General features: G+C 37.8%; 2 long non-coding RNA genes across 3 annotated transcripts, besides 2 other annotated features; one reads left to right on the top strand and one right to left on the bottom strand.

Moving 5' to 3' along the window:
- Positions 1-39,574: 39,574 nt before the first annotated feature.
- LOC105375694 (uncharacterized) lies at positions 39,575-107,904 on the bottom strand. The gene is made up of 3 exons (XR_928510.2): positions 107,809-107,904; positions 96,009-96,227; positions 39,575-39,880 (listed from the first exon to the last, which is right to left on the bottom strand). It is a non-coding gene; the product is annotated as an uncharacterized LOC105375694 (long non-coding RNA).
- Positions 49,243-54,406, top strand: LOC105375693 (uncharacterized). 2 transcript variants are annotated; one of them, XR_007061043.1, is made up of 2 exons: positions 49,243-49,302; positions 54,287-54,406. It is a non-coding gene; the product is annotated as an uncharacterized LOC105375693 (long non-coding RNA). The 2 variants fall into 2 exon arrangements; XR_007061044.1 differs by lacking the exon at positions 49,243-49,302 and adding an exon at positions 50,230-50,299.
- Positions 70,333-70,392: an enhancer, noted in NCBI's record as "active region_27798". NCBI's record gives its function as "activates an Ori minimal core promoter by ATAC-STARR-seq in GM12878 lymphoblastoid cells {active_cell/tissue: GM12878}" and the evidence as "EXISTENCE:reporter gene assay evidence [ECO:0000049][PMID:35858748]".
- Positions 70,440-70,640: a silencer, noted in NCBI's record as "peak7137 fragment used in MPRA reporter construct". NCBI's record gives its function as "represses an SCP1 promoter by STARR-seq MPRAs in K562 erythroleukemia cells {active_cell/tissue: K562}" and the evidence as "EXISTENCE:reporter gene assay evidence [ECO:0000049][PMID:32103011]".
- Positions 107,905-144,179: the final 36,275 nt, after the last annotated feature.

The following is a 144,179-nucleotide window of genomic DNA, read 5'->3' as shown; positions in this document are numbered from 1 at the left end:
TCCCAACTAATGCCTAATAAGTACATGTCTTGTTAAGCATTTCACATATATTGTATCACTTAACACCCACAGAAAATTCCTGTGGTCTGTGTGGAAGACATTTGTCCAGTATTTGTTTCTTTGGCTGTGCTTATCTATGCCTGAGGGTATCATATGAATTGAAAAGACCAGACATTTACTCTTCCTTGACACATGTAGGCATGGGAGTGTAATCAAGGCTTGACTATTTGATGCTCCTGCCTGGAAATTCAGATTTGGACTGTGTGATCAAAGCAGACACAGCTTAGAGTTATACAGAGGGCCAAAGGGCCACCCTAACCCAGATGTCCCCATGTATGACTTGTGTTTCCTCCCTCATGTGTAACATGGTTCCAGCCCATTTTCCAAACCCAATTCACCAGACTTCTCACAAATCCTGTGAATTCTTCTTCCAATACATTCCTTTTTTTTTTTTTTTTTTTGGCCTAAGCTTGCAACAACAAACCCTGACTAGTAAACAGGTATAATTTTTATCTGTATTTTACAGATGAGGAAAATTAAAGCTCAGAGAAGTGACATGCAGTTCTGTCTAGATTCAAAGCTGGTGATTTTAACCAATATTCTATGACATTTCCTTTATTTACCTATTTATTGTTTGATTCTTTTTGTCACTAGACTTATTTTTTATTGCCTCTATATTGAAAAGCAAAATGTCAATACAAAAAGTTACATGTAAATACAATAACTGACAACTTTCCCCTGTAAATATTTGGAAATGAGTATTCCCTGACATTAAATATTCTCAATACTTCTGATCTGGTTTAAATTTGTTGATGGCAATTATGTTATGTCATATTGAACACATCTATAAATTTGGATTTTACAACATAGAAAATAAAACAAATCAGCCAAATATATCTACGACAAATGAGTCCTCACTTCTTAATACAGCTTTTCAAAAACTATGACCAGCTTCTGCTGTATCACACAGGAGTGAGCACACTGCCAGAAAAAGACTCTGCTTGTGCTCGCTCGCGCTCGCCCGCACCCGCTCTCTCTCTCTCTCTCTCTCTCTCCCTCCCTCCCTCCCTCTCTTTATTTGTAGCCCTAGATAGAACTGAGTGACTTGGGGTCACAGGTGGTGTGTTTATCTCCAATCCCTGCATAAGGTCGTGGCTTTGGAAAGGAAGAAAGAGGACCAGCTGAACATGTGGATGGTGCTGAAGTACACAATTTGTCCTCAGACCACAGCTTATCATATAAGAAAGATGAGCTCCTGGCAATGGATTCAGTGCCTCTTATGAAGAGCGGGAAGGATAATTCTGACACCAGTATAGCTGAGTTGACCAAGATGGCCTTTATCAGAAGGAGGAAGAAGAAAAAACTCACTGATAATATACCCAAATTGCTATTATGTAGGCCAAAATCTGTTAAAGGAAGTAAAATAGTGTTACAAAATCTGTTGAAGGAAGTACACATTCGTTTTCAAAACAATAATGCATAAAAATATCTGGAGAAATATTTAGATCTTATATATCTTATGCTGAATTTACAAAGAATGATTTAGACCATACAACAAGTCTTAATACATTTACAAGTATTGAAATCATACAAAGTACGTTCTCTGACCATAGTGAAGTTAGAAATCAACAACAGAAGGAAATTTGGGAATCCATAAATATTTGGAAATTAAGCAACATATTTTTAAATAACCCACAGGACAAAAAAATCATGTGTAAAATTAGAAAGTATTTTGAGCTTTATGAAAATAAATTTAAGAGAAAAAAGTGAAATATTAATGAAATAACCATAAACAATAGCTAACATGTTTTCTGTGTTTACTGTATGTCTAGTGTTTTTCGCACACTTTCTCCTTTAATTCTTCCAGCAGCCCAATGAGGTAGATACTATCATTAGCCCCATTCAGAAGATGTAGACAGTGAAATTTAGAAAGGCCACATGCCTAGGAAGTGGTGGAATAAGATTTCAACTCCGGTGTGTCTGACACTGAAATCCTGTGTTCAATCACTAAACTATGCTGCCAACACAAGATGAATCTGATCTATGGTTATTGCTTAATTTTGCTGAAAACCTAGTAATTGAAAATACATAGTATAGAAAGGAGTGGCATTTTGTTTCAAGAAGGCCCCCTTGGGTTTGGAATTCCATGTTCCTAAGCACAGAGGCTATACTGAAGAGCTTTTAGGTGAGGATGAGGAGAAACAGGCAGTTTATGGATGTGTGTTACCTATAACCCAGGTAGAAGGAAAATGTGTGCTTTGCTAAGATTTATATGAAAATTCTCACAAAGGTAAGATATGAAAACATTTACTGAATAACTACTGGCCTTGAAACATAAATATGAATAAGATATTCTGTATCCTTAAGATACTGACAATTTTCTAGAATTAGATGATAAAGACGGAATTACTAATGATTTAAATAGGGTTCCCCATGAAACAGATTTGGGGATATCGATTAGTGTACAGGAAGTTTATTGTGATGTGCTCCAGGAAAACTACTCGTGAAAGAATACAGATATTTTTCATTCATTCATCATACCCAATTTTTACATCTCAGTAAAATTTTGCATTCAAAAATTTCACACAGAATCAACATGAACAATCATCTATGCAATTGGTCATTTTTTCTACATCATAAAAGTCAGAAAACCAATGAAAAGGAACTCAACTTGTGAGCACCAAGCAAGTGGTATTTTATCTCATTCAAAGAATTTATAAAAATACTACTACCAAAAAGTTACATGTAGTAACAAAAACACATTTTTGAATGCCATGTTATAATAGGTTAAACTAGTATCCATCCAATATACTTTTCCATCTTTGGAACTTTCATTTGGAAAATGTGGTCTGAGAGATGAAGGTTTTATGAAGCTCAGTTTCAATAGTACTGATAAAAGAAATTTGTTATGGCTAAGACAGACTATGGAAGGAAAGAATCTGGTGACAGGCCTAGAAATTCAACTGAATTTTCATACTATTTACGCTACAAACGGAGATTAAATATATGCAAAACTAAATGTAAAATTCTCAGATTTTGTGATTTTCAACACCCTCTGCTGATGAATGCCAAATCAATCATCTGTAGCCACAACTTCTTCTCTAAGTTCCAGATGTGTATATCCAGCTATTATATATTCCCACTTGAATGTTGCATAAATCCTTGGAGCTCATTGAGTTTAAAGATACTGATCACATAATCTTCATGTCCAAACCTGACCTTCCTATAAGATTTCCTATTTCTATGAATGGTACCACCACATACCAAAGCCAAAAACTTCCTCTATTTTCCACATTCTCAACAACACTTATAGATTTGACATCCTTGTTATGATCTCTCATTGAATTCTATGCTCTTTATTCCGACTGCTACTACTTTTATTCAAGCCCTTCTTTTCCACATTGATCTTGTCATTCATAACTGCAACAATCTCCTGACTGCTCTTCCCGCTTTATTTCTAGTCCTTCTCCAGTTTTTTTTTTTTCATCACGGTGAGATTTTATACTAAAAACTGATGCTACAACTTCTTCAATGGCTTCCATTGCTCAATGAACTCAAGTTCACATTCTTAGGAAACTGCCCCAAAGCTAGTTATCCTGGCCCCTTCCTTCTGCCTTTTCAGCCACATCTGCTACTCCTCCACCTTATGATATACACTGCAGCTATTCTGATACCTAAACGTTCCTGGTAATAGCTTGTCTCAAATGTTCGTCCCTTTGAATGGAACATACTTCATCCTCTTCTTTTACCAGGATAGTTTGGGTTTGTCCTTCAATCCTGACTTACAATTTAAAGGGGAACTGGCAACGAAGACTAGACTAAGAAATGTCATGTACAGACCTCCAGCCTCATTAATAGTACAGTAAAATTGCTATTTTCACTTTGGCTTCTTTTAAAGCTGTTCAGTCCCCTCCACCTCTGAGACAGAAACCATAATCTCAACAAAGAAGTCGAGTTTCTACAAAAGAGAGAAATAACTGTTCATCCCAAATAGTTTCTATTTTCTGCTCTGCAAGAATGACAAACCAGGGAATTACTAAGGGCTTTTCTCTCCACTTGAAATAATATAAGAGAGAAAATTACAGAGAACATTGTATCTCAAAAAATTATCCTCCATGGTGACACTAAGGCAAAGTAGAAAAGTAGAGTGAACATGGGATTTGGTAAAAGAAACTGTAATGAACACCTTTGAAGTGTCTACATAGCCCATAAGCCAACACCTTCTTCCTTTCTCTGTGAACTACTCCCAACATCACCTTAGGAGTAGGATTCCAGTGGTTGTGTTTGTAAGGCATGACCTCATCTCTTGGCCACACTGATTACTCCAGATGTGGGAATTTTACCTAGGCTAAACCAGTTGAGATTTTTTTCTCTAAGAATTTGCAACTGAGACTAAGACTTAACCTGGAATACAAGAACTCAGGAGTTGTGGGGAAGCTGTGCTTTCCACTGTAAACCTGAAAAGCAGAGACAGTTGGTATACAGAAAGAAATATAGAAAAAGCAGCAGAAACACACACATGGGGGAGGGGAGGGGAGGGGAGGGAAGGGAAGAGAAAATACTGTGTTTACTATTGCCTTTCAGGTTTTATTTTTTCTTAAGACCTGCACAACTTACACGACCTTAGGTTCTATATGTTTATAATAACACCTCTAACTTTTGTTTATTTCTGTTACTTGCAACCAAAAGAATTCTAACTAATGCATAAAGAATTAGCCATATTTCCAGAACTTCACCTTATGAGCCTTAACTTTATTCATTTCTCCAAGTGTACTTGTTGAGTGTCTTCCAAGTGCTGGACACTGTGCTGGTCACTGGGGATACAAAGGTAAGCTCATCATTGTCCTTGGACAAACCTCTACATCCGAGCCTCAGTATCCTCTTTTATTTAATAAGGAGAGTAGTCACAATGGTAATATCAGACTCAGGGCAAGGTTCAAAATGAGATCATATTTATGAAAGAACTTTGCAAGCCTTAAGAGCCAAATAGATGTTATTTTACATTCGTTATGATACAATTTTGGTTTTACGGCTTTTCATCATTTTTGTAATCTCTAGGATATGAGTGTTTCCAGTTTGACTTTTATCTTCAAAACCTGCCGTTACTAATAAGGCAGGTGACTAGAAAATTTCCAGGTCAATTGGCTCAGAGTCATAAAGATACTTTATTGCAGGTTTGAGGAACTCCTCATGGGTAAGGAACACAAAGATCATCAGGGTAAGGCACAGAAGAAAGTTACAAACTCAGCTTCACTCAGTTTAACATAAACCTTGCAAGAGGTCCCTCTGCTTTCCATATTTCTGTCTGGTTACTTTCCACCCCTTTAAGGCCGGACAAATGAGATGTCTAGATTTTCTTCTTCACCTCACTGACTTTGACTTCTAGCCCAGTTTACAGATTTATGCATGGTGTGTGGGTGGGTGGGTGTGCGTGTGAGTGCGCGTGTGTGTGTGTGTGTGTGCGTTGGGCTGGCCAAGTTCTCATCAATAATGAAGCAGGTAACCCCTTCTTGTCTTCCAGATCCTATTCCTTGTTCAAATCCAAAACCACGTCGGCAGTGAGTAACAAGATTATCTGAGAGCAGTTGTCCTCACCCGCTATAGAAATCTGACCACTCAGACAACAAAACTTTCCCAAATATTTCTTTTCCTCTTCTTTAAGTATATTGTTTTGGGATACATGGAACTTAGGGTAATCTCTTTCATAAATTTTCTAGCACTGTCATTTCATCTAAACACCACTTTCTTATTTAGTTGGTGAAAAAGAAAGCATAGGATTTTACTTATGGCAGGTGATAGCTTGTATATAGCAAAAGCAGAGTCAAGGTTCTAGTCCAGTTCTATAGCTGTTCCATAATTGGTTAATGAAGAGTTCAAAGGGCTCATTGAAGTAAGGTTTATTAAAGAAGTCACTAGAGATTCCTGACTCTAAGGGCAATGGACACGTCTGAATCTCTGTAAAGTGTAACTAAACAGTACTTGCATAGTATTATTACCAATATACACTCCATTCTGCATGTCAGTTCTTCAAATATCACCGTGTAAATTAACAGTAATCGAAAGCAAATCAAATAGGCATTTCTTTGACTAGGCAGCTAAACAATGTACTTACTAATGACCTCGTTCTTTTCTAAGAAGGTTGTAGATCTTCACTTTTCTTTCAAGTCTTATGACTTTTATCTATGGAATACTTTTTAGTCATAGCATTCATGAAAAATATATAGAAGACCCCAAGAGATTTCAGATTACTAATCAACACACATAATTCATCATTAAGTACTAACCTAGCCTATCTTTTTAATGTACAACTTAGTTAAAACGAGAAGAACTATAGTGTATATTAATTTTAAAGGGTTATTGCATCTCCAGAGAATGGTTATACACACTTTATTAACAGTAGGTTGCAGATTTCTAAATGGTGTGTTACTGATTCTAAAACAATATGACAGTAACCATTCTCTTGCAATGCTTAAAGCAATGTACATTAACAGATGAATTCTTTTTTTTCTAGTATGGTTAAACAGTACAAATGTAAACACTGAGAATTCCCGTCTGATACAAAGCAAATATCACACTGGTTCTCCATATGGAAGTTTGATGTGCAGGGAAAATTTAAGTGCTGCAATGTAACACTCAAGCTTGCTTTCTGGAGAATATATCAGAGGTCAGGGTAAGCACAGTGTCTAGTGAAAACTTCTCTCATCCCATTTACTCTGAAAGCATACAATCCCACTGGTTTGTATGGCACTGGGGAGATCTTTTAAGGCAAGAAAAGGGTAAACCACTTTCAAATAAAAATGATTCGGCAACATTTGACCTTTGTTCTCTGGTTATTATATCTGGATACCAATAATGCAACTCAGAATCTTGGTCCTAGGCCCAGATAGAACATTCAGCAGAGTCATTTTTTTCCCATATACAGTTTTCTACTGAGTCCTAATCTCCAGGAACCTCCTCTGCCATTGGTCCTGTTAGAGCCCTTGGGTACCCTGAAATGCCTCCAGCACTGCCCATGAGAGCAGAAGAAGCTGAGCTGGAGCAATGCTTGGCTCTCAATGCTCTATAAGTAAGAAACCTCCACTTTTATAAGTTTTCTGTATTTGTAGGTGTTTTGGTTTTGTTTTGCTTGTTTTTGTTGCAAGAATGATTCCTCTGTCAAGCAAGTTTGAAACCTGCTGCTCTAAATAAAATAGCTGATAGACCCAGTCTATTAGACCCAATATATGGCTCAGTTAATGGGAGCTTCCAAGGATGTGACCAGGAAAGAAAGCACCATCAACTTTTGCTCACTATGTACTGCATCATTTACTCATCAATACATCTCTGAAACTTGAGTTCTCCACGTTTGTAGCACTTTCTTTTTGTGACTTTAGTCTATTTAAGTATGTTTTGAAAATGTTGCAGAGAGTAGAGCAGAGAGTAGAACCATCTTTCCACATATAAAAAAATATGATGAAGAACATTTTAACATAATGTTTTGTGTTTTATACCCCTACCAATTTTCAAAAAGATTCTGCAGCAGCAAATAATCACAAAATGGGGAAATAGCTTCAAAATTTCAAGCCTTTCTCCAAGACACCTTATCAGGAGAGAAAAGATATATTTGAGAAGTATGAGGCACCCAGGAGGAATTGTTTGATTGTGAGATGAGTGACACAAAAGCCTGAAATAAATGAGTGATTTGGTCAGCTCACAAGAAGCAAAAATTAGAAATCAAGTTACACGCTTTGGGACAGCATCTAGGCTATGCCAACGGGGAGGCTTCTCTGTGGAGAAACAGACTGTTCCTCCAACCACTCTAGTTGTGAGATTCTAAGAAACTAAAAAATGTAATCATATGAGTTTTTCATCTTATGGAAATTACTCCTTGTAGTAAGAAATGTGTTCTGATACTTTCTTTGTTCGTAGCTCCACTGAGCTCCTTCTTTTCCCAAGTTCCCCAGGTTTGAGGGGCTATCCCACTCTGATCTGAGCCCAATTAAAGGTAGTGACCACTTAGAGTAGGTTGTTTATATAAGGAAGTGGGCACAAGCCCAGGCCACAGGCAAGAACCATTCCTGAAAGACAGTCAAGGAGGCTGACAAGATGCTGTTAATGAGTTGTGTTCACAGTCCTGCTCTGAGAAGGACATTACTCTGCCTCTGGTAGTGACCAGCCTTGCTAAAACAGAACCATGGGTACCAGATCAGCTTGCACCTTTGTCCAACCTTCTGCCAGTTGGTGAGTTCTAGCCAAGTCTTCAACTTACCCTGCATGGTGACCATTCTCACTGCACTTTTCTGAGGAGGCCAGAACTGGCATTAGAATCTTTTGCAGGCACACTTGTTTTCTCTTTCCTCCAACATCGATGCACTACTTAAATGCCCATGAAATTTTGGAATTCCCTCTGTACTGTACCCTTCAGGGAAACTCATAGCTGTCTCTTGTTTCTTCTGAAACTCATAATTCTGCCAGTTCCACTAGATGCTATTTGCAAGTATACTATGGTTGCCTTCTTTCTGGATCTCATAAAGCATGTGAAATACAGTTTCTCTGTCCTCTCAGATCCACAGACTCAGAGTTGGGGTGTCTATCATGCTTTCCACCTGGCACAAGGGAAAAGTCTACATCAAGGAGCAGAGGGCAGGATATAGAGTCTCCCATGCTAACTCTGTTGCTTCCATACTAGTTTTTCTCCCTCTCCCCTCCCCCAAAATTCAGAGGGTTATAATGAGTTTGGAGGGGAACAGAGTGGACAGAGGATATATCTGACTTGGATTATTCTTACTGCTTTCTAAAACATTTTATCTTACCCTTGAATCTGTTACCTTTTGTATTAGTCAAGGTTCTTCAGAGAAATAGAAACAATAGAATGTGTATAGATAGAAAGGGAAGGAGATTTATTTTAAGAAATTGGCTCATATAATTATGAAGGCTTGGCAAGTTCATATCTGAGAGGGTAGGCCAGCAGGCTGGAGACTCAGGAAAGTGATGCATTCTGAGTCCAAAGGTATCTCCTGTGGAACCAGGAAGAGTTGATGTTGCAGACTGTACTAGTCCAATTTCATGCTGCTGATAAAGACATACCTTAGACTGGGTAATTTATAAAGAAAAAGAGGTATAATGGACTCATAGTTTCACATGGCTGGGCAGGCCTCACAATCATGGTGAAGGCAAAAGGCATGTCTTACGTGGCGGCAGGCAAGAGAGAATGAGAGCCAAGCAAAAGGGGAAACCCCTTATAAAACCATCAGATGTAATGACAGTTATTCACTACCCTGAGAACAGTATGGGGAAACCGACCCCATGATTCAATTATCTCCCACCAGGTCCCTTTCACAATATGTGGAAATTATGGTAGCTACAATTCAAGATGAGATTTGGGTGGGGACACAGCCAAACCATATCACAGATGAAATCCCAAGGCAGTCTGCTGGAGAATTCCCTCATGCTCTGGAGAGAGTAGCTTTTTGTTCTATTCTCTCCCCTCCCCCAAAATTCAGAGGGTTGTAATGAATTTGGAGGGGAACAGAGTGGACAGAGAATATATCTGACTTGGATTATTCTTACTGCTTTCTAAAACATTTTATTGGATGAGGCCCACTCACATCATGAAGGGCAATCTACTTTACTCAGTCCACTGGTTCAGATGTTAATCTTGTTCCAAAATACCCTCAGAAAAACACCCAGAACAATGTTTGACCAAATATCTGGGCACCATGGATCAGAAAAGTTGACACATAAAATTAATCATCACATCTTTGAACTTAAAAGCAAAAAATGCTGATCTTTTCCTACTGTTTTCAAGCTTCAGTGCTAATGTTATCCCCTGGGGCTAATGATAAATCTATGCCTAAGAGAAGAAAAAAATAATGGCCATGGTTGAGGAGGGAGGGGAGAAGAAAGGAAAGTCTGATTAATATTCATTAAACAAATACTTACTGATAACCTACCATATAGCAAGCAATATTCTAGGCACTATGATTATAATGATTATTCTGCCACATTCATAAGTAGCATTGTTTTTTCTTATTAAATTGTTTGATCTCAAATCTGGAAGCACGCCCAAGATATATCATTATTTTTTAATCCAAAATTTTCTATCTCACATCATAGGTTTATGATATAAATGATTTCAAGTTCTAGATATTGAAAGAACTTTACACTTCCCAGAATCTATTTAACTTCATTCCAGAACAGGACCTCTAGCTACAGAGTATTATTATCAAGCTAAAATTCTGCCATAAAATAAAAAAAAAAAAAATTGAAAAACATCTATTAACTATCTGGAACTGTAGTCACTTACCTGGAAAAACAACTTCTGGATGAAAATCTGGGTCCCTCATTTGCTTTGCAGTGGCAAACACTGGCAACACTTGATAATGTCTTCCCTAAGAACACTACACCCGGTCTTTAGGCTCAAATGCTTCCATAGAAAACTGTCCCAAAATACATGAAGAGTCATAATACAGACCTCCCTTGTTCTTTTTATAAGTAATTTCAAAATTCAGTGTCTGACTATGACTTTATTTGAGAGAAAATGGACTCCACCTAGGATAAGTTTTTCCTGTGAGTCTCTCACTGACACCTTTCACTTTGGAAAGGTTCTAGCCCTTTCTCCTATCAATAAGGAGACAATGTCTTTTCAGGGTTGTTACAACAAAGAAATCATTTTCCCTTCCCTGAGAAGACACTCTGACAGGATTAAGTAGCACAATCCAGTGGCCATAACAGAGACAGATGTGTGGATCATAGACAATGGATGAACTGGCTTATGGCTTGGCAAGCCCATGTCTATCACCAGTGATAGAAAATGTTTGACTCTTCTTAGAGGAAAACAAAAGAAACCTGACCACACTTAAACGAAGAAAGCCTTAGACCACTTTCTACCATACAGGCATGCTGAGGCAATGTTTCAGGAGAAGTACACAAAATATTTCAATGGCAAGGCTAATCTTTAAAAATACTCTAATAACTTGTAGTAATGGTTAGTATACAATGGCATTTTTAAAATATTCCATTCATGATCTATAAAGCCTCCTTACTTACAATTTCTCTAAATGTAAACCTTCTACTATGTAGTTTGTGTCCTCCAGAACTAGGAAAATTTTTAACATTCATTTTTGACATATATTGCTAAGTATATATAGTAGGTGCTCAGGGGTTATTCACTAAGTTGCTCTAAAATCCCTGAAGCTTTTCTATTGTGTTGTTGATTTTCCTTCATTGGAATTTCAACCTTTAAAAAAGTTATCTCTATGAGTTTAGAATCAAGGACTTATATAAGTTATTGGGGTTCCAGGCAGTCGGAGGCTGAGCTGCAATGGCTAAAGACACCCTCTCTCTAAAATAGTTAACTGATAACTTGTTAGACGAATTGATTTCATGTGCTTTGGCATCTGTATAAGAAGAGAAACAAGAGTTAAACATCAGATGCCTAGAACTGAAATCATGGAAGGTATTAGGATTTTCTTAGGGTAATCTTCTTGCAAAGTAGCTTCCTTGAAATACATCTGAATCTAAAAACATTAAAACAGTAGTTCTCAATTGTATTGGGGGATTTTAACTTTAATAGTCCTGTGGCTCATTTACTCTAGATAATTATAGAAGGCGCTGACTTATTTTTACAAAAAGCAAATGAACATTTCCATTGGTAATGTTTCTCTTTTCGGTAGTATCTTTACCTTAATAGAATATACTGACCACTTGTTAAGAAAATTAGCTATAAAAGCCTAATGTAAAATGAGTTGGTAGAACTTTCAGTAGCACTGTGTAATGTTGAGACCAATTTAAATACTAAATGTTTGAAATGGATTGGATTGATATCCTTAATATCTGACTTGATAGCTGGAGTACTTCATATTGAACAAATGTTTATAGAGCAGCTATTATATGTAGGCATAGTGATAGATGCTACTTTAGTTACAATGATCAATAAAGCAAAGCCTCTGTTCACAGTAATTCGAATTTCTAGAATTGGGGGAAAATGAAAATAAGCAACCATAAGAATGACCATAACATGAGATTGTTATTTGATGTACCAAAAGAGAAATATAAATGAAATGCTACTATGGTTAAAGAGATGAGTTATAAAGGAGAGATTAAATTATAAAATGTTTTATAGATTAAATGATATTCAAACTATACCCTAAAAGATAGTGTCTAGCATATAGGAGTTTAATAATTATAAATGAGTAAATGAATGGGATTTTGATAGGAAGAGAGATAAGGATAGAAACTTCTAGCATAGGGAATAGCATTAACAAGGGCTCAGAGGCAGGAAACAACAAAGTGGGACTGGAACAGAAGGAATAGTTGAGGTTTATATTTATAGTATAAGAAGTAGAGTATGTAAATCTAGAATATATGTTTGTTGGGGCAGTATAATCTAGGACTTTTAATAGTTATCTGAGGAATTTTTACTAAATTTGAGAGGCAAGTATCTTAAGAATATAAAAATGAAAAACTTGAAAAATGGAAAATACTGAAAATCTTTAAATTATTTTCAAATTTGTCATTTTTAGCATTATGATCACAATGTATATCTGCAAATACTATGGAGTAAAACTCTCTAAATAGTCTAAATCCCAAGTGTTGTAATTTATCCATGCTGCCCAGCCAGTGATTTTCACTGTGCTTCTGAAATGTTTGTTCACTTGTTAAAATTCGTGTCACAAATCTTCAGTGCGGCAGCTAATATTTTACAATTGATCAAATAGTCTTGGATATATATTCCAAATATGTGACTTAATGAAAACAACGTAAAGATTTATGCTCCATTTAATGTACTTAGCTAAACTCATGGGATTTCAAAAGAAGATAAAAAACAAAAGGCAACATGGGTTAATGCTTAGTTATCTTTGGTTAACTCATATAGCTTAGCAATCAGAGAACATGAAAGAGGAACCTTTGATAAAACTAAGTTGCTTTTCAAAATCCATAAAAGGCAGCTGCTTTTCTAAGAAGCACCATATTAACATTGGAATGTACAACTTTTAAACAAAAGTTCTCACTAAGCTTCATTTGTAATTGACAGCCCAGAAACAATTTTTTAAGCTATTACCACTCAGTGGCGCTAGCAAAATCAACCTAGAATAGGAAGAATTTTTTCTTTATCCCATGAATGAAACTTCAGGACCTTCTTCCTTGTTTGTTTAGAGGACTTTAGTAGTTGAGTAAGAGCAGGTGGAGCTTCCTGGGTCTTGATGATAGATGCAGACTTGATAGAACAGAAGACAAGACTGAAAATTTGATGGACGTCCGGGAGGGAACATTTTGTGTTGAGGTTTCTTCTGAAGGTAATTTAAAGACAACATTAAATTTCCTATAATTTTCTCAAATACATATTAGCATATAGATCAGTCCAAAAATTTCCTTCAGCAGTATGATCATGCAATACCACACTATCAGCGCTCTAGAGCTCTATGACTGTCTCCGGGAAGCCACCACGAAAGGGAACAGAACCTTGGACCTCAGGAGGATGAGGTGGCAGAATGTGAGCTGTGAAAAAGTGTGGCTGATGAAGATTCAGGACAAAACATAAAGGGTGGCTCGATGTTGGAAGGGCATTGCCAAAGTTTCACAGCATTCAAGGGGCTAGGATGGAAATAAGGGTGGCTAATGATAAAAATTGGTCATGACCATCATAGAACTGGGGCCACTTATTCATCAGGTACAGGCTCACCTATACCCCAGACTGTAAGGCTAACCTTATTCTTATCCAGGAGAAATAAAGTAGGGGGCCATGACTCAACATCAAGCTAGATTTGCTCATTACTTCTTGTGTGGCAGTTAGCAGACACACCCTGACAAATTCCTTAACCATCTATGTCTATTATACTTCATAATAGTATACTCATAATAATATACCCTTAAAACTGACTTTCTCTAGAAGGTTCACCCAACGTACAAAGTTCTTCCCCTGGAATACAGATCTCAACACATGATCCAGATTAGAGATACATGATGTAGAAAATGTCTACTTATTGAAGGGAATTCTGACAATTGGCTTTTAGGAGCCTCTCCTACTGCAGAATTCCACCTGTCTGACTCTCATCCCTTGGTCAGGTACCCAGACACTACTTGCTTTTGTTACAACTGGTTGCCAAGGAGCCCCTGCATCTTCTGATGATGTTCCTAAGCTCCTCACCTAACCTTGATGACTTTGTCCCTTCTATGAGCACTTATCTTCATTATCTGGGCTATTCCAATGCCCACTGACCTCTGTTCTGTCCAGATGAATGATATGCCCTCTTGTGACAATCTGGATGATTAAGTCAGAAACTGCTGACATTATGTCATGTAAATACCAGAGATAAAGGGTAATCTAGGAAATTCTGTGTGGATGGGACTAATCAGCCTCTGATGGGTGTGAATTTTCTAATCACACAGTCAATCAATAAACTAATATCTGCAAAATAGAAGTTTACCTTCCCAGAGCTTCAGCCTGTCTTCTCACTGATACAGAAAACTTAATCTAGTCCCTTCCAAACAGGTTTATAAAATTCAATGTCTTTTTGCTCATTCTGGTTTTAAAATTCACTGACATTCAAGGTTCCATAACAGCTTCCCTGTCCCTTGGAGTGAAGGCTATGCTCCGGTGACCTACGTGAACACAGATTATGGGTAACTTCTCCACCTCGATCTACCTCAGCCCTGTGCTGGTCTCCTGCTCCAGTCTGATCCTTAGGTGTGTCCCCTTCCACACAAGCAATTGATTGGCATATTGCCACATTCTAAAGCAGTCGCCAACTGGCTTCTTTTGCTCTGTGCTGCTGTTGCTTAGCAGAGACCCTCTGTCCATCCATAGGTGCACCCCCACAGGTGCACGCATACTTGCTCAAACATGCTTTCTCACTATCTCTGTCTCAACTAGTTTCTCATGAGTGCAGGGAAGGCTGACTGCTTTCTCCCACATCCTTCTGGGACCCCAGGAGACCTGGGGTTGTCAGCAGGTACTCACTCTGCCCTAGCAGACTCAACAGGCATCTCTGTTCTGTTGTTCTTAAATCATATCTCAATATATTTCTGTGGGAGCAAGGAGACCTTTCTCCCTCTCCTTACTGATTTCTTCAAATCCATCTGGGATCACAGAAATAGGACAAATGTAAGTCATTGCTTCCTTTCCATCACTCCTGTTACTCCCTAGGTGGTGGAGTCTTTGGCTGGTCTAGGTGAGGGACAGAAAGCCTGTTGTGACTGCATGTTTTCAAATCTTTCTTATCTCACATCTGAATCAAATAAAAAAAATAGCACCTTTATTCTCTGGTTCTCCTACTGACAATCGGTAGTACAATTGCCTGTCCTCTATTTTGGCCACCTGAAGCAGGGGTGCCGCCTAGTAAAGAGAGATTAAAAATTCACATATTTTGTTGTGAAATCTATGGGAATTAAAAAAAAAGCACTTGCTACATATTAAGCACAGTTCTAGATTAGGATCATTCTGTTGAAGTGATAGGGAAAACTACCTGGGGGAGGTGGGATATTTAATCTGAGTCTTGAAGAAAAGGCTTCCAATGCTAATAGTGAGGGGATGAGAACTCTACACACACACACACACACACACACACACACAAATAGAACTTCTTAAATTTAAGTCCTGTTCTACCTTGCTCTTGTGTATGTGTGTATAGGTGTGTGTGTTTCACCATTAGAATTTTTTTCCAGTTTGATGTACTTTTAATGACATTCATAGGCATTAAGTTAAAATTTTAAGAAAATAACTTCGAGCCACTGAACTCACTTCTCAGATCTTCTTCTCTGATTTGCAGCAGCATGAGCAACTGCTACCTACTTTTATCCCCCTGAAAAGTGTTCTTATCTTAAGCACAAAAGACTGTATGCAATCACTCACTCTAGGCTCTCCCCCTGCTTCTTTGATCTCCTCTTTATGAGTCTGCTCTGTTGGCTTCTTTTCTTGCTTCTATTTCTAACTGTGTATCTCTCCTAAGGTTCATCACTTAGTAATTGGCTTTTCTCCCCCAAGAGATTACCCAGAGTTTCTGGGCTTTATCTACCCATGTGAATGATTCACAGATTGTTTTTTCCAGTCCTGTCCTCTCCCTGGTCTCCAGTTTCTTTGTGTATTACCATTCAACACCCTTATTTAACAAATGTTCAATGAGCAACTACCATCTGCCACCTAATACTAGATTCCTGAGATTCAAACATGAAAAACACAGTTCCTGCTCTCATACTTACAGTAGAGGAAAGAGATGACATCACCCCAAATGAGATATTTCCTACCCTAAACTCTTCTTTCTTTGACATTCTTGTTTCAATTATAGCAAGATCATTCTCTGAATCTAAACACCATGGTGTCACTACTGACTCTTCTCTTTCATTTTCTCCCCCTTTATTATAAAGTCTCCTACATCTCCTTATTTCATCATGCCCTTAAAACTTCCATAGCTACCACCCTATGGCAAGTGCAGTTTACCTGATGCCTGAGATAACCAAATAGTTATCCAGTGGGGCTTCTCAACTGAGCTCCTGTATCTGAATGCACATGTATGTCCATCTTGATATTGTCAGATTCACCTTGCTAAACCAACACAATAGACATTTAGTTTGTGCTTTGATTTCCCTGCTGCCTACCAATCCACTGAGCAGCAAACATCTGTTATATTCATAACTGCCCTTTATATGTTGAATGGACTTCCTATTTTTGGAAAAACTCTGCATCGTGTGTTCTGCCTCCCTGACATAGAAGTCAGATCTAAAAGTTCCAGTCTCTTTGCAGATAGGAAGCAGCTGGATAAGCTGCTGATAAGTGTAATCTGATACACTTACATAACAGTTTGATTTGGGAGTGAACACGCTCTGTATAAAGCTTCCATTTCTTTCTGGTGATTGAGACACTCAATTTTTGGTGATGGCAACAGTAATGTTGGTTTCCCAGAAGTTGTAAAGTGAAGTTTCTGGTGCAGAAATGGAACAGAGGGTGGGCAAAAGCAGTGGCTTTTAGGTTCAGTAAGGTCACAGAGGAGGCAGAAGTTTCTTTATAAGACCAGCTCTGCAACATGGTTCTGTTCTTGGTAGCTTAAGTTCCTGTCTGATTCCTAGCATTTGCAACAATCCTGTGAGCAACCCAATGGATGGGCATAATCAGTCAGAGTCAGCCCCTGTTGCTGGAAATGAAGAATCTTGACTGATACATTTACATAAGTAAGACTGTCAAGGTTTTCTTTTATCTACTCTATACATTTCCCACCTTTACTCCTCCATGTTTTCATTCATTCACTCATTTACCAATGATTTGTTGATGCCAGCTACTGTTCTTGGTACTGAGAATAGAAGAGGTAGCAAGATAAACCAAATCTCTGCCTTTATGGAAATGAGATTCTTACTCTTCTCTCTACCAACTCTCAATTTCAGCCAAGTTCATCTACCTTTCATGTCCTGTATACATCATATAAGGCTCCACCTTTGGGTTAGATGATGCTCAGCCTAGAATAATCTCTCCATTCCTCTTAACTATATCTACCCTTTTTCCTTGGTCTTAAGAAGTCCCTTATTCTATAAACACCTTTCTCATGTGCTTTGTCTGAACTATTTTCCTGCTGTCTGACCTTTTACTGAACATTAATTTGACTCTTTTAGTAACTGGATCATATTTTATATTATTATTCAATGCATAGAGCTATCCATCTACTAAATTCCAGGCTACATGACAGCAGAAACTGTGCATCATACCTTTTTGAGCCTCATCAGTTGACCCCAATGTCCTGCATGTACTATGTGTATAGAATGGAATGGTGAGAGCCTCCCCACTTGTGCTGTTGCTGTTGTCTATTCTGACATGATGCTGACCAGCAAAGCCCTTTAAAACTTTAAAATTCTCTATTTACTCTCAGATACATTTCAAATTCTTCAACTGAGCCTTTAGGGTCCTCAACAAGCTGGTCCCAAGTTTCCTTTACACTGAGAATACTCACGGACCTGATTTTCTTAAGAATATTAAAAATGTATACTGCTTTTCTTTCCAAACAGAAGCCAATCATCTTGAGATTTGTTTTTTAAAAAAGCAAACAATTCTTGATCATTTGGACAATTCCATTTATGTGTGTGTGTGTGTGTTGTGTGTGTCCATCTATCTAGATACCCGATTTAATGATTGTTCTTCCATATTATTTTATATTATAAAAGCCCTTAAAATAGGAACACTACGTATCTTTCTGATTTATATATTATGAATGAGGGGAAATAAATAGAATATTTGGGAGAGAAGAGAATCATGAAATTGTAGTCTTTGATTATTTAAATAGCAATTTTAAAAATTGAAACAAAATAGATAATGCTGAGGAAAAGAAGAGGGGCACAAGAGAGAACATACTGGGTGGTTCCATTCATTTTAAGTTCTAGAACTTCAAAATTAATACAAATAGTAATCAGAGCAGTAGTTACCTGGGGCAGGATAGGAGGAGACTGACTATACATTTGTCAAAACCCACTACCCTGTACATTTGAAATGGATATATTTTATTTTACATAAATTATACCACAATAATGTTAGTATAAAATAAAATTTTTTAATCTAATAAAAACAATTTTGAGGGGATGGGTTCAAGATGGCCAACTAGAAACAGTGGTGATCAGAGGCTCCCATCAAAAGAACCATATATAGCTTGTATCCAGGTTCTCTCATCAGAACGAACTAGGCAGCTGGCATGATCCACAGAGAGGAATGAAGAGCAGTGTGGTGTGGTGGCCCACCTGAGAGCCACATGGGCAGGGGAGCCCCCACCCCCCAGCCAAGGGAAGCAGTGAGTGAGCATGTTATCCACCTAGGGAAATCATGCTTATTCCACGGAACTCTGCAACCCACGGATCGGAAGATCCCACTCACGAGACACCCTATACAGGAACAATACTGCTGGCATCAGGTTGGTGCCCCTCAAGGTCAGAGATCCCAGAAGAAGGAGCAGGCACCCATCTTTGCTGTTCTCTGGCCTCCCTGAGTGACATCTCCAGGTGTGGGAGCAAACCAGCTGAATAGGGCCTAAAATGAATCCCCAGCAAATTGCAGCAGCCCCACAGAAGAGGGACCTGACCATTGAAAGAAAAATCAACAAACAGAAAGCAACAACAACAGCATTGACAACAAAGAAAATGTCCCCACAAAAAACCTATCTAAGGGTCAACAGCCTCAAAGATTGAAACTAGACAAACTCACGAAGATGAGAAAGATTCAATGAAACAGGCCAAAAGGTCAGAGTGCCTCTTCTCCTCCAGATGATCACAACGCCTCTCCAGCAAGGGTGCAGAACTGGACGGAAGATGAAATGGATGAATTGACAGAAGTGGGCTTCAGAAGATGGATAATAAAAAACTTCGCTGAGCTAAAGAAACATATTCTAACCCAATGCGAAGAAGATAAGAACCTTGATAAACAGTTAGAGGAGCTACTAACTAGAATAACCAGTTTACAGAGGAACATAAATGACCTGATGGAGCTGAAAAACACAGCATAGCATGATAACTTCATGAAGCATACACAAGTATCAATAGCCAAATCAACCAAGCGGAAGAAAGGATGTCAGAGTTTGAAGACCACCTTGCTGAAATAAGGCATGCAGACAAGATTAGAGAAAAAAGAATGAAAAGGAATGAAGAAAGCCTCTAAGAAATATGGGACTTCATAAAAAGACCAACCCTACAATTGACTGGTTTACCAGAAGGAGATAGGGAGAATGGAAACAAGTTGGAAAACACACTTCAGAATGTTATCTGGGAGAACTTCCCCAACCTATCAAGACAGGTCAATATGCAAATTCAGGAAACACAGAGAACACAACTAAGATACTCCATGAGAAGATCAATGCCAAGACACATAGTCATCAGATTCTCCAAGGTCGAAATGCAGGAAAAAATGTTAAGGGCAGCCAGAGAAAGGCCAGGTCACCTACAAAGGGAAGCTCATCAGACTAACAGCAGACCTCTCAGCAGAAACTCTATCAGCCAGAAGAGACTGGAGGCCAATATTCAACAGTCTTAAAAGAACTTTCAACTCAGAATTTATATCCAGCCAAACTGAGCTTCACAAGTGAAAAAGAAATAAAATCCTTTCCAGACAAGCAAATGCTGAGGGATTTCATTACCACCAGGCCTGCCTTGCAAGAGCTTCTGAAAGAAGCACTAAATATGGAAAGGAAAATTAGGTACCAGCCACTGCAATAACATAACAAAATATAAAAACCAATGACACTATGAAGAAACTGCATCAACTAGTGTGCAAAATAACCAGATAGCATCATGATGACAGGATCAAATTCACACATAACAATACTAACCTTAAATGTAAATGGGATAAATGCCCAATTAAAAGGCACAGACTGGCAAATTGGATAGAGTCAATACTCATCAGTGTGCTATACTCAGGAGACCCATTTCACTTGCAAAGACACACATAGGTTCAAAATAAAGAGATGGAGGAATATTTACCAACCAAAGGGAAAGCAAAAAAAAAAAAAAAAAAGGCAAGTAGGGGTTGCAATCCTAATCTCTGTTAAAACAGACTTTAAACCAACAAAGAACAAAAAAAGGCAAAGAAGGGCATTACATAATGGTAAAGGGATCAATGCAACAAGAAGAGCTAACTATCCTAAATATACATGTACCCAATACAGGAGGACCCAGATTCATAAAGCAAGTTCTTAGAGACTAACAAAGAGACTTCAACCCACACAATAATAGCAGAAGACTTTAACACCCCACTGTCAATATTAGATAGATCAATGAGACAGAAAAAGTCCCTTAGACCACAGTGCAATCAAATTAGAATTCAAGATTAAGAAACTCACTTAAAACCACATAATTTTATGGAAATTGGCCAACCTGCTCCTGAATGACTCCTGGGTAAATAATGAAATTAAGGCAGAAACCAAGAAGTTCTTTGAAATCAATGACAACAAAGAGAAAATGTACCACAATCTCTGGGACACAGCTAAAGCAAAGTTAAGAGGGAAATTTATAGCACTAAATGCCCACATCAGAAAGCTAGAAAGATCTAAAATTGACACCCTAACATCACAATTAAAAGAGCTAGAGAGGCAAGAGCAAACTAATCCAAAAGCTAAAAGAAGACAAGAAATAACTAAGATCAGAGCAGAACTGAAGGAGATAGAGACATGAAAAACCCTCCAAAAAATCAATGAATCTAGGAGCTGGTTTTTTGAAAAAATTAACAAAATAGATAGAAGACTAGCTAGACTAAAAGAAGAAAAGAGAGAAGAATCAAATAGACACAATAAAAAATGATAAAGGAGATATCACCACTGAGCCTACAGAAATACAAACCACCACCAGAGAACACCAAGGCACACCTCTACACAAATAAACTAGAAAATCTAGAAGAAATTGATAAATTCCTCAACACATACACCCTCCCAAGACTAAAACAGGAAGAAGCTGAGTCCCTGAATAGACCAATAACAAGTTCAGAAATTGAGGCAGTAATAGTCTACCAACCAAAAAAAAGCCCAGGACTGGACAGATTCACAGCCGAATTCTACCAGAGGTACAAGAGGAGCTGGTACCATTCTTTCTGAAACTATTCCAAGCAATTGAGAAGAAGAGACTCCTCCCTAACTCATTTTATGAAGCCAGCATCATCCTGATACCAAAACCGTGCAGAGACACAACAAAAAAAGAAAACTTCAGGCGAATATCCCTGACGAACATCAATGTAAAAATCGTCAATAAAATACTGGCAAACCAAATCTAGCACATATCAAAAAACTTCTCCACCACGATAAAGTAGACTTCATTCCTAGGATGCAAAGTTGGTTCAACATATGCAAATCAATAAACGTAATCCATCATATAAACAGAACCAAAGACAAAAACCCCATGATTATCTCAATCTAAGCAGAAAAGGCCTTTGATAAAATTTTACACCCCTTCATGTTAAAAACTCTCAATAAACTAGGTATTGATGGAACATATCTCAAAATAATAAGAGCTACTTATGACAAACCCACAGCCAATATCATATTGAATGGGCAAAAGTTGGAAGCATTCCCTTTGAAAACTGGTACAAGACAAGGATGCCCTCTCTCACCACTTCTATTCAACATAGTATTGGGAGTTCTGGACAGGGCAATCAGGCAAGAGAAATAAATAAAGAGTATTCAAATAGGAAGAGGGGAAGTCAAATTGTCTCTGTTTGCAGATGATATAATTTTATATTTAGAAAACCCCATCATCTCAACCCAAAAACTCCTTAAGCTGATAAGCAACTTCAGCAAGATCTCAGGATACAAAATCAATATGCAAAAATCACAAGCATTCCTTGACACCAGCAATAGACAAGCAGAGAGCCAAATCATCAATGAACTCCCATTCACAATCACTACAAAGAGAATAAAACACCAAGGAATACAGCTAACAAGAGATGTGAAGGACCTCTTCAAGGAGAACTACAAACCACTACTCAAGGAAATAAGAGAGGACACAAACAAATGGAAAAACATTCCATCCTCACAGACAGGAAGAATTAATATCGCAAAAATGGCCATACTGCCCAAAGTAGTTTATAGATTCAATGCTATTCCCATGAAACTACCATTGACATTCTTCACAGAATTAGATAAAACTACTTTAAATTTCATAAGGAATCAAAGAAAACCCCATATGGCCAAGATAATCCTAAGCAAAAAGAACAAAGCCGGAGGCATTACACTACCTGACTTCAAACTATACTACAAGGCTACAGTAAACAAAACAGCATGGTACTGGTACCAAAACAGACATATAGACCAATAAAACAGAACAGAGGCCTCAGAACTAACACTACACATCTACAAGCATCTAATCTTCGACAAACCTGACAAAAACAAGCAATGGGGAAAGGATCTCCTATTTAATAAATGTTGCTGGGAAAGATGGCTAGCCATACGCAGAAAACTGAAACTAGACGCCTTCCTTACACCTTATACAAAAATTAATTCAAGATGCTTTAAAGACTTAAATGTAAAACCCAAAATCATAAAAACCCCAGAAGAAAACCTAGGCAATACCATTCAGGACATAGGCATGGGAAAAGACTTCATGATGAAAATGCCAAAATCATTTGCAACAAAGCCAACGTTGACAAATGAGATCTAGTTAAACTAACAGCTTCTGCACAGCAAAATAAACTATCATCAGAGTGAACAGGCAACCTACAGAATGGAAGAAAATGTTCGCAATCTACCCATCTGACAAACATCTGATATCCAGAATCTACAAGGAACTTAAACAAATTTACAAGAAAAAAACAACCCCATCAAAAAGTGGGCAAAGGATATGAACAGACACCTCTCAAAAGAAGACATTTATGCAGCCAACACACATGAAAAAAAGTTCAACATCACTGATTGTTAGAGAAATGCAAATCAAAACCAAAATGAGATACCATCTCACGCCAGTGAGAATGGCAATTATCAACAAGTCAAGAAACAATAGATGCTGGTGAGGCTGTGGAGAAATCCGAAAACTTTTACACTGTTGGTGGGAATGTAAATTAGTTCAACCATTGTGGAAGAAAGTATGGCGATTCCTCAAGGATCTAGGACCAGAAATACCATTTGACCCAGCAATCCCATTACTGGGTATATACCCAAAGGAATATAAATCATTCTACTATGAAGACACATGCACATGTATGTTTATTGTAGCACTATTTACAATAGCAAAGTCATGGAACGAACCTGAATGCCCATCAATGATAGACTGGATAAAGAAAATATGGTACATATATACCATGGAATACTACCATAGAAAGAAATGAGATCATGTCCTTTGCAGGGATGTGGATGAAGCCAGAAAACATCATTCTCAGCAAACTAACACAGGAACAGAAAACCAAACACCACATGTTCTCAGAAGTTGGAGTTGAACAATGAGAACACATGGACACAGGGAGGGGAACAACACATACCAGGGCCTGTCAGGGGTGAGGGACGAGGGGAGGGAACTTAGAGGATGGGTCAATAGGTGCAGCAAACCACCATGGCACACATATACCTGTAACAAACCTGCACATTCTGTGCATGTATCCTGGAACTTAAAGTAAAATAAATAAAAAGCAACAACAAAAAAAACAATTTTTGCATAAGGATGCCTTTGAATTAAGGTTAGGTATCTCATTCACTATTTGTTACTATTTCATGTGTCTATTGCTGCATAACACTTGCCATGAACTTAGTGGCTAAATCAATATGTATTTATTATCCCACAGTTTCTGTAAGTCAGGAGTCTGGGCATGGCTTAGCAGGTTCCTCTACTCAGGATCTCAGGACAATAAATAAAGGCAATATCCAGGCTTTGTTCTCATCTGGTGGCTTAACTGAAGAAGCTCAGTAAGGTTATTGGCAAAATTCATTCCTTTGTGGCTATATGGCTGAGGGCCCCATTTTCTCACTGGCTATCTGCTAAAGGTTGCCCACAGGTCCTAGAGGCTACCTGCATGCAGTTCCTTGCCATGCAGCCTCTCTCAGTAAATACCTTACAAAATGCTGTTTACTTCTTTAATGCCATCAGGAGAACCTCTCACTCCATTCTACTAAAATAGAGTCTTGCGTGATGTAACTCAGTCAAGGAAAGTAACATCCCAACTCCTCGGTCACATTCTATTGGTTAGAAGCAAGTCACAGGCTCCATCCACTTTTACTCAGGAGAGAGGGATTTTACAAGGGCATTACTTGTGGGGAGTCACCTTAGAGTACAACCTTCGGCCAAAATTAAAAAGAAAAAAACTGCGAATAAACTTTGAAAATTAAGGATACTATAGCAAGCAAGGCACCTTTCATGTTATGATTTCAAAGGTAAAAACTATTGCATTGTGTGGAAAGGAATGTATACTATTAATTCAACTGGTTTACAATGACTCAGAATGATGAATGCCCTCTCATATTTAATTGATCTAATTCCTTCTCCAGGCTGACAATATTTTTACTGCCAATTTTCAATTAAATTGTTTCTCTCATGCCTCCTTGACCCCTGGATGCTCATTTCTGAGGAGTCATCTGGAAACCCTCATCTAAGTAATGGTGTCTACAAAATTCAGAACAAGTCCCTTGTACTATGACAGTAAATATAGGCAAACTGTACTAGACTTCTTAATATACTGACCCAGCCAGAATTACTAGCTCAAAAATATAAAGTTGTCACCCTGTTCTTGGATCATTTTCCTACAGAGAGAAAAATAAGCCTTAGGAGGACTATGTTTCACAGCATCAAGCACCACACTAGACTCAAAACACAGCTCAATAAATCCTGTTAGTATAGCTTGAAGAGAAGCTGAGATTGAAACACCATTTCTGTCAGTGGTGATATGTAAATTATGTCATTCAATGACATCCTGAACAAAAAGGCAAATGAGGAGTTAAATTAAAATGGCCAGTGTACGGTCTCCTAGATCATGACTCATTCAATAAGGAAGAGAAGATACTGGGATGCATATTTCTCTTGTAAATATTTCCTATGTAATTAAATATCCTACCTTAGAAACTATTCATGTTATCTGGTTCACAACATCCTGTTTAACAGAAAGTACAGTATCCTGATTAGACACCCTTAGATTGACTATAAGTAAGACACTTTTTAGTTATATCTTTTCCTATCCAGCTGCCCAGAGACTTAATTATAGGTGTGGCATTTACTGTCATGACCATATATTTTACTTGTCCTATAAAAGATAGAACAATATTATAACCTTTATTTTTCTATAATTTTTAAACGCACTCACCCTTGACAATTTTCATTGCAATAGAGATCTATATAGATATTGAGCAGGCTGCTTCTTCCTGAAAGGAAATAAAAAGTTTCCGTGAAAGCTTGGTTTAAGGATGTCAGTCGAGAAATACGTTCTTATAACTTAATTTTCCTCTACTGAGCCATGAAAATTAAAGGTATCAAGTTTAATGCTGATGCTGCGTTTATAAAAGCCTAACCTGATAATGCTGGTTAATTATGCAACTGAGGTCATCTCTGACATTTTCCTCTGTTTTCCTTTGGGTTAACACTTTTTCAGCATTTATTAACACTGCTGCTGCTCATGATGATAATGATAGCTAATAATTATTGAGCACCTACAACTTGCCAAGTACTTAATATACATTATCTTACTGAGCTTCACAATGCTGTATAATAATCTCCATTTTGCAGATGAAGAAACTGCGGCTTAAAAGCCATTAATAATACCATGCACAAAAGTCATACAAGTGGCAGAACCAGGACTCAAACCCAGTTCGTGCCATCATCAAAGTATATGCTATTGGCCTCTACACCCTACTGCATCACTATGTCTTTTTAGTGGTTTAATTTTATGAATCAATGATACATCATTTATAAAAAAGTCAACGAATGCCCAGTATGTATATGCTGGAAACATTTTAACTCTGGACAGTTACTACAATGCTCTATAAATTTCACAATATTGCCACAAACATTGTGAAATATTGACAATGTACCAGATTAAAGTAATTTCAGCTTCATAATATCTGTGTAATGTATGACCTTATTCTCAGAGCTTACCGAAGTGTGCATTTCTCTCATTTGAGATGAAGTTTTCTTTAAAAATGTTAATGCATGTTGTGGTCATTTTACAGAGATCTCCCTAGAAAACCGAGAGGCTAGATACAATTACATGCATGTTCCCATAAAGAAAATAAACATAAGGAGAGTCATATTATGCAATACAAGCTGAAGAATGAATATTGACTATCACTAATGTCAATAATATTGTCAATATCTTTTACGATTATATTTCTCTTAAAACGATTAATGAAACAGGCTAGCAAGATGACATTTAAGGCTGCATTAGTTTGCTAGGGCTGCCATAATGAAACATCACAAGCTGGGTAGCTTAAGCAACAGAAATTTAGTTTCTCAAAATTCTGTATGATAGAAGTCTAAGATCAAGGTGTCAGCAGATTTGGTTTCTTCTGAAGCCTCACTCCTTGCCCTGCAGATGGCTGCCTTTCTGCTCTGTCCTCACGTAGTCATTCTTCCCTCTGCATCTGCGTCCTAATTTCCTCTTCTTATAAGGACACACTTTGGATTAGGGCCCACCCATATGACCTCATTTTACCTTAATTTCCTCTCTAAAGGCCCTATCTCCAAATCAAGTAGTATTAGGCATTAGCAATGGAACATGAATTTGGTGGGGCAGTTGTGGGTGTGAGGGACACAATTTAGCCCATAAGAGAGGCATAGCCTCATGACCACCCAGCAAGTAATAAAACACTGCATTAGGCTGGTACCAAATAACCCTCTCCTTTTCTTGGTGTAATTTCTTAAACACAAAAGTCATTAAGTTATTCAGCAAATAAAAAGTAAAAATGCTCACAGAGAAGTAATAATCCCTACCTCCCAAAAGAAAACAAATCAGAAAGTGGTTAACAATTTACAAAACACAAAAATTTTCTCCCAAAAATTTCAGTTAAGTACTCTAAAAACCATCTCACATTATACAGCAAATGATTTTGACATATTGTATGATATCAATTTTGGCAAAGAAAATTGTATTTTCCTACAACTTTCATTATAAAAGCAAAGTTATAGCTCAAAGGTATCAAGGACTCCCTTAACTTTATCTTCTGAAAGAGTCCTAGGAGGAGTCATCACTTATCTGTTGTTTTTGGATCAGTTCCAGCAACCAGCCCTTCAAATAGGCAAGTGATAAGTAGCTGTGACCCATGTGGCTCCTACATTGTATAGGGGTTACAGATTTGTTATTTTTTGCAATTAACAAATGGTACAGCAGACCTTCCTGAAATTTGTGGTTGGGAATCCACAGACCTAATTATTTACAAATTCACCCTCATTCTTCATTTTTACTAGAATTTGGCAAAGAACTTGCAGTAGCAATTCAAGTTTAAGATTGGGGTGTTTGATAGCATTAGATAATGGTGACGATGGTAGGGTGAATATTTCAAGATTTTATAAAGCAAGGGTATTTTTTATCACGTTAATCATTGCTTTAAAGCATGGACCAATGAAGAATTTATGAATTCACACAAAATTTTACACCAATTTCAAAGGCTCTAAAGATTTCTTGAATACCAACAGACCTCAGATTTAAAATCTCTTGTATTTAAAAAAAAAAAAAAAAGAGGGTAAGAGACATCAATCTCAGCTCAGGGATTTAAGAAAGTTGAAAAGAGCCCAATTCCTGACTATATTAACACTAATCTCCACACTAATGGCCTAGAAGATGAAGAGTATTAATCTCAAAGCATAAAAACTTATATCTGTGTCATATCTAAGTCTGGTTCAGATAATTGTTTGGTCTTGTGGGAGTTTGTTGTTGTTGTTGTTTTGTTTTACCTTTTGTATACTTTGTTATTTTCTGTTGAAAGCCAGCCATCCTATGTAGTAGGAAAGACTGAGGTAAATAGTTTTTATGCTTTGAGATTAATACTCTTTATTACCTCAGTTTTTCTTACTTCATAGGATGGGTGGTTTTCAACAGAAAATAACAAAGTATACAAAAGGTAAAACAAAACAACAACAACAACAAACTCCCACAAGACCAAACAATTACCTGAACCAGACTTAGATATGACACAGATATAAGAACTACCTGGAGATTATTTAAAATCACTATGATTAATGTGTTAAAAGATCTAATGGAAAAGTTGAACCACATGTAAAATCAGATGGCTAATTTCAGCAGAGTGATAAAAAGAATCAATAGAAATGCTAGGAATGTAAAACACAGTAACAAAGTTGAAGAACGCATTCAATGAGCTGATTAGCAGGCTCCACACAACCAATGAATAAGTAAATTTTGTTAGATCTGTAGAAATCACCCAAATTGAAACACAAAGACAAAAAAAAATCAAGGGTGGGAAGGGACAAAAACCAGAAGGGAGTATCCAAGAGCTATCTTCTATTTGCTCCATCTCCTATTTGTTTCAGTTAAAAATATTTTTTATTTCCCTGGTGACTTTTTCTTTATTTCATGCACTATTTAGAAATATGTGGTTTAATTTCCAAATATTGGAATATTTTCAAATAACTTTTTGTTATTGTTTCCAGTTTAACTCCAGTAAGTCCAAGAACATACTTTATATTATTTCAATTATTTTTAATTTTATAATCCAGAATACAGTCTATCTTGATTAATTTTCCACATCCATTTGAGAAGATATTCTCCTGCTGTTCGATAGTCTTCCAGAAATGAGTATCAGAACAAACAGGTTTATAGTGCTGCTTGGGTTATCCACGTCCTTCCTGATTTTCTACCTATTTGTTTTTTTTCAATTACTGTAAAAGGGTGCTAACATCTCCAAGAATAATTGTGGATTTTTAAACTTTTACCATTCAGGTATATTTTTTCTTTCAGCTACTTTAAAACCCTTTTGTTATGTGAATGCACATTTAATTTGGCATGTTTTCTTGGAGAATGATTCCCTTTGCAAACTTCTAGAAAAAAAAACATGGAAAATCCATGTGATCTTGAGATAGGCAAAAAATATTGAGATACAACATTGAAAACACCAGCTAAAAAATGAAAAGATGATAAATAAAACATTATCAAATGTTGAAATGATTTCTCTTTAAAAGACAATCTTAAGAAAATTTTTTAAAAGCCACATAGTGTGACAAAATATTTGCAAAACATCTCTGACAAAGGACTTGTATCTAGAATATACAAAAATCTCTCAAAATTCAACAATAAGAAAACAACCTGATTTTTTTAAATGGGCAAAAGATATAAATATACACTTCACCAAAGAAGAGATGCAGAGGGCAAAAAGGCCTATAAAAAGTTACTCAGTATCATTGGTAATTAGATAAATGCAAAATTAAACCACAACGAATCATCACTATATGCCTATAAGAATGATAGTATAGCTAGTATTAGAATGTGTAACATTACACAAACTGCAATGTCACTCACACGTATTTACTCAAGTAATTGAAAGTATACATTCACACAAAAACCTGTGAGAGTATTTATAGCAGCTTTATTCACAACCCCCTAAAACTGGAAACAACCCAGATGTCCTTTAATGGGAGAATGGATAAACAGTGTTAAATCCACACATGGTCTCTATTTCTCTACTCAAAAATAAAAAGAAGCAAACCATTGATCTATGCAACAACATAAATAAATCTTAAATGCATTTTTCGAAGTGAAAGATGCCAAAATCAAAAGGCTATTAATGAATTATTCCATTCATATGAAATTCTTCAAAAGGCAAATCTAAAGGGATAGAAATCAGATGAGTGGTAGACAGGGATTAAGTGTTGGAGAGGGGTTGACTACAAAGGGATAGCATGAAGGAATTCAGGGGGCCATGGAAACATCCTGTATGGTACTGCACTGGTAAATATATAACTTCATGCATTTGTCAAAATCCATAGAAATATATGCCACAAAGAATGTATCTTACTATACACAATTTTTTTTAATGTAAGCAGATTATCAGGGGACCCCAAGATGGAATGCAGACCATGACAAATGTACCATGTAAGATATTATTAACATTAGGGGAAGCTGGGTGAAGACTATTTGGGAACTCTGCTATCTCACAACAGATATGGGCAAAAAAATAATAATATGAATAGACATTTCTCAAAAAAAGACATACAATGGCAAACAGATACATGAAAAAATGCTCAACATAACTAATTAGAAGAGAACCGCAAATCAAAGCTACAATAAGGTGCCATCTCAATCCATTTAAAATGGCTCTTATCCAAAAGACAGGAAATAATGAGTGCTGGTGAAGATATGGGGAAAGGAGAACATTTGTACACTTCTGGATTTGTGAATTAGTACAGAACTATAGAGAACAGTGTAGAAGTTCCTCAAAAAACTAAATATAAAACTTCCATATGTTCCAACAATCCCACTGCTGAGTATATATCCAAAAGCAAGGAAATTAGCATATCAAGGAGATAGCTGCACTTATATGTTTATTGTAGCATTATTCACAATAGCTAAGATATAGAATCAACCTGTGTCCAACAATGCATGAATGGATAAAGAAAATGTGGTGTATATACACAATGGAACACTATTCAGCTATAAAAAAAATGAGATCCTGTCATTTGCAACAACATGGATGGAACTGGAGGCCATTATGTTAAGTGAAATAAGCCAGGCACAGAAAAACAAATATCGTATGTTCTTGCTCATATGTGGTAGCTTAAAAAAGTTGAACTCATGGAAATAGAGGGTAGAATGATGGTCGCCAGAGGTTTAGAAGGGTATCAAGGTACGGGATAAAGTGAGGACGGTTGATGGGTACAAAAATACAGTTAGATAGAATGAATAGTATCTAGTATTCAGTAGCACAATAGGGTGACTATAGTTAATAATGTATTGTATATTTTAAAATAACTAAAAGAGTGGAATTAGAATGTTCCTAATACAAAGAAAGATAAATGCTTAAGGGGATGGATAGATACACCAATTACCCAGATTTGATCATTACACATTGTAGGCCTGTATCAAAACATGATATGTACCCCAGAAATATATTCAATTGTTATGAACTTATGATAATTAAAAATAATTTTTAATTAAAAAATATGTTAAAGATACCTGGTTGTATCATTGTCACTTAATATAACAACACCCTAACACCAAAAGAGAAAGCAGACCATAATCTTATAACAAAGTTCCCCAAATTTACTAAACACAATTTTTAAAAAAGTTTTAGCAGTCCATTAGAGCTGCAAAAAATACCATTTTTACATACCCTTTCCTGACACATTTTAAATAATTATTTAAAGGGTATCTGTCTAAGAGGTGCTTAGGGGAGGTTTCTGAATGAATAAATGAGCTAACAAATTCTCAAACAACTCATCATCTTTCTCTTAGCCCCAGTTCCATCTTCTAACTAACTTCACAATTTTAGTTCATGATGATTTTATCCTCTCAGCGCCCCAGGCTCAAAATGTTGGCATCTTTTAAGCTCTAGGTTTTCATTTCAACACTTCTCCCCACCCTACATACATCAAGTCACCAACCATGCCATTTCTATTCAGATAAATCTTCCTTAGCTATTACTCTGATCATGGCATGATTATGTTCTAAAACTTTCAGTGATACACCATTTCCTACTAAATAAATTGCAACCTCTTTAGGGCATTTAATGGCTCCTCACATCTACCAACACAAGCAAGCTGAATTGTTCAATATTTCCCAAGGATAGTATCCATTTTCATATCTTTCATGCCATTGTTATTGGTATTTGTCTACTGGAATATGCTTTTCCTGTCTATTCATAGAAATCCAACTATCTTAATTCACATTCCATGTTCTTCAAAAAGCTTTTCCTAATTCCCTGGAAACTGGATGGAAATTCCCATCCCCTCCAAAACTCTACACTATTTTGTATGAACCACTCTTATGAATCTCATCACATTTTCACCTTGCATTATGATTATTTAACCATCTGATTTATTGCCTCATTATATTGTAAGCAAAATAAAAAACTGGGGCTGCGATTCATCTTTATTCTTTATATTCTTTACTGGACCAAGAAAAATGTCTGGTGCATGGCCACAAGACATTAAATATTTGCTGAATGAATAAATGAGATATGAATGGATGAATTAGTGAATAATTGACCAAATTGTGATGGAGAAGGAGGTAAAGTTTGGACTGAAGATTTCTTTTTAAAAAATAAGTCGTTCCTTCTCTCCTATAAAAATAAAGACTATTGGAGAAGAAAATCAGCTAAATAGAGAAGAATACCAATGGTCATTCACAAAATCTGTGACTACTAGATCTACTATTTTAGCCATAGGCACATTGCTAACTCTATAGTTTCTTCAAGGAACTTCTGTGAAGACAGAGGGTGGCAGCCAACTGTCCTCAGTCTTCAGAGCTGACTTTATGATCTCTGGCAATGGCTTCTCTGATTCTTATGAACATAAGATCTTCTCTCAGCTTCCATGTACTGAAAATAAAAGTATTATAAAGACTTATCTCTTTTATATAAAAGAAACTAGACTGTACAGAAAGAACACTAGAGAATTTACTTCGGATAATAGCAATCTCAGTAAAAAGTACCTGCTGACCCTTACAAAATTAAGACATCACACACATTAAAGACACATATCAAATTAGATTCTAATACTCCAGATGACACTCTTCTTTATTAAGCATGACTGAAAGCAAAAGCCTGTGAGTGACAGATATCTTCTTAAGCAGTCATAGGTAAAAGATAATTTATGGCTGAAACAACTAATTTAAATCCCACACGGAATGTTCTAAACAAGGCCATGTGTGCATTTTTTTAAAAGACAAATTCTTTCTCAATGCTATTTTCCTGCTGGAAATATTTTGTATATTTACACAAAATTACTTGAAATTTTTCACTTTGCTGGGCAGATCTTGCCCAAAACCATTATGAACATAAGAAAAATAAAATAACCTCGACTGCTTCTGCTGGTTTTTTCATAGGATATGTCAATGGTCCTAGCCAACCTAACCTTATTCATATGGTGGCTAAAGTTGGAGAAGTCAGAACCTAGTGTTGAAATACCAATAATCTCCCTGTATGTTATTAAGTCTGGCCTTTAACATGTTGGATTTAACATATCTAATGTTCTTCTCTCAGACAACACGAATTTAACATATCTATACTCACCTTTTAATATTTTCATTTTCTCCTGGATAAAACACAAAAGTTGAATGTTTCAAAATTCAACATATATAGATATAGACATATATTCTAAGGAGAGCCAAACTTTTTAATTGACACAAAAATCATTGTCTGATGCCATTTAGTTACCCTTTTTATAGCTCTGGACACATGGGCAAAGAACTTACTTCTATTTCTGAATTATAATATTTTATGTGTACAGCCCAGCTCTTTAAATGGCTATCTATGTTGCAGCTTTCTCCAAACTCAACTCTACTTTTAAATCACTGAATTCTATACAAGCATCCTTAAAGGGTTGTAATATGTTATACAAATAAATCTAGAATACACATGTATACACAAATTTGAATTTACACTAAAGGCACAATAATCTTTAAAGGCCTTATTCTAAATACCACTGAGTCCTCACTTTAAGAAACATCGCAATTAAAAAAAGGAAGAGTTTTTAAAGGAAGTCTCTAGTGAATCCTTCTGCAAAGTGAGAAATCACATTCCAACTTATCTGTTTTGTAAGTTGGGAAACAAGATTCTTGCTTCTGTATCTCTCGTAGGGGAGATGAGATGGAGGGCAAAGAGCATCTCTTGGTTGGCCCAAGAGGAAAGGGTGAGATGAGAAGAGAGAGAGCAGCCCGGGTTCTCTCCCTGGAAAGTTAAATGTCAGCAGGGTTAGGCCTTGCCAATATAAATACAATCACAATGATGGTATAAAAAGACATGCATTTTCACCTCTATTGACTTTTCACGTTCATGGGATAATTATTGTAACATTTTCTTAAAGGGCAAAAAGCTTTTGATGATGAATACATCTCATTACATGGAATTTTACATGTAATCCTTACATGAATCTCATTGTAATTCAATGGATGAATTACGTGTTAATGCTAGCATAACAAGCCTTTAACCTATTTGACTTAATTACAGGCATATCATCAGATTTACTGGGAAAAGATTTCTTACCTGTGCTCTAAAAAGTCTTTTCACTTTTTTTAACCCTTTGGTTAAATCTTTGGAAGTTCCTGTTACAATCTCTTCCTACTACTTGCTATAAACTTTGTCTATAGGAATGGGGAGGACGGAGTGGAGAGCACATCATTTTGCTTTGTGGATGTCTATCTAGGTATTGAGGGTTCCAGTATCTCTGGTCCCTTATGGGCAAAATCTTTTTCACATCAAAGAATGTGGTGAAATAGAATGAACTTTGGAATGGAAGTTGGAAATCTGGCTCCTCTGACAGTCTCTAATAGGGTAGCTTTAGAGAAGCCAATTAACCAGCAGGAACCTCAGATTTCTTTTATGTTAAATGGAGAAAATGTACCCACCTGCCTAGTCACAGGGTTTTGATGAAGACGCCAATGATATAATGTAAGTTTTTGAAATAGTGCTATATAAACAATAAAACATAATACAATTACAGAGTATTGATGATGAAGAAGAGGGAAAAAAAGAGAGGAGGAGAGAAACAGAAAAAAAAAAGGAGAGAGTAGAAGAGAAGAAAGAGGGATAAAGGGAAGAGAAGGAAGAAAGGCCAATGAAAACGACCATATATTCAAAGAGTGAGGGTTCTAGTTCTATATGTGTTATTAATGTAAGTTGCCTTCACATGCACCTCCTCTCAGGGAACTTTGAACATGCAGTGTTGACAGTCGACTTGTGTTCCCTTCAAAATTCCTATGTTGGAGTTCTGACCCCCAGTACCTCAAAATGTGACCTTATTTGGAAACAGGGTCATTGCAGAATCAGTTAAGATGAGGTCATACTGAGTAGATTGAGCTCCTGATCTAATACAACTGGTGTTCTTATAGCAGGGGGAAATTTGGACACACACACACACACACACACACACACACACACACATACACATACACATGGAAAATCCCTCTTTTCTTTTCATATCACATTTGCTAACACCCATAGGATAAAGCACTTCACATGTCTGAGCCCAGAGCCAAGAGACAGACCATCATCATGAGGCCATAAATATATAATTTTATTAGAAAAGATGGAAAAATTGGGACCAATAATTTGATCTACCACAACCACCACACTCAATTACCTCAACACTAGCTTCAGAGGAGAAATGTAAGGGCCACAGGATGTGTGAGCCCCCACAGGACCTCACAAAGGAAGAGAGATTCATGGATGGGGGATCTGAGGTTTTAGATAATAAACAGGTAATGGTGCTGATGCAGAAGCCACTGTTGCTGTGACTCAGGTTCTCTTGGTAGTATCCTAAGAATAAAGTAAACTTAGAACCAAAGGTGTATTTGTAGGATCTATTCATGATTGTGTTGTATCCTGGTGCAATGAAATTGAAGACTCAGAATTATAACCATTTTTTGTGATCAATGATACTGACATGACCAGAGGATACTGGACAGATAAGGGTCCTCAATATCACCACAGGTATCGGGGATGTGACTTACCTGGTCTTTCATTCCATAAATATTTATATGAGCCATGAGAGGTCCTAGCTTTTGAACTTGTAGGAGAAAGTAAGGCATAACCAAGAAATGATGATTCAATGCAGATTCCTACTGAAATGGGGGTTGTGATCCTATAAATGAGAGCACTAAGCAGATCATTTCTGCTTAGTGCCATTTCAGTAAAGTTCCTAAGGAAATGCATTCCAGGCATGGTACATTGGCAATTATTCTGCATCTCTCTTTAAATCATTTGGAGACATGCCATGGCTTCACCCATATTAACTTCAACTGCCTTTGATAGAGTTATTGGTCAATGCTCCCAGGCTGCATTGAGGTGCATGATCTGCAAAATGTCAAAAGAGAAGTCCTCCCACTAATGTAAAACTTTCATTTCACCTGCACACCTTTTGTTACTGTTATAAGTCAAGGCTGTTTCCCAGGCATGAAATAAATGGTGGAAAGGGAGGTCAGGCCAAAATGAACAGCCTGCATTGCAGAACACACTTTATTCAGGATACAGCAGCAGAGCACTTGTTGGCTGAAAGCATATGTGGCATGAGGTGCTAAATTGCGTTAGCCAAGAATCCATAGTGCAGTGCAGTCTGCCTTTCTGGTTTTCATTGTTTTAAAGCAAACAATAGCATTCAGAGCATGACAATATATCCACATACTGGAATCAGTGGTTATGTATCTATAGCTATATATTAGAAATTATTTCAGAGACCAGCAGTACTACAACAAATCAGCACTTTAAGGTGCCTTATTAAGTATGCAATACATGTACTTACAGAAGTAAAGAATGAATAGAATGCCCATGGAACACATAACAAGGATACTTAACTCAGGACGAACAACCAGTCTGAGACTTGAAGGGTAAATAGGAAATAATTAGAAGAAAAACTGTGTTAGTGGGCATGAAGGTAAGAAGTTGCAGAGTTTTCATGATAGGGATTATAATTTGTGCCTTACTACAAAGTCAGGACCCAGTAAATTTTTGCTCAGTGAAATAAAGGGAGATCATAGTTGAGCAGAGTGCAAGCTAAAAAAGAGTGGGAAATGAGGGTGAGACAGAAGTGGAGGCATGCTCTAATGGGCTCAGTTGTAGAATGGTGACTTTGGCTACTCTGTGAAGAGCACTGTAGAGAAGTATGGGAAGCAGGAGCAGAGAAGCCAGACAGGAGGCTACTGCAGCCATTCCATGGCCTTGGAGAGACATAGGACTCAACTAGTGATTGAGTGTGGAATGTGAGGATATCTTGAGGAAGGTTTACACACTGCCATCTTAGATTTAATAAGGATGGAGGCACTGTGGCAGAGTTTTTAAACCTCACCCCAAGTTACAGGAGCATATGGGAAGAAAGGCCAAAGTGTAGCATGTCAGTAGACTCATCCTGAAAGAAGTTCTCTTTGCTGAGTTCCTTTTTTTTAAATTTATTTCCTGTAATTTTTAAGTTCTGGGGTAAATTTGCAGAATGTGAAGGTTTATTACATAGGTAAACATGTGCCATGGTGGTTTGCTGCACCTATCAACCCATCACCTAGGTATTAAGCCCAGCATGCATTAGCATTAGCTCTTTTTCCTAATGCTCTCCCTCCCTCCACCCCCACCCCCACCCCCAACAGGCCCCAGTGTGAGTTGTTGCCCTCCCTGTGTCCATGTGCTCTCACTGTTCAGCTCCCACTTATAAGTGAGAACACGTGGTGTTTGGTTTTCTGTTCCTGCATTAGTTTGCTGAGCATAATGGCTTCCAGCTACATTGATGTCCCTGCAAAGGACATAATTGCATTCCTTTTTATGCCTGCACAGTATCTCATGGTGTACATGTACCACATTTTCTTTATCCAGTCTATCATTGATGGGCATTTGGGTTGATTCCCTGTCTTTGCTATTGTAAATAGTGCTGCAATGAGCATTTGCATGCATGTATCTTTGTAATATAATGATTTCTATTCCTTTGGGTATACACCTAGTAATGGGATTGCTGGGTCAAATGGTATTTCTGGTTCTAGATCTTTGAGGAATTGTCACACTGTCTGTCTTCCACAATTGTTGAACTAATCTAAAGGACAAGGAGGAATTCCTCAGGAAGTGGTAGAGCCCTTGTTTCTTGTGCATCTGCAGGTCAGCAGGGGCAGCTCTGCCTCAGGCGATGGAGGCTGAGGGCCCCTTGCTGAAGGTCTATGCTTCGACTGGAGTGGCTCTCGCTACATGATCTCATTCTGTGGTCTGGGCTAAAGAGGCAGCCCTCATATGGCAGAAGCTCTCCTCGTGGCAATGGCAGAAGCACAAAAGGACAAATGGAAACATGAAAGACTTAGAACTCACATGGAACCAGCACACTATCATTCCTGCCCATATGCCACTGGTCAAGGCAAGTCACATGACCAAGGCCAAATTCAAGGGGCCAAGGGACAGGAGCTACATTCTACCTTTAGTGCAAGTGTATTTATATAGCAAAAGGTACAGATACAGGAGTGGGGGCTAGGGAGTGGTGCAGAATGGGCTCAATAATTCTACCCACCACAAAGAGCATCCAGAGATAATGTATATAAACAAAGAGTGTATGAGATGATAAACCAGAGATCAGTTTGACTCGGCTTTAGAGCACAATGGAGAAAGGAAAGGGAGTGAGAAACTGGGGTGCAGAGCAGTGGGCATGAGTTGCAATGAGGGCTTTTCTCAAGTCATGGAAGGGAAGGAAGTGCTACTGTGCAAAGGAGCTCAGTGTGCCCTGGGAGCAGGTGCAGGCACATTGGCTCTTAGCCAGTCTCAGGGAGTTTTGGGGGAGACTTACCAGACAAAGGGAGTGCCACAGGCCTAGACTGTGGAATTGCAAGCCCTTTACCAAAGCTGGAGCCCATTGACTGAAGGCACATTGTCTTTGTGGCCCTGCAATCCCTAATTTGGCAGACTTTATACTTGAGCAAAGTAACCACGCTCTTCTGTTGTGATTTGGTGGATACTGTGAAAGGTCCTCTGTCCCCTAAAATAACCATTCCACACATCTAGAAAGCCAATGGAGTACAGGATGTGTTGCACTAAAACAGAAAAGAGGGAGGAGTCTGGCTTCCCTGCTGTTTTGAGCACAGCCCAACCCATAGCAGGGGCTCCAGCAGGATTAAACTGTTTGTTCTCCTATCAGCAGGCTAGTTAATCCTCCAAAACCCTTGCCAGAAATATGCACACAGTAAACACTCTGTTCTGTAAGAACTGTCTGTCCTAACAAAAGCCAAAAGAGAACATCTACTCCCTTGTAGATCTGAACACTTCTTAGTTCCCTTTCTCTGCAATTACCAGAAGTGATAATTGGTCTCCAAAAATAATGGCAGATTTCACAAGCCTACTAACTCCCCTCTTTTTTATTATCTGAGTACAAGTACATATTATATATACATATGATTGAGTGAGGCCAACACACTCTAGAGAGTTGCTTGAGGTCACATTGAGTCAGTGGCTCAATGTGGATTAGAAAAGCCTCATGCCCTGTCTGGTCCCCAATCCTTTTTATTTAACCACAGAACAAGTTGCCGTATGAACAAAACATAAAAGGCATTAACCTCTGATAAGTTACATTTATTTTCTTGTGCATTTGGCATTTATTTGGGTTGTTTCAATTTGTGTGTCTCAGTATATAGAGTTTCGCACATTGTCCTCTGATTTCTGGGTCTTTTATTTCTGTTGGCATTTCTCTTATTCTTTAGTTAAAATTAACTGTTTTCCATTTCAATAAAAGTTGTCTTGAGATCTGTCCTTTGCTTTGGTGTCACTGCAATATGAAATTTAGCAGGATTGTTTCCACTCCACACCGAGACAGCAAGTCATTTCAGCATCAGCCATTCTTTGTCAACTGATTTGAATGTTTCCTAGGAGGACAAAATAATTTTAACAGTGATTTCACATCTTTTCTCTGGCCATTTCTGTCCCTGGTGAAAGGCTTTGGCCTTTAAATAGGCCCTAACATTTTCCCCCATTCACAATGTAGTTGGTGTCAGTTTAAGTCTTTGCTGCATTTCATGTCTGTGCATGCCTGCAGCTACTTTTCTTTTGAATCAGAGCTGTTGACTTCAGTGGGACAGCACCACAGGCTGGACATAGTGGTCCCAGAGCCATCAGGAGGCTCCTTTCTGAAAACAACAGAAATGAACCCCAGAAAATAAAAGGCTTCACTTGATACAGTCTAAGCAGCCCATATGTACCTGCTTTGCCTAACTGCCGAGCTATGTGGTGAGATTCACAGATTGCCTAAATACAAATGAGCATAAAAATGAGCCCAATTCCCTTTGCCACAGCATTTTTTCCAAAAGTCTAAAATTCACGTGAGAAATATGAACAGTTCCCTATTTCTGAAGATTACTATTAAATGATTACGTCAAGCTGGATAAAACAAACAGCATCACAACAATATCTAATAATTTGTTATATCATAAAATAGCCAGGTTTCTAAATTTGAAAGAAAATCATTATGTGTAACTGGGATGCCATAGACAGCTTCATGACCATCCACATCTAAGGACATTCTTGCCTGCCACGCTAGCATGGCTGGCACTAAAATGAGGCAGTCATCTCAAGAGTGAAATCTAAGGGGTGCCAAAAACTCAGTAGTCAAGATAAATATTTTAATGCAATATTTAAAAAACAAAATTAGTGCAAAAAATTCATGATAAAAAAATTAAAATCAATCAATCAAAGTGGATTGATTGTAAAGTTACTGCCCTTCAGAGGGGTACAAAATCATAGGAAGGACAGAAAGAAAAAGGTCATCAGTTTGAAATGTCTAGTTGTTGGGGGCACATTCGCTATTTTTCAAGGACTTTGAAGAGAAAGAGATAAATTCATGATTATTCAGTGTTGTGTGTTATGATATGTACCTTACATTAAATGAGACTGGGAAATTGGGGAAGAAGAGAAAGTCTATAGGAAAAGGAAAAAGAAGTCTAAGAACTACTCGGGTGGTCATTCATCTTGATCTGTTCCCTCTACTTCGGGCCCCCTACCTTGAAGGGGAGATGACATTCTCTGGCTTCCAGCCATGCCCTGCCATCAGCCTCATTCCTTTATTCATCAGTCTCCTACCCTGGCATTTATCAACATGTCCATGCCATAGCTCAGCACTCACTGAAAGCCTGGCTTTCCAGACCAAGAAGATGTGGAAAGTGACAGCAATAGCTCAGGTCATTAGGCAAAAATGCTTGGCTAAAATTTTCCTGAGAACCATCCAATAGGTTACATTAACCATTAAAATTCTATTTGGAGATAGTGGAGAAAAGAATGTCAGTTACGAAAAGATCAGGTGTTATAATGTGTGCTATATGACATTAAAGTGTGAAGTGTTATCCATCACAGTCATGAAATGGGTAAAGTCCACACACAGAGTACCGCTTAGGAAGAGGAAGTCCCTGAGCAGAGGACAAGCATGTGTCCGTGTAGGGCAAGATGAGACCACCATCTATGTGCTGCTTGATATTTTATTAATTTTCACTGTTGAGAACTTCAGATATTTTCATTATATTTTACTGAGCTTATGTCTTCAGGCTTTTCAAGTAAAGGGCAAAATTTTAAAAAATTAAATCATCTCCATCAGAAGTGTTCATTACCATGAATATGTTTAAAAATAGGGTGCTGAAGTTATCACATAGATCTCCCAAACTGAAATGAGCTAAAGAGAAAATATATCATTGAGAAAGAGAGTCCCTGGATAAACAAGTCAGATCAAGAAGGACAAGGTCCATATCACATCCATCTGACTGCTTTATATCTATTCAGGCAGACCCACGGGGTAGATTTATAAAAGCCCAGCATGTTCATTCCTTCATTCACTCAACAAATGTGAATCGAGGGCCTACTATGTGTCAAGCACTGAACCAGATCCTGAGAAAAACAGACTCAGTCCCCGCTCTGATGGAGCTTAAGGTCCTGCACAGAAGACACTCTTTAAGAGAATCATATCCTAAATAAGGGATCCCAAATAAAGGATATGTGTTGTTCTACCTTTATCCTAAATAAAGGTAGGAGGACACATAACTGGGGGACTAGACCTAATCTAGGTTTCAAGGAAGAATCCTATGAAAAAGTGAGGTCTACCTTCCAACTTAGACAGAAAAGTTAAGCTAATTTGGTGAAAGAATGCCTACATGGGAATAAGGGAAGCAAACTGAAAAGCAAAATTAATGAATCAGAGAATGAGCAGGAGAGGTAAGCAGGTGAGGATTTCATATAGGAAGTAGAACTTTCAGGGATATGAGAAGAGGCAGACAAGTGCAAGTCTAGAAAGACGTGGCTAAGAAATCTGAGAAACAGTTGCCAGCAGCTTCGGCCTGGAGTCTGGGAGGGTGAATGGGAAGACGAACTTAAAGGGAAGACTGTAAAGCCCACTTCAACCACAGAGTAGGAGTTTCCAGAAAGGTCCATGAAACTTCTGAGTGTACGACAACCCCATGTCTGAACCCCATGACCACTTGAGAATCTCAAATCAGATCCTGTCATTGGCAATGTTTAACCCAGGACCATGAAGGGAAGAGGACTCTGGAAATCCTTGCTCCCAGCCTTAGGCAGAGGTGTAGTGGTGAGAACCTCAAAGCAGGATCACACCATTTGCTGCTTGCTATCCAGCTCAGAATGTGAGTTTTAATCCTAAGATCCATAAGAAGTGCTTGTAGGGGATAGCATAATTGGAAGTTCATTTTCACCAATTTCGTCTAGCCATGCTCCGTAGCACTGATTGGAAGGCAGCCAGGGAGAAGCAAAAATACAGATTAGAAGGCTGTGGTAAAGCAAGAGGTGAAAAAAAGTTGGACTAGGGTAGAGAGATTGAGAGATGTAAGAAGACTAAGATGTAAAAATGTAAAACAGTACTTTCTTCTGAATTGAATTTAGGTGGTAAAGATAAGAAAGGATACAACCAATAGCTGTGCCACATGGTTTTCAGTGCTGGTGCAATTCTCCTCCAGTCTTTAGATTCAGAGACAATCAGGATTGCAAGGCCTTCAGGTCAACTCATCTAACTCCCTCCCTAGATCTGACTGATTGCTGTCTTTATCCAACACCACATTGATTAGGTGAAGGGGGCATGCATGCTTATTTCAAGAATTCATTTTAGTCCACATAATTTTCATGTCTTTGCATGCAAATGTCACTGTACCAGCATGAATGCAGGAAGTAGAGTGCAGACATTTTCTCTTTTACTGCAGATCAGTTGTAGAGAAAGCAGCACACTAAACAAGAACTAGGACGAGCCAAGTCTAGCTTTCAGCGAAGACAGGTACCCACCTCCTGCAGCTGTGTCTGGATCAGTCGTCAGAGGATCAAGTTTAGAGATGAGTAAGAGTGGAGCTTAAAGGGGATTTGAAGGTGATGAGAAGAAACTCTATCTGTATGTGGATGGAGAAAGAGATACCGCAGGCAGCGAAGCCACTGCTCCTCACCTTCTCGTTTATCTGTCTCCAAAGCTCCATAGATTGGCAGGAGCTGCCTCGCTTTGAGAGGAGCGGCTAAGATAAGTTAATTATGTGTTTGTATTTGATACCATTTGTTAGAAAAATGTCCACTTTTGACCGTTCAGTAATGTAGCTATTGTAAATGAGAAACTCTTACAAGATAATACTTGTTCTAAGTAAATTTGAGAGTAGACTTTCAAGTTTATAAAACTTTATCAAATCAGTTAGAATCTAATTTCTTCCTGAAATCTTGAACTTGAGGATGTTATGAATCATGTGTGAGATGGTGAAACCTCCTGGCAAAATACAACATTGCAGTCTCATGTACTCATAGGGAAATAATGACCTAGTCGGGGTTTTAGATAAGTAAAGCAAGAAAGAATGCAATACAGTTTTGCCGGGTTTGAATGTAAAATCAAAGGATCACCAGAAAGAAGAAAAATATTTACGAGTCCTCCTGACCCAAGAAGAACATACGACGGAGGGAATGACACCTAGCACTCAGAAGAAAGGATATCCTCAAGCTAAGAAAATATCTTAAGGAAAAAGCAAACTTCTAGTTTAAAACCTTGTTCAGCCAATATCCAGTGATGTACTATGAGGCCCAGTAGCTCCTGAATTGGCCATCTTAACCACTTTTACCCCCAAATACTTCAAATCTCCATTGGTAAATTTTCCTTCAAAGGAATTTATTTTTAATTGCTTAGCCATTTCAGTCAGAAATACCATTCACCTTCAAGAAATATGTTTTATAAAAAGCTTTGCTGTAAGACATATAATTGCATTTTACTAAACATGTCTTAGATACATGTTTGTTCTTATGAAAAGGTCTGAATAATTAACCTTATCTAAAATACCTTGGAACTATAAAACCATTATTCCAACTTTAAAATAAAAATGTAATGATATGCAGTTACAAAAATTGATTCTTCATCACCGTCATTCAGAAATGCAATGCCCCTCTTCTTATAGACACATATATAGTTGTCAACAAATGAAGCATGAAGTATTCAATAAAATTACTTTCAAATATAAAATAACACTGTATTTTGAAAAATTAATTTTATTTCCCATACAGAAAGAAAATTTTCAAAAATTGTAACGTTATTCAAACTCAAAAGGACCAACACTGAAGATTTTAGAAAAAGATTAGTGGCAGCATCTAAGACAGCAATTTTCAGTTCATGAATGACATAAAACCATTTTACAGGGACTTGTTTATATCCTGAGTGGCATCATGATGGTTTTTATCATATTGAATGGTAATGTATTAATGCCCCAGAGAGGCCTGAGATTATTAACCCCCATAAACCTCTTAACAGCACCCCCAAGTCACATTCCTGTTGCATTTCTAATGTTGCGTTGTATCAAAAACAGCATAATAGTAACAACCTTTTAAGTTTTTGTAAAGATTAAATGAGATAATGCATATAAAGCACTTAACACAATGCCTAACATAAAGCTCACGCTCAATAAACAATCGCAATTATTATAGTCTAACCTTCTTGCCAGCCAGAGAAATTCCATGAGCTGGAGCATGAGTACAATTTTTCTATTGGGGGTTGAAGTTATTTCAATAATATATACCCTGTCATCTTCATCTAATGACAATAAAAGAGTGTCAACACCAGATCAGCTAGTTATTCTTTGTGGGTGAATTTCAGGGGGACCTAAGTCATACACATGTCCCAAATCTGAAAGAATTTAGTAAAATGCCTCCAGGTCTTAAAACTTCAAATAAATACTTAAAAGTCAACAATAATCTGTGCTCTCTGTATGAGTTGGGAATAGAATCAAAAGATAGTGGTTTCTATTCTTAATTTACATAGTAATTCATATGGGACCATGAGACTCGCCAGCAGATTTCTCAATGAATATGTGTTTTCATCTGAAAAATTGGGATATTCATAATATTATCTCATGAACAAACTTCTGCAGAGGGCTACAAGGCTAAGGAATCCAACTAACTGTGGTTTTCTAATCTTGCATCTTCCTCCTCCTTTCTAGAAGTTAACATGCCCGTCACCACAATCCAGTGACCAAAATAAGCAACAATTTTGGCTCCCGATAACAAAAAGATACATAAATAAAAGTGGTTTAAATAGTAAAGGCACTATATTGTTTATGTACCAGAAAAATCCTGCAATACAGCAGCTTCAGGCCTGTTGTGGTCAGGGTTCTAGCTCTGCTTCCACACAAACACATTGTCTCTCTCCCCTCCTTCCTAGTCATCCTTCATCCCAGGCTGGCTTCCGCCATGGGACACCATATCCAGATGTTAAGCCCACACTTCACTTTTTCCAAGAAATAGGACGTTTTTCCCTTACCACCCAACACAAGTTCAGGGCTTCACTTTGACTGAGTCACCTTCTGTCCTGTGCCCATCCTTGAAACCAATATTTATGGTCGGGAAATGAAATTATGCTGATTTACTCAGGGGGTGGAAGCAGAATGACTGCTACCCACAAAAGGATGCTACACAGGGAAAAAGGGGTGGATGGTGAGACAACCAAAAGCTGCACCATCTGTTAGATTCACCACAGAGGCTAGAAAGTAGCTCCAAGAAAATTACAGAGATTCTTCTGTAAGCCAGCTCTGTCGTATTTACCATCTCTGAGATCTGCTCCAGTCCCAGATGGCCAAAGAACAATCTGAAAGATATATTTCATTCTCTGCTGAAAATTGGCACTCCTCTAACAACAGATTATTGTCCCAGGACCAAGATTATGTATTGCCTCTATTTCCTCTTCATTTGAGAGTCCTTCTTCTCAAAGACTCCTTGGTCCTTCATACAAATAGGCTCCTGACAAATCCCTCCTAAACTGCTGGGCATGTGGCTCAAATTAGTGTCTACCACATCTGCTGTACATTTATACTAAAACCTTACATGGAGGTAAATAATTTTATAAGAACTAATTGGGATTCAAGTCCCCAGGGTGAAGTCAATGAATAAGAAAGCGTAAGTAGAAATCATAGAAATTCTTCCCTAGATGGATTGCAACACACAGGGGCATGTGTGTTCATCTTCTTAAAAGAGGGTGTTGTAGGAAATGCTGTGAGGGTGTCATTTTGCACTTTGTCTGACCCTCATTTTTAGATGGGAAGAAACAACCCAAAGACCTTCAGGTCCTAAAATTTTCTCAAGAGTTTTCACAAGTGATTCAGAACTTGAAGGAAATATTTTAGCACGTTTAGATCATTTCCAAAAGAATTGTTTTCCTTTGTGAAGTTTAACTGAAAAGGTAATGAGCACACTTCTTCATGTATTTAAAGTGTCAAAAATACCATCTTGCTATTCATCTTCAAAGGAGTAAATGCAGATGACCTATCAAAAAGAAAGATGAACACCAAAAATACAGCTTATGGGAAATGGATGGGAAAAACATTCAAACTTTCTCAGGCCACCCAAGTTATTCTATCAATTTAACAGAACTATGCATCTCTCTCTGTGTGTATGTGTGTTTATGTGTTTGGAGAATTTTGAGTTTTCTATAAAGATTGTGTACCTTTTTTGAGCTACAGGTCCCTTTGACTCTCTGGTGAAATCTACAGAACCCACCTCAGAAAAAACAGGATTACAAAGGAAATCAAGTATATTATAACACAGTTTTCAAAATAAAACCATATAATATAGTAATATATGTGCTTGTATTAATTCATTCAGCAATAAGATCTAGAAGCAGGTCCACTAACTACTACAATTTTGAAGGAATTATGACTGTAAATAATATTCTGAGGTACCTGAAAAATTTTAATGTGATACAGAAACATCTGTGATATCGATAACAAAATCATAGGCAGTGCTGACATTACAATGGCCTATTGCACTGCTGAGGTGACACAGTTGAGCTACTAACCCCGGGCAATCTGGCTGTAAAGTCACTCTCAACAACATTGCTATTCTATGTAGCACAGATCCATGAGACAAGTTAGCTCAAACCCTTCATTTTGCAAGTAATGTAATTAAGGTTCAGAGAGCATGGGTAACCTGCATCCACAACTACAGTTAAGAAATCTTTTCTTTGGTTTTGATCTTGTGGTCCTTGAATGTATGGAATTGGACTAACCACAATCATTGCTTCAGGACCTACCATCATTACTGTCTAGGCATGGTCCTTCTTGCTTTAATTAACTAAGTGATTTAAATAAAATAATGAATATTCATAAACTCATGACTCAACCCAAGGACTCCACATTAATAATAATTTATATTCACCTCTCCTATGCAATTATTTTTCCCATGATAGCCAAAATGTTTATGGTGCTTTTACACACACACACACACACACACACACTTTTTTTTTAAAGTCACAATACATGCATTCTTAAACAATGTTGTTTAGTTTTACTTGAGGTTGAATTTTATCATAAAATAGATAATCTGGAGCTTATTTTTCATATTCACCATTGCATTACTGGGATTCATCCATATTGTTGCATGTATCTGTAGTTCAATTATTGGTTAGAAAACACACACATGCACACATACACACACACACACACACACACACACACACAGAGTCCAGCTCTATGATGTTTACAGGAAATAGATTTGAACCCCAATCTCCTAACTGAAACACCAGCACTTGCTTCATTACCCTAAGATTGCCACTTTTGCCCTCCAAGCATCCCTTCCTCTTCTGAGTGAAATGTTTATTCAGAGGAAGCTCTTCCCAGGAGTCCTGAATCACAACAGTAAGTGGCTGCCAACTCAACACTGGGGAACACTGGCTCGTTATCTGAAACATGTAAATAAATTGGCACTGATGGAGAAAAAAGAAAAGCCAGCTCACAAAGGCATGCAGAGGCCGGGGGTATGAGTCTATCTGGGTTTGAAAGGTAGCTCAAAGTCACAATTGATTGGGCCATGCAAAGTGAGAGGTGAGAAAGACCCTCATATTGCTTCACTTGGGCTAAGACCAAAGCCAAGCATAGCTAAGACCAAAGCCAAGCAAAGCCAAGCATGGCTGAGACCTTTGGGGGCAGGACTCAGTGCCATGTTGCTATGGCGATTCTTCCACCAGCTCAGAAGCTTCCCTTGCTCTCTAGCAAAGCCCAGCCTCCAAGATGAAAGGGAGTAGGAGAGGTGGGGAAAGAATAGATAGGGCTGCTGAAGCCAAGGCCAGAAGAATTCTACTATGGGAAGACCATGAGATAAAATCCCCTCTGCCATGTGTCTGTATGTGTGTGTGTCTGTGCACATGTGTGCATATGCCCACACTGGGGAGGGAAGGCTAAAGAGAGGATTTTCTCTGCTATACGCCCACCATGGGAGCAGAGCTTTAACTAATTCATTCTAAACCTCAACGTCTTCCCAAATGATAATAACTAATTCAGGTAACTCTATGTTGTAGGATTACTCTTTTACTGCACTGTGAACAGATATCCCTCCATAACAAACAAACACACATGCACACACACTACATACACCCTTCTGCCATCTTTTCTAAACAAACAACAGATTGCGTTGCTGCTGTTCAGAATATTATGCCAGGAAAACAGGGAGAAGTTTTGTTTTGTTTTTTTTTTTTTAAAAAACTTCTTCATCAAGATTCAGACCAAATGTATGTGCCTACCAAGTGATATACTGCACAATTCTAAACACTTCATAAATGCTCATTGGTGCCCATGCCTGCAAAGATTCAGGGAAACTGTTGCCCAGCCCTTCTTTCTGGGGAAGGGCCATATGTGAAAATGAGTCATATTTGCCATCTGCACAGTACATTCCAGAATGCTCAGCAAGCATTCTGAGGTCACTCATAGTCCCCATTTTACAGATGGACATTCAGAGACAGAAAGAGAGGTGACATGACGCCTGTCCCCATTGCTCCTCTCAGGATCCACAGAAATTAGTAAGCTCCATTTTTATTCATTGAAATGATTTTTTTAAAGCAACAACTTTTGCCAGATCGCAGATGCAGAGTTCAGAGCATGATCATTTTTCACCAGGAAACATGGCATCTACAATGACTGCCACCAAGTGTAAAATGAAGAACATATTTCTTCCTCCTTCCTGGGGTAACTTGACTTGAAAGTTACGATGACAGATACTCAGAGGCCACTACACCCACCAATAATAATTCTGGGTAAGCCACTCGGAAGAACTAAGTGCCTGTTGTATTGTGGCATCATTATGATGGTATTTTTGAAGTGAAAAAGATTAAGATGCTTAAAATCCAATAATTTTTTCCCAAGTGAAAATTTACAGTCATAGCAAAAAAAAAAAAATTAAAAATAGAAAGTCTGCCTATTCAGCAACCCTAATGGCGCTGCTAGAATATGTCATTATTCTACATAAGACCCCAAGCAAATTACTTTAATCTTCCCAAGCCTCATTTTTCTCATCTGTAAAATGATGCTATAAATAGTATTAGCCTCTCAACCCAAGTGATTTGATGATTAAATGATTCATTGTGTATGTAAAAAATTTGACACAGTGCCTAGCATCTAGTAAATGCTCAGTAAATGTTAGAATTCTCATACTGTGCCAAGTTCAAATGCATTACTTGAACTGGCAAATGATGACCATTCCCAGTGAATAAAGGAATAAAGAATTCCTGCTTTGTGAATTATAGACAGGCTTTAGCAAAACACTGGTCGTTGATAAACACATCTTTAAATTATTGTTGAGCATCCATTATTTATAATTTACATGAAAAGAGGGCCACTGTGCAATTTCTGAAATCATGACAGTACTTTCTGCCCCGAGGTGAACCCTGCTGTAGTACGTAGGTGAGCTGAAGTGGAGAAACCATATGCAGGGAAGGATCCAGGTTGTTCCAGGGCATAGATTCCAACTCTGGAGCATGGATGTGGGCAGCTGGGCAAGTTGCATCAGCCTGGCAGCAGGTAAGCCTGGAGCAGCTCCTTTGAATAAAGGTTTCCAGCTGACTGCACATCTAAGTGGCAGGGTCAGGAATGGCCTTAGGTGCTGGGAGGCAAAGATGTATCCACAATCTGAGAAGAGCCTTTACTCCATGGATGTAAAAAGAAGAGGGCTCACCTCCATCAGTCTCTTGAGCTTCAGACACATATGCTGGGAAGGAGAACCCCCTAAAGCTGTCACCTTTGAATAGCAGAGAATGGCTGGTTATTACAGAGTTTCATAACTCAGTAGATGTGTTTGTTCATAAGGCTTCAGATAAATTTGAGTTCTCCCTATAACCAACCTAAGAGATGAATTGCTATTCATCTCAATTAGCAATTGATAAACATAATGAATTAAATTAGTTTGTGGCCAGTGTCATCATGGAATCCTAGACGTGCAAGACTCTGAAGAGAATGTAAACATCACCCAATTTACCATCTTCATGGTGTAAAGAAAGTGCAGTCAAAGGAGATATGTTGACTGGCCCAAGCCCTCACAATTAGCCACAGCAGATGAGAATGCAGCGATTCAGTGCTTTACAATTTTTTGAGAAACTGTCTGCCATTACCACCATCCTTACCTCAGGACCATGACTCAAATATTCTATCAGTATAACCATAAAGAACACTCAATTGACTCACTAGTTGTAGGAAATCTCGGGCCACAGTTTGAATAGCCTCTTCCTTTCTGGAAACCTCAAAGTGCCTGCTCCCTTGCAACCAAACAAGGACAGCCAAATATACTTAAAGGCCAATCATAAGACTGCCCCATGCCCCTTTCAAAAATCTCACCTTAATAGAATGTGCTTTTTTTTCCTATAAAACTCATTTTCCTTTCAAATCCTCCTTGAACCTCTGAAGGAGCAAAAGGGACCATAGATATTTCCCTTGCTATAGCAAACATATGAATAAACAGCATTGGCTAATTTGATTTCTAACTTAGTTTTGGTTTGGGCATAGAACTTGAATATAAATGTGTAGTTTAAAAAACGCTTCCCATTGAACAACGTTTTTTGAAATATAGAATTTTAGAATTTAGTAGCACCAGAACACCTTAATAGCAATCCCTACATGAAACTTTTGAATTGAGGCAGTACAAAACTCATGCATGATTCAGACTCTTTCTTCCTCTGTAAAAGCTATCAACAATATTCCAGATGATAAGTTCTTTATCATCCTGTGTCTTGAGTCACTGATGGTACAGAGATCTAAATTGATCTATGTTGTATACGTAGTATGAGTGAGATATAAACTTGTGTGTGTCAAACTATAGAAATTTGGAGGGTTTGTTGTTACAGCGCTGTAACCTACCCCATCCTGACTAATCCACCTAGTAAAGTCTTACATTGAACAAGTACACAAGAGATTTATTCACTTAAATGTATTGGAAAAAATTGATAAAACACAGTTAATTTTTCTGACTTATGGCCCACATCTTCTGAATTTTAGGAAACTTTAGTTCATGCATAGAGACTAAAAGAAACATAAGAGAGACATAGACCCAAAAAACTGTTAATACAAAATCAACCTCTGTTAAATGTTGTAATGGAAAAATAACTAAAGGGCTCTGGGAGCAGAATGAGGTTAGATTAACTCTGCTTTGCAGATCTGAGAAAGACCCAAGGAGGATATATCATTAAATTATTAAATCTATGCCTAAAGAACTTCTCTGGGTGGTGATGAGAAGCAACAGAAAGGAAAGAATATGATTAAAAGCCCACCCTGCAGTTCTCTTGGTTTATTGAGCTACAATAATAATTACATAAGAGCCTACAATAGTCCCCTGTGGTTTTGACAACAGATAAAATCAAAAGATCATTTTCTAGCTGCTGAATGATCTCACTAGAAGTCTGCTTGAGGAAGATGATACTTCATGTAGGTAGCTCATGTAGAGATTGCTGTTAAAGTGTTCTGGAGCTGCTACATTTTAAAGTCTATATTTTTTAAATGTTATTTAATGAGCAGGGGCTTTTCTTATAATAACTTCCTATTCAAATTCTTCTCTGTCAAAAAGAAAAGTAAGTTAGAGATCAAATTAGCAGAGGCTGTTTGGACATACGCTTGCTATAGTGAAGGAAACATCTACCAACACTTTAACTTACATTTCATCACGTTCACCAATTCTAGACTTATATCATGATCCTTCCCAAGAGGGTTCTGTCAAGGTGGGATTCTCCCTTACGTGGTAAGCAATGAACTCCGCTTTGTCTTATAAACAGGTTGTTTTGGTGACGTTTTAGGGAGCCAGCATTCAACAATCACCACTTTTCCAGTCCCTAATATTAGTTTACTCAGTTACCACCTATAACCTGACCACCAAACCAACATGATACAACTTTGTTCTGCATCACCCCATCTCAGTTACCAATTTCCAAGTTAGTCAAGACAGACAATTGGGCCAGGCGCGGTGGCTCACACCTGTAATCCCACCACTCTGGGAGCCTGAGGCAGGTGGATCACCTGAGGTCAGGAGTTCGAGACCAGCCTGGCCAACATGGTGAAAGCCTGGTCTCTACTAAAAATACAAAAAATTAACCACACATGGTGGTGGACTCCTGTGATTCCAGCTACTCGGGGAGACTGAGGCAGGAGAATTGCAACCCAGGAGGCAGAGGAGCCGAAATTGAGCCATTGCACTCCAGCCTGGGCAGCAGGAGAGAAACTCAGTCTCAAAAAAAAAAAAAAAAAAAAAAAAAAAAAAAAAAAAAAAAAAGGACTACTTGTACTGTGATAACAAATAACCATAAAATCTCAGTGGCTCAATACAACAAAAGTAGATTTTTTTGCTTGGATTACATACGCAACATGAGTCAAAATAGGGCCATGCTTCATAGACTGACAGAAGCACCACCATCTGGGACATTATCATCCACCAAGGTAGAAGAAAGAGAAACCACAGGATCATTCATAGGTTTTTTGCTGCCTCAGCTTAGCACTGACAAGTATTTCATTGGTCAGAACTATCCAGATGGTCCACCTAACTTCATGGGGCCAGGGAATACGGGAAGCGTATTTGACGAGAATTATTGTCCCTGACACACTAATGTTGTGTAAAATTTTCAAAATAAGAAAAGTGAAGATACTTCCAGCAAGGGGCTTCAAATCTGGTGAAACAAAAACACTATAAAAACACAAGATCCATAATATATACCCTCCTGAAGTCACTTGCATGTGGAGCTGCCTCAAAGCCAAGACATGATAATTTGCAAAGAACTATCAGCAGACAGGCTGGTTCTAGACCCCACCCCCAGACCTTGCTCCAATCTAGAGAAGAGTCTAAATTGTTTGTATGTGCTCTGAACTGCTCCCCTCCTTTACCCACTCCAATGTTCCCTTGATCAGATTTAAACTGGGAACATTTGGGAACTTAAAAATGACCTTCTAACTGAAGGACTCAGCAGTTCCAGGTAATGGTATAACTAAGTTTAGCCTACCTCAAAGTCAACAGGAATAAAGTGACTTGAAAAATCATAAAATCACCCCCAGACACTGGTAGATGAGTAAGGTCACCACCGCCACATTGGAAGCTCTATTTAGTTTGGGCATCACTGCAATCCCCAATTCACTCCTGGGGTGGGTCATTTGGCTGATGGAAATCTAGCTCCTCCATGGGGCTCTGCATTCAGAATCCTATTTGAGTGCTTTAGAGCCTAGCCTTGGATCTAATCAAGTCCAATAATTCGCACGTCTGTTCTCATTCATTTGAATGGTGAGATGTCTGTTGGAATTAATATGATCCTGAGTCTCTGGATGTCAAAGCCCCAATAAATTGAGATAAACCACCCCCAAAAGACAGAGTAAGTGATAGCCCTTCTCCAGGAAGCCCCTCTTGAGCAAGAGTGATGCCATGTTGACCCCATAAAGCTCTCTCCACAGTACTGTATCTATTCATGTGTCTATTCCCAATCTAAGAATAGCTACAAGCAAAACAAAACAAACACCCAGAATTGAAATGCATTTCTCTGCCAGGAGGACAGACTGCAGAGCCGCAGGTGCTCAGGAACATGAGACAGCCCTCTCCAGACCAGCCAAGCCATGGAAAATAACCACCATGTTTGCATGTTTAAAAAATAAATTATTTAAAATGTACACTTCTCCCACTTACTTCACATTTCATTTTGTCTTTACTCCCATCCCCCCAAAGGTAAGCCATGCTGGTGGTTCTTGCAATTATTTCAACCACCTGAAAAGGCACTAACTTCATCTGTGGAATCAGCCTGTCATGCTCTATGTATCTATTCAGTATGATGTGAAATCCCTTTTCTTTGAACTGTACAAATGAAATCAGATAGAAGAACAAGGGCTTATACCTCATGTAGGGAGTGACTAGGGGAGCCCCACAGAGAGGCAAATTCAATTGCATCAGGATAGAACACATCTAAGAGGGAAGAAGAAGGTGAGGAATTTTGCAGAGAAAGGCCCTGGAATCTTGGTTGTTCTGTAGCTGAGGCCTTGACTATCAACTTCAGAGGATAGGGAGGTAGTAGGAGAAACAGTATTCAGAGTCTGAGCTGATGACAAGTGACAAAAGGGTATCCAAAGCATGAATCCAGTAGAAGGACTTTTTAGAAACCCTGTTTGCATTGGTTAAGAATACCCTGAAAGAGAATGGTCTTTACCAACATAGAGAAGTAACACCCAGCAGTAAATTGCTGAAATGGTGCTAGGATGAGGGTGGAAGAAACCTTAATTCAGGTCTTAAAATAATAGAATCTTAGAATGAGGTCATTGATTCCATCTGTTAATTTTATAAAGAAACTGAGGCTCAAAAAGATGGTGTGAGTGGCCCAAAGCCAAAGCCACAGAGTTCCTTAGGGCACTGCTTTGCAAACAGGTTTTAGGTGAATTCTCACAAACTTCCATTTTAAAATGAAAGCTAAAAGCATATATCATTGTTCAGTTATCATAGTTGGAGTTCTCCCAGAAGTAGACCCTAAGACAAAGACTAGTTTGCAAGTTTGGGAGGTATGGGAAATACTGGTAGGATACTGGGGAAATAAAAGTGAGATGGCCAGAGTGCTAATAAAGCAGTAAGACAAGAAATGGTGTGTTAAGCAAGTCATCCCTCTGGGAACCTGGAGATTATTCAGCTGATCTTCTGGGATCAGTTGGAAAAGTCTGGGAGATGTAACAGAACATGTAGTTTGGAGTTCTACTTGTGGAAAGAGGGAGCCAGGGTCTTTATCCATCAATTCCTATCTATCATTGGTTGAGAGGGCTGTGCCTAAAAAGAAATAATTTTCTGGCCCTTTCGGCCTTGTCTGCAAGTGAGTTGAACAGAGTTCCATAGCTTTGGAAAAAGTCCTCAGACAAAAAGAAAATTAGCAGAGTGCATAGAAATGAAAAGGTCTGAAGGATACATATGAGGCAATAATGTGTGGTTTTCTGGAGATCCACTATATATTTAGCTATATTTCTGCTCATCTCTCAATATGGCTTTGTGTCCCTACCCAAATCTCATCTTGAATTGTAATTCCATAATCCCTACATGCCATGGGAGGGACCCAGTAGGAGGTAATTGAATCACAGAGGTGTTCCACCACCTATGTTGTTCTTATGATAATGAGTGAGTTCTCATGAGATCTGATGGTTTTATAAAGGGCTTTCCCCTTCACTTGGCACTGATTCTCTCTCCTGCCGCACTGTGAAGGAGGTAGGTGCCTTCTGCCGTGATTGTAAGTTTGCTGAGGCCTCCCCAGCCATTCAGAACTGTGAGTCAGTTAAACCTCATTGCTTTATAAACTACCCAGTCTTGGGTAAGTCCTTATAGTGGTGTGAGAACGGACTAATACACCTCTAGTCCATAGATAATTAAGAGGTGAACACACCCACTTTTCTCCTGTTCATCATGTGACACATTTCCTTACAAGTATAATAGGGTTGGCATGTGCTAAAAAGCTGCCTCAATAACCCAGTTTTGCCCTTGATCCATTTTTGCAAATTTCATACCATAAATGCTACATCACTGATTTGACATACACATAATGTACTTTATAGCCTGAACTACCTGTTTATCAACATACTATTACAATACACAGCACAGATACACAAGTATGTTGTTCATTTTGTTAGCTTCCAAATTGGTATATGTATGTCTCAAATTTCTAAATATTATAGCATTTTAAATTTAATGAACCATGAGAAGGTTGCTTTGATACCTATAATTCAGCTCATGGAATTTGGAAATATGACCTAATCCCCAGTGTCTTTGTTAATATATCAAAGAGGCATAGTAGATAGGCATATGTCACATCACCCTTGCAAATAAGCAAGTACATCTTACCAAACTTGAAGACTGTGTCTCAAATAAAACTGTATGCTTTCAGCTGATGCCGCCTGAAAAACTGTTTGGAAAGTTGATTTTTAGAATAGTTAAATTTAGAGTCATTTTAATGTACAAATCTCTGACAAGAACTAGAAGTGCAACCTATCACCCTGAAAAAAGATAAAATAAATGTAGATTTAAAAAGGACTTGAATTTTTTTAAAGCCCTCAGAAAATGTTACCATTTAGTAATGACATTCCCTATTCATTTGACCTCAGCTTGACACACTGAATTGCTCTGAACAGCTGTGGCCAGACACATAAGTTCCACATCTTAACTCTTGCTTTTCTCATTTGTACAGAAATGTACATTAAAAGAATACCAAGGCTAGGGCCAGAGACAATAAAAGAAGCAAAGTCACAAGTAATTATAAAATCCACATCTACCAGTGCAAAGAGGTTACCAACATTTCCCTGAAAACTTTGATAACATTCCACATGGTAATAGCACAAACTTAGAGATATGCCATGCTTCTTACCTGATTCCATGGATTCAAAATGCCTGGATTAATAATACCTGAACTCATGTCTCTCAAATTAAAATAAAGAGGAACTCGTGTGACTGTTGGACTACTAACTGGATTATAATATAATTATAAGGGATGTAAAGTACAGGAGGAAGTATTGGGTTATTTCAAAAATGCTTATGAAACGAGTGGATCTACAAGCTAATTCTCATGCACGTGTTGGCTATATTTTCTATAATGTGATGCCAGAGTGACTCAGCCCCATAAAGCTGGAAGAGAGCAATATACTTTGTGATCTCACTTTTCAGTGATTCTTCGCAGTTCTCAACCCTGGCCACACATTAGAATTACCTGGAAAACTATTAAAAAACACACTGCCCAAGCCTCACCTGGCATCTTTGAGGTTAAACCCAGGAATTGAGATGATTTTAATGTTCATTCAGAGTTGAAAATCACCGCTCTTTTTTAGTAGGAAAAGCAACAGTGCAAATGGCCTTAATAGATACCTTTATTAGTTTGCTACAAAGCCATGATAATACATACTCAGTTGTCTATAGAAATAGATATTTTATTTTTAAAGTAGATAATGAATATATTGATGTAGTCCTTCATCAGAGCTTCACTGAGCACCTACTATGTGCCAGAATTAGCAATAAGTATTATGTGAACAAAAATTAATAAAATACGGTTGCTGGCCTTGGGTGTAAGTGGGAGGAAACACATTTGTTAATTAGACAATTATAATGTTCTGGAATAAATGCTTTAACAGGTCTTATACGGATAAAAATAAAAAATGAATCAACTAATTCTACCTAAAGCAGTCAGAGGGGGCTTCATAGATGATGAAAAAATTAACTTTTCACTGAAGGAAAGTTATATTATGAAAAACTTGAAAAAAGATTTGATGCGAGTTCTAAAAACACAGGCCCCTATAAGCAAACGACTTGAATAGACATTTCTTCAAAGAAGATATGCAAATAGCCAATAAGTACATGAAAAGATGCCTAACATTACTAATCATTAGGGAAATGCAAATCAAAACCACAATGAGCTACCACATCACACCATTTAGAATTACTACTATAAAAATAAAAACAAAACAGAAAATAACAAGTGTTGACAAGGATGTGGAGAAATTGGAACCCTTGCGCACTGCTGGTAGGCATGTAAAATGGTATAGCCTCTATGGAAAATAGCATAGCAGTTCCACAAAAAGTTAAAAATCAAATCACCGTATGATCCAGCAATTCTACTTATGGGTATATACCCAAAAGAATTGTAAACACAGTCTCAAAGAAATGTTATACCCGGGTTTATAGAAGCATTATTCACAAGCTAAACACCGAAACAACCCAAGTGTCCATCAGTAAATGAATGGATAAACAAAATGTGGTATATACATACAATGGAATATTATTCATCATTAATTTTGACATATGCTTCATATAATATGAATGGACCTGGAGGACATTTTACCAAGTGTAATAAGCCAGTCACAAAAAGATAAGTACTGTACGATCCCATTTATATGAGGTACCTAGAGTAGTCAAAATTATAGACAGAAAGCAGAACGAGGGTTGCTGGGGACTGGAGGGAGAAAGAATAGGAAGTTATTGTTGAATAAGTATAGAGTTTCAGTCTTGCAAATGAAAGACTTCTGAAGATTGATGGTGATAATAATTGTACAACAATATGAATGTACTTAATCATTGAACTGTACACTTAAAAATGGTCAAAATGGTAAATACCATGTTATGTGTATTTACTGCAATTAAAATATTGGAAAAAATATGTAGGCTCCCAGTGCTTTCTCAGTAGCAGCACTTTGTCCTCAGTTTGGAAGGTTTTCTTGGGCTACCCAGTGATCCTAAATAAGCAATTCCTCACTGGGGTGATGGTACTGCTCCAGTAGAGTACCAATGAGGTGGACAAGATTAAAATTTAGGGTGGCATTTGGCTGGGCAGGGGTTTTTACACAAGTCTGTCTTGACATACCCACAGCCAGAATGGCATGACTTCAGAGTCAGTTAGAGAAAGCTATGGTTTAAATAAGGCACTCTAAGTATGAATACAAACTCCAGAAACACTGTAAGAAGAAATAGGAGTGACCAGAAATAGTATTAAAGTGAAGGAAAATTGGAAATAGGAAGGTGGGATCTTGGGCAATTGCTGGAAATCCTGGGTGGTGGTTGGGTTAAACCATTCCTCCCATTCCCATTGCTCAGGAACAAGACTTTACTAAGATACTGGCTAGAGTCTGGTATTTATTTCACTGTGTATCCAGCTCCTCATCTTGAGTCACTGGAGCTGGGTCCAAGAGTGTAGGATGGAAGACAAAACTGAATTGGCTGATAAAATAGGAAGAGGTCATGGACAATGACAGAGAAAGACATCTATGGAATTGTTGCCTTTGGAGGACCCTGAAAAATGTTCTTCCAATCTGTAGGAGTCAGTGTTTGTTCATTCAACAAATCATCTTTATGTGCACTTAGTATTTGTCAGGCACAAGAAACAAGGCACAGGCTCTGCCCTTCCAGAGTTTACAGTCTAGTGGCAGAGATAAACACATATAATACTGTAAATTACCAGAAAATGGGAACTATACTTTCTATGTGTATTTATTTCCCTTATCTCCCCAACCCCATCCCTATCACTATTACAACCATTGTTCTTAGAAGTGTTCTGTAACTTAACGAGAGGATAAATGAATGGTTTAAATATCTAACAACAGAACTCTGTATGTAAAAAGCCTGAGTTGAAAGAAAGTCTTTAAAAATCTACAGAACAAAGCTCTTACTTTATAAATGAAAAAGTAGTATTAAGAGAAATTGTAACTTGCTCAAGGTCGTAGCTAGAATCCGTAACTTTTATTTTATCCATGGCTATTTTTGCAAGACCTTTAGATGTTGACAAAAGCCTTTCTGGTAGTCCCAGTGAAAATTTCTCTGTGGGAAAACTTGAACCTTAAGAAACTTACAGAACACCATAAACTACAACAATATTTCTCAAAGTAAGAATAAACAGTAATATATGACTAAGCGGATTTTGAATAAAAGAAGCTTAATAGAGGAAGGAAGACACTAGCCCTCCCAGAGTTTAATGTATTATAAAGCGATAATGATTAAAGATCTGATAAGACTAGATAGACAAAGTAATGGAAGAGAATATGTAACTCAGAAACAGAGCTACATATATCAAAATTTAGAATGGTATAAAATGTGTATCACAGATGAAAAGGCAATTTAAAATTATTTTTAAAGGCATTAGAACATTTTACAATAAAATTTTAGCTGGAGTAAGGAATTAAATGTAGAAGAAAGAATGGCAAAAAAGAAATAAAAAAAGTAAGCAAATATTTATCAAGTATTTGGAGGTAGAAAGGCTTTTATAGCTTATATGTGGTAAAGAAATTCAAAGTGATTGGTATGGTTATAAAATGTTAAAGTTGGAAGGTTCAAAACTTTACAAAATTAAAAGGCAAGCACAAAGAAAATATTTGCAACAAGTATAACAAAGCATTAATACTTCTATGCATTAAAAACTTATAAATTGATAAAGAAAATGCCACAAACCTATAGGGAGGAAACAAGAATGAACAATTTATGAACATAAAATCAAATTGCTAACCAGCACATGGGAAAATACTTTATGTCAAAGGCCATCAAGACATATATTCACCTATGAGCCAGGAGCACGTCCCAGACAACACAATGAAAAGAAAGAAGTAATTACTAGCACAATTTCGCTCAGATTATGAAACCGGAAAATACTCATTTGTTTCATGTAATGCCCTCAGGCCAAGCCTCAAATTCCTTAAATACAAAACTCTTGGGGGTCTACTTACATTGCACTTTCAAAACAAAGTAATTTAATGTTGAAAGATTGTTGAAGGAAGAAATGAATAAAAGAACAAATGTATGAATGAATGAGTTAGTTAAACCTTAGCACCATTTACGACTTTAAAATTTAGACAAAATATATTAAATAGCAGAAGAAAATCAACAAATCGGAAGAAAGCAACAATAGGGAAATTCAAAGTATTTGGGATTACTAAACTATATATTTAGCTAAGACGATGCAGATCAAGCCATGTCTATTCTTTGACTTCAGCAACACAAGTAGTTTTGTAAATAGAGGAGTACATTCTGATAATACAGTAAGTGTGGTGTCTATCAATTATCAAAGAGATCAAATAGTCCTTTTAGGGGTAGTTGCAGAAGGTATATGAATATTTAGCTGGAGGAAGCACCCATCTAATTGCTATTCATTGGAGCAGAAAGCAGAACAATGACAGTTACAGAAGCCGCCTGCCTTTACATTTGATCTAGGATAGGATGACTCTCTAGAAAAAACCTCACCGCTCCCCGCCGCCCCCCCACCGCCCCCCGGAGGTTGCAGTGAGACGAGATCGCGCCATTGCACTCCAGCCTGGGCGTTAAGAGTGAAACTCCAACTCAAAAAAAAAAAAAAAAAAAAAAAAAAAACAGAGAAAAAGCCTGACCCTGACCCAAGAAACAGGAGGCCTGCATTCCAGTCCTGAAGAGAGATCAAGAATAGAATCTTAGGAAACCACAAATCGGACTGTGAAGGAACCAAGAAGGATGATCAAGGAGAAACAGGAGAGTGTGGTCAAAACTGAAAAGAACGAAGAGAGGTAGGGAGTGGTTAACAGAAGGACACATCTTAAAGAAATAAACAAAGATGGTGACTAAAAACAAAGCCATTAGAGAACATAATGAAAACTGTTTCATTAGCGTAGGAGGAGCATCAACCAGGTTCTGTGAACTTTATACATAAAGTATATGAAAGTGAAGAGCTAATGTAAAGGAAGTAAAAACATCAACCGTAAAACATTATTTTCAAGAAGTTTGATGGTAAAGGAATAGTAGGATTGCTTTGAACTAAAATTGGTGAATTTAAAAACTGAATAAATTAATATATGCCAAAACAATACGCATGCATTTACTTGTTATGACAATTAACCCTGGATAAATTGTTCTGATTTTTAACAAATTATTTAAAATTTTATGTTGCATTTTTGGATTCAAAAACTCTCAATATTTCTTAATATATTTATTAGTGTTCTTATATTATTTCAATAACCACAGGACCCTAATGACTAGTAGACTTTTGTACATGGAATCAAATGATTTCCTCTCCCATCCCCATTCTTCAATGCAGCATTATTTAACAATCATTAAGCATCAGTAACTTTACTTCAAGGTCTTTTGGTTTTCTCTTGACCAGGTAACCTTTGGAAATATAACTCTTGCCATGTAAACTTTTGTCAGCCACACCTTTTCACAGAGATATTTCTTCTATATGCCATCTGCCTTGCCAAAAAAGTACCCTTGTTATAAAGTTAATAGGAAGAAGTTTAATTAACAGAAACAATTTATTCCAAAAAAAAAAATTCACAAAAACTAAATACTCAGAAAAGCCCTAGGCTGTTTGTGTCAGAGTTTTAGTTAAATTCTCAGGCAATGAAGGAGAGAAAGAAATGGAAAATCAGGGTGGCTTCAGAAGCCCTTTATGTTGCCGTATTCGTTCCTAAATCTTGCTTTTGTTTTAATTCTTCCACAGTCATCTTTCTTCCTAATCTCCATGGACTCTATTTCTGCCTATTTGCATTCTTGGCAAGGCCACATCAGGGAACCCGGAGAGGGCACTGTAGCTATGCTCCTACTCAGTTAACTTTCCATTTAGAACATGGATAGAGGTTCATCTGGACTTGACATCAGAATGTCAATAGCCACCTCTACTTGATCAGATTTCTATAATGAGAAATGATTCTCTCTCTCGGAGCTTCCCTATCAAATGTTCTCATGCCCAGGATGGGACAAGCATGTTTTGTAACGGGAGTTATTTTTTAACGAGGAGCCAAAAACTTTCCCCTAATCAGAAATATAATTGGATAATTGATCTAGTACCAGGATTCACACTCTCAAAAGTGCAGGGCTTCCCAGGCCTGGCCCTGGGAAGTAGAGAATTCTGAAAGATTTATTCTAGAAAGGAAGTCAACTATATAAACACACTAGGAAGACCAGAATCTAGACATTCTGGTTATGTCATAATGCCATTCTGGCTGGCCAACCTGACCCATACAAACCTTTCAACAACATGTACAGAGACTGTTGGTGAGCTCAACCATGACAGGAAATGGTTCAAGTGTCAAATACTGGCCTAGCCAACCCAAGAAGACTGAACACTGCATTCACAATACCCAGAAATACTACCACATTATGCTGCATCTCTGACTTCCTCTTCCCTCTACCATAAGAATACCCTGGTAGCTGTGGTACATTTAGACCCCTAATCTTTCAACTCCCATCTTCCTTACCTCTAACCTACCTACTTCATCTGACCACAGACCCTAGTTGACAGGTCTGCTTTAGATAAGCTTGTTTAAGGCCTTTCACATTCATGTCCACTTAGCCATTGTTGGCAGATGGACCCATGGAGCATATTAATGCCTAGAAAAATTCCTCCATCAATAACCCATCAGCAATTGTAGTTAAACCCCCTGCCCACCCCCACCTCATTCCTGAATCTGCTTCTATCAATATCCACTTTCACAGCAGCTCTGGCATCCACGCCGGTTTGCATCATTCATCAACAAGCTAAATCCAAAAAAGCCCTGCCAAAATTCTGATGATACCAGATGAGGAACCCTTGTATGTGTAGGGAAGAGCTGGGCTCCTGATGATGTCAGATCCTGGCCCACCTGGAAGTATAAAATGCAAACTCACTGGCCATTAGTACCTTTCACCAGGTAAACACGGGGAAATCTCAGTGTGGTTCTGGCTAAGGGAGCAGCCAAATAAAAGTACATGATTTACTGGTGTCTGTTGCTTTATATGATCCTGGTTCATTCTCACAAGGGACCTTCAGAGCAGCATCAAAACATGTTAAGTTTCAATATTACCCCCAAAAATGTAAAATACAAAATGTTTATATTGAGCATGTTTTTAAACACTGCAATAATAATAATTCAGATATATTGGGTTAAATAAACTCAAATATAATAATAATTTAAAAAACAAAAAGATTTTAAGCTTAAGAATTCCTCCAGGCCTACCTCCCCTTCTTTGGTTTTTTTAACATCTCATTCTGAGGCTTCCCTCTGTCTCAGGCTCACATGACTTTATAACTTAGCCTGCTTGCTCACTCTTTCTCTCTCTCTGTAATCATTTCACTCATCATTTACTCTGTTTGTGTTCTGGTATTTTTTAGGACACTCGGCTCTCCATTCTTCAAGCCTTGCACCCTGCTCAGGTCCCCAATTTACCATGAGAGCGGGGACAAGCAGGTTCCTAACCCTGTTTCTTCCCAGAGCCCACAGCTATTGCTAACTGAATCCTCCCCTTTCTCAAAATAGCCCATAAACTTTGAGTTGGCTCACTTCAGTCCAACTCTGAGCTTTCTGAATGCCGTCACCACCACCCACCTGTCCACCCCACTGTAGGGTCAAATTGCAAAGAAGATCAATCATAACCCTTCTGAATTTCCTCACCCTTCCACTTACCAGCCCTATGAAACTTTGTCCTGCCTCTGCTACCACTTCAGTAAAATATAAATAACATCTGTGTCTAATATACCTACTATTGAGGAGATTGAAATGTTTAAAACACATGTGAAGTATCTATACATAGCAAATCTTCAAAAAATTATTAGCTTCATTTACTATTTCTGCTCATAGACTCTTGCTACCAAAAAAAAAAAAAAAAAAAGACACAAACCAGCTCTTTTAATGTTTGCACTTGGTAATTATTCCAAGATTTAATGTAGTTCAAGAAAATAATGGAAAATAAAAAGCAAGAACTAATAGGTTCTCCTTCAGCTAGCCACCAAGCTCATTGTGTTTTTGGTTTTTGTTTAAAAAAAAATAATCTATTGGGAGGCCGAGGCGGGCGGATCACGAGGTCAGGAGATCGAGACCATCCCGGCTAAAACGGTGAAACCCCGTCTCTACTAAAAATACAAAAAATTAGCCGGGCGTAGTGGCGGGCGCCTGTAGTCCCAGCTACTTGGGAGGCTGAGGCAGGAGAATGGCGTGAACCCGGGAGGCGGAGCTTGCAGTGAGCCGAGATCCCGCCACTGCACTCCAGCCTGGGCGACAGAGCGAGACTCCGTCTCAAAAAAAAAAAAAAAAAAATAATAATAATAATAATAATAATAATAATAATAATCTAAAGAATCTCACACCCGCAAACAATTCCTTCAAAGTTTAATTCATTTGTATTTGTTTCAGGGAAGTAGAACATCTGTCTCCCCACACCTCTCCCTGGCTCCTGCTCCTTTCTCTGGAATGTTATATGTTTTTTTTAAACCTCAGAGACATACCATTAGGTTAATAATTTGGAATCAAAAATGTCTGTTTTATTTTATTTGTTTTCTTCTAGTTTGATAAAGTAGCAAATATTACTTGACTTGTCCCTAAAGTATTCAGTGTTAGATTTCTTTCCTTACCAAGAAAATGGCATATACAGTAATTCTTCTTCTACTGTATATAAATTCCAAATGCTACCTTAGCAGAATTATGAAATAAAAATGAATGCTTTTTAAAGCATTTATGGGGACTGGGGAATAAATGATAGAATTTTCTTATATTTCTTGTATATGCAGATAACAGATACATTTAATGCAAGAAGGAAATAGAATTTTAATAGAATTTTTAACTAAAGATCTTGAAACAAAACTAGACATACATTTTAATTGAATTTCTGGCTCAAATTACAGCAAACCATTATAAATCATTAGGAATCAGTTTTAAAACTGCTTTCACTTTTCTCCGTATTACAAACACAGAGGTAAGCTTTTACAGCTTCAGATAAGTGTTAATAAATTACCCGAATTTCAAAATTAATGGCTGCCCGGCTGCTTTGGGGAGATATCATTGTGTTTCATGAATATTTTGATTTTGTGATTAGATCAAAATGCACTGAATTCCTAAACAGTCATAACCAAGGTCTGCTGATCATAAACTGTTCTTTTTTAATAAATTATATTCCTCACAAATCTGCTGATATGGAATAATTAGAAATTGGTTGCCTGCATTTACTGTAATATTTGCATGACTTTAGATCTCCACCTACTGATCTAGAGGCTGGCAGGAAATGTACATTTTGTACATTTCTAAATATACCTTGCCTGCAGAGATAATGGTTTATATTGTGATGGGAAGAAGGTTTTTATTTGCAAAAAACAAAGAGGTGTCACTTGCCAGTTCTGGAAGACATTGATTAGGCAGTTTATGTCATTTCTATTCAGAACTTATTATTTACAGCTTCCTTGTTTCCTTTCCTTTGTAAGAGATAAAGATCTGTATCTTGTAAACTGCTTAAAGAGTGTCTATTTTGTCTTTTTAGGGAGTCTTGAAATACATTTCATAGAATGCAAGCATCCTGAAACTAAATGTAAACTGAGTAAAATACAGTATCCCAATCTGTAGACTATCTCCAAGGGTAATCTTTAAATTAAGCAATACATAAATAGTTACACTGAGGAAAAAGAGAAAGTCCCCTGTGTAAATCCATCCTTTACCATGTAAAGCACACGTATATAAATTTGAACCTAAACAACCTACACCATGTAATCTGATAATTAAGTGCAGTCATATTGGAGAAAACGCTGACTGCACAAAGACTATTTTTATTCTTTTAACTCTAATGATCTTCTAAAAATTGAGTAACCTCAGGAGCTAAAAGTCGGTGTTTTAGAATATCCCAATACAATAATATTTATGGAACATTTCTTCAAGGTTTAGTGAAAGAGAGGTTTTCAACAACGGGGCAAGAACAACTCTTGATAAAATCCAGAGAAAGTTTCAGGAGAAGGATGCAGAAGAGTTTCCGCAGCTTCTCACCATTTGGAAGCATGGGAAGTAAAGAAGGGGCCCCTGGGAGCATCATTTACTGTAGTAATGATACAACTGTCTTCCTCTGGGCCTTCATAAGCCAGAGCCAAGGAGTCATAAGCCTAGTATTACCACAACACATTGCAATATTTTCATGGGTCTTTGAAGTTAAAATGAGGCTTAAATCGGTTGCCTCACTTGTGGTTTATGGCACCTGGCATTTTTTTTAAAGTGCTTTAAGGCTAGGCCAGTGACAGTTGCTCACTGTTGGGATTCTTTGCAACTCCTCAGCTTACCACAAACACAAGAGGATGTAAAAAGAGTGTCTAGATTCAAATGACTAAGAGTCCATGGCAAGCCTTTCCACGAGAAACATTTAACCTTAATAGAAGACTCTACCAGTCCAACACAGTAAATGCACAAATGTTCATTTGTTTGTAAGAAAAATAAAAGTGGGAGAACATTCACATTTATAATTGGGCAGACAGGCTTACTATCGTGTAGCATGTTAGCAAATATATCTAAGAATCTACCCTAAAATTCTGATTAGATTCCATGAAAGCTAATAAGAAAGAGCATAAACTAAAATTCATTAATTATTGTATATACCTCCTGGAGCTGTTAAGTGGATTGAATGAAACAAAGCATGTGAGATGCTTAAGTGCCTGGAGTATAGTAAATAATAAATACTACAAAACAACACAAAACAAACAAATAAAACCCAATGGAAATACTAAGAATTTTGTAGAGACAAACTTTCAGCATGGATTTTTTTTTGTTTTCATCTGACCTCTTTTACACATTCATTCTGTTTTCAGCCATCTGCAATTTCTACATAAATCTTTATTTATGCTTATATTTGCACTGAAAAACATTCAGGTGAAAATCTTTTTTTTTGTTGTTACTCAAAAGAGAGGGCATCTACATTAGTCATATATGTCAGTATTTGCATAGACAGAAAGTATCTCTATAGCCACAAGCAACTCTGTGCTCTTTAATGTAAGGTGGAATCTGCATTGTAGAAACACATTTTCCCAAAAATCAACCCTGTCATCAGAAAGCTTAATCATGTTAAAATATATTCTTCCCTCTGAATATATTTATGCACATAGATTTATATTTTTAAATTTTTTAGCTAGTTCTATTCCAAATATATGATTACTATTTTAAATAAAGAAGGCTTTTCTAGTAACAAAGAGTGGGTTGCTCAAGAATGATTTATCCACTTAAATATTTATTGAGCATCTGTTCTGTCCCAGGTACTATGCTAGACCCTTGGGATACAGGAATGAATAGGGCCAGGTACCAGTTTCAGGAAGCTGAGTCTATTGGGCAGAGAGAAAACTTCATGTTCAGTTATGGTTTATTGTGATCAGCTCTGTGGTGGAAGCATGCATAGAATACCATGAGGCGAAAGGAAGGCCTCAAGAACAGACTAGATGGTCAGATAGAGAACTTGGAGACTGGGAAAACCAGGAGGGGGAAATTGATGAAGCAGAAGAAAAGATAATTCAGAGGACCAACACTTGAGACACAAAGCAGTATATGTTTGAGTAAGTTCATGTATTTCATTAGGCTGAAGCAAATGATGCCTCCAGGTGCCCTGCAAAGTATAAGGCTCCATTTACAATCCATCGGACCATATTTGGGGAATTAGCCCAATTGGGTCTACCTAGCCCAGGTCTAACTAGGAAGGTCATCCTACTAACCACCTTTCCATAGTCAGTTGCAGTCATATGGAAACAAACATTTCAAACATGAGATATACAAAATGGAATTATTGATCTTCTCACAAGACTTACTTCTCCCCCCAGCCTTCCCATCTTAGTCAATGGCACCACCATCTACTCAGTCCCTTAAATCAGAACTACGGAAGTCATTTTTTACATATATGTCTCCTTCAAATAACCCCCATCCACATCTCCAATACTTTCCCAGGCAATTACAGTTCCAGATTATACCTCAAATAACTGCTTCTCTGCATTTCCACTACACCACTAGAGTTCAAACTACCACCACTTTATGTCTGAAATGTTGCACTAATTTTCACTCAAATCTCTTCACCTCCACTCTTGAGCCTTTAGAATAAATTTTTTCACACAAGCCATTTTAAAATGTTAATCTGATCACATACCTTTGGCTTAAAACCTACAATAATTATTCTCTGCCCTTAGAATCAACTCTAAATCTTTACTCCCCTTCTTCTCTGGTGATACAGTTGCATCTGGACAATAGGTGTCTGGACAACAACTGGAACTTGCCGTTCTTCTAGGATCTAGATGTGACCATATAATTAGGTTCCAATGATGATTCCAAAATGAATGCGAATGATGTGTGCCATTTCCACACCCCAGTCTTCGCACATGGGATGCCCACACCCTTATGCTCTCTCACATTTCCACCAACTAAATATAGCAACAACAGAAGCAATCTTGGAAGAGGAGTATTGAGGATGGCAGAACACTTCTGTTAGCCTACATCTGTGGATGAATCTGCCAAGCAGAGACCCCTTAGCTTTCCCAGACTCTTTTTTGAGAAAGAAATTTACTGCCATCTTGTTTGAGCCATTGCACTTTGGGATCTCTTCTTTCCAGCAACCTGGCTTTCACCCTGATCCACTCACTGATTCTAGTTTATAAGCCTTTCATGACTTGTTCTTAACAACTTCATCTATGGGACTCTCCCTTTGTTCGCAAATGACTTTTTAATGTGACAAGTTCTTTTCTGCCTTATAGCCTTCAAATATTTAGTCCCTTAACTGAATTCCCATTCCCTGTATCTTTGTCCAACCCTCCTTCTCCTGACTTCCATTTATCCTTTAGGTCAAATCTTTAAATAACTCATAAAGGAGGTCTTCCCTGATCCTGGAAAACTAAATTAAGTCTTTTATTTTCTCTCCTATTAATGTCCTGCTCTTTTCTTTCTTTCATTCCTCTCTCTTTCAATAAATGTTTATTGAGCACAGTGTCAAACACTGTGCCAGGGATTGAAAACAAGAGTTTCTGGTAACTAGATAAATAGATGACAGATAGATACATAGATACATGGATAAATACATGGCATGTAGGCTATCAGAAAAGATAGAAACATAAATAAATTAGTGAAATAATTTCATGTTATGGTAAGTACTATGAATGACTTAGAAACTAGTAGAAAAAAACCAGCATTTATTATAATTTCTAAATTATAATTCATTTGTAAGTTTAATTATTCAGTGTCTGTGTATCTCATTATAAGCTTTAAGGGTAAGGTTCTATCCATTTTGATTTCCCCTGTGTATCTGCTGTCTTGTACAAGGCCTGGAATATAGTAAGTGCTCGATAGAGTTTGGCTCTGTGTCCCCAACCAAATCTCATCTCAAATTGTAATCCCCATAATCCCCACTTGTCAAGGGAGGGAGCTGGTGGGGAGTGACTGGATCGTGGGGGCAGTTTCTCCCATGCTGTTCTCATAATAGTGAGTTCTCACGAGATCTGATGGTTTTATGTGTTTGACAGTTCCTCTTTCACATGCTCGCTCTCTCTCTCTCTCCTGCCACCATGTAAGGCATGCCTGCTTCCCCTTTCTCTATGATTGTTAAGTTTCCTGAGGTCTCCCAGCTATGTGGAACTGTGAGTCAATTGAACTTCTTTTCTTTATAAATTACCCAGTCTCAGGTAGTTATTTATAGCAATGTGGAAACAGTCTAATACATATGCTCATAATATAAGCATAAAAAGAGGAAATGCTTCTTGAAGATTTATGCTAACAAGGCCCAGAATTCAGGGTATACATTTGTGACTTCTATGCTTCTATTCCCAATCCTGAACTCACAACTCTGACAAGCATTAGTATTCTCTAGGCACCCTTTTCTTCCAGGCCTGCATATTATCTTAGAACACTTCTTAACACTATTCTGGGACATCACTACTAATTTTCACTTTAGTTTTTATTATTTCCTTTCTTCTACTTGCTTTAGGTTTAGTTTGCTCTTTTCCCCTTAGTATCTTAAGGTAAAGTTAACTATGTGAGATCTTCATTTTTTATTTTTATTTTTTGTGACAGGCTCTTACTCTGTCACCCAGGCTGGAGTGTCGTGGTGAAATCTCAGCTCGCTACAGGCTTGACCCCAAAGGCTCAAGCTATTTTCCCGTCTCAGCCTTCCAAGTAGCTGGATCCACAGGCACACACCACCACACTTGGCTAATTTTTGTATTCTTTGTAGAGATGGGGTTTCGTCATGTTGTCCAAGCTGGTTTCAAACTCCTGGGCTCAAGTGATCCACCCACCTGGGTCTCCCAAAGTGCTTGCTTGTATTACAGGTGTGAGACACTGCGCCCAGCCTATTCTTTTTTAATACAGGCATTTATAGGTGTAAATTTTTCCTTAAGCACTGTTGTAGCATAAGTTTTGGTAATCTTCACTCATCTCAAAGTATTTTCTAATTTCCATTTTGATTCCTTTAATCCATTGGTTATTTAGGAGTATGTTGTGTTGCTAAATGGAGAATTCCACAGATATCAGTCAGGGCTAGTTGGTTTATAGTATTCTTCACATCTTCCGTTTCCTTACTGACCTGCTTAGTTGTTCTATCCATTATTAAAGGTGGGATAGTAAAGTCTCCAACTACTACTGTTGAATTGTCTATTTCTCCCTTCATTTCTGTCAAATTTTGCTTCAGGTATCCTGTTGGTACTCTGTTGTCTAACAGCTAATTTATTGAGCACTGTATTAGTCCATTCTCACACTGCTATAAAAAAAAAACTGCCCAAGACTGGGTAATTTATTTTGAAAAAAGAGAGAGATTTAATTAACTCACAGTCTGCATAGCTGGGAAGGCTTCAGGAAACTTACAATCATGGTGAAAGGGGAAGCAGGCATGCCTTACATGGTGGCAGGTGAGAAAGAGAGAGCACGTGAAGGAGGAATTGTCAAGGACTTATAAAATCATCAGATCTCATGAGAATTCACTCACTGTCATAAGAACAGCATGTGGGAAACCACACTTATGATTCAATTACCTCTCACCAGTTCCCTCCCTCGACAAGTGGGGATTATGGGCATTACAATTCGAGATGAGATTTGGGTGGGGACGTAGAGCCAAACCATATCATTCCACTCCTGGCCCCTCCCAAATCTCACATATTTTTTACATTTCAAAACCAATCATGCCTTCCCAACAGTCCTCCAAATTCTTAACTGATCCCAGCACTAATCCAAAAGTCCAAGTCCAAAGTCTCATTTGAAAGGAGTCCCTTCTGCCTAAGAGGCTATAAAATCAAAGGTAAGTCAGTTACTTCCACGATATAATGTGAGTACAGGCATTGGATAAATGCTCCAATTCCAAATGAGAGAAATTGGCCAAACAAAGGGGCTACAAGCCCTATGCAAGTTTGAAATCCAGTAGGTCAGTCATTCAATCTTAAAGTTCCAAATAATCTCCTTTGACCTCATGTCTCATATCCAGGGCATGCTGATGCAAGGGGTGGGCTCCCAAGGCCTCGGGCAGCTCTGCCCCTGTGGCTCTGCAGGGTACAGCCCCTGTGGCTGTTTTCATGAGCTGGCATTGAGTGCCTGTGGCTTTTGCAGGTACAGGTACAAGCTGTCAGTGGATCTACCATTCTAGAGTCTAGAGGATGCTGGCCCTTTTCTCACAGCTCCACTAAGCAGTGCCCCAGTAGGGATTCTGTGTGGGGTCTCCGGCCCCACATTTCCCTTCTGAATTGCCCTAGCAGAGGTTCTCCATGAGGGCTCTGCCCCTGCAGCAGAGTTCTACCTGGAAATCCAGGCATTTCCATACATCCTCTGAAATCTAGGCAGACGTTTCCAAACCTCAATTCTTATCTTCTATGCACACTCAGGCCCAACATCACACGGAAGCTGCCAAGGCTTGGGGCTTGCACCCTCTGAAGAAACAGCCTGGGCTGTACATTGGCCCGTTTTGCAAATTTTTCAAATTTTTATGTTCTGCTTTTCTTTTAAATAAAAGTTATCATTTCAGATTATCTCTTTGTGAGTACATATGGCTGGATGCTTTCAGAAACAACCAGGTCAACTCTTGAATGCTTTGCTGCTTAGAAATTTCTTCTGCCAGATACCCTAAATCATCTCTCTCAAGCTCAAAGTTCTACAGATCTCTAGGGCAGTGGCAAAATGCCACCAGTCTCTTTGCTAAAGCAGAGCAGGAATAACCTTTGCTCCAGTTGCCAGTACGTTCCTCATCTTCATCTGAGATCACCTCAATCTGGACTTCACTGTCCATATCACTATCAGCATTTTGGTCAAAACCATTCAACAAGTCTCTAGGAAGTTCTAAACTTTCCCAATGTTCCTGTCTTCTTCTGAGCCCTCCAAATTGTTCAAACCTCTGCCCATTACCAAGTTCCAAAGTCCCTTCCACATTTTCAGGTTATCTTTATAGCAGTACCCCACTCTGCCGGTACCAATTTTTTGTATTAGTCCATTCTCATACTGCTATAAAGAACTGTCCAGGACTGGGTAATTTTTAAAGAAAACATGTTTAATTGACTCACAGTTCCACATGGCTGGGGAGGCCTCAGGAAACTTATAGTCATGGTGGAAGGCAAAGGGGAAGCAAGCGCATCTTATGTGGTGGCAGGAGAGAGAAAGAGAAGAGGAAAGGGCCAGACACCTGTCAATCAACCAGACATCATGAGAACTCACTCACTATCACAACAGCAAGGGGGAAATTCACCCCCATAATCCAATCACCTCCCACTAGGTCCCTTTCTCAACAAGTAGTGATTACAATTTGAGATGAGATTTGGGTGGGGCCGCAGAGCCAAACCATATCAGCATATATATTAGGCTTATATATCTAAGAGAATGTTTCCCTGCTAGGATCCTTCAAGTTCTTCAGTAGGCATGTTACCAAGGCACTGGAGTGTCCCTGGGAAAAGATCACTGTAGACAGTCTAGCATTGTTAAGGGGTCAAAGTGGAAGCAAAAGGAGTGCCTTGCTCCATCCTCATATAGTAGTCAGCTAGATGAACTTTCTTTCAAATACCTCCTATTGCCCATGTATATGCTAAGATGTTCAACAGCTGCAGCTCTACTTCTCCAAAGTTATTAGCTGACTCTGAACTCACCTAATTTCTTGTATCATTTTAATATTTATTCTGAAATCTAAAATTCTCCAACATTTATATTTTACAGCATATTGTATACTAATGGTTAAAAGCATGCATTCTGAATCTCGATTTCCTGAGTTCAAAAAATTCTGGTTCTGCAACTTACCTGTATGATGTTAGAGAAGTCACTTAGCCTGTGCCTCAGTTTCCTTACATAAACTGGGGGTAAAAATAACCATATAGGGTCTTTAAAATAATGAATAAATCAATAAATATATTTAAAGTATTTAGAAAACCTATCATACTAATGAAAACATGTTGGCCACAATTATTTTCTACAAAGAATTTGTACATACACCATCTCATTTAATTCTCATAACCAGCTTGGGAACTTGTTTTTTCTCTTCTGACAAATTGGGAGATAGCAGCCCAGAAGCCCAACTTTCCCATGGATCCACAGTTGTAAAATTGGTTTAGGCTCAGTTCTTTCTCCATGCTGCTATGACGCTAGAAAGCAATAGATACACTGAAAACAATATATGGGCTCTGTGACCAAGTAGACTTGGATTGGAACCTCAGGTTGGGGAACCTCAGGTTGCCTACCTTCTAGTCATATTCCTTTCGGCAAGGTCCTTTACCTCTGAGCCATGTTTATAAGATGGATATAATAATTCCTGCTTCATAGAGTTATTATAAAGATTGTTGTGAAAAAATATCTCACATGGTACCTATTACATATTATATGATCAACAAATGTTAATTTTGTTCCTTTTACATCTTCTCTTAGTAATGAAAATATTCCCTCCTTGGTGTGAGCTGTGCTCAAGAAGATCCCTCCGTGGCTGTCAGATCAAGAGAGTCAGCTTTGAAATGCTCTCTCAGTGCTTTGTAATGTTAAACATTTAACACAATTATTGTAAGAAAGGTATGCTCATTATTATTGGATGGGATGAATATTTTAAAATGAGACTTATAATAATAAGATTGTCATGACTGTACTTTTTCAAAATGCCATACACAGAGACAGGAACTTTTGTTTTTTGAGCACCACAAAATAAAACAAAGAGTAAATTTTTTTTTATAAAAAAGTGGTCAGAGGTTCTAGGGGAGGTGATATATATACATGAAGTTAATATTAATAGAATTATGAATGAAACATCTTATCAACCCTAGCCTTTCTAACAGAAATCAAATATTCAGGCTTTTGTGACCTAGTTGAAGATTCACTAGAAATTAGTAGACTTATATTAATGGATGGAAAAATTACTAAAGGTATAAAACAAAGTTTCTATAATTGCATACAATTTTCTTATCCTCTCAACATAGAGGAATAGATTCAAAAGTACTTGCCACATTAATAACTAAAGCAAAGGGACAAAAGAAAGATTCACTTAATATTGTTTTCAAGAAGGGACTGGTAGAAAAGAAAGATACCCCAACCACCTTCCCCAAAGCTAAAGGTTGTAGTTATCATTTGCACTGAGCAAAGAAGGAAAGTAAACAATACTGCAGAGGATACAGAGAGACTAAAATTTTGGGTTTCAACTAAGCAAGAGAAACGCTTCTGCCAAGAAATCTAGGGTAAAAAATGTGATTTGATAAAAGGTGGTCATCAACAGGAAGAAACTTCTAGGTCATTTCTAGATTCATTTTTCAGATTGGGGACCCAGACCACAACCAACATCAAAACTATAATAGCAATTTTTTGCCTTCCATGATGCCTAGAATTTGAGCAGAAAACAAGACAGCAATATTCAAGCCTTGGCTCTGTGGCCACACCTGAGTGACTTCAGAAAAATAGAACTTTGATGGTCATAATATGATATAATGCATTTCATCCAACTTCATTGATAAAGCACTCCTTCTCTCTTGAATTTTCAAAAGTTATCATCCACGCCTTACAAAATGGACCAAGCACTCACAATGGCTCCATTTCCCAGGCACTTAACAGGAATTGGGAACATTTACAGAATCATAAGAGGTCAAGAAAATATTTTATTAAGATAAATGTAAACTTCATTCTAAAGTTTGGATCACTGACTTTTGACATCTCATATACTCTATTTTTGTATTTTTAGCCTCTATAGCTGAATTTTTCACATTCTCTTCAACTAGATTTTGCAATCTGGTTGTAGGTTCCTCCTTGAAGATAGGAATCCCATCTTATATTTAAAAGTAAAGAAGATATTAATAATGTGTTCATGAAGTGACATATCGTTGAGAATCTCCAAATTTTTAATATCACCATAACACATTATTCCCTTATAAAAATTTATTAACTTACAACTGAAAAATATAAATGCACCCTTTAGTATTAAGGAGAGTTACTGTGTATAAACAGAGACCAATCTAGTTGGTTTGAGCCCAGGGTGTTGGGTAGTCAAGCCATGTTCAAGCTAGAATTACGAGGTTTAATGGTGATATCTAGCCTCTGGCACCCTTAATTCAAATTCTTGTTTCAGGAAATTAAAATTATTTGTACTTGGCTTGGCTCAAAGTACACGTCAAAAATCCAACTTGACTGCATAAAATACACACACACACACACACACACGAGCACAGAGAGAGACCTAAGTAATTCCCCTACCATTGGGAGGTGACTCCCTTGCCATTGAGAAGGCGATTATTATTAAGAAAGTAATAAAAGGCACCAAGATATCGTTCATGCACTCAGCAGCCAAAAAACTAGGATGCTTAGAGTAAACCAATGAAAAGCTTACATATAAAAAATAACATCTTAAAGGAGAAGTACAAGGGCATTTCCTCACTGCAAGTCTTCAGTACATACTTCAAAGGTATTAAGTATGTTGTGTATTCCCATAGACACTTGCACTTTCTCACTCTTACCCACCAAATCAATGTCAAAGCATGACACCTTGCCTTCTTTACATTGAAATATAGTTTCCCAAATACCATAATATCTATAGCATCTACTGAAATGACTATAGGAAAGCCCACATACATCGCTAGAAAGGGAAAGATATCATAATAGTGTGTTTACAAAGCATTGAATGAGGCACTGAATTGGTGGGAAAAAGTGCACGTAACATAATATTTTCATAAGTCTTGGTTTTGTCTATGATCCTGATTTCAAATTACATTTGTAGTCATTACACAAAATGCTATCAATTCATGCTTCTAATACCTCATTTTTTGTCACCTTCAACTTAGAATGCTGCAGGTTTGGCATAATCTTTCAAACTATCCAAGAATCTGGCATTTCATTGAAAATTTAAGAAAATCCTTCTGTTATTATAGGAATGAAATATCAAAGGCCTTATGATATAACAGAAGGAATAAGAGATATAGTCATAAATAAAATATATATTTACATATAAAAATATATAGTGTAAATTAGTAAGTGCCAGAAAGGAATGTTGAGATGGAGAGGGAAAGATATGAACATCTGAATTCTACCATTGCTCAACAATTTCTTCTTCCTCTGAAGTACTGAGAAAGCAATACAACAAGAGACAAAGATGAATGGACACATTATTACTTTAGAATTAGCTGGACCAGGACCCAATACTCCAATACAGGGTTCTCCTGTAAAATTGGTTTAGTGAGTGTGTCTGATGCTCAAAACTCACACTCGGCTACCATGCCCTAGTCTTAATTCTCCAACTTCTCACATGAAGTGATGAGAATTTGGGAGTGTGTAATAAAAGAGAGGCAAGATAGGCTTTCCAGAGAGCCCTATCACAGCTTACCACTTATCTCTCTTAAAGGCAATAGGAAGGAGAAGAAAGAGATCAGGGCACAAGAGAACATCAGTTTGCAATGGTAAATGCATCCATTAGTAAACACGGCCCAATAAATTTCCTCTACTCTGACCAGATTGGGATATTGTAAAGAATGAGAGAAATAGAAGAAATGTTCCCCTTGCCCCCTGCCCCAACCAAAAGTATCAAATCCTTTGGGAACTCAAAGAAAAGAGGGATATTGAAATCAAGAAAAATGTATTTTTCTGATGTTTCTTCCTCTTCCATGATTTCTTCCCCATATACTTCCTCAGCTCTTCTTCCTCTAGCTATCTCTTAAGTTTTCCTTTCATGTTACATGGTATTGCTACAGACTCAATTCAGGTATAAAATACCACCTGGGTGCTGATTAATTCCAACTCTAAAACTCAGTAGAGACCTGCCTTCTAAGCTTCAGGTAGCATGCCATGCCTCTTGTACATTATCTAACTTCATTCATCTTTACCTGATAAGATAATGAGGCCTTTCACATTTATCTCTAATCTTTCCTTCTCATTTCCCCCACTAAGCTTGTTCCTCATGTGTTATTTTTTAATCTTCAATTTGTAGCACCACTATCGAGCCAATTAAGAAACTAGAAATCAGTGAGTGATCACTGATTCTCTCTCCCTCTCTTCCCAATCTCCAATATCAGTTAAGAGAATGCTATCAATATTAGCTACTGAATATTTTTTGTTTTCCTCCTTTTGATTCTCTCTCACTCCTAGATTATGTTAACATTTTCCATCTACTGCTATTGGCTGTGGGTTTTTCTTCCTCAAATTCATTCTCAACATAACTTCCTGCTTGGTGCATCTAAAATGCAAATCTAGCCATGTCAGTACTGAAATCCATTCATGGTTCTCCTCACCTACAAGACAAATTCCAAAGTTTTTAACGTAGTTCAGCAGTTCCTCCCCAAACCCTGCCCACCTTTCTGACTTCATCTGCTGCTTCCCCCTTCCTCCATCCCTTAAGCTGAAACAGCACCTGCCTCCTGGTGGTTTCACCAAACACCTCCTTTTTTCAGCTAGCCTATGCTCACGCTAGCTCTGATATTTGGAAAAGCCTTCCTTCCCTGCTACCTTTTTCACCTAGATAATTCTTCATTATACGTTAAGATTCAGCAGAGCTGCAACTTTCTCCAAAAATTCTGTGATTCACTTCTCACTTCTCAAACAAAGATAGATTACAGTCTCCTCCTCTTTGCTTGCATATTTGATTATACCTGTTAATGTATTGGTCATCTACCCTAGACTGTGAGGTCCTTGGTGGCTTTGTGTACACTTTCGGCACATAACAGGTGCCTATGAATGCATCTATTTATAGGAAAGAAGGCTGGAAGGAAGGAATAAAGGTAGGAAACAATGATTTGAATAGTTTGGAAAATCATTTTGGTAACCAACAGTTATGTAGAAGGGAATTACAGGCAGAAGGAACCTCATGAGCTAAGGTATAAAATGTAAAACTCAAGACAATGGGTGGAGAGATATATGGATAAAGATATATGATAGGTTACCCTGATTTGATCTTTACACATTATATAAATGCATCAAAATATCACATTCATCCCCCAAAATATGTAAAAATGTCAATATTAAAAAGATATGTGAGAAGGAAATAACCTTGAAAGTTTGGTCAGGTTGTAAAGGACCAGAATGCAAGATTAAAGGGTCTGAACTTCATTAAGAAGATGAACTACTGAATAATTTTGAGCAGGAATGACTGTAACAAAGTAGGTTAATGAAAGAAATCTTCATTTCTGGGTGAGATATATTAAAGAAATGAGAGTCTGGGGAAACCAGATAGAGGTACATGGATTGCAGTACTCAGAATGAGATCTAATGCAGAATTGAATTGCAGAAGTGAATTTGGGAACAGGAAAAAAAAGACATAGACTTAACAGAAGTTGTGGGGAAAAGAATTGTCAGGAATTGGTAATGGATTGGAAGTGGGGGAGCAAAACAAGAGAATGTGGATGGCTTAAAGAATGGTGTTATCATTAATGAACAACAAAATTCACAGACGATGCTAGTGTAAGAGGACTGATGATGAATACAAACTGGGACATGTTGAGTTTGAAGATTTTCTAGAAGAGGCATTTGAAGATACCCAAGTTTGGAGCTCAGGAGAGTGACATTGGCTTCAGAAATAGATTAAGGAGTCATTTGCATAGTTATGGGAATTGAACAAGAAATTTGGATGTCTTTGTGGTCCACCAACCTAAGGATATAGATAAGTTCATATTTAATCCAAATCATATTTTATCACATTAATATCTAAAATGTGCTATGCAAAGCCCTGTAAGATAAGAATTCAACCCTTCTATCTCAACTTTATGTAATTTATTCAAGATGTATTTAGGGATGTCTCACATCAGAGATCATTCATCCCATATTCTTCTGCTCCAACTTCTTGTTGATACTTTCTTCCCACAAGCCACCTGAAGGAGCAGATGGACGAATAAAAATTCAAAGAAGAAAAGGTCTTAAAGAACTTTTCAGATTTCAGTCTTGGATACAGCATGGTCTTAACCAAGCTCCATGGTGTAGCCATGACTAAGAATGTATGAAATGAAATAAAGAATGGGGCCAGTGGAAGTTTTAAAAATGTGAAACCATGAGGTCGTAGTGGTGAAAGCATTGACAAAGCGGATATGGAAGTCACCAAGGACTTCCCAGAAATAGTATGGAGGCAAAGGCTGCGGGCCAGTTTCTAAGATTTCAGCAAAGACATTGGATAAGTAATGTAAATAGACTTTGAAAGAAATGCTTGAAAAATGACCTGGAAGTTACTATGTGGAGCAAATATTATAATTATTTGTTCTCTCTCTCTCTCTCTCTCTCTCTCTCTCTCTCATTAAATCCAATATAATTCCACTTATAAGATAAATCTTCTGTAATTTCAAATATATGGAAATTTATGGTATGTGGATGTGTATTTTCCACATCTTTTATGTACCTAGTAAGTGCTTGTCAAACATTTAGAAATAAACATTTATTGAATTTATCTAATCCAAAGAATACTTATAATTCAACATAAGGCAAAAACAATTTCTAAACCTATGAACACAGAGGACACAAAATAAAGGGTTAAAATGTTGTAAAACATTGTCTTACCAATTATTAATAAAAGCTTCTACACTCAAACAAGCTCTTCACATTTGCTTAAAATAATAATTCACAAAACTGTGATTTAAAGACAACTTTAAGGGTTTGTAAAAATGGTGATAGAAGCCCATTTTCCACAGGGCTACAGGCATTGTTAGAAGTTTGGACTGTTTGGCTTATCAGGTGCTGTGCATCTTTCTGAGTCCCAGTGTTGTTAATCAACATAGACGGCAGACTAGTTAATGCTGCTGTTAGTAAGACTGTGGCAAAGATTAGAAGGTTATCAAACAGATATAAACAGGAGTTCTAGGATTCCTATCTAACATATGAAATTAACAACTAATAGGTATCTTTCGTTGATAGTTGATTTGATTGAGTGCATGTGGATAAAAGTCAACAAGTGAACAACTTGATTGTCTGCTGAATTAATAGAATGGAAGAACTTTAAATGGTTCTGAAAGCTAATTTAATTCAGAAACCTCCGTGAGATTTCAGCTCTTTTGTGAAACTAGTGAATAAAATGTTGGCAATTCATTGAGAATAAAAATGTGAGCATTAGCTTCTTCTGTTCTTGGAATTTTTAAAATGTGTATAAAAATGTTTTTTACAAGGAGGGAGCATTTAACTTAGGAGTATGCTCATATTATCCTCTAAACAAACACTGGGAATTAAAACAAAGGAAAACCGCCTTTTAAATTTGCCTTGAGTTTACAGTCCTTCCTATTTCAGTCTCTCTCTTGCATTTGTCTTCTCAGACATTTTCGCTTATTTGTATTTCCTTCCCTAAGAATTAAAATTGTTCCTTTCCTAGGCCTAATTACCAGTATGACGTGGGTGTTTCAACCATTGGTGGGCATTTATTAGATTCTATTCTATTATTAGATCCTACTAATCAAAGGATGCAGCATCAGATAGACAATAGTACTTATCTAGACTCACTTCAAATCACTTATTATGCTCCAGCCACTCTGGTCTCTCTCCACTTCTCGAAAACCCCAAGCTACTCTCTTCCTTCAGGAATTCGTATGTTGTCCTCTCTCCAGTTGAATTATCTCCCTATATTCACTTCTCGTGGGCAGAGCTCACTCATCATTCAAGCCACAGATAAAATCTCTCTTCCTTAGCAAAGCTTTTCCCCACCACCCACTTTCCACCTGCTGCCGCCCCAAGACTCCCAGAACCTTCTGCTTTTCTTCCACTGCACTTTCCACCATTGTCCTCAGGTGAGCAGGCAAAGAGTGGATTCCTACCTTTCTCCCCCACTGGATTGTAAACTCTATGAACAGGAAGGCCTCATGAGTCTCATTACCTGTGCCTAACAGAGTGCCTGGCCCAGAGTGTAAGCTCAGCAAACATTGTGTTGACAGGTGACACTAGAGGATAGGGAGGAGGCACCAGGTCATTCCAGAACAAATCCATGTGTGCTTTGAAGTCTACTAGGATCTGCTTAGGATCCCTTCCAGAAAACAGGTCAAAAGTCAGAAGTCTACTCAGTTTGAATGTTTCCCCCACATCAGGCACCTTGTTATGCCTTTAGGAAGTTTCCTACAAGAGAAGTGCTATATAAGAGCCTGTTTTATATGAATGATATTCTATTTAAAATTCCAATGTGTCTTGTACCTACTTCCTTTCTATAATTTTTTTTTCTACAAAAACCTGGCTGTGTGCAGTGGCTCACACCTGTAATCCTAGCTCTTTGGGAGGCTGAGGTGGGCAGATTACTTGAGCTCAGGAGTTTGAGACCAGCCTGGGCAACATGGCGAAACCCCGTCTCTACTAAAAATACAAAAAATTAGCCTGGCATGGTGGCATGTGCCTGTAATCCCAGCTACTTGGGAAGCTGAGGCAGGAGAATCACTTGAACCTGGGAGGTGGAGGTTGCAGTGAGCCAAGATCATGCCACTGCACTCCAGCCTGGGCAACAGAGCAAGACTCTGTCTCAAAAAAACAAAAAACAAAAACTATGACTTTAGTTTTTATGTTACTTTAGTTAAACCAATCCTTTCTTCTCAGCAAAAGAATGGCACAGATCAAATTATAGCTTCCAAAAACGTCAAGTAATTATTCAAATTCTAGTTAGAACAATGCATAGGATATAACTTTGAATGGAAAAGGCAGTATTCAAAACTGTTTTTACTGTCTGAACCTTTTGTGTCATTCCAGATCTCAATCTGTTAATAGTAAAAAGACTGAGAAGAAATACACCAAAATGTCAACTGTGGTTATCTCTGAGCTGTGAATTGCTGTGTTGTCTTCTTCTTTATGTTTTTATGTATTTCTCGTGGTTTTTTATGACTATCATGTAATATTTCTAAAATCAAAGAAATAAGTTATTTAAACTGATAAACAATGCCTAGCACATAGTGTATACACAATAACCACTTGGCCCTTCACAACTCTCCCTTTCCCTTCACAGGTACCAAGTACATGTTCTCAAAGCACAATATCATACAAGTCCTGATAGTTTCCAATCCCTTTCTTGCATGAAAAGGACATGGGTTTTGGTGGGATCCGACAGTGGTTTTAATTATAGGTCTACCACTTACTAATTTGATGATCTTAAGCTATGTAAGTAAACTCAGTTGGCTCCTCTGCAAAAGGGAGATAACAATTCCATCCATTCCCACTTAAACAAATGTATTTGTGCTTTCCCACAAGTGGCCAGAAATACTAGTTCCTCTCCCATTCATGATTTTCCCAAGAAGGAATCTGCTGTCCTGGAAGGTAGAGAAAGATTTCTGGCCTTGGGAAGCATAGACAATTAACCCTGTGTAATGGAAGTAGAAATAAAAGTTGCTTTAAACATACAGACATTGAATTGCAAGTAACTCTGCATTGTATAGAGAAATCTAGAGATCCAACATTCTAAATTTCAACAAGATTGTCAACATATGAGTGGAGGGTTAGCCATCAGAGAAAACAGAGCCCCTATAGTAACAAAGCAAAACACCAAAATTACAAAGTTTTTGTTGTAAGGATTAGCGAGGGAGAATCTGAAATATTTCTAGTTAAAAGATGATAGGTGGATATATGGAAATTAATTTCAGAGAAGCTTATTGCTAATGTTAAAATATATAAAACATGATTGAAAGTCAATTTAGCATTTCACTCCATCTCTGCAGTATACCATCATTATTGTCTTATTTTATGAAATATATATTTAATCATTTATTCGTTTGCTTTTTTAAAATAAGTTTTCAAGCTGACAGATTGGCTATGGGAGTGGGTAAGAAAGAAAAGAGTCAGAGGCTGGCCAAGATGGCCAACTAGAAGCAGCTAGCATGCACCACTCTCACAGAGAAAAATAGAAGGGGCAAGTAAATACAGCACCTTCAACAGAAACGTCCAGGTACATGCATTGAGATTCATCAAGAAAACAACTCAACCCACAGAGAGTGGAGAAAAGCAAGGCAATGTGACCACCCATCCAGGAGCAACACGGAGTCAGGGGAACCTCCGTAGCCCAGGGAAGCAGTGAGTACATGAGTGACCCCAGGGACCCACACTTCTCCCACAGCTCTTTGCAACCCTCAGGTCAGGAGATCCCCTCATGAACCCACTCCACCAGAGCCTGCAGTCTGACATGCAGAGCTACGTGGAGTCTCAGTACAACAGCTGCTCAGACACACACAGAGGTCCAGGAGCTTTAGATATCCAGGCTTCCAGGCAGAAGTGGCTGCAATTCCAGTAAAGTGGGATGTTAGACCCCCATGCATATCCCTAGGAAAGGGGCTGAATCCAGGGGGCTGAACAGTGGTGGTTTGCAGGTCCCACTTCCACGACTCATTGCAGGATAAGACCCACTGGCTTGGAACTCCAGCCAGCCAAGAGTAGCAGCATTACACTTCACTGAGACGAAACTCGCAGAGACAGGGACAGGCCGCCGTCTTTGCTGTTTCTCAACCTTAGCCATTGTTGCCTTCAGTACAGTCATCCTATGAAAAAGCAGCAAGACTGCTTTTTTAGTGCAGGTCCCTGGTCCCATTTCTCCTCACTGGGCAAGACCTTCTGACGAGGGTCACCAGCCACCCTCACTAGTGTTTTCCCACTGTCAGTGGTTCTGAGCTTCCCTGAGATACAACTCCCAGGGGTAGGGATGGGCTGCCATATTTGCTGTTTCACAGCCTTGGCTGTTGTTGCCTTTAGGCTCTAGGGAGTCTGAGGTGACTAGAGACTAAAGCAGTCCCCCAGCACAGCACAGCAACTCTACAGAGAAGTATTCAGGGTGCTTTTTCATGTGGGTCCCAGGTCCTGTTTCTCTTCACTAAGCAGGATCTCCCAATCAGGGTCTAGAGCCACCCCCACCAGTGTGTTCTGGCCAGCAACAGGTCCCTACCTCCCTGGGACTGAGCTCTCAGAGGGAGGGGCAGGCAACCATCTTGACTGTTTAGCAGCCTTCACTGTTGATACCTTCAGGTGCTGGATAATCTGAGGTGACTAGAGATTGGAATGGACCCCCAGCATACTGCAGCAGCCCAGTGGAAAAGTGGACAGACTTCTATGTGGGTCCCTGATCCCGTATCTCCTCACAGGGTGGGTCCTCCTGGCCTGGGTCTCCAGCCAGCCCCCACACCAGGGCTATCAAGACAGTAGCAGCTCTGCAACTCCCTGGGACAGAGCTCCCATTGGGAGGAGCGGGTTGCCAACTTTGCTGTCTTGTAGCCCTTACCTTTGCTATCTCCAGGTCCTGGAGAGTCCAGAGAAACCAAGGGCTGGTTGAGACCTGTAGCACAGTGCACCCACTTCATGAAAAACTGACCAGACTGTTCTTCATGCAGGTCCTGATCCTCACTTCTCCTCACTGGGAAGGGCTGCCTGACCTGGCACTCCAGCATAATCACCCTGCCCCCACCTGAGCATTTCAATCAGAGGCAGCCCAGCAGTTAAAGGAACACACACACACACACAAAGATGAGAAAGAACCAACTCAATAACTCCAGCAACTGAAATGGCCAGAGTGTCTTATGACATCTAAATGATTGCACTAGTTTTTGTTTGTTTAGTTTTTTGTTTTTGAGACAGAGTCTCACTCTGTTGCCAGGCTGGAGTGCAGTGGCACAATCTCTGCCCACTGCAACCTCCGCCTCCTGGGTTCAAGTGATTCTCCTGCCTCAGCCTCCCAAGTGGCTGGGAATACAGGTGCATGCTACCACGCCCAGCTAATTTTTTTTGTATTTTTAGTAGAGACGGGGTTTCACAATGTTGGCCAGGATGGTCTCGATCTCTTGACCATCCTGATGGTCATGATCTGCCCACATCACCCTCCCAAAGTGCTGGGATTACACTCGTGAGCCACCACACATGGCCTGATTGCACTAGTTTTCTAACAAGGTTTCTTAACCAGGATGAGTTGGCTGAAATGACAGAGATAGAATTCAGAATAGGGATAGAAATGAAGATGATTGAGATACAGGAGAACAGCAAAACCCAATCCAAGGAAACTAAGAATCACAATAAACACAATACAGAAGCTGACAGAAAAAACAGTCATGATAAAAAAGAATCTAACAGATCTGACAGAGCTGAAAAACACACTACAAGAATTTCACAATGCAATCACCAGCATTAACAGTAAAACAGACAAAACTGAGGAAAGAATGTTGGAACTTGAAGACAGTCAGACAAAAAATAAAGGAAAAAGAGTGAAAAGAAAAGGAACAAACAAAACCTCTGAGAAATATGGGATCATATAAAGAGACCAAACTGAGGAATCACCGGCACCCCTGAAAAAAAGGGGAGAAAGTAAACAGCTTGGAAAACACATTTCAGGATATTGTCCATGAAACCTTCCCCAACCTCGCTAGAGAGGCCAACAGTCAAATTCAGGAATAGAACCCCTGCAAGATTTTACACAAGAATATCCTCCCTAAGACATATAATCATTAGATTTTTCCAAAGTCAAAATAAAAGAAATAATGTTAAAGGTGGCTAGAGATAAAAGAAGGGTTACCTACAAAGGGAACACCATCAGGCTAACAGCATACCTCTCTGCAGAAACCCTACATGTCAAAAGAGATTGAGGGCCTATATTCAACATTCTTAAAAAAAAATTCAAGCAAGAATTTCATATCCAGCCAAACTAAGCCTCCTTAGCAAAGGAGAAATATGATGCTTTTCAGCTAAGCAAATGCTGAGGGAGTTTCTTACCACCAAACCCACCTTACAAGAGATCTTGAAAAAAGCACTATATGTGGAAAGGAAAGACCATTACCAACCAATACAAAAACACATTTAAGTACACAGATCTGTAATACTATAAAGGAACTACACAAAAAAGGTGACATAACAACCAGCTAACAACACAATAACAGGATCAAATCCACATGTATCACTACTAACCTTGAATGTAAATAGGCTAAATGCCCCAATTAAAAGGCACAGAGTAGCAACCTGGATAAAAAAGCAAGACCCAATGGTATGCTGCATTCAAGAAATCCATCTAACATGCAATGACACCCATAGACTTAAAATAAAGGGATGGAGAAAAACCTACCAAGCAAATGGAAATCAGAAAAAATGCACATGTTGCAATCCTAATTTCAGACAAAACAGATTTTAAACCAACAAAGATCAAAAAAGACAAAGAGTTAAAAACTCTCAATAAACTAGATATTGAAGGAACATACCTCAAAATAATAAGAGCCATATATGACAAACCCACAGACAACATCATACTGAACTGGCAAAAGCTGGAAGCATTCCCCTTGAAAACTAACACAAGACAAGGATGCCCTCTCTCACCACTCCTATTCAACATACTATTGGAAGTCCTGGCCAGAGCAATCAGGGAAGAAAAAGAAATAAAGTGCATTTAAATAGGAGAGAAAGTCAAACCATCCATTTGAAGATGACATAATTCTATATATAGAAAACCTGATAGTCTCAGCCCAGAAGCTCCTTCAGCTTAGAAACAACTTCAGCAAAGTTTCAGGATAAAAAGTCAATGTACAAATATTGCTAGCATTCCTATACACCAACAACAGCCAAGCTGAGAGCAAAATCAGAAACACAATCCCATTTACAATTGCCACAAAAAGAATACAATACCTAGGAATACAGCAAAGCAGGGAGGTAAAATATCTCTACAATAGGAATTACAACATACTCTCAAAGAAATCAGAGATGACACAAACAAATGAAAAAACATTCCATACCCATGGATAGGAAGAATCAATATCATTAAAATGGCATTACTGACCAAAGCAGCTTATAAATTCAAGCTATTCCTATCAAACTACCCATGAAATCCTTCACAGAACTAGAAAAAAAAAACTTTTAAAACTCACATAGAACCAAAAAAAAAAGGCCCAAAAGCCAAGGCAATCCTAACAAAGAACAAACCTGGAGACATCACATTACCTGACTTCAAACTTACTACACGGCTAAAATAACCACATAGTATGGTACTGGTACAAAAACAGAAAAATAGACCAATGGGACAGAAAAGAACACCCAGGAAAAAAAAGTCTGCACATCTGCAATCATCTGATCTTTGACACAGCTGACAAACCAAACAAAGGGGAAAGGAGTCCCTATTCAATAAATGATGCTGGGATAACTGGCTAGCCATATGCAGAAAATTAAAACTGGACCCCTTCCTTACACCACATATAAAAATCAACTCAAAACAGATTAAAGACTTAAATGTAAAACCCAGTACTATAAAAACCCTTAAAATAACCTTGGCCATCCCTTTGTGGACATAGGGACTGGCAAATATTTCATGATAAAGACACCAAAAGCAATTGCAACAATAGCAAAAATTGACAAATGGGATGTGATTAAACTTAAGAGCTTATACACAGCAAAAGAAACTATCAAAAGAGGAAACAGACAATCTGCAGAATGGGAGAAAGACAAACAGAATGACAAAGGTTAAGATCCAGCATCTAAAAGGAACTTAAACAAATTTACAAGGAAAAAAAAAAACGCTATTAAAAAGTGGGCAAAGGACACGAACAGACATTTCAAAAAGAAAACATACATGCCCTCAACAAACATATGGAAAAAAAAAAAGCTCACTATCACTGATCATTATGAAAATGCAATTGAAAACTTTATTAACAGACTGGACCAAGCAGAAGAAAAATTTCAGGGCCCAAAGACCAGTCTTTCAAACTAACCCAGTCAGACAAAAATAAAGAAAAAAGAATTTTTAAAAATGAACAAAGTCTTCAAGATATATGGAATTATGTAAAGTGATGAAACCTATGAATTATTGGCATTCCTGAGAGAGACAGACAAAAAGTAAACAACCTGGAAAATACATTTGAGGGAATAATACAAGAAAATTTTCCTAATCTTGCTAGAGAAGTAGATATACAGGTATAAGAAATCCAGAAGACACCTGGTAGATACCATACAAAATGAAAATTACAAAATCATACAGTAATCAGCTTGTCCAAGAAAAAAATCAAAGACAGCTAGAAAAAAAGGTCCTATTATGTACCAATGGAACCCCAACAGGCTAACAGCAGTCTTCTCAGCAGAAACCTCACAAGCCAGGAAAGATTGGGAGCCTATTTTCAGCATTTTAAAAGAAAATAAATTCCAACCACAAATTTCATATCCTGCCAAACTATGCTTCATAAGCAAAGGAGAAAAAAAATATTTTCCAGACAAGCAAGCACTAAGGGAATTTATTACCACTAGACCAACCTTACAAAAGCTCCTTAAGGGAGTTCTGGAAATAGAAACAAAAGAATAATACCTGCTACCACAAAAACACACTTAAGTACATAGCCCCTATAAAGCAACCACACAATAGAAACTATAAAGCAACCAGCTAGCAACTTCATGATAGGATCCAAACCTCACATATCAATACTAACCTTTAATCCACTGTCTTGAATACTAGCCTATCCATCTGTTGTCTTCAAGAGACCCATTTCAAATGTAGCAACACCCACGGGCTAAAAGTAAAGGGTTGGAGAAAGATCTATCATGCAAATAGAAAACAGAAAAGAGCAGGAGTCGCTGTTCTTATATCAGATAAAACAGACTTTAAATCAAGAACAATAAAGAAGGACGAAGAAGGGCATTACATAATGACAAGTGATTCAGTTTAACCAGGAGACTTAAGTATCCTAAATACATACACACTCAACGTTAGAGCACTGAGATTCATAATACAAGTACTTCTAGACCTATGAAAAGACTTGGACAGCCACACAATAATAGTGGGGAACTTCAATTGGACACATCATCCAGGCAGAAAACGAATAAAGAAATTATTTTTCTAACTGGAATTTAATGCATGACCAATTGGACCTAATAGGCATCTACAGAATACTCTACCCATCAACCATAAAATATACATTCTTCCCATCTGCACATGAAACAAATTCCAAGATCAACCACATGCATTGTCATAAAGTAATCTCAATAAATTCAAAAGAAATCAAAATCTTACCAACCAGACTCTCGAGCCACAGTGGAACAAAAATAGAAAGCAATACCAAGATCTTTCAAAACTGCACAATTATATGGAAATCAAATAATTTGCTCCTGAATTACTTTGGGGTAAATAATACAATTAAGGCAGAAATCAAAATGTTGAAATAAATGAAAACAGAGACACAACACACCAAAATTTCTGGGATGCAGCAAAAGCAGTGCTCGGAAGAAAGTTGACAGCACTAAATGTCTATTTTTAAAAGTTAGAGAGATCTCAAATGAATGATCTAGGAACACTTCTAGAGGAATCAGAGAAAGAACAAACTAACCCAAAGCTAGCATGATAAAAGAAATAACTAAAATGAGAGCAGAACTGAATGAAATTCAGACCCAAAAATGCATGCAAAGAATCAACAAAACCAAAAGTTGGTTATTTTAAAGGATAAGTAAAATTGATAGACTGCTTGCTAGATTAACAAAGAAAAAATAAGCACAAATCAGAAACAATAAAGGTGACATTACAGCTGACTCCACAGAAATACAAAAGATCCTGAGATTAAGATAAACACCTCTAAGCACAAAAATGAGAAAATCTAGACTAAATAGATAAATTCCTGGAAACACACACATTGAATCAGGAAGAGACTGAAATACTGAACAGACCAATACAGAGTTCCAAAATTGAATCAGTAATGAAAAAATTTACCAGCCAAAAAAAGTACCAATTTTGCTGCAACTGTTTCAAAAAGTCACAGAGGAAGAATTCCACCTTAATTCATTCTATGAAGTCACCATCGCCTTGATACCAAAATCTGGTAAAGACACAGCAAAAAAAGAAAACTGCAGGCCAATATTCCTGGTGAACATGGATGCAAACATTCTCAACAAAATAGTAACAAACCAAATCCAGCAGCACATCAAAAAGTTAATTCACTATGACCAAGAAGCCTTCATTCCTGGGATGCAAGATTGGTTCACCATATGCAAATCAATAAATGTCATTCATCACATAAACAGAATTAAAATAAAAAAAATATGCTCATCTCAATAGACTTGGAAAAAGTCATTGATTAAAATCCAACATTGCTCCATATATAAAAAAACCCTCGAGAAACTAGGCATCAAAGGAACACACCTCAAAATAACAAGACCCAACTATGACAAACCCACAGCCAACATCATGCTGAATGGGCAAAAACTGAAATAATTCCCCTTTAGAATTAGATCAAGGCAAGGATGCCCACTCTTACCACTCCTAATTAACATAGTACAAAACATCCTTGCCAGAGCTATCACAGAAGAAAAAGAAATAAAAAGCATCCAAATAAAAAAAGCAGAAGTCAAACTATCTCTCTTACCTGATGATATGATTTTATACAGAGAAAACCCTAAAGACTCTGCCAAATGGCTGCCAGAACTAATAAACAACTTCAGTAAAGTTTCAGGATACAAAATCGATGTATAAAAATTAGCACCATTTCTATACACCAAAAATGTTCAAGCTGAGGGCCAAATCAAGAATGCATTTTCATTTAATATAGCTGTAAAAATAAAAAATAACAACCATTTGGGAATACATCTAACCAAGCAGGTAAAAGACCCCTTCAAGGAGAACTACAAAATATTGCTGAAAGAAATTGTAGATAACACAAATGGAAAAATATTCCATGCTCATGAGTTGGAAGAATCAATATTGTTAAAATGACCATACTACCAAAAGTAATCTGTAGATTCAACACTATTCCTATCAAATTACTAATATTATTTTTCACAGCACTAGAAAAATCTATTCTGAAATAAATATGAAACCAAAGAAGGCATGAATAGAAAAAGCAATCCCAGGCAAACAGAACAGAGTCAGAAGTATCACATTACCCAATTTCAAACTAAACTATAAGGCTATAGTTACAAAAACAGTACGGTCCTGGTGTAAAAATAGACAGATAGACCAATGGAACAGAATAGAGAACCCAGAAATAAAGCTGCACATCTACAACCATCTGATCATTAACAGAATTGGTAAAAATAAGCAATGGGGAAACTATTCCCTATTTAATAAATGGGGTTGGGATAGCTGGATAGCCATATGCAAAAGTATGAACTTGGCCCCTATGTTTTACCATTTACAAAAATTAACTCAAGATGGATTAAAGATTTAAACATAAGACCTCAAACTATAAAAATCCTAGAAGAAAACCTAGGTAACACCAATCTGGACATTGGCCTTGGGAAATAATTTATGCGTAAGTCTTCAAAAGCAATTTCAACAAAAACAAAAATTGACACTAGGACCTAATTAAACTAAAGAGTTTCTGCACAGCAAAATAAATTATCCACTGAGGAAACAGACAACCTACAGAATGGGAGAAAATATTTGAAAACTGTGCATCTCACAAAGATCTAATATCCAGAACCTATAAGGAACCTATAAGGGATAACCCAACAAGCAAAAAACAAATAACCCCCTTAAAAATGGGCAAGACATGAACAGATATTTTCAAAAGAAGACATAAAAGTGCCCAACAAACATGAAAAAAAAGTTCAATACTACTAATTATTAGAGAAATGCAAATGAAAACCACAATGACGTAACATCTCATACCAGTAAGAATGGCTATTATTAAAGAGTCAAAAAACAACGGATGCTGGTGAGGCTGCTGCAGAGAAGGGGAATGCTTATACACTGTTAGTGTAAGTTAGTTCAGCCACTGTGGAAAACAGTTTGGATATTTCTTAAATAAATTAAAACAGAACTACTATTTGACCCAGCAATCCCAATACTTTGTATATATCCAAAAGAAAACAAATCACTCCACCAAAAAACACCTTGTATGTTCACCAGAGCACTATTCACAATAGCAAAGACATCGAATTAACCTAGATGCCCATCAGAGGTGGACTGGATAAAGAAAATGTGGTACTTATATACCATGGAATACACTGCAGTCATAAAAAAGAACAAAATCATGTCATTTGCAGTAACACGGATGGAGCTGGATGCCATTATCTTAAGCAAATCAACACAGGAACAGAAAACCAAATACTGCATGTTCTTACTCATAAGTGGAAGCTAAACATTGGGTACTCATAGACATAAAGATGGGAATAATACACACTGGAGATTGCTGGTGGGGGGCAGGGGAAAGGTTGAAAAACTATTAGGTACTATGGATCACCACCTGAGTGACAGGATCAATTGTAGCCCAAACTTCAGCATCATACAATATACTCGGGTAACAAACCTGTACATGTACCTCTTGAATCTAAAAGAAAAGTTATAAAAATTTTATAAAAATAATCTGAATTCTTTATAATATTTTATTATAAGAAACAACAAAAGTGCGATTATGAAACATTAGCTAAGATGTGATTTTTTCATATTTTTCTAAAAATATTTAATATATTTGATTTATAAACACACTATCACTTAAGTACAAATCCCATTGATGTAATCATTATCCTCCCCCCAAAACAAATCAGCTGAGCATATTAGCACTCCCAAAGTATAGCTGACTCTGAGCTAAGACAATAAGGAATCATTCTCCCTGATTATTCTTTTTCCCATGAAGGTATTTTTTACATTTGCTATAACCTTTAAAAAAGCAATTTATATATACGTATTAATTAATTTTTGTAAATGGTAAAATATATATATAAATGTATATATATATATCTCCAAATTAATAGACAAGGTATGTGTCACTGTATTAGTCTGTTCTCATGCTGCTAATAAAGACCTACTTGAGACTGGGTAATTTATAAAGGAAAGAGGTTTGACTCACAGTTCCTCAGGGCTGAGGAGGCCTCAGAAAACTTACAATCATGGTGGAAGGGGAAGCAAACACATCTAATACAGTGACAGGCAAGAGAGCTTGTGCAGAGGAACTCCCCTTTAGAAAACCATCAGATCTCATGAGGAGACTTATTCACTATCACAAGAACAGCCTGAGAAAGACCCACCCCCGTGATTCAATTACTTCCCACCAGGTCCCTCCCACAACACATGGGAACTACAGGAGCCACAATTCAAGATGAGATTTGGGTGCAGACACAGCGGAACCATATCGGTCACCTTCTTGAATGAACACTTCAGCACACTATCATACTTGTATTAATTTAAAAGCATATTTTTCAATAACCTTCATTTCTAGAAATATCATTATATAAGGCAGAAATTCATGAGAATTTAATAAATGTTATTCATACTAGTAATAGGGAGACTATTATATGTGATCATAAATATGAGTAGATATGGAACCATAAGAGGTTGTCTGGCTGGGTGCGGTGGCTCACGCCTGTAATCCCAGCACTTTGGGAGGCCAAGGTGGGCAGATCACGAGGTCAGGAGATCGGGATCATCCTGGCTAACACAGTGAAACCCCGTCTCTACTAAAAATACAAAAATTAGCCAGGCGTGGTGGCGGGTGCCTGTAGTTCCAGCTATTCAGGAGGCTGAGGGAGGAGAATGGCGTGAACCCAGGAGGTGGAGCTTGCAGTGAGCCAAGATTGCACCACTGCACTCCAGCCTGGGCTACAGGGTGACACTCCGTCTCAAAAAAAAAAAAACAAAAAACAAAAAAGAGGTTGTGCAAGATATGGCTTCCTTCCCTCCTAGAGATCTTGTAGTGCTCTATTTTTCTTTCCACACAAGACAAGCAATGGCTTCCCAAATCTCAGGGACCACGGGAAAAAGGGGATCTCTACTCTTCCTTAGGAAGATACAGTGGAAAAGGTCATTTTTCATGTAAAATGCTAAAAGAAATAGTATTCACCTCATGGAGTCACTGTGATAATTAAATAAGTCACATACAGGTAACACTCAGTGTTGTAAGCACACAAAAAATGTTTACTATTTTTATAACTATTCTCATGAGAAGTTATGAAGAGCAGAGCCCCCAATTCCCTGCATATCTGCACTCTTTTTAAAAAACAATTTTGTTTTCAGAGTCTATTTACATTTGAAACAGGATCTAATAATGTGCATAATGACTGATACTACAATTTCAATTATCATTTGACTGTCTCTTTCCTTACTCACACATTTATGAGAAAAATGTAGCCTCTAATGTCTCTGTTCTTCACCATGATTTTCCTGCATCCAAAACTGCAATCATGCGTAACCTTTTTTATGTGTTACTTCCCTAAGGATAAAGGTCAACTCATTTATAAATATATGATGCATCAGTTCCAGTTTTACCATCTAACTTGATATTTTATTCTCACAAATCATCAATAATATACCAATAACTAGCCTTTATTGAATTCCTTTTCCGTGCCAAGCACCATCCTGGGCATTATGAAAGATGTGCTCTCTAATCCTTGCTACTGCACCGTAAGGTATCATTATTGCCATTTTACACAGGAGAACCAAAAGGTACAGAAAAGTTCAACAACTTTCTCAAAGTTACACAATAAGAAAGTGATTGGATTTCCAAGCCCACAGCCCAGATGGCCTCTGTTTTAACACACTCACCTACAAATCGAGCATGGCTGGCTTGTTTATGGGTTCTCAGAATGTTACTGAAAGCAGAGTGTAGTACATCTGTAATCCCAGCTACAGAGTGGCTGAGGTGGTAGGAGGATTGCTTGAGCCCACCACGAGGTTGAGGCTACAGTAAGTGATGATGGCACCACTGCACTTCAGCCTGGGCAACAGAGCAAGGCTTCATCTCTTATACAAAAAGTAAGACAAGAATATTCCTGAGGGATGAGCAATGAGAAGACCAACCTGATGATCAGCAAGTGGGTTCCTTATCTACAATGTTTTCTGGATGTTTTCTTTTAAAACAAAATGGACAGAAAGGAGTTGCACTCATGATTCCCGTCTCAGGAAATGGCTACTGAAATTTAGGACCCCTCTTGGCAGTTGTTAATGAAGGTAAGGTGAGCAGAGTTGAGCCCATCTGATGCTACAGCTGATGGAGAAGCAGGTCTCATAAAGAATAATCTGGAGATGACAAAGAAACAAAAAGCCAAACAATAGCATCTCTACCCCCTACATAGCCTGTTTTATTTTCTTCTAGAACTGTTTTACCTATTCAAATCCTTAAATTTGACTCTCATAATAGTATTTTTATTGAATGCTTATTCTGTGTCTCACACTGGGCTAAATGTTTTACATTCATTTGTTAAAATTACTAATCTTCCACAATATCTCAGTAAATAAATTACTCTTTCAGTGTTGCCACAAAAGAATTGAGGCACATAAGAAACTTGCCTAAGTTCACAATCAAAGGAAGAGCGTGAATTCAATTTCAGATCATTTGCCCACTAGGTTGTAAGGAACATAAATTATTACCCATTCTTTTTATTATCATTTGTCATTAAAATAAAAATAATATGAGTTTGAACAAGATACCCTACTTTCTTTCAGTGGAAGAGCCACTGAAGACCATCTGAAAAGTTTTCTGTAAAAAGAAACAATTGCCCCCATGCCTCAGACAAGCTAAAAAACCAGTTGGAAGGTATTGCTTGGCATTCTAGTTTTGAAAGGCCAAGTTCCACTAAATAAAACCCTCACTTTGTGTATGTGTGTGGAAGTGATTAGTCATTTAATACTGGAAGCTCTACCTGGAACACATTTCTTAATACATTTTTTTCACATGCATGATGTCTTTCCACAATTTATTGCCACATTTTATTAAACTCTTGTTACCTAGCGTGTAATTGGAATCATCACTGATACATGAAACACGAGTATACAAATCTGAAAACGGAGTGGGGGCAGGTCAAAGAAATAACAGTGAAGCTAAATTTTAAAATGGCGGGGGAGACATAGACTGTACTGTTATGAATTGCTGCACCCTTTGCCAGCCCAGGGCGATTGCTTCCAGAAAAATCACCCATATAAACTCAATCCTCTGAATAAGAAATGATGGGGGTAAAACAGTAAAAACAGACCAAAAGCTACAAGAGAAAACAGGTGAATTACCACAATAGATGCCTTTACATTTTGACTCTTCAGAAATAGAAATTTTACCAGCATTAAATATAAATTTAACTTTGCCTTCTACTTCATGAGGCTTCTCTGGTTTCTCTCAATATCTTGCACCTTATTTCACAAGCTCTAGCTCGTGTATTTTCCTGTGAAATGTAACTGTGTCTATCCATGTCATAATTTTTCTCCCAAATGCTAGCACAGTGCCTGGCACAGTAGAACACAAGAAAAATGTTTTATGAATGAAACAATGGGTAAATAGTAAAGCTAGAAGTGGGAATTTTAAAAAAAAACTCTACAAGAAAACATTAGAAAGCTTGTTAGGCTCCTATGGAATCTTTTCACAGGTCAAATTACATCCTCTTTTTGTGAAATAACTACCTTTCTCAGTTTCAGTCTTTTAGAATATTTTTCTGAATTCAGTGACTCTCTTCTTTCATCTCCAGATTACAGCCTTATTTTTACCACAGAGCATTATATCTATTTTCAGGTACATTCAAGGGCCACATTGGAAATTTCACAGTAAAGACACAGTCACCTTTAGACAGAAAACATTATATTTATTTTACTGAGAGATAGGAAAATAACAACAAAATATGAAAGAAAGAAAATGAAGAATGTTTCTTATAATTTCTGCCATAATCAGGCACAATCATTCCTGTTTTCTAATTACCATTTTATTATCATCACTGACACCATAATTATTAATCATTATCCATTGCTTAAACATGGCTAACTGTGTATGAATTATCACATATTCTTATTACCAATTACCACCTGGGTATCTATGAAGATATGTAATCAAAATTTTTAATCTGATTCAGATTTTATAACATTTTAAAAACATTATTCTGATTCTAAAAAGAATCAGATTTTTTAGAGAAATATATAAAATGTGGAGATTACAAATAAAATGATTTAAAAGTACCCTTAATTCACAAATGTATTAGTCTGTTCTCATGTTGCTAATAAAGACATACCCAAGACTGGGTAATTTATAAAGGAAAGAGGTTGAATTGACTCACAGTTCAGGATGGCTGGGGAGGCCACAGGAAACTTAACAGCCATGGTGGAAGGGGAAGAAAACACATCCTTCATATGGCAGCAGCAAGGAGAAGAATGGGAGCCAAGCAAAGGGGGAAGCCCCTTATACAACCATCAGATCTGGTGAGAACTTACTCACTATCACAAGGGTGAAACCACTTCCATGATTCGATTACTTCCAATCGGGTCTCTTCCATGACACATGGGGATTATGGGAAGTACAATTCAAGATGAGATTTGGGTAGGGACACAGCTAAACCATATCAACAAATTATCATCATTTTATTTTATATTACAAAGAAATTACAATAATGTCATGTATAAGGTAAACAGTGAAGTCCCTTTCTTCCACTGTTCCAAAACACAAATATCCACAGTCAAGGAGGACAGTCAGCTAACAAATACTGCCTGGGTGGGGCCCCCATGCACCAGGAATTGTTCTGGGTGTTTGGGACAGTGTTGAATGTGAGAAACAGAGCCTCTCTCCTCAAGAAACTTACATCCTAATGGCTACAAAAAAACTTCAGTAAGAAAATTAAGAAGATAAGTGTTACAAAGAAGATAAAGTAGGGTAAGGAAGTAAAAGGTAACTTATGGAAGCTCCTATCCTTAGGTCAGTCTGAAGGCCTCCCTGGGAAGATGACACTTGAGGGTAGACCTAGATCTCAGGAAAGAGCATTCCTAGCAAAAGGAGCATTCAGGAGCACAGGTCCTAATATGGAAATGAGTTTGGAATGTATGAGGGACAAAAAGAAGACCATCATTTCTGAAATGAGAGACATCATGGAGAAAGATAAAGTTAAAAAGTTAGGGAAGAGCCAGATCGAAGAGCATCTTTGGGAGTTTAGATTATATTCTGATTGTAATGGGAAGCCTTTAGAAGGGATTAAAGTGTTCAGAAAACCCCTAAAATTTCAGCCTGGCCACTGTATATATAGAGGAAAGGCTTTAGGAAGACAAGCAATGAGGCCAGGGTTGGCCAGGAGCCCATCACAGTTGTCCAGGCAAGAGTTGATGGTGACTCAGACTAAGCCTGGGGCAGTGAAGATGACGGATGGTGAAAGGCAGGAAGTATTTAGTAAAAGGATAGAACTTGCTGCAAAATTAGACATGGTAGGTGCAGAAAAAGAAAAATCAAAAATTCCCAGGTGACTCCTATTGACAGGAGGCATACATTCATTAGATGTTCTGCTCACATATGGTCTATCATAATCTGTAACTAGTTTCTAATACTTTACATGTTGATATTAGTAGCCACCATCTACTATGTATCAGATGCTTTACATAAACTATCTCAATTAATTCTCATTTAGCAACCTTATGAGACAAATATGTGCTATTATTAGCCCCATTTTATAAATAAGGAAATCAAATTAGAGATTATGTGGCTTATTCAAATTCACACAGCTAATAAGTGGTTGAAGTAGAAAAGAATCAAAGCAAGGCCTATGTGCCACTAAGCCACGCCCTTAATCACCATGGGATATATCTGATGAATGTGTCCACATTTACAACCAATTCCCCTTGTTACACATTTAGCTTGTCTTCAGATTATCCCTGCTAAAATAATGCAACTATGAGCATTATTGTGCATATACTTTTTTTTTTTTTTTTTTGAGGCGGAGTCTTGCTCTGTTGCCCAGACTAGAGTGCAGTGGCCCAATCTCAGCTCACTGCAATCTTCGCCTCTTGGGTTCAAACAATTCTCCTACCTCAGCCTCCCAAGTAGCTGGGATTACAGGCGTGCACCACCACACCCAGCTAACTTTTGTATTTTTAGTAGAGTCTGGGTTTCACTATGTTGGCCAGGCTGGTCTCAAACTTCTGACCTCAGGTGACCTGCCCGCCTCAGCCTCCCAAAGTGCTGGGTTACAGGCTTGAGCCACTGCACCCGGCCTATTGTGCATATAAACTTTTGTGATTATTTATTTAAAATAAATTCCTAGAAGCTACATAGGTACAATAAAATTATAAAAAATTTAAAGACATTTTACACACATACAAAATTGATTACTTTCCAGTTTTACCCATTTAAAGCTTAACTAGCAGTGAATGCAACTAATTTATGCATCATCATTATTTTCATAATAATTTAAATTTCTGCATTGTATACTGACTGTTCTCACACACCTAGAAAGAGACAGAACTAGAATGTGCACGTGAACAGGCTGACACCAGATACACCAGTGGTCCCCAACATTTTTGGCATCAGGGATCGGTTTCATGGAAGACAGTTTTTCCACAGATCGGGGATAAGGGGTTGGGCAGATGGGCAGAGATGGTTTCGAGATGAAACTGTTCCACTCAGATCTTCAGCATTAGATTCTCAGGAGGAACACACAACCTAGATCCCTTGCATGCACAGTTCACAACAGGGTTTGTGCTCCTATAAGAATCTAATGCTGCCACTGATTCTTAGCGGAGCTCTTATGGTAATGCCTGCTCCCCTGCCGCTCACCTCCTACTGTGTGGCGGGGCGCAGTTCCTAACCACTACTGGTCTGCAGCCCAGGGACTGGGGAACCCCAGCTTAATATAAGTAATTGAGTTAGAGATCCAAGTTATTTTTCTCAAATTTTAAATCATGTAATCCAACACCACTTTTTGGATTATAAAATTTTTCACAATTGACCTGAACTATCTGAAGTGACAAGTTAATAATAATAATTATTAAATTAACCATTTAGTATATGATAGGTGCCACACAAAACACAGGTTGACAGCAACCACAAATTAATAACCATTATATCCTCATATTTTCATGGAGTAAATTTATTTTTATGCACATATGTAAAGGCCTATGTTTTGAGTAAGGCTAGCTGCCATAACAAAACATGCCAAAATATTAATGGATTAACACAAAATAAATGTGTATCTTAATCATATCGAATCCAAAACAGTTTTGCTGATTGCCAGATATATCTCCTGCAAGCAGGGATTCAGGAACCCAGAACGTTCCAAGCTGAGACTTCACTTCAGCATGTGCTTACAAGGTGTCTGTGCTGGTCTGTCTCAAGCCAGCAGAAGGAGAAGGAACATGGAGGATTCCCCTGCCTCCATGAGAATTTTTTATGGGGAGGTGAATTCCATTGACTAGAACTCAAACATGTGGCCACCTCTAACTGCAGGAGAAGACAGGAAATGTAGTATCTCTGTATGCCTGGGAAGAATAGGAAATGCATGTTTAAAAACCACCACAGTCCAGGCAACAGTCTATCAGGGCTTGTTATCTTTTTCACTGATCCATGTGTGTGCACTTGTGTCATTTCTGCACTGATTATCCAGTAGCATAAAGCCTCTTTATTATTATTCTTTCTCAAAATTATCTTGGTTGTTCTGATAAATTTATAATCCCTTTCCCATAAAAGTCAAGTTGCAATAATAGAAACATAAAAGTCTATAAACAATAGAAAAATTCTTTAGGCCAACCGCCGTGGCTCACGCCTGTAATCCCAACACTTTGGGAGGCCAAGGCGATCGGATCGCTTGAGCCCAAGAGTTGGAGATGAGCCCGGGCAAAACAGCAAAACTCCATCTATAGAAAAAAAAGGAAAAAATTAGCTGGCAGTGGTGGCACATACCTCTAGTCCCAGCCACTCAGGAGGCTGTGGTGGGAGGATCGCTTGGGCCTTGGAGGTGGAAGTTGCAGTGAGCCGAGATCGCAGCACCACTGCACTCCAGCCTTGGTGACAGAGTGAGACCCTGTCTCAAAAAAAAAAAAAAGTATTTAACCTCATGGGTAGCCAAACACTTTATATTTTTTAAATATATCAAATTTTCAAGTATTTAAAATAATAACTAAAGCCAGGATCATGCACTAAAGTCAATATTCTTGAACATGTACATTAGTATAAAACTTTACGTATGGTAGAGGGAGAGAAGTCTGAAATTTGGAAATATAAAACAAAAGCTATAAGTGGTCCACAGCCTTTAATAAGTTATTTTTTATTCCTTCCTCTTTAGTAATAAAAGCACTTTTAAAAATCTGATCATTTCATATCATTATGGCTCTGGAAAAAATCTCAGATTAAATACTGTGTTCTCATTGCTAGTATTTTGTAAATTATTTATTAACTACAATCTTAACATATAGTTAATAATTATTTAGAAAACTAAAGTATAAGTGGTTGTAAATTCAGAAAAAATTAATTTTCTTTCATTGCATAGTAAAGAAAGTGATCTATTTAAATCATTTTGAGGAACTGAATGAGGCTTTTTTGTGGCCTAGTATATGATTATTTTATAAATGTTTCATGAGCCACCTCAAAAACAAGGTGAAACGTTCTGCATATTTAGTAGACAAAATTAGATGTAGAGGCCTATATGTAGGTTAATTTTATAAATACTAATTAAATCTTTTAGTAATATTTTCCCAATTCTATGTATTAAATAAGGATGCACTTAAGTCTTCCAATACTGTGTTTCTGACAATTACTCCTTATATTTTGATAACTTTTGTATTTATGTATTTTAACCATTGTTATAAACACTGTATCCAAGTCTATACATCTGACTGAAATGTTCATTGTCAGTTCAGTTCATATATAACTTTTTAGTTTAGGGTTTGTGTGTTTGTTTGTTTGTTTTCAGATGGTCTTGGCTCCGTTGCCCAGGCTGGAGTGCAGTGATGCAATCAACCTCACTACATCCTCGGCCTCCACGGCTCAACGAATCCTCCCTCAGCTTCATCCCTTAGCTTCCCAAGTAGCTAGAACCACAGGCCCACTACCATGCTTGGCTAATTTTTTTTTGTAATTTTTGTGGACAGTGTCTCACTATGTTGCCCAGACTGGTCTCAAACTCTTGGACTTGAGCTATCCTCCCAAAGTGCTGGGATTATAGACATGAGCCACCATGTGTGGCATTTTTTAATTGTTGAGTCTCTTATTTTGATTCATTTCTCATTTGGCAGAATATATTTTGAGTAACTTTTTAGTAAAGGACATGTGAAATATATTTAATTGTGTCTAAATCTGATTATGTCCTTCTATTAACTTCACATCTTAACAGCAATGCAGCTAGATGTAAATTTCTGGAGTCAAAAATTTTTCCCTTCAAAATTATATAAACATTATGCCATTATGTCAAAGCATTTAATGTTAGGCAGCCTAACTTTTCTACTTTTGTAGGTAATTTTTTTCCTTCCTGAAATCTTGCTTATAAGATTCTTTATTGTGATTTTAAATTTTCTATAGGATAGAGATACTAATTTCCTCTCTTTAATTTTGCCAGGTACACAGAGATCTTATTCTATGCGTGCTCTGAGATATTTCTTTACCCTCTTTCTATTCCATTTATGAGTATTACTTCTATTCCATTTATTACCAACTCATCTTTAGAAACATAAATTATCTTTAGCCTAAATTTCTATCCTTTGTTATCCATAGCTATATTCTTCTCTTTAATTATCACTGCTTATTTGAGTTTCTCCCATCTTCTAAAACAGTCTTAATAATTTTCTTTAAAATAATTTTGACTTTATGCATTGTATATTGTTATTTCCAATTTCTAGTTAATATACCAGCTGTTACTGCATTTTAGTTTCCTTTAAAACTTGCTTTATTACATATAGCATCCTCTTTCCAAGCTTATATTTTTATATTATTCAAAAATCAAATACATATTATGTAAAATGTACTGTTTATTTTAATGAATTGTTTCAAATGTTTCTTCTACACAATCTTGAGAATTATTGTCCATCTTTTATTTTGTAGAATTTTTTCCTGGATCCCTTTTCCTTCTGTTTCCTCGTCCAAAAACGAGGAGAGAGCAATCAGATCTATTATCTTTCTATAAACTGAGTTGACAGGCTTTTCTCAGCTCCCTTCACTTTCTTTCTTTCAGATCTTAAGTCAGAGGAATGTTTTATGTAAACAGCAATGCCAGTTAAACAATTCTGCAAGCTGAAGAGAATAAGTGCAAAGTCAGAGCTATGGAAATAACCAGTAAAAAGCTAAATGATGAGTCCTAAATGATAAGTAGATGTTACTCAATGGATTGGAAAAGGGGGGTTGATGAGAAATTTAGGGGAATTTCTAATACCTGCAGCATGGAGGAGAAAGAAAGCATAATACTTTAGGGAAATGCAAACTAATGGTCCGTAGGTTCCAGATCATTCCATTCATTCCTTGCTTCACTCATAAATTTGCACTGTGCTATAAACAAGCATTTTCAAATATGTGTCCCACTCCAAACTAGTCCTGCAAGACACTTCATGAAAAAGAAATGGATCTCTTCATCAAGTAAGTTTGGGAAACTTTGCATATTATATTCCTCCCCCTTTTGGAGATTCACTAGGGACATTAACATTAAGGATCTTGAGAAGACCTATTGTAAACAAAACTGCTTAATCTTAACTTACAATTTCTCACATCTTGTCTTTAATATCTACTAATATTCTATGGCAGTTATTGGAAAAGACTTTGGGAATTGCTGCTGTCGTCCACGGAGAGTTATTGAATGGCTTTTAACACAGAAGAGACAGGATCAGATTTGCATTTGCAAAGATTACACTGAATGCTGTAAGAATAAATTAGTGGGTACAAAACTAGAGGAAGAAAGGTAAAGTACCAGTTATTTTTATAATCCAAAGCAGAAACTTAACTATGGAAATAGAGAAATCTGTGGATGTCCTTTAGTGTCACTATAGACGTTTAGAGAGAAAAAAACCAAAACATGTCTTTTGGAGTTTACAGGGAATGACAAAAAAAGCCAGCTCTGGATGCTTTTTCACTGTCTATGCCCAGATATTACATAAAGCCCATTTCCAGAAGAACTGTGACCAGAACTTCAACCTTCAATTTTGTCTCTTCAAATTTCTTACAGCACAGAATCTCAGCACACTTCTAGTTGTTTTTCACTCCTTAAATTGGATAAAGGACAATTTTGTCCTTTGTGTTTCCTTTGCCATTTTCAACTACATTTATTCCTGAATTGTTCTATCCATTTTTCTTTAAAAGAGTTATCTTATTTTTGTTCCTTAAGAGTTTGCTGTTTTCTTGAGAGGCAGAGCACAACGTCGCAGCTAAATAGCCCAGGTCACAGAGATCACTAGATCCATTTTATTTCTCTAGTCAGCTCCGCCAAACCTTTACAATATGACTCTGGCTCCAGTTGATTTATTTTTACTCTTCACACTAAAAATTGGAAAGTTTTTTACATAAAATTGTTCTTCTTACCACTCCCCTCCAACCATGCATTCATGAAAATAATCAATATATCCTTTAAAAAGGGAGGTTACAGAGAACTATTGGGGCATTTCTGCCATAGTAATTCCATTTTGTTATTTTTCTATAAACTCAAATTCCTTATTCCCATTACTTTTAACACAATAGTAAATAAATTTCTTAACACTGAATGCTATGAACTAACAGGAGTTGAGTAATTTAATCTAAGACCAACCTATCATTATAACATGTTGATACTAGGAAATACGTAGATTGTCCTGAATACCCTTACCAGAAATTTGGGTAGTGGTTATACTAGAAGATCCATTTTTTAAAATATGTTTTAATTTCTTTTATTCTGACCTACCTCTGCAGGAAAAATATATATGAGCTAATCTAACCTCTCGGAGAACATAATATATTGTGAAATCTATTATAATCAATCACTGAAACTCCAGTGGACTTCCCTATTATAGGACAGTCCTAACTGATCTTGCTGAAGAGAATTTAAATCATCCCCCATCACTGCAACATCAACATGAGCATTTATTAATCACCCAGTCTTTTCAAAATTGTTTGGTAAGCCCTTTGGATACGTGTTTGGTTTAACATTTAAAAACCATGAGACTTCAATGAGCTTTTCTTTCCTGGTTGTATATTTTCTCATATATTAAATGGAGGTAATTCCACCACCTACCTCTTATACCTTGTGCTGGGGGTAGAAGTTACTTTTCAATTGGGCTGTCAGGGAAATGCCCCTTTGAAAAGACAGCATTTGGGCAAAGAACTGAAGGAAATGAGAACATAAGATGAGCAACTATCTGGGGGGAGAGGCACTACAGGCGGAGGGAGCAAAAGTGCAAAGTCCCTTAAGTGGGAGAATACCTGGCTACTTTAAGGAACAGCAGGAAAGCCAGTCTGACAGGAACAGAGTTAGTGCAAGAGAGCACAGAACTGGTTGAGATCCTAGAAGTAAAGGGGCCAGATTGTGTAGGGCCTTGTAGGCATCTAAGGAATTTTACTCTGAATGAGATGGGAAGCTAATCAAACATTTTGATCAGAAGAATGGTCACTGTTCTCTCAAAAAAATAGAAACAACTCCAGGTATTTCAGGCAATAATGGATTTATACAGGGAATTCATGTTTATAAAATCATTAGCAGGGTTACAGTAATGAAGATCAGAGAAAGCTACTGCCAACTAGTTCTTATGTTGATTACTAAATTTCAGAGAGTCAGAAAGTGATAGAAATTTCAGAAACAGCTGCAAAACTACCAACATAGAGGCAGGTAATTCAGAGAAAAATTCCTGAGGCTCCTACAATATCTCATTTCTACCAAAATTTATACAACCTCTGTTTTGCTAGAGGAACAATAATACGGCCTCTGTACCATATTCTTCTGTTTCTTCAATTCCACTTTCCAAATCTCTAGTAATTTTCACCAATTGTTGTCATTTAGCCTAGAATTCTAGTGGCAGGAATTCAGGGTAATACAGTTTTTAGGCTTCCAACTTCTAGGTTACAAAAGGGAATATAAAAAGAATGGAAAGAAGCTCATATGCCAATACACAATTCAGTACAAGTAACATAATCAGGCTTCTGTTTTAAAAGCATCAGGAAGGAAGGCTTCAGTGTTGGAACAGTCTGCAGGAATGCAAAAGTGGAAGCAGAGAGGTTCATTAAAATGTTGTTAAATAATCCATGCCAGAGAAAATAGAGACTTGGATGAGGATATTAATATTAATAGTAGAGGGAATTTGATGGTGATATTTTGGTGATTAAAGGTAGAAATGGCAGGACTTTCTGATACATTGGATGTAGAGTAGACAGCAAATGAGAAATCAAGAATAACTCCAACATTTTTGACATGAAGATCTGGGAAGATAGTGTTTCCATTTATTTACATGGGAAAACCACAAAATGAACAGATTGGAAGAAGGGAGGGGATCAGAAGTTGGATTTAGACCAGCAATACCCCAACTTTAATTTGTATCAGAATTATTCCGAGGCCTTGTTAAAATACAAATTGCAGTGCCTTCAACTCAAGAGTTTCTAGTTTAGGAGTCTTGGATAGGGACTGAGACTTTGCTTTTCTAGAAAGTTCCCAGATGATCCTGATGCTGGTGGGCCAGGGAATACACTTTGAGAAACACTATTTTAAGAAATGATAAACAACAGAACTTCCTATAGACTTTTTTTAAAGTGTGTAGAAGAAATCTACAAAAATTTTCTTGCATTTAATAAAATGGAAATATAACAATTGTGGTGTTGTCTTTGAGTATCTGAAAGATATCAGTACCAATTGGCTTACCAATCTTCTAAATTTGAGCTTTCGTGCCTCAAATACTTTATAGATTAATAAATGATTTTACTATTGCTTACGCTGAGGAAGAAGACTTGAAGCCAAGAAGACTTGTAGGCCCAGCTACTTGGGAGGCTGAGGTGGGAGGAATGCTTGAGCCCCAGAGTTCAAGTCCAGCCTGGGTACCATAGCAAGTCCCTGTCTGTAAAAAAATATTTTTTTAAGAAAGAGAAAGAATAATTAAATATTTATGTTTGTATTGTTTCGGAATTTTTATATTTTCTCTTCCAGCAAGAGTAAAGGTTAAAAGATTTGAAACAAGTTTCCACGTTTCAATAAAAATAGCACTTGGAATAGCTACATTTACATAACTGAATCCACATAAAAATTATTTTGGAAGGTGTTAACATTTCCCCTTTAGAGATGAGGAAACTGATTTTCAAAGAGGTTAAATAATGTGTCTGAGTTCATACAGCTGGTAAGCCTTAGACTCTGAATTCACAAATGGGTAAGGTGATTTTAAAGTATGGGTTCTTTCCATTGTTTCCCAAACTCACTTGTTATCAAAAAGTTCATGGAAAATGCATATAATGAAAAAACTATGCATGACTTCAAAATGTTTTTGCACCAAAATAAACTCATACTAATTTATAACAGGCCTAAATAAGATCAAGTTTGAGGCACTTAGAAGAAAAAGACATTAGTTTGAAAAAAAAAAAAAAAGCCATGTCAGAGTAAAATGAATTCTTCTAAAATTGAAGCAAGAACAAATTTAGGGTAGATCTGGGGTGAAAGAAGGGTAAAATGCTTTATGAGAAGTTTACGGGAACACTGTCCCAAAGAAGTCAGCAGTTCACAAATGGTTAACTTATTTTAATAAGGGACAAGATGATGTTGAAGATGAAGCCTGTAGCAGCAGACCTTCCATATCAATTCATAAGGAAAGAATTTCTCTCATTCAAGCCCTAATTGAAAAGGACTGATAATGGACAGCACAAACAACGGCCAACACCATAGACATCTCCACTGGTTTAGCTTACACAATTCTGACTGAAAAATTGAAGTTCAGCCAAATTTCCACTTGATTACAGATGCCCAGGACCCCTCTTTGGAAATTCTGGTTCTTTGTATTTAAGATGTGCTTCGGATTTTTACACAAAATGATAGCACCCACATCAGCTACTGACAAGAACCAAGCTGTCAATGAAAATTTTAAACAAGTGGGATCAAAATCCTGAAGCTTTTCTTCAAAGAATTGTAAGAAGAGATGAAATATGGCTTTACCAGTACAATCCTGAAGACAAAGTACAGTCAAAGCAATGGCTACCAAGAGATGGAAGTGGTCCAGTCAAAGCAAAAGCAGACCAATCAAGAGCAAACGTGATGGCAACCAGTTTTCTGGGATACTCAGGGCATTTTGCTCGTTGACTTTCTGGAGGACCAAATAATGATAACATCTACTTACTATAAAAGCATTTTGAGAGTTAGCCAAAGCTTTAGCAAAAAAAAAAAAAAAAAAAAAAAAAAAAAATCTGGAAAAGCTTCACCAGAAAGTCCTTATCCACCACCACAACATTTCTACTCATTCCTTTCATCAAAAAAGGGCAATTTTGCAAGAGTTTCAATGGAGAGCCATTAGGCATCCACCTTACAGTCTTGATTGGGCTTTTTCTGACTTCTTTTTGTTCTCTAATCTTAAAAAGTCTGTAAAGTGCACCCATTTTTCTTTAGTTGATCATATACAAATGACTGCATTGACACAGTTAAATTCCAAGCACCCTCAGTTCTTTAGGGATGGACTAAATGGCAGATCTCATTGCTTACAAAAGTGTCTTGACCTTGATGGAGTTTATGTTGAGAAATAAGGTTTATGTTTTTCATTTTTATCTTTTAATTCTCCATGAATTTTTGAAGTCCCCTAATGTAATCTTCTGGAGTATTTATTAAACATTCAGCATTATAAACACATCCTAAACCTAAAGAACCAGAATTTCTAAAGAAAGTTCCTGAGGATCTGTAATGTTTAGCCTTGGCACAGGCAAGTTTGAGAAACACTACAGCACACCCTGCCCAGAATGCCTAGTATAGATGAGTTTAGACATGCAGAAGGGAAAATATAGACACTTTCAAGTGTTATCTCATTCATAGGATATTAATTTTTAAAGATAATTAATAAGATGTATTTATATTTATTTATAGTTCTATAATAGTTATTTTCTCCAAAAGTTTTGGGGTAATGCTAGGCATTTCTGTATTCAAAATATCTTCCCGTTTCCTTTAAAATATTTTTATTACATTGCTCAGGAGACATAAAAGTTATGATACCAGAATAGGATCAATCATAAATCCTACAGATGTATTTGATTTAAAAGAAGAATATATTTGCTGTGAAGAAAAGAAAAAAAATCAGTGGAAGTATTCATATCTTTCATACAGCTCATGGAATTTCTGGATAAACATTGAGCAAATATTGTACCAAATTATAACATAATAGGACAAAGTTATTCAAAGAAATTCTTGGTCTACAAAGAAAAGTAAATTCCCCAATTCTAAATGTACTCATTTCTGCTCTGTTAAAGAGAATCATGTTCAGACTGAAAGGAATACAATTAATACCAGTAAGCCAAAGAGGGGTGAAAAAAATCATAAAAGGTTGTCTTCATATTCTAAATAAATTACAGTCACTTGTTTCAACCAAAATACATTCCAGAGAGGGGAAGGGAAACATGTACTGGTGGTGATGGATTGGATTTTGTTGAGCTTCCTCAAAACGGCTATTCTGAATTATCTTTCTGAAAGGTTACATATCTCTGTCTCTCTGGGATTGGTCATTGGTGCCTTATTTAGTTCTCCTGGTGGGGTTATGTTTTCCTTGATGGTCATGTTTTCCTTAATGGTCTTGATGCCTGTGGATCTTTGTCTGTGTCTGGGCATGGAAGAGTTAAGTATTTATTGTCTTCACAGTCTGGGCTTGTTCATACCCATCCTTCTTGGGAAGGTTTTCCAGATATTTGAGGAAACCCATCCTTCTTGGGAATGTTTTCCAGGTATTCCAGGACTTGAGTGTTATGATCTATGACTTTAGTAACTGCAACAATATCTGCTTTAGGGGGCACCCCAATCCCAGTAACACTTTGGCTCCTGCAGATTCACAGAGACACTATGTTAGTAGTCTTGGGTAAGATCCAGAAGAATTTCCTGGACTACCAGGCAGAAACTATTGTTTCCTTAATATGATGTTAAAATCAGGTACTGTGACTGCATTCATCTGATTTTTCATTCCTATGAAGGTGCTTTTTTGTGCAGATAGTTGTTCAATTTGGTGTTCCTGTTGGGGGAACAATCACTGGAGACTTCTATTCAGCCATCTTGTTTCACCTCCCTCTATTGATCTCATCTTTATGTCCATATATACTGAATGTTTAGCTCCCACTTTTAAATGAGAACATGCAGTATTTGGTTTTCTATTCCTGCATCAATTCACTTAGCTTAATGGCCTCCAGCTGCATCCATATGGCTGCAAAGGACATGATTTTGTTCTTTTATGGCTGCATAATATTCCATGGTGTATATGTACCACATTTTCTTTATCCAATCTACCATTGATGAGCATCCAGGTTGATTTCATGTCTTTGCTATTGTAAATAGGCCTATGTAATATGAGTGCCTATGTCTTTTTGGTAGAACAATTTATTTTCCTTTAGATATATTCTTAGTAATGGGATTGCTAGATTAAATGGCAGTTTTGTTTTAAGTTCTTTGAGAATCTCCAAATTGCTTTCCACAGTGGCCTAATTCATGTTCCCACAAACAGTATATAAGCATTTCATTTTATCCTCAACCTCACTAACATCTGTTACTTTTTGACTTTTTTTTGAGACAGAGTCTTGCTCTGTCACCCAGGATGGATTACAATGGTATGATCTCAACTCACTGAAACCTCCATCTCCCAGATTCAAGCGATTCGCCTGCCCCAGCCTCCTGAGTAGCTGAGATTACAGGTGTGCGCCACCACGCCTGGCTAATTTTTGTATTTTTAGTCAAGACAGGGTTTCACCATGTTGGCCAGGCTGGTCTTGAACTCCTGACCTCAGGTGATCTGTCTATCTCATCCTCCCAAAGTGCTGGGATTACAGGCATGAGCCACTGAGCCTGGCCTACTTTTTGACTTTTTAGTAATAGCCATTCTGACTGGTGTGAGATGGTATTTCATTGTGGTTTTTACCTGCATTTCTCTAATGATTAGTGATGTTAAGCATTTTTTCATATGCTTGTTGACCACAGATACGTCTTCTTTTGAAAAGTGTCTGTTCACGTCATTTGCCCACTTTTTAATAGGGTTGTTTCTTACTTGTTGAATTGTTTAACTTCTCTATAGATTCTGAATATTAGGCCTCTCTCAGATGCATAGTTTATGAAGGTCTTCTTTTGGATCTGAAAGTGTTTCTTCAAGAAAACAGAATCAAGTGTGAGTGATAAGAAATAATGGATTCATAATAAAGACTAGACCTTATGTAGTTGTGGGAACTAGTGAAGAAGTCTGGTCCTGAACTCACTGTAGGTCAGTGAAGCAGAAAAATCAAAAGATAAGCTCTAAGTGAAGAATGGTATAGTTAGGAAAAACCAAAACCTGCATCTGTGGGTTGCACCCTGCAACCTCAGTGACATAGGTGATCTGCAAAACAAGTTGGTACCCTACACCTTGGAGGTGCCCCTAAGCCTGGCCCAAAGCTAGGTGACATCGAAAGGGAATATTCATCAGTGGGTACTAGAGGATTGTGGGCTGAGTAACTGTGTCATGTTCATTCACAGTGAGTCTGCAGATCGGGGGCAATGTGCATGAGCTGAGGTGGTACCCAATACCCTCTCTGATCTTCAGAGCATATAGGCTACTGCTTCAGTCTGCCTTCCATATCTCACACAATTTCCCCAAACAGCAACCATACAGTTAATCAAATTCTGGGAAATGCAGCTCCAGCTTAGCTCATTTGCCACGGCACAAAGTCATTAAAGCCCAACCCTTGTTAACTTGGCACTCGCACATACTTCTTTTAACCTTATTTAACTTCTAAATTAATAGCAAATGTATGCTTCCACCTAACATGATACAGCTATCCTTCATATGACTGAAATGTGCAAAATCTCTCACCAAAAAATGATACAAAAATGTATTTTTTTTGTGGGTAACACTCTTTCTTCTTTTTGCTGAATATCCCACTTAAATATCCTGTAGATTAAATGTTGAGATACAAGTTTAACTATTTCTTTTAATACAATTTATGGTAAATGGTAAGGGGATGGGAGAGGGGGAAAAGAATTAATAAGTACCCTAATATAGTCATCTCAATGTAAGAAAGTACTACTCAAAAACTATATGCATACACGCTTCCCGATCACACTCAAAAACTATTATAAATGGACACTGTTTACATTGTAAGTTGTAATATCTATTTGAATTACGATTATTTGTTTATGAATCTATTTCCTCCACTAGATTATGAGCTTATTCATGGCAGAAAATATATATTGTCCATTGCTGTATCCATAGCAACAAGCACAGTGTTTGACATGTACTCAATATATATCTGATGAACCCTGAATGTCTGTAATTTTATCATTATTTATCAATGAATAGAACACTGCTGGCATAGAGCTTTTAGGTATTTGACTATTTGAATAAGAAAGGCCAAGGTCAAAGAAATTTGAGGACAGAAGCATTTAGTTGTTCACATTCTATGAGTTGAGGAGCCTTATGTATCCAACCAGCAAGAAAGCATGTATTTCCATATATAATGGAGCGCAGAAGGGTAGGGAAACATTAGAAAGAAGAATACTCCAGTTCCAGTCTCAGATCTCAATTTAATTCATTAAGTAACCTTGGAAAACTTACCTAACCTCTCTGGGCTTCAGTTTCATCTACATAAATGAGGAAATGAGCCCAAGCATTTCGTAGATCTTTCCCAACTATAATTCCATTGTATCTATTACAATTAGAGCCCTCCTTCAAATTAGGCCAAAATACTAGAGCCCTGATCACCAGAAGTCACTGACCCTTACTTGGGTTAGAGTGAATGCTTTGGTTAGATTATCAGATTCTCTGTCAGTTTAGAAGAAGATATAGATGGCTTCAAATACTAGCGTAAAATAGAATGACTGAATTATGTCTACATAAATCCCCGTGTATCCTATCCCTAGACAGGATAAACAAAGTTTCACATATAACAACTGTGGAAGCTGTAGGAGCCATGCTTGTGACAAGCAGACCCTAGATGGCCAGGGAGCATCTCAAAGCTCTAAAGAGGAACGTAGATGGCCAGGGAGTATCTCAAAGCTCTAAAGAGAAACATAGATCCTTGTAAGTTCAGCATGACCTCTAGATTTCCTGGAAATATATGCAAGTAGGCAACAAAAAGGACAGGAGTGGAGACGACACAATACCAGCCACGAAGTGGATGCCAAAAGATAGAGCCAGGAAGAACCGCCAACATGAAGTCCCTATTATGTATCAGATTGTGTTCTGACCTTTACAAGGATCATATCCCTTAATCCTCCCAGCAACCCAACTAAACCAGAATTGCGATCCCTTTAATGAAGAAATAAAAGTGAAACAACTTGTTCAGTATTGTGACAATCATTTTTATCAATCACTAATATAGAGGCAAATAATTTTTCAGTCAATTTAAGATATATCAGAATGAAAATAAAAATAGCAAGTATTGATAGAGAATCCCTGGGACATTTCTCTCTTCCAGGGACCTACCTTCTTCCTCGGGAGGACTCTAAGGATGAGATTTTCATCGGTTGGTTACCAGATTGTTTTCTAAAATAATGATAAACACAAACATGGCTGATACAATTTGACAATACAGGGTTTCATTTTAGTGTTCAAAACTGCCATTAAAATGAAAGATATAATTGTCACAGCATAATTTTTAAGGATATATATTTTGCTGGGGTGTGGGGTGATGGTTAACCATTGTCTGCCTGGACTCAAATTTTTAAGGTCTCTGGTGGTCCAATGTACCCCTAAACACCAGTCACTTTTGATATAATTACACTTTTAGTCCTTTTCTTCCCTGGCCATTACTATGAAGTACAAGTATTTGCATGTGTGTGTGTGTGTGTGTGTGTGTGTGCGCACGTGTATTTGTGTGTGTATGTGTCTGTGTGTGTGTATAATGTGCATGCAATGCATGCATGGCTGTGGGGATTACATTCATTTTAAAAATTAAAGTTTACTTAAATTTTTATGTGTACTCTATAGAGCCCTGCCTCTGTATAAGTGCTCATTCATCTAGAAAGGAAAGACTCCACTCTAGCTGCACCTCTGGAACTAGATAGTATTTCATCAGACTACTAAACATCTTTGAAAACTTAATGTAAGTCTATATAAAAATTATATTCAATTTATGAACACTTTTTACTTTCAAGATCTTAGTATCATATCCATAGTATAACAGAATAATACCTAGACAGGCAATAAAAATATACAATGGAGGAAGAGGACAAAGCCTGTTCTCAACAGACAAAATAGGATATGAAGCTGTTAAGACAAGAAGAAAACCCAAACAGACCACAGAAAGTGGCATAAGGGCAACAATAAAGAACTAAAAAGGAGGCCTTCAAAAGTATTACAACAGATAGGGACACCATGCATGGAATGAAAGAAACAATACAAAACCAATATGGAATGAAGTCCTACATAGGAAAACAGGGTCTTGAGGTCCTTCCAATTCTCAAATTCTGTAGTTTATAACTGTAGTTTTAAAACAGTTGCTTAATGAAGTACCTTCAAACTGCAACACATTTTCCATGAAGAAGACACACAAGGACTGCTTATTCTCAGGCTCTAGCTGAGAAAAACAAAAACTCCTTTCTGGGTTCCACCTGAGCTGGAACGCATGTTTAAATCTCCTTCCTCTGTGACAAGTTGTCAGGTCTGGCACATACAGAAACCTATCAAAATATAAACTGACAAACTTCAAAGCCCATGGAAGGCCTGGCCCTGTCAGATGGCTGGAGGGAAGAAAAGTACCCCAGATGCCTGCACTCCGAAACTTTCTAATAAGAGTAGCAACGTAAAATATTACACACTTCAAAGCACCAATGTTATAAACTTCTGCCTCACAAAAGCTGTTCCCAAATATGTCCTCTAACAGGAAAGCTCGCCATGAATCTTTCTTGAAGGCAATGCACATTTTAATGAATGCTAACATGTTTGCAAACATAATGAAAATAGTATTTCCCACAGAGCAGAGTGAGATTATTTGAATAAAATATCTGCCTTTGGACATGAGACTCTGCTGATGATCACGGTAGGATCTGTGCTTTATTTGTGGATTAGAAGCCACAGTGCAGTATGGATATGTGCTTTATGAGAACTGGCTGAGGAAACCTCTCACCCGCTGACATCTGCCCAGATTGCCACTGTTTTAAATCTCCGCATCTGAATTTTAGAAGCTAAAATTTTGGCACTGCTAAAAGAGCCATGTCTCTAAATGGGGAAGTCTCATGAGGGGATAAAATTCAATACCAGAATTTCAAATATTTTATCATTGTAGAACAGAAACTGACACAGAAAGGAAATACAATGAAAATGGCTGAATCACAGGACCCCAACAAACTGAAAAAATGGTGGCATTTCAATTATAATGGAGCTACTACACCCTTGGGAAGGATGAACACATGTCTCATAGGTATTTGTTTTGATTGGCAGATACCTTTTTCATTATCAGGGAGCAGGTTCTAGATTCCACGTCTCTCTGATACCATATAAGACTCTGTCTTTGTTAAATAAATACAGAAATCTGGAGGTATTTGTTCCTGCTAAAAAACAAAACAAAACAAAACAAAACAAACAAAAAAAAAAACAACTGCCTCAGACAGCAGTTCACATTTCTCTCCAAATCTCTCCCACTTTAAATATTCTTTAGTTACTTCTGTATGCATTTGGTGTCATAGCCCTTTCTTCAATAACGGCTCATCTTCTCTGTAACAAGGCCCTGACTTAGACATGCCTATAGGTAGAAGCCACAACAGAAAAAGATCAATAGAAAGTAGGGTGCTGATTCAGCATCAGGAAACAAAAGATAACCAAACTTTTAAAAGGTTATTAGAATGCACAAGAAAAAATACTCAAACCTGGCCCGTATGAGAAAGCAACTACCACAAATCAATTTCAAAACCTCAATAGTTTAACAGAATCTGACCTGTCATTTATAGGAAGCCCAATTGGCTGGAGTAGTAGTGCAGGTGGGTGTTGGGCTCTCTGCAGTTTTTCAGGTCCCACACTAACAGAATTTTCCAAAGTCACTCTGGGTGTCAGCATCTAGCCAGCAGACAAGGGAAGAGAGATGGTGGAGGATCGCATGAGAGGTGCTTTGAAACAGGATTCTAAATGGTGTGCCTTTCTTTTGGCTGTATCCCATTGTCCAGTACTCAGTCACACAGCCACACCTAAAGTGCAAAAGAGGCTGAAAAATGTAGTTCAGGGATGTGCTTGGAAGGTTTGGTGAACCACTATCCAGTCTCTGCTATACCTCATTAGTTTGGATCAAATTGTTTCAGGGGAACTTGAGTTGACCTATAGTACATGCAAATGACTGACAAATAACAATAAACCTGATGATAGATACTAGATATTGAATACTTTCAAGTAATCCTTTGATTCCCCAAAGGAGAATAAAGTGGAATACAGTGATAATGTACAATTCAGTATACTCATTCAGGGCTGGGACCATGTTCATCTTGCTATCCACTATGTCCTGACAACACCTCATCTGGCAAATGTATGTGCGTGATAAATATTTGTTGAATATATTAAATAAATATCTACTTTGAACTCAAATTCAGAGGGCTATACTCTCATCACCTAGAGGTCAGGGAAACTTTTTCTTGTAGAACAAGACATAGTTCTTTCACTTGAGGGAAACCTAAAGCTGGCTTCCATGTTCTACATGTCATAGGCCCCTGTGCTTCCTAGAAACAAACTTGGAACCAAAAGACAAACTCCAGGCCCATGGGCTGCCCAGTGGGTCCAACCTCAACCCATCATCTTAAACAAGGACAGGCAGCTGGAGCCAGGGCTCTGCAGCCAGACTTCAGAGTGTGACTCTGACTTTGCCAATTGCTATTAGGTGACCAGAGGCAACATAGTTAACTACTCCCTGGCTCAGTTTCCCCATCTGTAAATTTGAGGTAATAATGCCCACCTAACTTCATTGTTGGAAATATTAAAATAATTAACACATGTAAAAGCACTTAGATGAGAGCCTGCCCAATAGTAACTACTCAATAAATATTAGCTGTAATGAATGGCATGCCCACGCCTTTGCAGAAGCAGACACTAAATCATGGTTGGGTTGCCCCAATTGTAGTTTCTAATACAAATATCTTTGTCATATTTCCCATGTTATTGATATTATGACTTGCATTTAAGGTATCCACTGAGAGCCAAGATTGTAGGAATGAAAACTAATGTTTAGAAAGTATTTACTCTTCTCCACATAATTTATAGGCATTTCCTCATGGGTACTCGGGAAGTTTAAATAGTTGCCTCAAGTATCTCAGTAGATATTAGAGCTTTAATTCAAAGATAGTGAATCTTACACTAGAATCTGTGCATTTTTTCAAGGAGTGGGCATCATAATTTCCTACAGGCTCTTGGAACAAACACACTCTTTTGCATATTCCACAGTACTACCCAATGCACACAGCAGTATCACCCTAAATATCTGTAGAGTAGATGGATAGATGGGTAGATGGATGATTGAACAGTAATTTGATATATGAACCATGACACAACATTTGCCCTCCCAAATAAAGATATCAGTAAATTTCATAGCAATAAATTCCATTTTAAAAGCCCTTACACTGTAATCAACTCAAGAGCACAAACAGAATGAGTAGCATTAACAAAGAGGAGGCCATTCTAAAATAATTTGGGATGGTTTTACTTCCTTGGACTCCCTGACGGTGAAACAGGCACTGGACTGCTTAGCACACCTATCTGAATATTCACACTGATGGAGTGGGTAGTGATGCAGAAAATACATAGCATCAGATAATCCAAAAGTCATTTATATTTGGCTCAGGAACACTTTGCATAATAATTTTGCAGCTGATTGATCCTCCTGGGTTTGTTTGTGCTGATATTAAGGCAATTTTCATTCTGAGAAAATACTGACAGGAAATGGTAGAGTGTATGGCTAAACATATATGTAAGAAAATTATTCGTTCACTCATTCATTCATTCATTCATCAGATCCTTGGTGACAGTTTACTTGTGCCAAGCACTGGATAGGTACTAAGGATAAAAAGAAAAATGAGCTATTTGTAGTCCTTATCCTGGAGGGGCTCATAAATATAATACATATAATTAAGAGTTAGTTGTATGTCTCCACACAGGTATACCTATGTAACAAACCTGCACATTGTGCACATGTACCTTAGAAGTTAAAGTATAATTTAAAAAAAGAGTTAGTTGTATGTCATTTCAGTCTTCTGAATATGTACGCCATCATGCCCCAGATTCTCCTTGCCACATACAAATACATTTATCATGCCTAAAATAAAAGATAGCATTTTAAAACTCAGGTTATTGTATTTATTCTTATGAAGAATTTATTATAATAGCAAGCACATATAGTACTACATTTTAGAACTCTTTTAAATGCTTACTTACATGAACTAATTTGGATGTGACAAACAACCTGTAAAGAATAATATCATTATCATCCCCATTTTGCAGATGAGAAAACTGAGGCAGAAAATTACCCACCTAAGATAACAAAATTTGTGAGTGATAGATCTGGGATTTGAACAGCATTCTAGCTTCAGAACTTGTGTTCTTAACCCATGCTCCATTACCCTATTTGATCAAAATAGTAAATGGAATGGGATCTAAAGAAGGATCAAAAGTGATTTTCATAGGAAAAAAATTTAATTAAACAGGATATAGTGACACATGCCTATAGTCCCAGCTACTCTGGAGGAGGAGATGGGAGGATTGCTTGAGTCCAGGAGTTCAAGGCCAGCCTGGGCAATGCAGCAAGACTCTGCCTCTTAAAAAAAATTAAATTACATCTCTATTTCACACCTACAAAAATTAAATCTCATTCACTAGAAAAGTTAAAACTTTATGTATATCAAAAATACTATAAACAAGTTTTAAGGAAAAGTAACAACCTACTGAAAGAAGACATTTACAAAATATATTATGGAGAAGTAATCAGTCTAACCTAAAAAGAAAGTGACTTAAAAAAAAGAAAATGATTTAAAAAAATTCACAGAAAAAAATCAAATGGTCACTAAATCTTTGAAGCAGTATTCAATTTCACTAATTATTAAGGAATGACAAATAAAAATACCCATCAGATTGGCAAAATTTTTAAAGTTCAAACATGCTACACACTGGCCTGAATGTGGATAAAAGGAACTCTCATACATTGATGTTGGAAGTAAAAATTGACAGAGCTGCTTTGGAGAGCAATTTGGCAGGGTCTGGTGAAAGTGTATCCCCTGTGACCCCTTCATTTCTATTATTCTTGAAGGAACTCTTACTGAAACTTTCTTACACACTTACCCAAGGACATATATACAAAGATGTTTATTGCAGCATTGTTTGCAATTATGAAAAATTGGAAAAAACTTAAATACCTATCACTGGGGAAAGGAATAGAGATGTCATCCCAACATGGAGTACTAAAACAGCAATAAAATAAATGAGTGCTATGTTTATTAAAACATGTATTTATCTTAAAACTACAATGCTGAATGGGAAAAAATACAAAAAGCTTAAAAGTTTGGGCCAGGCGCGGTGGCTCACACCTGTAATCCCAGCACTTTGGGAGGCAGAGACGGACGGATCACGAGGTCAGGAGATCGAGACCATCCTGGCTAACATGATGAAACCCCGTCTCTACTAAAAATACAAAAAATTAGCTGGGCATGGTTGGCAGCGCCTGTAGTCCCAGCTACTAGGGAGGCTGAGGCAGGAGAATGGCGTGAACCTGGGAGGCAGAGCTTGCAGTGAGCCGAGATCCCACCACTGCACTCCAGCCTGGGCAACAGAGCAAGACTCTGTCTCAAAAAAAAAAAAAAGTTTGATACTGCATATGTAAATTTTGAACAACAGAGAAAGCATTATATGTAGATACACATATATATGTGGAGAAACATTAAGCAAGGGCAGGAAAGACACATGCCAAATTCACGGATACTGGGTGGGGGAAAGGGAATTGAACCATCAAAGAAAACAGCATTTGTTGTCGTTTTTTCATTTAATAAAAGACCTATACAAATCATACAAATATGACAAAAAAATTTTGAAATAATTAGTTTGGGGTGGCAGAAAGCTGGTGTTTTTAATGTTAACCTGTGTACTTTGTAATTTTTTGTATTTTCCTAAGACAAAGAACTAAGCAAGTATATTCTCTGGGGTAGAAATACTTTTATTTAGACTTGAATGTATTCTAACTTTGGTTATAATTGTCTGTATTTATGCCTTTTCTCTTGTACTACAGAAAGCTCTTCGAAGGTACGGTTCAGATCACTGTCAGCTTTGAAGTTCCTTTAATTGGTACAAGCACACACACACCCACACACACTGCATTCCACATACCCATATACACACATGTGCGATGAGGGAAGTGTGTGTGTTTGGAGATGCTACAGAACCTCATCTGGTTCAACTAGAGAAGCTCTATTATGCTTATTTGTTTATGATTCAAAGCAATATGTCATTTGAAAAAATCATAACTGCTAAAACATTTTAAAACCTCTGAAATAGACAGTTTGACTAAGTGACACAGGACTGGTTAACCACCTGTTGCCTCATTCCTATCAAACCTGGACTTACTATATCCAAACAAATTACCCAGTCAAGATATTCAAAGAAAGAATCATTTATCCAAACTGTGTATTCATTCCGTAAATGTTTATTGAAAGCATACTATATGGAAGGTACTCTTTGGTACCAGAAGCTCCAGAAAATGCTTACAATGCAGCAAAGCAGTAACACCCCACTGTATTTAAAGTGAAAATAGCATCATGTTCTAAGGCACCATTAACAAACAGCTTGTGCAAAAATTGTTGATGTTTTTCTGTCTCTTGCTGCTTTGCGCATTAACTTGGCCTTTCCTTCAGCCCCGCCCTATCTCTCCTTTGAAACCATTGTCTCCTTGACGTGAAAAATGTACTTCAGAAAGCCTAATGGCTAATTACATCAAAGGGAAGAAAGTCCAAACCTCAAACAAGGAATGATTAACTGCATAAGCTTTAACAGAAGCTATCACACCCTCAAAACTACTCCTCTTCTTTAATAAAAATGTTTCCAGTAATTTATTTTCTGACAAAGTTTGTGTTCTCTGCCCAGGACTGACTCCTGTTATGTTCACTTCAGGGTTGTACCCTATCTAGAGCCAGCCCTGACCACAGACAAAGCAGGCAGCCACCTACATATGATTTATGGAAATACAGCACATTGAAGGAATAGGTACCAGGCCTCATGGGAAAAGAAATCCTGCTTGTTTCAATGGTGCCTCCCAAATGGTGCTCCACGGCACCCCAGTGGGTTTTCCAACACAAAACAATGACAAGGGAGGCTGTTCTATGATCAAATAATTATGAGAAATGCTGGGTTAAACAAAAGTAACAGGTTTAATTATCAATAAAGTTCTAATTCTGTATTTAATTAAAACCAGGTATCAGGGAAGATTATTTATGCATGTATTTTCTTTTTAAAAGTTTATTGAAAGTAGAGACTATGTCTGTATGTCAATGGTGTATCCTCAACACTGAGCACAGTGCCTGTAATATAACAGATACCCAGTCAATTAATAAATCACTAGCCATTGTTGTTGGGAATAATATTTTACAGCTATGCAATGACTTGGGTGCCTTCATTAGCGTTATCTCAACTGTGCCTCATAACAATCCCACAGAGATGCAGAAAAAAAAAATTAAAATCTATATCCCATAGATTGGGAACCTGGGGGTGAGAGAAGTATGAAAGAAAGTAATAAGAAAAGAAATCAAAATTTTTGAGGATCTACTATGCTGCTGTACTACACCCAGGATCTACTATGTGGCAGCCACATGCCAAGTGTTTTTTTACATATAGGATTTCATTTCAATCTCCCAACAGCTCTGTAAGGTACTGATTAGAGACAAGGAAACTCAGGCTTTCAAAGTTAAGGAACCCACCCAAAGACACACAAGGAAGCAATGGAAGAGCTGGGAATAATATTCACATCTTCTGATTCTTGGCCTGAGTTTAATCTAACTATTCCTTGATAAATGGACATCATAAAATTAGTACTGAGAACGAAGCATTGTTCCCAAGTGTTGCGAAAAACAGTACTGGTAATAAAACTACCCTTGAACAAGCATGAGATAGCCCTGTCTAAACATCATGCATATTGCTGGGCATTTTATAGTTATCGTTTTATTTTATTTATTTTTCATATTCAAGTACAGATTATTCAAATATTATAGGACCCATGGTATAGAAACAACCTAGTAGAATTAGGATGTGTGAACTTGAAAAGATGGAGGCTGAGAAGAGGCAGGACTGAGAAGTCAACAATATAAATGTATTTACTATGTCCTGAAGTACTATAAAGGAAGATCATGTAAATTCAAGTAGAATAGAATGATGTTACAATGTAAAGTGATTGTGCTTGTAATTAAATGCTTTAAGGTTGTCACGTCACCATTTTTTTTAATTGCAGGTATCTACAGGCTGCTTCATATTTGCTAGACTGTCCTAACCATTTTACATGGGTCATCTAAATTTAACCTTAAAATGACCTTGTGAGGTGCGTACTTTTAATATGCTCTTTGTACGGTTGAGGAAAGCAAAGCAGAGGAGATTGAGTAACTTGGCCTTGATGGCACAGGGAAATAATCTAAATGGCACTTAACTTCAAAGAGCAGTAATATATATAATCTTTGTTCCTCACATCAGCCCTGTGAGGTAGGCAGGTAGGCATTATTATCCCCATTTTATAGAAAAGGAACATGAGGCTGCACCCAAGCCAAGATTACACAGCTAGTGGTGAGAGGATCCAGAATAGGTCCAAGACTCCAGGCTCTTAGCCCATTGATTTCCTATTTCATATTCATCATTGCTTCCTTCAGAGCAGAATATTAGGAAACACTTTTATGGCTGAGGCCACAGGTACCATCCCAAGTCTCTCTACTCAGAGCAAAAGCCGTAAGAACCTCCCTGTGTCACCTTGGGCATATTACTTAGTGCCCTAGAACAATCTCCCCTCTTCTCTTGCCCAAAAGAGCACTCCTTTGGGGTTTAAGCAATGCAAGTGGGACATTATCTGCAAATTCCCCTTGAAACACCCATATTTTACCTCAAAAATCAACAAGGCTTCAGCTGTCTCTTCTGTTCTTCTAATGGCACAGATCACTTATGCTGAAGATAGAATAGCCATTCCAATGAGAAGAAGGAACCAGCCCTAACCATCCATCATCACAGAACAGGATGAAGCATGGACTCTCAAAACAGAATTTGCCAACTATCACAATCATGTTTTCCTCACTCAGTATGGGTGATAATTCCAATTTAAATCAAAATAACCAATCCTGAAAAGGCCAAGAATATCTAAAGATGGCCAATGAGAGCAAACCCTGTCAGTACCTCCACTCAGGACTCCATCTCATCTTTTTCCCATTCCCATGGGCTCTATCATGGCTTCGGTGACTTTTGCTTACAGTGCCCACCCCTGCCGTTCCTCTTCATAGGACCATTCTGGGGCTACTGGAGCTGTTTTGTCCACGAGCACAGAAGAATACAGGGCTTACATACACTGGGATGAACTTTAGGCAGCAACTGACTAGTGCAAAAGGAGAAAATCCCAGCTATCTTCCAAGAGATTGCAACCACTTAGAAGCAAAACCTACACTCCAGACCCCCTGTGGCATCAGGGCGATGCTACCCTTCACTGGACTTTGCCAAATTTACTTGACTTCTTCCCCACCCTATCCTGCTTCTTCCATTCCCTACCAATTTTTCCTGGAAGCACTTCCTTAACAAATCACTTGCACTTGAGTCCCCATCTCAGGTTCTGCCTGTGGGATACCTGACCAAAGACACTAACCCACCACCAACAAAATAAGATAATATTAAAGCACATACGCTCTGCCCCCTTCACTTTGAATTGCAGCATAATCGTAGTTAGTGCTGCACACAGTCTATATAGCTGGGAGAGAACAGAACTAGGATTTAGCCTCTGGCTTTGCCTTTATTATGTTATAGTTTTCCCCTTACAGGATCTTAAGAGACATTTACTCTAATACACCACTTAGTTTACTTTAATACTCCACTTTATCCACTTTTTTATTTTTGCCCCACCGTTACCTAAAGTGTTTTTATTTCCAGAAACAGGAATATGTCTAGACTTCATTAAAATTTCACATGAAGGAAATATCTCCAATCCTGGTCCTTAATTCAAGAAACACCAATCAAATATTTACAAGTGTTAGGCTCTACAGAAAAAGAGATAAGACAGCTCCTGTCCTCAAAAAAACTAACATCATTGCTCTATAAAAAACAAGTCTGGTCCATCTGGCCAGGTGTTAGCATCATGAAGACAAGAATCTAGGTCTCTGCCAGGGGACCATAAGGCAGTCCTGTAGTCCCAGCTCCTCAAAAGGCTGAGGCAGTAAGATTCCTTGAATTCAGGATTTCCAATCCAGCCTGAGCAACATAGTGAGACCCCATCTCTAAACAAATAAATAATAAGAATCTAGGTCTCAAAATCCGCAGTCTGGTGCTTTCTTAAGTTCACCAATTTCTCAATATCTAGCCTATTTGCTTTATGGAGTTTTTCTATAAAATACACCAAAGGTACAGGTAACAGTAGTGGGGATGGTAAGAAGATGGATGTAAAATGTATTATACATTAACCTATCTCTGGATTCGGTGGCTGACATTGGTTTAGAGAGTGGACACATTGAGGAAGAAGAATAAGTTCAAAATGATGCCCAAAGCGCCTAGGGTATATGAACAGATGGTGGTGCTTTTTCCTGACACAGTGAATACCCAAAGCAGCTTGTCTAGGAGGAGTCAGGGAGCTCAGTTCTGAATGCATTGAGTCTGAAGTGTTTATGGAGCTTCCAAGCAAAGAAGATATACCAATGTCAGCTGTACGGGTCTGAAGCTCAGGAAGACATTCAGCATCCTAGAGGCCAAGGGATAAAGAACACCTCCCAGAGTGTGAGGAAGGACAGGGGCTCTATGGACATAACCCCCTAGGAACAATGGCATTCAAGGAAAGGGATGAGGAAGAGGAGACTGTAAGTGACCTTGAAAAGGAATAGTCGGGGAGTGAGAGGGTTGTAGGGGAGCCAAGGAGATGTGGCATTTAGAGGAGAGTGTAGTTGACTATGCCAACTTCTACTGAGGAGTCAAATTGAAAAGTGTTTATTTCAATGCAGAAAGAACATCTACCAATTTCGATCACTCCTCCTCCCATATATGTTAAGAAAGCAAGTGTCTGGCATTGTTTTCCTGATCCCTGGCAAGGGTCTTAGAAAAGAAGCAAGACCATTTAAAACCACTGCCTGCCATCTTTGACTTCCTAATCATGTTCCTTTCCTTTGGGGCTGGCCTCCTTGCCAGAAATTTTCTAATAACGTTGGTTTATCAGGTATGATTTTCCTTTTTTATAAAAGACTATAATTATCCAACAGTTTGGATCTTGATCCTGGAGCTTTGCATGCTGATCTCCTGAGATCACAGGTGGGACCGCATGAAAAGGGTGCCCAGCACACAGACAATGCTTCATAAATGTTAGCTGGATATAAAGCTTTTAATAGCTGGAAGAGCCAAGATTCTAACTTTTTATTGTTTTAAAATATTTCATTGTGTCCAGAAAAGACTGTTAATAACCTCAAAAGCTGTGTGAGTGTACGTGTGTGCCATCTGTGACCACTGGCAATCCAGAATAGTTACTGACTTGGAGGATTGAGTTATGAATGATACAGTACAGAGGAAACCTGAAAGAACACATTTTTAAATGCAAGGTCTGAGTGCTGATTGACATACTTTGTACGATAGTAAAATCTGGCAGGTGCATTAACTTGCATCCCTCTGATCTGTACACATCCACACTTGTCTTCTTAGGGTACTTGGTAATAAGCTTCTTTAAAGATCCCTGAGTAAGCACTGAAGATAATATCTGGAATATGTAGCACTCAGTCCTTTTAGAATGGCTTTTTCCTGCTCCTTTCGTTTTCTTAAGAAAATGTCAGTTTAATCATTTCCTAATGCTTTGATAATGTGTTTCTTTACATAGCTGTAGAACACTCACTTCAGTGTTTTAAAAGCATGAATGTAGATGTAAAAGTGCCAGTTAAATGAGATTACATTTTCCTAATGAAATAACCAAAGAGGAGTTTGAAGTTTCCTAAACTTGCATGATATTTTTCAGAGCAAATAATATAGTCCAAGCCCTCCAAAGTGTCTCTTACTTGAAAAAATAAAATTTCATATCTTGCTGAATATATAAAAAATACTAGAAAATGAGGAATTCATTCATCGGAGGCAATCTGTCACACATTAGGTGGGTTCATATCCAGGTAACTGGGGACTTGAGCAACATGGGATGATAAAAAAGAGAAAGACCATGGGACCAGGTGGGATGGGAAGCTACCATCACCAATCCTGATACGGGCCTGACTTCAGCAGGTTCAGCAGGGGTTAGCAAACTCACACTAGGCTTTGTGGAGGCAGATGATGGTATAAAACATCCCACCCAGCACGTGAAGAGCAAATGTAAGAGGCCAGATGTCAGAAATCCTCACGATTAGAGAAGCAACTTTATATTTTTGTTCATTCTCTTCTTTCACATCAAACCTCTTTTGAGAGCTCACTTCTCAGCTTGAAGACAGAAGCCCAGTCTCATAAGCTGGAAAATATGGCAGAATTTAAAGCAGAGGCAGGGAGGTGGAGCAAAAGGAGCAAGTTCCTTGTTATAAGCCCCAGTATGGTGGGCAGAGCACCAGAGAGCATCAAGAAAGATGATGAGATCGTGGTGTAGGCCCTGTTCAGGAGGGAGAGAAGGTCTGACAATGGCTAGAGAAAGTGCCAATTTCTTGGTCAAGCAAGGTGAAGTTCCAGGTAGAGTTACAAAAACCCACTGATCCTAAACTTGATTTGTCACCTGAAGTGAGACCACATGCTGGGATCAGTGTAAGCTCTGGGCACTCAGGGCTATCCCAGAACTTTGGATTCATAGCTAATAGCAGTGAAACTTATTCCAGCCTCCAACAACTATCAGGGCAAAGATGTTAAAATGCTCCCAGTGCTGGTAAGATTGGGCTTGGGAATGGGTCAGGGCTAAGCCTGTCATGGAAAGTGGACAGGATGGAAGAAGACAGGCATTCGTGTTCTCCTGCATGTTTATGTGAGCTCCAGAAATCCCCTAGAACATTTTACCACTGAAAGAGAGAGAGAGAGAGACAGAGGCTGTATTAACACAGAATCTTCCATATTATTGAACCCATAAGCAAATAAACATATTAAAATAGTTAAGCCATAAGTATTCAGAGGTATTATAATTCAACTTCTGACAATAACTCGATCTTTTTTTGATACAGAGCTTCGCTCTGTCATCCAGGCTGGAGTGCAGTGGCGCAATCTCGACTCACTGCAACCACCGCCACCCTAGTTTAAGCGATTCTCATGCTTCAGCCTCCCGAGTAGCTGGGACTACAGCCGTGTGCCACCATGCCCAGCTAATTTTTGTATTTTTAGTAGAGGCGGAGGTTTGCCATGTTGGCCAGGCTGGTCTTGAACTCCTGGCTTCAAGTGATCTGCCAGCCTCAGGCTCTCGATAACTGGATCTCTAAGAAAAGGTCATTTTTAACATCCTTCTTGTAACTGATAATACAGGTAATAGTCCCCTCACCCCTAACTTACTCCCATGAACCACTGAAAAATCGGAATTGGTTTGAAATTCAGAAAGGGCAATAGAAACTTGATCTTCAAATTGGCCTTCAGAATCTGAGTGAATCCTACTTTCAGATTTCATCAAAGTCCTCCTCAAGACTCCTTGCTGATAAAAAGTAATATAATCACAGCTAAGGTTTTCTGTCACCAAAATTTAAAGAAGCACTTTCTCCTTATTATCTCTCTCCCCTTCTCTTGGACAGAATATTTACCTGTTATGTGATGCAAATGGCCATTTCCTAAAGCATATGGTTTTCTTTCACTTTCTATTTCATTGGCTTTCTAAAAGTATCTCTTTTAAAAGATACATTCTTGACTGGGCGTGGTGGCTCATGCCCATAATGGCAACACTTTGCGAGGCTGAGGTGGGCGGATTGCTTGAGCCCAGGAGTTTGAGACCAACCTGGGCAACATGGTGAAACCCTGTCTGTACAAAGAATACAAAAATTAGCTAGGCATGGTGGCGTGTGCCTGTAGTCTCAGCTACTCCAGAGGCTAAGGTGGGAGGATTGCTTGAGCCCAGGAGACAGAGGTTGCAATGAGCTGTGATCATGTCTCCACACTCCAGCCTGGGAGACAGAGCAAGACCCTGTCTCAATAAAATAATTAAAAATAAATAAAATATATGGTCTTGTGTTCAAATGCAGGGGCATGACTGGATGACCCACCATTCTCCTCATCCCTTCTGGGCTAGGTATTCTCTGTCCTTCCAGATCCTCTCTTTACCCTTCTCTGCCCTGCTCTGTGCCCCAGGACCCTGGCAGCTGTGGACCACATCAACAGGCCTCCCCTTCTCTCTGGCTTCCGCAGGGGTTTGACCATTGGGAGCCTCTGGGGTGAGATCAGAGGAGAGAGAGTTTGGGTGCTGCCTGGCCTGGCTGCTGTTCTGTGGAGCTGTGGGTGCCAGTGGCTGTCATCCTGTGGAAAAACCACAGCTCCTATCCTATAGACAGGTCTTGCCTGGTTCTACTCACAGCTGTCTCCTCTTGCTCCTTCATCCCTAGAAGTGGGAGAAGCTTCTGATGGTTTCTAACCCCAGGGTGTTTCCTCATCCATTTAACTTCCTTTGTCCCGCTCCCCCCCACCCCATACCTTTGAAAATGGTCCCTTCCTTAAACTCTTTTTAATCACCTCCTCAGTGTACCATCTGCTTCTTGCCAGGACCCCGAATGATATAGCCTCTTCTATTTATTTCATAGTTTCTCAACACTTTCAGGATATGCTGATGAGTCAACATCAGAGAGGAGATACAACTGTTTCCTGGATCTCCTAGAAGGCTTGCAAAGCAAGCAGTTAGAACTGAGGGTTAAAATGGAACCTGCAGATTATCTGAGGGTTTCAATTATCTTTGTTACCCTCATTCTATCTTGCATAGAGAATTGAGAATTGGCTGTGTCAAGACTAAGTTGACACACATCAAGAGGCTATAGAGCAGTCTATCTGCTCATTAAGAGTTTTTTACTACGTCCCACTGATCTTCCACTTCTCGCAATGCTTTTGATGTGGGTTTAATTCTAAGTTCTGACAGAGAAAGGGTCTCACATCTGCAGTCCCCAATGCAATCTTCACATGACTGTCAAAAATGCGACTATTTGTCCCCAGGCTTAAAATGCCAGCTCCAAAAAAGGTCAAGGACTCTCCCTGGGAACATCTACAACATTCAAGCATATACTTAAGATCTTCATTTTTATCTCACACTTTTCTTCAATCTAATGTCAATTTGGATATCATATTTCCATAGGCCCAATATATGCTGAGCACATTCTAAAAACAGAGAATAATAACTCAGTTCTTATTTCCTTTCTAAGACCACAAATCTACCTGCTGTGCTATAGAAACACTGATAGGCCAGATTTAAACCGAAGAAGTGTAATGAACCATTCACCTTAAGGAAAGTCACTTTTCTTTAATAATTTCTACATATAACTCTTAGAAGTATTTATTTCCATCCTTAATAGTCTATGATTTAAGGAGAAAGATGAAATAAAGTCTTTAACAAGTAATAAATAGCAAGTCTTTCCTCATTAATTATCAAGGAAATAAAAATGTTTTCCTCATGCAGCATACTTGCTCCACATGTAGCATCAATTTGCTTTTTTTTTTTTAACTTTTGGTCAAAAATATATGTCAATAATGTCTTTCATACTACATATCTTCTCATAAGTAATACAGTTCTCAATTTTCAATTGCTACAAGAATTAGAGTCTTCTCAAAATTCAGAATTTTTCTAAGCATCACTGTAATAATTAGCATTACTATCACTAATTAGTTTTTCCTAACAACAGTTCTTGAAATGGGTAACTATTTTGTATGCCCCAGAGAGGGCTGGTAACTTGGCCAAATTGTATTTTGCAATTTCACTAGAAGTTCTGAAATTTTGGTTGTCATACATATGTGCAATCCATAATTTATTTTCATCCTCTCCTTCTCATTTAAACTGTTAAGTTTGGGGTTAAAGCAAATTGTGTAATTTACTTGGCCCTAAAATGAGCTGGAATTGCACAGGACCAGCTTTTTAAATGTAGGCTTTTGGAGTCACCAAATATGGCTCAATTTCTAGTGATGCAACTAGCTATGCAACTAGTCATGCAACTAGTGTTGGTTTATAGTTACATTGTAAGGTAATTGTAAATGTACCTATTAATAAGAACACATTCATATCTTCAGAGACATAACCTTTGTGTAAAATGTATTCACATGTTCTATGCAAATGATGACTGCTATGGCTGTTATTATTTTTATGACTATTCCTTAGAAATTTTATATACAATTAACCACATCCAAGTGGGCTGATGCTCTTAAATTACATTGCCAGGTGATTAAATTTTCACTCCAAATGTGTGGAAAGGAAAAGAGCCTCACGATTCTTTTTTCTATTAAAAGATAAACTACTTAAATATTTTGTAGAAGAGGTTTGCAAAAAAAAAAAAAAAAAAAAAGAACCAAGAAGCTACAGCATTATGTAGGGCAGTGACCAGAGAATTTGGTTATAGCCCCAGCTTTGTCAATTAATAGCCTTTTAACCTTGAGCAAATCAATAAAAGCTTTTTGGACTCAGTTTCCTCCTCTGTTAAAAGAAGTTGAACTTAAATGGGCTCTGGGTTCACATCAACCTTTCAACATTATGATTCAGCTATTGGTGTATACAGCACAGCAATTAAACACACAGGCTTCAGGGTCTCTGCCAGAGTTTAAATTCTCACTCTGCCATTTACTCTGTGTGAACTTCTGTGAGTTACTTAAGCTTTCCAAGGCCAAGTTCCTCATTAATAAAAGGGAGACTTGGTGGCGTGCTGGCTCACAGAAACTCAGCAGAGAATTGTGTGCATCTCTTCCCAATTTCATGTCCCATGACATTACCTGGTAGCTTGAAATCTGTCACAATGAGAAAATTTACACTGCAGGAAATTGGCAAAAGCTACAGAGGGTTCCCCTTCCCCACTAGAGAAGCAGGTATTAGATGTTTACCAGAATATCACTGAAGGTGATACCAGTATGAATTTAATAACCATTTTTTAGTATTATAGGAAATAATGCACGCAAATAACACAGTTTTAGATAAATATTATGCTTTTTGTAAATGTTATTTTTATATTATAGTCTGTACTCTTAAAGAGTTATAGTAAAATGTAATACTATTCTTAGAAATCTTGCTCATTCCCAAAACAAATCTCGGCTTTCCTAAAATCTACATGAGTCTAACTTTTGCTCAGCTACTGAGTTCCCAAGCACAAAATAAATTCCTCTTTTAATTTCATACTTACAGGTCTTCTGTTAAGCACCATCCCTAGTAGGTAGTTTTCCTCTTTACAATTTGAACAAGGGTTTCTCCTCTTAGTTTCTAGCACTTGCATAAACCTGATAGAAGCTCAATGATATGATTTTTTTTCCTAATCTGGGAAAACATGACTAATTTATTTTACAACCAACTCTGTCCTTACCTTGTGCTCCCAGTCTCAGTCCACCCTGTTCTAGCTAGAAACCTAAGAGAACTGTTCCCTTAGTTCTCATCCCTAAGGCCTATCAATTTCACCTCCGTATCTATCCAATCCATTTGTGTTTCTCCATTTCCACTACTGCCACCCTTGTTCGAGCCACTGGTGACTGCTTCTTGGGCCACTGGAATAGTCTTCTCACTGGCTGTCCCCCTGCCCGCCAACCTACTGTTCTCTGTTCCTTCTAGCATGCCCATCTCTTCTGCTTGGGCCACTCCACTGCTCCTGGGATAGAAGGGTGACCATCCCCTGGCCCATAGGACCCTGCTCAGGCAGCCCATGCCTGCCCTTAGCCTTCCTCACGCCCATCTCCCATTGAGAGCTGGGCTCCAGATACGCTGACCTTCTGCTCCTCAAATGGGCCAAGCTTCCTCTGTCTTATTTTCTCCCTTTCTGCCTCTCTTCTTACTTCATCCTTTAGACCTCACTCCAAGTCAGCCTCATTTTGTCAGAAAATCCCCTCCTGGACCCCAAGTCTCCTTCTTCATACATACCCATTAAAAGATGTCCCAATCCTTCAGAGTACACATCAGCTTGAAGTTTTATATTTGTCCTTTTCATTATTTAACATCTATCTTCTCCACTAGACTGAGTTCCATTTTCTTATTGTGCTAATCACTATACAATTTCAGTGACAAATACACTAGCTGGTAATATTTGGTTGAATTTAAAAAAAAACTAGTTTTACTTTGGTACTTGCAGACAATGGATTATTATTCAGCACTAACATAAAATGAGCTGTCAGGCCATAAAAAGACATGGAGGAAATTTAAGTGCATATTACTAAGTGAAAGGAGCCAATCTGAAAAGGCTACATACTGTTATTTCAACTATATGACATTCTGGAAAATATCACGAAAAAAGGCGATAGTAAAAGGGTCAGTGGTTTCCAGGAGAGAGAGGGATGAATAGGTGGAGCACTACTCATATACTACAATACAGTCACATTATAGTATATGTAGTATTCATATATAGTATGTATTATACTATAATACCAAGTTGTATTATAGTATAGTATACTCTGTATTATAGTATAATGGTGGATGCGTGACGTCACATATTGGTCCAGAGCCATAGAATGCATAACTGAAGGAGGGAACAGTAATGCTATCATCTATGGAACTTAGGTGATAATGATGAGTCAATGTAGGTTCATTGTAACAAATATACCACTGTGGTGGGAGGTATTAACGGGGAAGGCTGTGCATGTGTGAGAGTAGGGGTATATGGGAACTGTCTGTACTTTCTACTCTGTTTTGATGTGAACCTAAAATTACTCTAAAAAAATTAAGTCTATTTTGAAAACAAATGAGTGCATGAATAAATGAATGAGTAAATGAATGAAGGAAGGAATGAATGAATAGACCGTAGTCAGGTCTCTCATTTCCAGTGGCTCTCATTGCCCTTAAGGTAAAACCCAAACTCTTTTCCACTGCTGAGGGAGGTCCACATGGTCAGGCTTTTGCCAACCTGTCTCTCCCACCCACTGAACTCCAGTGATCCTGACCACCCTGATGGTCCTCAAGCACACCAATTCCTGGTTCAGGACCCAGGCACTTTCTTTCTTCCTTAGAAACTTCCAGATGTCATGTGGCTGCTTCTTCCACCTTTCGGGTTGTGCCCCAAACTTCAACTCCTCAAAGAGGTCTTCCCTGATCTTCAGATCAAAAATACACCCTTCCCATACCCAATTTAAAACAGCTCCCTTCCACCCTGTTTCATTTATAGCATCGAAATGCATGAAATAATCTTAGTTATGAACTTCTTTTCTTACTGTCTTCCCCACTAGATAGTAAATCCTATGAAAGCAGGGACTTTTTATTCTCTTGGATTCTTTCCATACTTTCCTTATTTCTCCTCTACTTTCCCCATAAAACTTCAATCAGCATGGCATCCATATTTATCTCTAACATGGGCTTATTAAGCTCAATTATTTTATTAAAGGTTTTGCACCTTTTGAGGTTTAACAAACCAATTTACTATTAAGAAAAAATCCTTATTACAGATATTTATATATTTAAAAAACATATTTTAGCATATAGTTTTCACAAATGCCTAAAAACCTTTCACATATAAAGCAGCATAATCAGAAAGAACAGAGCATTTGGTTTCATGCCACTTTAAGAAGTAGTTGTGCCCCTGAAAGTATAACTTTTGGTTAATACAATTGGAAGTGCATACAGTAGTATAATTGTCTATTTTTTGTATTTATGTGATCTAGAAAGAGCTAATATGTCTCTAGTTTGGGTTAGAAACTCGGATACAAAACAGAACAGCTCTTGCTGTTATGGAGTCTCTAGTCTGAGGAAAGGGTTTCCATGTTAGTTTTTTCTTCATAAGTAAAATAGTGATTTTCCTTTCTTATCTCTGACATTTTGTATTTGCTTATATTCATGTCTTCATATAAGTTTCCAAAAATCAAGGCACAATTAAATTGAGAAATGTTGGGGGGTGTAGCATTCCCTCCCCTTTTTCTTTGAAATAATTACATAATCTCTCAGGAACTTGTTTCCTTTATGTACGGAACTGGGGAATTATCATTCCTACTTTCAAATTAGGAATATTGAAAACAGTAACACATTAAGAATATATAGAACAGCAAAAGCCAACAGCAAGATATAATAAAAAGCTGAGACATTCTTCCCTTTCTGGGACAAGTTTCCTGGAAGTTTTTTTGTTTGTTTTTCTTGTTGTTGTTGTTGTTGTTGTTGTTGAGACGGAGTCTCGCTCTGTCACCAGGCTGGAGTGCAATGACGCGATCTCGGCTCACTGCAACCTCTGCCTCCCAGGTTCCAGCGATTCTCCTGCCTCAGCCTCCCAAGTAGCTGGGACTACAGGTGCATGCCACCATGCCTGACTAATTTTTTGTATTTTTAGTAGAGACGGGGTTTCACCATGTTAGCCAGGATGGTCTCGATCCCCTGACCTCATGATCTGCCCACCTTGGCCTCCCAAAGTGCTGGGATTACTGCACCCTGCCAAGAACTGTTTTTTAATCCAAACATTCCACCGATCCTATTGCCAGTTTTTCCTGTTTCTATGCTGCCAATAAACTCTTGAAGCAAATGTCCATTTACTCACCTACTCAGTTGTTACCCAATTCTTGGACACTTACCATGCACCAAAATGGTTAGACTTAAGTTAGCACAAAAAACATCAAAGTCCTAAACTAATATGTCTTCTAACTATAAATATGTAAACTAAAAATGTTGAGAATTTTCATTTAAACAGACCTTTAGGTAAACACTCCCTTATAACTTCAGTCCTCGAATAGGCTAACTTCAGCTGTAATGAAATGCAAATAACTATGTTAATGCAAATGTTAAGGCTACAAATTCAAACATAAAAAAGTCAAGAAATGCAAAAGTTAAGGTTCTTCTAGAAACATTAACTCACTCAAATTGTACATATAGAATATTTCCAATTACACGGAAGACAGCAAAATGTGATCCCTTAATGTACTGTATGTGCAACGTGGGTAAGTTAATGCTGTTATGAGAATGTTAAATTTTACAACCTCTGACTTTGTTTTAAAAGTTACTGCATGAATATTGCATTATTCCTATCCTCATAATGCTATTTTCTTAAAATAGAAAGAAAACAGAAGAGACACAAATGTCACTGTATTTTTCATCAATACAGGATTCTACATTTATAAAATATTTTGGTTAATGAATGAGACCAAAATTTGGGGATTTCTAAAAATTAATTAGTTGAAAAATGTCTACCTTGCTTGGATTAACTGAGTGGTTCATTGAGATACTCCGAGTTACAGATTTGTAAAAATGTACAATAAATATTTGTGAGGTTGTGTTTGCTATTATGTATAACATGTAAATTATGCAAAGAACAAAAATTCCATTCATAAAGGGAGAAATTTTATAAAATATAAAGTTAGAGGGGAAATACATCAAATGATTTTAAAAATAAAATTCCATGTTTTTTTTTCTTGATCTGGAACTAAAGTCAGATAGTATTGTTTTTCTCAGGGCCATTTGCTCCTCCACTTTTGAAGGAAAGCATAGTGTTTTGTTTAAATATGTCTGAAAGCTGAAAATAATATATTTCACTATGTATTCTCAAATGTACCTAGCATTTCTTCTGCAAATATTCAGTGGGGCAACAAAATGTTTCATTAATTACATAATGTTGAACTGGATAAATCGGTCTTAATTAAATTGTGATGCTGCAAAACATAGAAGAATGAAAGCAGAGCAATACATGTGCAAGCCAGAAAAATGTGCAGTAGTGTTGTTTGGAGTAATCGTCTCTGAAGACAGAGAGGGCTCCTACATTTCCCGCAGGGCCTTCTCGTGTCCTCTTTGGCACTCAATAAATGAGACACCACATTACCCTAGTCCCATGAAGGAGACGTGCTCTAATGGATGGAGGCTTTGAAACTGGAAGGGAAGAGCAGGCAGGAATTGCCAAAGCCCCACATGCACACAGCAACCACAGCATACAACGTTCTAGATTGATCACTCACTCCCAGTGCTTTTTCTGAAAGCCCTTGATTACTGCAATTTTTGACAGTGTTCGTATCCCATTTAGCAGATTCTCTTTAAAAATTTGTCAGGCTTTTGGATTCCCATATTAACCTGTGTTTTCTTGTCTTCTGACAACAATTATTCAATCAGACTTCTTTTGTGAAGACTACAAGATAAATACCTCCACAGTCTGAGAACTATAGTGTCATGCTTGAGCAGCCTGATCTTAGACTTTATGCTGCAAATAAATTGGTATGTGCTTAAATAATTACCAGGCAGTTTGTCTATCACCTCTTGCGACTGTTGAAATCCCTGACATTATCTCTCACATAGCAGCAGAGCCCCCTGGTTCCACCCCATGCCTGTTGTTTGCTCTTTGCAGGACTTTTCCATCCTCAACCCAGAGAACTGTGGTTAGACCTGGGTGAGGAGGATGGGAATTCCACCTCTGAAAAACCAACTTGATCTCTTTGTTCTTTGCCCATCCTATGGATTTGTCTCACAGGGTTTCTGAGAAACTGTGTTTATCAATGTTTGTTTATGCCTGGGTAATCGCTAAATCAGAAATTTCAATTTGTATGGTATATTAATTTCTTACCTGTTTGTTGGTTTCCCTCTCAACTTGAAGGCTGGGCTGTTTTGAATGTTTGTGGCAGTATTTTCACAAAACATGTATCCTAAGATTGAAGGGTTAATGCCATTCTGCCTGAAATGACTCAGAGGTTGCTACAATTTTAAAGACTTAAATCTGTGCTAAATGTGAAGATTTCACAAAATAAAGGCAAACCAAAAAAAGCGAGGGGAGGGAGAATTAATAAACAAAGAAGCAAAGGGGAAAAATCTTTTCCTCCATTTCTAGTTGGAACTGCTGTTTTTTACAGCTAACTGAAATATTTCGACATTTGAAAAACATCAAAATAGCTAGAATTCATAAGTCTGAGAAGGGGAAAAGAAAGCACTTTGCTAAAGTGAAGTAAGTTCAGCATTTGCAATGTAATTCAAATTGCACTTCTAATTCAGGTCCTGGAATTAACCCACTCAACCAAAGCTTGAAAAGATTTAGATTTACTCAGACTAGCAACAATACAATACCGCCTTACAATTGCACAACCACCCTGTCTTTTGGTGATACATCCAATACACTCTAAATTATAATTCTAAAACTCAGTTTGTTGTTAAAAAAAAAAATCTGTGCATCATATCAGAGTTTGTCTTGTTGCAATTTAAAAGGGGGAGAAGGGACTCACAACCAGTTTTAATCAGGCTAGGATAACACCTGAGCTCTTCTTATAAACACTTTTTAAAAAATGATTTTTACCACAATTTTTAACTGTAAAGAGGTGAATTTGGAATAGAATTCCTATATTTTCAGCCCATTGACTACAATGAAAAGAGTAACTTTCAAGGCATTGTTGTATTTGGGGTGCAATTCAGGTCATCTGAGCTGCCATTTTATTTTTCCAAGGTTGATTCCACCAGGGATTCATCTCATTGAAGGTGGGAGGCTGAATAGGTTGGGGGAGATGGATTAGTGGCACCGCCTGTGTAGCCTGCCTGTCCGTGAAAGTTATTTGAAGGTTTCCCATGCAAGCAATTTAGAAAAATGCAGCCATTTTTACCTTATCTAGTTTGACAATAGTCAAATCATCCAGGAAAAGTTTTTTTTACAAAAAGGGGGGAAAAAAAAAAGGTCTGCCAAGATTTTGAAAGGGCAGTTTTAATTTTCTCATTTTTTATGATGGACATTTTCTGTCAGTAGTAAACAAAACTTAGATAGGCTTTATGATATTTTATTTTTAAAAATGTGTAAATTTTTAGAACCAGGCTATGAATGAAATTCATTTATTTTAGCTCACTAGCACACAAAACTAGAGAAAATGTTACGGTATTAATGAATGAGCACTTACTATACCAAGCACATCTACCAAGTTAGAAAGGCAGAGGCAGTGTTCCGAACTACATGTTGCAATTTATTTTTTTTTTTAAGACGAGCATCAAGGCAGTGTTTTCATGATATTCCAAAAGACTGACATTTGATGGCATAAAATACCTTCACCTTACGAGTCAATTCTTTAGTGGAAAGGCCTTCAATTTTGCTTTTTTAATCCTATGCAAAGCAGCATCACTTCATATTTATTTAGCTTAGTGCTTTCTTTCTATTTAAAACATTTATTAACCAGAAATACCTTAGTGACATGTAAATTTCATTTTCTATGCCCTATAGATTAAAATACATCTGTTTCAGCCATCATTCAGGAAAAAAAATAATTGTAATAGTTCATTTTATGAAAAAAAGATTTATGTCAGCATTCAGTTCTGACAAGAAAAGGCAAGTCATTTGCAATAATACTAGGAGAGAGCTTTTTTTCTTCCAGAATTTTATCCAAATTGAACAGAACTGTGTCCCTGAAATATACAAGGAGAGCCAAGTAACTTTGCTTCCTGCTATGTGGTTGCTGATAGTGATTCACTAAAACACCAGGTAAAATGTTCTTTGTTAAATTTAATCTGCGATATCCTGGCATTTGCATTATACCATAATGCAGCTCTTATTCCAGTGGACTTCAATTCTGTGGTAAGGAAAAATATTTAGGGATGCATTTTAAAATCTGGCATTTAATGAACTTTCTTTGCTTCTAATTATGTGCAGTATAGTTTAAAAGCAAATGATGTTTATACAACTGGAATAGGCAAATTTTTAGAGACAGAAAGTATATTAGTGATTGCCTAGAGCTTGAGGAGGCTGAGGTGGTAGTGAGAGAGAGCGACTGCTAATGGGTTAATGGGTATAGGATTTCTTTTGGGAATGATGAAAATGTTATAAATTGATTGTGATGATGTTTGCACACTCTGTGAATATATAAAAACTATTGAATTGTATACACTTTTAACAGATGAATTGTATGGCATGTGGATTATATCTCAATAAAACTACTGTATTATACATCCCTCCAAAAAGGATAAATCCCACCCCCAGGCCTGGCCCCTGAAGAAATTAGTCTTGCCAGATGGGGATCTCTTCCTTAAGGAAGAGTTTCCCTGACTGAGAAAACAGTACATGAAAAAGTGGGAGGGCAAACAGGCAGGAGAGAGCATCAGGTTTCCAGAAAGATATGAATATTTTAACTCCAAAAGTCAAGGAGTCAGAACCTAGGGAAAGGTAGAGGGTGTCCAGGAAGATGTGTGAAAATAAAATGCTTGAATGCTTCTATCTTCAAGTTACAAAAGAAAGCAAGAGAAAGAATTAACATTCATAACAGTGGAAGGTTAATGATAAAGGCGTCCAGTTGTCAGTAGGTGCTTATTTTCTTTATTAACTTGTTCTAATTATATATTCTCTACGGGAAAATTCGTAGCTTTGTCTTATGTTTATGCTTAGCTATTTTAATAAAGAGATCTATTTTTCATCAAACAAAGATAGTAGTCTGTCAAATTGTCTTACCTTCTTTTACAAGATTAACTGATTGACCACTGTCATGGTGGAACTGACCTCTTGTGCCAGCAGATCACCAATGAAGCCCCACACTCCCCTCACAACAGCACATTTTCATAACATGGAAGACATCAGGAGCCTGAGCAGCACCAGCCTCCCAACGCTAAGCCTATTCCATGATAGCAAATGCTGTTTGGGCTTTTAAAAATCAATTTAAGGCCAGGTACAGTGGCTCATGCCTGTAATCCCAGCACTTTGGGAGGCTGAGGCAGGCAGATCACCTGAGGTCAGGAGTTCGAGACCAACTTTGCCAGTGCGGTGAAACCCCATCTCTACTAAAAATACAAAACTTAGCCAGGTGTGGTGGCATGCGCCAGTAATCCCAGCTACTCAGGAGGCTAAGGCTGGAGAATTGCTTGAGCCCAGGAGACAGAGGTTGCAGTGAGCCAAGATCGTACCACCGTACTCCAGCCTGACTGACGGAGGAAGACTGTCTCCAAAAAAAAAAAAAAGAAAAAAAATCAACTTAAAGGGAGAAACAAAATCTGTTAAGAAGTGTCTTCTGCAATAGCAAAACTAAAATGACTACGGAATTGTACTGCCCACGCTGCAGAAGGTATATTTCTTGTAGATCATTTCAATGTTGATGGTCACATAGCTATGTGGCTTGGGGAAGACAAGCCTAGAGATGCTGCTAACTACAGAGCTCCTCTTTGTTGTGTATCTTTTGTGATTTTAAGTCTTTCAGTATCTTTTGCTCCCTACTCCTATTTCTCTACACCAGGAACAATGAAAACACGCACAAGGAAATAGAAAGTAACATACTCTCAAAGGCTTCTCACGAGCCAGTCCTATGCTAGGTGCTGAACGTGCATGACCCCTCTGTGAAGTTGTACTTATTGAAAGCAATGAGCCACCTACACTGTGTCTTTATCATTTGGTATTTATATCAGGCATCTTCTCATTAAGCCTTCAGCAACCCAACAAGATAGGCATAATTATTATCAGTCCAAATGTAAAGATGAGGAAAATGAGGCTGAGCTAGACGAAGTACCTTGCTCAGAATCAGATACATCAAGGTGGCAGGTCTTGGACTGATGCCCAGAAGTGTTTGAAGGCCACACCCATAATCGCAACCACTCACTGTTCTGCTCATTACCCAGAAAGCCCAGGCTTCATGTTGACACAAGCAGAGGACAACTGGAGGAGGGAAGAAGCCCCACTGGAACTAAGAAGTCAAGAAGCTAGGAAGTAGCCAAATACTCCGGGCCATGGGGTGTCCCCAAAGGGAACTAGAACAAAGTGAGACTCACTGCATGGTTCATACTTGATACCATCAGTCACACCCACCTGCAAGCTTTCAGGGCTGGAAAAACTGAAATGTCTTTGCCTGCTGTGTTTGAAAATTGGCATCGCTTCTCCATTTCTGTACCTCCTTCCTCTCTAAACACATTTCTTCTTTCTTTCAATCAATGCCATGCCACAAATATTTACTGAGGCCCTACTAAGTACCTAACTCACTTCTAGGCACTAAATATACAGCAGTGAATAAAACAGAGATTGGCTGTCCTATACCTTACATTCTAGTGGAGTCAGATCATCCACAAACAAGAAATATATATCTCATCCTCCCAACTGCCCCTACCTAAACATATAATGAATTCTTAGAAGGTCTGAGATCCAAAGATTTGAGCTTTGTAAAGAAAAATGTTTAGAAGATCAAAATATGTGTGTAGCAGCCCATACTTGTGCTGCTATAAAAGAATAGCTGAGACTGGGTAATTTCTGAGAAAAGAGGTTTAATTTGGCTTACAGTTTCACAGGCTATACAGGAAGCATAGCAGCTTCTGCTTTGGGGGAGGTCTCAGGAAGCTTCCAATCATGGCAGAAGCCAAAGTGGGAGCAGCGTCTTACCTGGCAGGAGCCAGGAGCAAGAGCAGGGAGGGAGATGCTACACACTTTTAAACAACCAAATGTTGTGAGGGCTCACTATCACAAGGACAGTACCAAGAGGGATGCTGCCTAACCATTCATAAGAAGTCCACCCCCATAAACCAATCACCTCCTACCAGGCCCCACCTCCAACATTAAGGATTACATTAGGGATTATAAATCCATATGAGATTTGGGTGGGGACACACATCCACACCATATCAGTGTGCTTAGGAATCTTTGTTAACCATCTCTGTAACAGAGCTGTGAGGCTAGAGTTACCTACGCCCAACTTTTAAAAGCTGACAAAAGAGCCAGTTCTCATGAATTACCAAATGTAGCTATTTTCTGTCACTTACACAGACTTACATAGTCACCATCTCTGATAAATTCAAATATATTATCAATGATACTTTATTTTTGCTTTTACTTTTAAATCAGTGAACTTCCTGATCTCAAATAGAAAACCGATCTACATTTTTTCCCATCATTAGAGCATTTAAATACATCCATCTGCAAACAATTGAGAGGTAGTAAATAGACATAACTTTCATAAAATTTACTTATTAAAGAGACAATCCTTCTAAGCTTAAGACAGATGGTGTCAATATTTTAGTAAGGAAGGAAATTTTGATAAGTGTTGTATAGACAGAAAAAGTCTGCACAAACTATTTCTCATAAAAAATTGAACAGAGAAGTCTATTTATTATGGGGTAGATATGATTTATGCTTTTTTCCCATGTGATAATCATTTTAAAAAATATTGTTTTCAAAATGTATAAACAAAAGCAAAGCTGATAATCTACCCAGTTGTATCTATTATCAGGAATGATTAAAGAAAATTGGAGTCTACTTACTTAACCAGTTGCTAGAATTCAAGGCCCATGTGATTATGAGGTAAGATACTCTTCATGGTCACCCTCTCCTGACCTCCTTCACCCCACTTTCACTTAAAGGTAAATTTCAGTGAAAACCTCCAACTAAGAAAAGATACTGCACGTTCATTTTTCTTACACAGCAAGATGGACATTTCAAAAAATAAGAGCATCTTTTTGAATGAACAAAGACCTACTCAAGGATCTGGACTTCTATAATAAAAGAACAAATTCAATGGAATAAGGTTATTAACTTATTAATAGTTTAGTTAAAAGATTAAAGAGTTGCTTTTGAAATTTTACAAATCAATTACTTGCGGTTAAATTTTAAACCAAGTCTTATAGTCAAAATCAAAGATTTTTTTTTATAGACTGAGATCAAAATCCAACTGCTCATGTTTGGAACCAATTAAGTTACATTTCGAAGGCACAAGAGATATTCTTGCTTTTTTAAACTTAAAGGTGCTTCATTAAATGATACTTTAGGGCAGCTTTTCCTATTTTCAATAAGTTACATTTGCTAAAAGCCATAATGAGAAGGCATTTGTGATAAGAAGACGTGTACCTCAATTGAAGGGTCTCTTCACTGAACAGATGAGAGAAAAGTTAAAACATCTAGACCAACGTTGTATGCTTTTGTTTCTATAAATGTAAATGTCTCTGAACAGTGTTCTTGGGAGATTTCTAGTTAGATGATGACACAATTAATTCTGACCAAATAGACTCAAAATTCTGCAACTGCACTCACCCACGGGCATTCT

The sequence above is a fragment of the Homo sapiens genome, chromosome 8, assembly GCF_000001405.40.
Source record: "Homo sapiens chromosome 8, GRCh38.p14 Primary Assembly".
In the NCBI taxonomy this organism is placed as follows: domain Eukaryota; kingdom Metazoa; phylum Chordata; class Mammalia; order Primates; family Hominidae; genus Homo; species Homo sapiens.
Note: the sequence above shows the minus strand (reverse complement) of the source record. Positions and strands in the feature narration are given on the sequence as shown.